The following is a 144,179-nucleotide window of genomic DNA, read 5'->3' as shown; positions in this document are numbered from 1 at the left end:
TCATACCAACAATTTATAAGTGTGACTTTTTCATCATATCCTCATCAGAGAGCATACATTCTTGGCCACAGTAATCATTAAAAAGAATATTTTCTCAATTGAATTAATTTCAAAACATAGAAATATTTCCTTCATTCCCTCATTTTAATATCAAGTACTTATTGAGAAGTTACTTTGCAATAGATGCAGTTCTTTTACTCAGGATACTACAATGAGCATTTATATTTCAACTTCCAGATCACATTATATTTTTTTGCCAATATTTGCCTATAGTCTACAGTTATCATGTCCAAAACAGTTTATACATAAAAAGGAGACATTCTCCACCAAAAGTGGAAATAATTCACAAACTATGGGAGTCAACAAGAGGTTCTAATTCTCAGGTTAGGTATGGGACTATCATATGACCCAGATGACCTACTCCTTGATATCCAAAATTTTCTTGAAGGTGAAGTTCACATTGAAGGGTGGAAGAAGAGAGCTGCTGAGATTTTCTTAATGATTAGGAGCATGTTCAGGCTACCTTGTGTCTGAGAAGCAAGAGACAGAGCCCTACTAAGGGTGTCCAAAATGGAAAGCATATTAAAAGAATGATCTGGAGGAGTGTACACTCAAGAAAATAAAGTAGAGCCAGGTAAGTAGCTAATAGCGGGTTTACTACTAAAGAAATTAAAACTATCTAATGAGAATGGTGGCCTCCTGCTGAGAATAAACTGAAAGCTTCCTATTAACTTGCCTCCTTGGGATTTCTCCACAGAACAAGTCAGAAAACCATTTCCTGATTATTTAATATCATAAGACTTGAAAAAATAAGCAAAAACATATATAGAAGCTGAAAAGAAATTCTTCCTTAGTTCCTCACAAGACCAGATAGGATATTATCATCTACCCTCAGGATCCGCCCATGGCATATATCAGCATAGGTCACAAAAAGAGACAAGACTGTTAAAAAAAAAAAAAAAAAAAAGTTTGGCATAGATATGAGGTTAAGAAGTACAATAAAAATGACTCAGTCTGGGTGTGAGTTTGGTATGAGCACTTAAAAAATCAATTAATCCTCTATTAGTTCTGTGGAATCAGCATTATTATGCCACCTCTTCAAGGAGTACTGGTTAAATTTCATGATTCCAGGAGGTGAAATGTCACTGTTATGCCTCCCGCACCCCTCTCCTGCAGAAATCTGTTTAAAGGTCTCTGGTGAATGTAGTTCTGTGGATATTTTTTTTGGTTCTGAATAATTATTTAGGGTCACTTTACTGACCAGAACTTCAGCTCCTAATTCTATTGTGGTCTTAGAACCTATTGACCAATCTAAATTGATCCAGGACTGTTGGCGGGTGAAGCAGAAAGAATGCTGTCTAGATGTGAGAAGACTAGCAGGCTGCGAAGACTGCGAAGCATTTCAGGACCAAGGTGAGGATGCCAGCAGTACTCAAACTTGTCTCCCTGCATCTTGATGCCAAGAAGGTCTGGGAGAGATCCCATAGGAAAGTGTGGCTGGCGCTGCAGCTGACAGCCCACGGTGCCGGCTGGCGCCCCTCTGCACCCACTGGGGGAGGGGTGTTTTGTGAGCTGTGGACAGCTGCAAGAGGAGACGCGGCCTTCCTGCTAGCCTGTCTGCAGCCCAGTGCCCAGCCCCATATCTCTGGAGTTGATGACAGTGCTGACCCCGGGAGGATCACTGATTGCAGTTATCCCCGCCGCCCAGGGAGGGTCCAAGATGTGGAGGTACCAGGGTGGGAAAGCAGCACCAGAGACAGGCCACACAGCAGCTTCCCCGCGCCCGCCTGTCCTGACCTGCCTCCCTTGCTCCCAAAGAACACCCCCGCCACACACACACACACACACACACACACACACTAGGAACCCCTATGTTCCCAAGGGACCGCCAGCAGCCTCCAAAACCAAGGTGAAGGAACAAATCAAGATCATCGTGGAGGATCTGGAAATTAGTCTTGGGAGACCTGAATGATATTGCCAAAGGTGAGAGGCGCCAAGTCAGAGTCGCTGTCCTTGATCTTCCTGGGGTTCTGGTTCCAGTTTTTGCTTGAGACCTCCAGATATCCAACTCCTGGTGAACTACAAAAAGATGCCTGCATATGCATCCTGAGAATAGTTGTTTTTGCACTTAAAAAAAAAATCTGTAAGAATTCTAATTCTTTTATTGGCAATGTTATGCTTTTATCTTTTGACATAAACTAACAGTGACCTTTGGAACTTAAAAATTAAAAAGTGGCTGGATCATCATGTCAGTCCCATATGGAATTTATTTTTCTTTTGTACTTTTAAAATTGTAACTAAGGGAGAGAGAGCCTGGGAGGAATAGAGAGGGCAGAGGGTGGGAGGGTATGGGAGGGGGCATGAGGTGAGAAATGATGGTGGGATGTGATGGAATAATGTGCATGTATGAAGACAGGAATTGGTGTGAATACACTTTGTATACAACCAGAGATATGAAAAAATGTGCTCTACATATGTAATAACAATTGTAATACATTCCGCTGTCATATATAAATAAAAATTATAACTATATTGTAAATTGTAACTAAAATGATTTTTTTAAATTATTCTTTTATCTTTACATAAATTATTTACCAACAACATTAGACATTTGAAGTTTAATTTTAAAGTTGCATTATTTGTAGATATCTGGAATTCAGTCATTTGAATTCATATAGTAAAGTTGATTTGAACATACATTAACTGCTTGAAACATTCAAATAATTAGTAATAAAACTCAAATTTGTGGAATTACCTGGGCCGCGGGTCCCCGCGGAGCATTGAGCATAACGGTCGGGGTAGCGGAGGCTGGGAGCTGGGCTCGAATGCCAGGTCGGCATTCGGGCGGCAGCGTCTGCTGCTTCCAGCATCTGCCAGGCGGGGAGCCGGACGAAGGCAGCGTGCCCCTAACCCTGCTGCGCGGGGAGCCCGGGCTGCACTTGGCGCTGGTCGCCGAGGACCTCAACCACCTGGCGCAGGAGTCCTGCCTCAGTGACGAGAACTGTGATTTCAGCTCCGCCTAGAAGGGGTCCTCACTGCGCTACTACATTAAGGGCGAGAGCGGCGGCGGCGGCAGCGGCAGCACCCCGTCGCTGCTGCTGCCGCAGCAGCCGCCGCTGGTCGCGACGAACTCGGGGGGCAGTGGGGCTGCGGGAATGGGTTTTGAGGAGAGGAAGCAAACCCGGCCCGGCGGCCCAGCAGCCCGACACCGCTACGAGGGGGTGACGGAGCTTGGCCCGGAGAAGTTTCGCTGGTTCTACAAGGAAGACAAGAAGACCTGGAAGCCCTTCATCGGCTACGATTCTCTCCGCATCGAGCTAGCTTTCCGGCCCCTGCTGCAAGCCACTAGCGCTTGGCCCCAGCCCGAGGGCCCGGATAACCAGCATGTGTGCGGCCGGACTTCCCCGCTGGACCTGCCCTCTAGCTCCGAAGAGGAAGAGGAGGAGGACCGCGCCTGTGGCTTCTGCTTGAGCGCGGCTGGGCATGAGCCCCAAATGGAGGAGCTGGTGAACATTGAGCCGGTTTGCGTGCGCCGCGGCCTCTATGAGGTGGATGTGACCCAAGGAGAGTGCTACCCGGTGTACTGGAACCAGGCTGATAAAATACCAGTAATGCGTGGACACTGGTTTATTGACGGTACTTGGCAGCCTCTAGAAGAAGAAGAAAGTAATTTAATTGAGCGAGAACATCTCAGATGTTTTAGGGGTCAGCAGATGCAGGGAAACTTTGATCTTGAAGTGTCAAAATCCTTAGACGGAAAAGATGTTGTCCACCACCTCCCTCCCTTCTCCCTCCCTTTTCTGTTCAAATGGAGAGGATATAAGGAGAGTACAGATGCAGCAGGTCTTAAAAGAAAGCGCTCCCAAGCTATTTATAGTTTCAAATTGAGTCCAAACCACGTGGACTGGCATAGTATGGATGAAGTATATCTTTATAGTGATGCGATCACATCTAAAATTGCAAGAACAGTCACCCAAAAACTAGGATTTTCTAAAGCATCAAGTAGTGGGACCAGACTTCGTAGAGGTTATGTAGAAGAAGCCACAGTAGAAGACAAGCCGTCACAGACTACCCACATTGTGTTTGTTGTGCATGGCATTGGACAGAAAATGGACCAAGGAAGAATTATCAAAAATACAGCCATGATGAGAGAGGCTGCAAGAAAAATAGAAGAAAGGCATTTTTCCAACTATGCAACACATGTTGAATTTCTGCCTGTTGAGTGGCGGTCAAAACTTACTCTTGATGGAGATACTGTTGATTCCATTACTCCTGACAAAGTACGGGGTTTAAGAGATTTGCTGAACAGCAGTGCAATGGACATAATGTATTATACTAGCCCCCTTTATAGGGATGAACTAGTTAAAGGCCTTCAGCAAGAGCTGAATCGATTATATTCCCTTTTCTGTTCTCGGAATCCAGACTTTGAAGAAAAAGGGGGTAAAGTCTCAATAGTGTCCCACTCCTTGGGATGTGTAATCACTTACGACATAATGACTGGCTGGAATCCAGTTCTACTCTATGAACAGTTGCTACAAAAGGAAGAAGAATTCCCTGATGAACAGTGGATGAGCTATGAAGAAAGACATCTTCTTGATGAACTCTATATAACAAAAGGACGGCTGAGGGAAATAGAAGAATGGCTGCATGAATTGAAGGCAACGTCCGTAACACAAACACCTGCCTTAAAATTTAAGGTTGAGAATTTCTTCTGTATGGGATCCCCACTAGCTGTTTTTTTGGCATTGCGTGGCGTCCGCCCAGGAAACACTGGAAGTCAAGACCATATTTTACCTAGAGAGATTTGTAACCGGTTGCTAAATATTTTCCATCCTACAGATCCAGTAGCTTATAGATTAGAACCATTAACATTGAAACACTACAGCAACATTTCACCTGTCCAGATCCACTGGTACAATACTTCAAATCCTCTACCTTATGAGCATATGAAGCCAAATTTTCTCAACCCAAAAGAACCTACCTTAATTTCAGAGAATGAAGGCATATCAACCATACCAAACCCTATGACCTCACCAATCTTATCCTGCCGACACTATGGAGAATCTATAAGTAATATAGGCAAAGCAAGCATATTAGGGGCTGCTAGCGTTGGAAAGGGGCTTGGAGGAATGCTGTTCTCAAGATTTGGACATTCATCTGCATTCCAGCAATCAGAGACATCAAAAGACTCAATGGAAGATGAGAAGAAATCAGTTGCTTCTCCTACTTCCACCGCAGCAACCCAGACTCTTCGACATAACAGTTCTGGCTTTCTTGATTCTGCATTGAAATTGGATCACAGGATCGATTTTGAACTCAGAGAAGGCCTTGTGGAGAGCCGCTATTGGTCAGCTGTCACGTCACACACTGCCTACTGGTCATCCTTGGATGTTGCCCTCTTTCTTTTAACTTTCATGTACAAACACGAGCAGGATAATGATGCAAAACCCAATTTAGATCCAATCTGAACTCTTGAAGGACATTAATGATCCCAAACTGATTTTTTTTTCTGTTAAAATATGTGTGTCAAGATATGAAGATTTCAGGGTTAAGTATGTTCCAGTTTTGTTTGGGGCAAGAAATATTTGAATTTAAAAGCACTTTGTTAAAAAAAAAAAACATTTTCAGTTCTAAAGAAGTTACTTACAGTTCCATAATTTCGATTATGAATCTGATAGAACTCCCTGGAGAGAAGCAAGCAAGACCTGGAAGTGAGGAAGGTTTGGGTGAACTGCATGTAAAGGTTATAAATTACAATAGAATTTCTCCAAGATATAAAATCATATTAATGGGTTGAATCTAATGTATTAACCAAAATATGTTATAAATCTAAAATGTTCAAGGTTCAATGTAGTCTGTGTAAAGATTACAGTGTGGTATATCATTGTTTTAAATTTCTATGAAATCTTCCATTTTCACAATTTCTTTGAAAGAAGAGAAACTAATGCTAAGCAATATTTGAACTATTATATTTATAATTTATGACCTCTGACTAATTGCTTTATTTCAGTGTATGAAACATTACATTTTTTAATGTTTCCTTTGAATTAATTTAAGAACCACATTTAGTTTCTGTAGTGTTAAGACCCTTTTTTCCCTCAGAATTCCATCTTTGTACTCTTCAGATGAACATATAGACACTGTGGCATTTTTTCAATATTTTTTTCATTAAAAACTTGTGTTTCATAAAAAATAAATAAATAAATAAATAAAACTCAATCCAGTACTTACTCTTATCCAGTAAGAAGGACTGTTAATATTAGCATCTTTTTATGAATAATTTTTGTTATAGTTATATAATTAGTTATAATTGGACTTTATATTAGAAAAACAGCATTTCTAGTTTTATTCTGTCCTCATAATTAATTAAACCTCAAAAAACTTGAGTTTTCAGACTAATCTGATTCATTTTGTCTTTACACAATAATGAAAAAGCTTCAATGTAATTCAGTATATTTATGCAGCACCTACCATGTTTCAAGATCCATGCCATCTTTTTACTGTTACTAAGATGAATTGCTGTAGTGTATGGCCTCAGTGAACTCAAAACTTTAATTGGAGTGTTTATTCTGTTTTTCAACATCAGCAATATAAAAAAGCATCAATGCATTTAGCAGCCATTCTGACTAAAAAATGGGCTTAGGGAGAGAAAGCAGACCCTTGAATAAGATCAGTACATGTTCACTTATACACCAGTACTTTCCATGCATTTAGTAGCATGGTACTCCTTGGTAAAGCTTAAACAGGCCTAGAATATGAATTTTAAAAACTTATAATTTATCCAAGCCATAATTAGCATAAATGGATCAATACCATATACAGGAGGTAAAATATCCAAATGCTATGACTAAATATTAGAGACTTCTGTGGAGGGTAGGTCCTTTACAAAAATGAAGCAAAGGAAGATTTTGAATCTGTCTTTGTGGTGTGAATAGTGTTTGAAGAGTTAGAAAAAAAGGAATGAATAGAAAACAGCTGTGGAATACCAGATTAACCCATGTTGCTTTTCTTGTACATTTAAAAAAACAAAAGAATAGTGGTGAAACTCTTTGAGTTTTAGGTATAAAATTAACCATTTCTGGTGTAGCAGGTGCTGGTGATCCTTTTCCACTAAGAAATGTAGAAACAAAGCTATTGCTTTTTAAAAATAGTTAAATAATCCAGCGCAGCGTCTTTAGTAGTAATTTGCCTGTTCTTTGTTGAGAAACTCACTGGTAAGCTGTTTTGCCTCAATTTTGGTGTTATTATGGAATCACAGATCACATTGTTTGGAGAGAGATTGTAATATCTGAAAACAGCCTTATCTGAAATAAAAGTCATTGTTACTTTAGGTTTGATTGTAACCTTAAACTTTTCTTGTTGCATTTCATTTTACAACTTTAAGTAATAGGACTATTATATGAGTTGATCAAATCTGAGTGTGTGTGTGTGTGTGTATTACATACATATTATATATATATATATATATATATATATATATATATATATATATATATATATATATTTAAATGTGTGTGTTTTTTAGAAAAGCTTTGTAAGAAGACATGATTCTTATGGAGGACCTGTTAAAATAAGTCTGTCAGTGACCTAGAAACAGGAATTTGCCCCCCGTGGCCATGGGTGTACAGATGTGTCAGCATTGTGGCTATGAACTAGAAATTACCCACGAGTTTTCATGTACTGTCAGAAAACAAAACAATTTAAACTTACTAATTTTTGAAAACTCTGATGATCTACAGGAAATATCTGATTAATGATTATCTACAAAATATTTTTACTTTTAAATGTTGCTTCTTTTTAATGGTGTATCCACTTTAAGTTCTGTGGTTTATTGCTCTGGGGAATTCAATGGTGTTTTTATTTCCAGACATATAAACTAATTACTAAATGAATTATAGAAAATAATCTCTGGAGTATTTTCCAAGTTCTGAAGTTTTGAGTGAATGGAATTTAACAGTTCATTTAATAGTAGGAATAGCTGTACTTTTACTACTCTATACAAGTCTATCTTCCAAAACTGAATTATATTTAACAAATACTAAAATTATATTTCTTTTTGAGAATGGAAAGATATGAGTATTCCAAAGGAATTAAATTTGCAGACCCAAAATTCAGTCAAAAAATGTTAATATTATAGGAAAGAACTGGTATTGATGATATTTGTTATTCTTCCTTATAGTTTGCAGTTCATGTTTGAGGTAAAGGTTTATGTCTAGAAAAACTGAAATAACTCAAATTATGCACCTATGTTCAATGACTCAGTTATGATGATGTTTGGCACACTGTAAATAGATTTTAACAGATTACATATGGCATACTTGTCCAGAAAAAGCAAATTTTGTAATTCATAACTGGCTCTCTTCTGTTTTTCTACAATGAAAGATAATATAACATATTGGTATTATTTGCTCTTTTATAATATCAAATCTTAGCCTAAGATTTCAAACTGCATGGTTATTTGCTGGAAAAAAAAATAGCACATTAAAATTTATTTTCAAATCAATTGCTTTCTAACATCATTGGTTCTTAATCACAACCCCCATCCCTACCACCCTTATCTTGGGTAGGTGAAAATAACTCTAAGTGGAAAGTGATTGTCCCTTTAACATTTTTTTAGCTAGTTGCTTGAGGTCCAGTTCCATAATTTTCGGCATTTAAAGTCCTGGCTCTATGAAAACATTAAAAATAAATGCAGATGGCATAATCTGATGTTTTTATCCCAGGAGGCAATAATTTACTTCACTTAGAAGAGCCCTAGTGCATATAATCTCCAACTGGGACAGAAATGTGCATATGTAAATCTCTCTCTCTCACACACACACACACACCCACACACACACAAACACACACACACACACACACACACACACACACTTCACTACTGTTCAAAACTGTAGAATGTTTTCCACACTGTTTTGCTGTTTGTTTGTTTTTTTTCTTAATATTTTGAATCAGGGAACATCACTACATAGAGGGACAAAATGTTTCTGGAGCTCACTGTAAATAAAGTATATTTTCTTAAAACTTTTTCTATGTGGTATTAATTCATGAATTATGAAATGTATATTGAATTCCTGATATGTGTGAGTCCTGTGTTGTAAACCCTAAAAGAGACAAACATGAATAAGCTATAGGACTTGCTCTTTATGAATGTCACCTCTCCTAGGGTGAACTTCCCAGCTTCAGGGAAGGGTTTTAGAGTTAAAGCAGTGTAGAATGTGTAAAGGACCGTGCTATGTTGTACAATACAAAGATAGAAGCAGCATTTATCTTACCACCTGTTTTAATTGATTTCTTAGAATGAAAAATAATGAATTCAAAACTTTGCTTAATAATATGTGTAATAACTCCTGTAGTACATTGTCATTCAGGGATGTGAAGGCAAGCCTTTCACAGATATGTTGCTTTGTTATTCTATATTAGTGAAATCCTGTTACTATGTAATTTCAGTACATATTCTAAACACTAGAATCTACCTTTATGAAGCAAATCTCTCCTGGTGAGAATTTCTATTACCAAATAATGAGAATGCATTAGAAAACAATCAGCAGTTGCTGTTCTTTTTAAAATTTGTTAAATCATTAATGTTTTAGACATATTCTAACAACTGATTTTTCATAGGTGGATGATTTCTATCATTTGTTAATTTGAATAAGATGTGAAAAATTATGACAAAATTACTAAAAAGGTAACTAGGCCTTTTACATTTCTATGACAATGATAATTGTACAGCTCAAATGTAATTAAATGAATATAGCTGTAATTTTAAAGCCCAAATATCAGATATTTTATGCCTACTGAATTGAATGTAGAATACAATATTTATACTTTCTCTGTATTGCAAAGATTGATTTAAAGATATTTTTATTACTATTATAGTTACACATAATTTGGGGACTCATTTTGACATATTCATAAATGCATATAACAGAATTTGCTCCATTTTGATCCCTAGTACTACTTCCTTCCTTTTCTTTCTCTCTCCTCCTGAACTTCTTTCTCTATTCTATTGGTCTACCTTCTATTAATTTATTTTAATTGATGTACTATTGTCATTCATAAAAGTGAAATTCATTGTGATATATTCATACATATGCATAGCAGAGTTTGGTAAATTTGATTCTGTAGCCCCTCCCCTTTCCCATTGTCCCTCCTCCCCCTCATTACATTTCTGCTACTCCATTGTTCTCCCTTTCATTTTCATAAGATAACCCCTCACTCTTTTCAAATTCCTTATATCCTCTAGCTTATACACATACAGGGAAATTTTTGATCCTTGACTATCTTGAGTCTGTCAAATTTCACTTAAAATGATGTTGTTCTCCATTACCACCCATTTATCAGCAATAACATAACTTCATTCTCCCTTGTAGCTGAGTAAAACTCCGTTGTGTATATATACCACATGTCCTCTATCCATTTGTCTACTGAGGGACAAGTTGGTTGGTTCCATAACTTGGCCATTGTGAATTATGCTGCGCTAAACATTGCTATGTATGTATCACTATAGTATGCTGATTTTTGGTTCTTTCATATAGCCCCTCCCTTTTCCCATTGTCCCTCTTGCCCCCTCATTACATTTCTGCTACTCTAGTGTTCTCCCTTTCATTTTCATAAGATAACCCCTCTCCCTTTAAAAATTCTTTATTTAAGGAGTGGGATAGCTCGATTATATGTTAGTTCCATTCCTAGTCTTTTGAAGAATCTCCACACTGTTTCCAAATTGGTTGTACTAATTTGCCATCCTAACAATAATGTCTGAGTGTATCTTTATCCTCACTTTCTTGACAGCATTTATCATTATTTATATTCTTGATCATTGCCATTCTAACTGGAGTGAGCTGGAATCTCAATGTAGTTTTGATTTGCACTTCCCTGATTGCTAGAGATGTTGAACATTTTTTTCATGTATTTGTTGTCCATTTGCATTTCTTCTTTTGAAAAATGTCTGTTTAGTTCATTTGCCCATTAATTGATTGGGTTATTTGTTTTTTTGTGTTAAACTTTTTGAGTTCTATATCTACTCTGGATTTTAATCTTATTTTGGAAGAGTACCTGGCAAGGTTTTTCTCCCATGTAGATTTTCTCTTTATTGCTTGTTTCCTTTGTTGTGCAGAAGATTTTTAATTTGAAGACATCCCACTTATTGATTTGTGGTTTTATTTCTTGAGATTTAGGGTCTGATTTTTGGTTCAGTTTTTTTCTGTTTTGTTTAGTTTTTTAGGTTTTTGTTTTTGCTTTCTTTTAGATTCTTTATATTTTTATATTTACTTATTTTGTGCGCTGTTTGTTCTTTATGTTCTACTTTTCTTTTTATGGTTGGCCTGGTTTTACACATTTCTCCCTTTTATGGAAGCTATTTGTCTGTTTATATTTTCTTTGTCCCTAGATTCAGTTTGGTTGTCATTAATTATTAGAAATTTGTCAATATCTTCTCAGTTTTCCAACTTATTGGAATATAAATTTTCAAAATACAAGTTTTCAGCAATGTCTATGATGATATCTCTTTTTTCATCTCTAATTTTTTTTTTGGATCTTTTCTATTTTCTTTTGCTAAGGGTTTATCAATCTTGCTTATCTTTTCGAAGAACTAACTTTTGTTTCATTCATCCTTCCTGTTTTTTTAAATTCTAAATTTCATTAATTTTGGTTCTAATTATTTCCTTCTTCTGATTTTGAAATTACTTTTTTCTTGCATTTCTAAGGCCTAAAGATGTAACTTTCAATTGTTTATTTGAGATCCTCTGGCTTTTATTATGTAGTCATTCAATGCTATAAACTTTCCTCTTAGTACTGCCTGCATACTATCCCAGAAATTTTGATATTTTGTGTCTCAATTATCATTTAATTTTAGGAATATTTTTATTTCTCTCCTGTTTTCTTCTGTGATCTATTCCTCATGCAAAAGTATATTATTCAATTGCTATGTGTTAATCTTTTGTTTTACTCTTTTTCTTGATTTCTTATTTTATTCCATTATGATCTGATCAGATTAAAGAATTACTTCTACTTTTTTGTTTTCTAAAACTTGCTTTGTGTCCTAATATATAGTCTATTTGAAGAAAGTTACATGTGCAACTGGAAAGAAAGTGAATCCAGATGTTGATATAAAACATTTTATGGATATCTGTTAGGTCCCATGGATGAATAGTATCTTTCAGGCTTGAAGAGTCTTTATTTAGTTTATGTCTGTATGACTGATCTATTGGTGAGAGTGGTGGATTGAATTTATCAAATATTGTTGTTTTGGAGTCTATCTAGGATTTCATGTTGAATAATATTTATGTAATTAGGTGCATTAAAATTTGGAGTATAAATATTTATAATCATTATATCTGTGTTTTCTCTTTAATTTTGGCTCTAAGCTTTGTTAGATATCAGAGAAGATACTTCTGCTTCCTTTTGGTCTCCACTTTCATGGTGGTATCCTTTTCCCATCTTTCACCTTCAGTTTATGAATGTTTTGTCTCTAAATTGAGTTTCTTGTAAACAGTATACATTTGTATCCCATTTTTAAATCCACTCTGACAGTCTATGTCTTTTGTTGTTGTTGTTGTTGTTTTAATTAATTATAAATCACAGTAGAATGCATTTTGAATTTTGATACATCATACAAAATGGAAGATGACATCTCATTTTTCTGGTTATACATGTTATAGATCACACTGGTTGTGTAATCATATATGTACAAAGGTAATAATGTTCAATTCATTCTACAAATCTTCCTAAACCCATATTAATCCCCTCCCTTAACTCCCCTTTGCCTAATCCAAAGTACCTCCATTCCTCTGTTCTTCCCTACCTCACCCCCACATTGTGAATTAGCATCCACATATAAGAGAAAACATTTGGACTTTGGTTTTTTGGGATAGGTTTATTTCACTTAGCATGATATTCTCCAGATCCATCCATTTTCCTGCAAATGACATAATTTCATTCTTCTTTAAGAATGAGTAATAGTCCATTGTGTATATATGCCACATGCTCTTTATCCATTCATCTATTGAAGGCATCAGGGTTGGTTACATAGTGTGGCTATTGTGAATTGAGCTGCAATGAACATTGACGTGGTTACATCATTGTAGTATGCTGATTTTAAGTCCTTTGTGTATAAACTGAGGTGTGGGATGGTTGGGTCAAGTGGTGGTTCGATTCCAAGTTTTCTTAGGCATCTACATACTGCTTTCAATAGTGTTGGCACCACTTTGTAGTCCCACTAGCAATGTATGATAGTGTGCCTTTACCCCCACATCCTTGCCAACATTTATTATTGCTTGTATTAGTAATAGTTGCCATTCTGAATGGAGTGAGATAAAATCTTACAGTATTTTTGATTTGCATTTCTTTAATTGTTAGAGATGGTGAATGTTTTTTCATTTATTTGTTGATCAATTGTATTTCTTTTTTCTGTGAAGTGTCTGTTCAACTCTTTAGCCTATTTGTTGATTTGGCTATCTATCTATCTATCTATTTATTTATTTATTTTGGTGTTGAAATTTTTGAATTCCTTATATATCCCGAAGATTAATGCTGTATTTAACTTGCATGTGGTAAATTTTTTTCCCATTCTGTTGTAAGGAAATAATAAAGGGAGACAGAGATAAGGTGCAGAGGTAGGGAAGGTGGCAAAGTGGCTCTTTGTCCAAGCATCCACGTTTATTTATACCAATAGTTTACATTAGGTCATAACTACATTATTTTTTAGAGTATCAGTAAGGTTGCTTATACTGCAGTTACATTTCACAGTTACAATATGCAATGTTAGGGGTTTTGTGTTGTTCTCAAGAAAGTCCATTGTCTGAAGTTACTGTTAGGTGGGCAGATCCAGGAACACCAGAGCTTGATAAACATTGTAGTTATCTAGCAAACAAGTCCCTTTATTCCCAGGAGCTATGTGCCTGAAATCAAGGTCGAGGCTTGATGAGGCTCTAACACAGAGGCTTCTCAGAGCATTGCCATACCAGCTAGACATTGCACATATATTAGCTATATTATTAGATCCTAAGAGAGATTCAGGGCATTCTAAGGGTGGGAAACAGGGTGCTGGTTACTCCCTGGGAATTTGCTCACCAGGGGAATGCTTCCCTATACATTTCCATGGTCAGAATCCTTACATTCTCTAGGTTTTTCATGTTATTGATTATTTCCTTTGCTGAGAAGCTTTTTAGTTTGAGTCTATCTGATTTATTAATTCTTGATTTTCTTCTTGCACTTTAGGAGTCTTGGGAAGGAAGTAAATTCCTATGCCAACATGGTGAAGATTTGGCCCTACTTTTTCATCTATTAGGCACAGGGTCTCTGCCTAAGTGTAGTGTCTAAGTCTCTGATCCACTTTGAGTTTTGTACAAAGTGAGAGATAAGAGTTTACTTTCATTTTGTTACATATGGATTTCCAGTTTTCCCAACACCATTTGTTGAATGGGCTATCTTTTCTCCAATGAATGTTTTTGGTGCCTTTGTCTAGTGTGAGATAACTGTATTTGCATATAAATACATTTTAAAAAGAAAAAATATCACACAAACACCTAACATTATTTGGTAGGGAAGGGGAGGGATAGAGGCAAAAGATGGAAAGATGATGGGATAATGAGAATATATGATAGTGTAAAAGACAGTAAGGAGAGAAACAGAATGGATACATCTAATTGGTACAAAATTTTCCATAAATTAAAAAGGAAAAAAAAAAAAAACAAGGGTAAAGACACCTACTTGGAACTCCAGCTTCTTGGAGGGCTGAGGTACTAGGATCACAGGCTGAGAACCACACTGGCTTCCTGGGAAGACACTGTCTCAATATTAAAAGCAGAAGGGACTGGGGATGTGGCTTAGTAGATGAGCACCCCTGGGTTCAGTTCTGAGCTACACAACCAAAATAAAACAAAACAAAATCTATTATCATAGAGCAAATAAAGATAAAATTTATAAAAAGAATGGATTGAGGGAAGGGGGTTAGACAGGAAAGGTAATAGCAAAGAGAGAGAATGAAGAAGATAATATAATCAAAATAGAGAAAAAACAGTATTGTAGATATAAACAATTAACATAACATTGCATTACTAATAAAAATGCATAAAAGAAGAATGACCATAAGTGGACAGACTAGAGAGAAGTTGTATTTCTTGTTGCTCAGTGACCTGGGAGGTGGATAAAAGAGGGATTTCACTAAAACTCAATATGGTACAGTGAGACTGCCTTAGAGACTTAGAAATTTTGGGTACATTAAACTAGGGAAAGGCACAACATTGGAGTTAAGGTGCTGGCAGTAGCAGTAGCATTAGCAGATAACATTAATACAATTAGCATGAAAACATTAATACAATTGACAGACAGTTTTAGTGCAGAAAATCCTGAGATTGGAGGGGCAGTCTTCCCTAGGCTGATACAGAGGCTGTACTGCTCAATATACTAGTACAAGAAAGATGCCTCATGTTTCCCAACCATTAGTGGAGAGTTGAGGCAGGAGCCATCTTGAGCTGACCATGCTGTGGTGACAGCTACAGGAACCATGACCCGGGAGATCACAGCTTGGTCTGATACATGGTCCTGGAAGACACCTGCTCTGTGACCCAGACTGTGCCTATCAAATCTGAAGAAAATCAGACAAAGAGAGCATTTTACCAGTCAGAAGTGACAAGGAGAGCTCAGTTTCCTTCCCCTTTTGTGTCTGGCAGATTGTGAAGAGTATGCTTTAGGACTAAGTCTGGGAAGACTGGAAGGTAGGATCTGCAGACAACATTAGAGGCCTCCCTCACCCCATGAATGGAAACATGGGGAGACTCTTGAGGTACAGTTTCCTAGCAGAGATTGGCAACTGCTGGGCTTCTATATTAGGGAGCTCCACATAGGGGAATTCCTCTCACAGAATTCTACAGCAACTCCACCCTGGGAGTGGAGCTGACAATAGTTTCCATCCAAACCTACCTCATACTTCCAGAAGCAAAGCTGAGAATTAAATTGCAATTGATGACGTGTTGAGCAGCACAAAAAGAGGAAGAGTTTAATAGCCCACAGCTTCTATTCTTGTGCTCAGTACACATATCAAGAAAAAATGAAAAGACAGTTGGGCACAGACAGCAAATATGTATCCTCATTGACTATTTTGACCACTGCAATGGAAATTATTTCTTAATTTTTCATCAAGAATTTCAATCTCTCTCTCTCTCTCTCTCTCTCTCTCTCTCTCTCTCTCTCTGTGCGTTTTGAATAATTCATGGACGTGTGTGTATGTATATACATACATATATATATATATATATATATATATATACACATACATATACATAAATATATACATACACACACATTTCTTTTTTTCTCATTTCTAGCATTTTATGAAGGTAGTTATATATCTTTGCACCATATTTTGAGGGTCTGAGTTTTTGATTAGTATATCTTGGTTTGGTTTTGCATTATTTTCACTTGTCTGTTTCCCTTGCTTCCTTACCTGTTTTCTTTTGCTAATAGGCAGATTATATTGTTCTTTCACACTTAATAATTAAGTTTTTCTCCTCCTCCCTCAAAACCATCACATCCTATATTTCTTCTGCATTCTCCCTGTTTACCTTTTGAAATTGTAAACTTTTTTCTACCCACCAATTTCCTCTTCTTACCTCTCAAGTACTATATTCTTAACATCTTTTAGCACTAATTGGTTTATATAAGGCCTGTCTCCAACATTAATGCTGTTGCAATTATTAATGCTATGGAAGTCATAGATGACAACTGTTCTTTAATTTTATGCCATACGTAATACATGATTACTTACTTTTTTAAAAAAAATTATTTATTTTAATTACATATATATGACAGCAGAATGCATTCTGAGTCATTGTACACAATTGCAGCACAACTTTAATTTCTCTGGTTGTACACAATGTAGCGTCGTTGCACCATATGTGCAATCATACATGTACCTAGGGTAATGATATCCATCTCATTCCACCATCTTTCCTGCCCCCATATCTCCTTCCCTCCCTTCCCTCCCACTTGCCCAATGAAAGATCCTTCATTTTTTCCATCCCCCTCCCAATTATGGATCAGCATCTACTTATCAGAGAGAATATTCAGCCTTTGGTTTTTGGGATTGGTTTATTTCGCTTAGCATGATATTCTCCAACTCCATACATTTACCTGCAAATGCTATAATTTTATTCTCTTTTAAGGCTGAGCAATAATCCTTTGTGTATATATACCACAATTTCTTCACCCATTATTTATTTCTTTCTTTATTTTTTAAAAAGAGAGAGAATTTTAATATTTATTTTTTAGTTTTCGGTGGACACAAGATCTTTGTTTGTATGTGGTGCTGAGGATCGAACCCGGGCCGCACGCATGCCAGGCGAGCACAATACCGCTTGAGCCACATCCCCAGCCCCACTCATTCATTTATTAAAGGGCAGCTAGGTTACTTCCACAGTTTAGCTATTGTGAATTGAGCTTATATAAACATTGATGTGGCTCCATTACTATAGTATGCTTATTTTAAGTATAGACTGAGGAATGGGATAGCTGAGCCAAATGGTGGTTTCATTCCAAATTTTATAAGGAATCTCCATATTTCTTCCCAAATTGGTTTCACCAATTTGCAGTCCCACTAGTGATGTATGAGTGTGCCTTTTCCCCCACATCCTCGCCAACACTTATTGTTGTTTGTATTCTTGATAGCTGCCATTCTGACTGGTGTGAGATGAAATCTTAGAGTAGCTTTAATTTGCATTTCTCTAATTACTAGAGATGTTGAACATTTTTTTAATATATTTGTTGATCTATTGTATATCTTTTTTGGAGAAGTCTCTTCAATTCCTTAGCTCCATTTATTGACTGGGTTGTTTGTTTTTTGTATTAAGTTTTTTTAATTCTTTATATATCCTGTAGATTAGGGCTCTATCTGATGTGCATATGGCAATAATTTGTTCCCCGAATGTAGGCTCTCTCTCTTCACCTCATTGATTGTTTCCTTTGTTGTGAAAAAGATTTTTAGTTTGAATCCACCCCATTTATTAATTTTTGATTTTATTTCTTGTACTTTAAGAATCTTTTAAAAGATGTCGGGGCCTAATCTGACATGATGAAAATTTGGGCCTACTTTTCCCTCTATTAGGCACAGGGTCTCTGGTCTAATTTCTAGACCCTTGATTCACTTTGAGTTGAGTTTTGTGCAAGGCGAGGGATAAAGGTTTAGTTTCCTTTTGCTGCATATGACTTTCCATTTCTGCCAGCACCATTTGTTGAAGAGAGGCTATCTTTTCTCCAATGTATGTTTTTGGCACCTTTGTCTAATATGAGATAACTGTATTTATGTGGGTATGTCTCTGTGTCTTCTATTCTGTATCATTGGTATACATGTCTATTTTGGTGCTATTTTTGTTACTATATCCTTATAGTTATAAGTTAAGGTCTGGTATTGTGATGCCTCCTGCTTCACTTTTCTTGCTAAGGATTGCTTTGGCTATTCTGGGTCTCTTATTTTTTCAAATGAATTTCATGATTGCTTTTTCTATTTATATAAGGAATGATGTTGGGATTTTAATTGGAATTGCATTGAAATTGAATATGTATAGTGTTAAGAGTAATATGGTCATTTTGATGATATTAATTTTCCCTATCAAGAGCATGGGAGATAATTCAATCTTTTAAGGTCTTCTTCAATTTTTTTTCTTTAGTGGTCTGTAGTTTTATTCTAGAGGTCTTCCACATTTTTTGTTAAGTTGATTCCCAAGTATTTTATTTTATTTTATTTTTGATGCCATTGTAAGTGGGGTTGTTTTTATAATTTCTCTTTCAGAGTATTTATCACTGATGTAGAGAAATGCATTTTATTTCTGGATATTGATTTTATATCCTGCTACTTTGCCAAATTTATTTATGAATTCTAGAAGTTTTCTGGTGGAGTGTTTTGATCTTGTGAGTATAAAATCATGTCACCAGCAAATAATGATAGTTTGAGTTCTTCTTTTCCTATTTTTAGTCCTTTAATTTTTTTTCATCTCTCTATTGCTCTGGATAGAGTTTCAAGGACCATGTTTAACAGAAGGACTTGTAAAAGAGGGCATTCCTGTCTTGTTCCAGTTTTTAGAAAGAATACTTCCAATTTTTCTCCATTTAGAATGATGTTGGTCTGGGGTTTAGCATAGATACCTTTTACAATGTTGAGATGTTTTTCTTGTGTTTTGAACATTAAAGGGTGCTGTATTTTGTCTAATGCTTTCTCTGTATCAATTGCTATAATCATATGATTCTTATCTTTAAGTCTATTGATGTGATGAATTATATTTATAGATTTCTGTATGTTGAACTAACCTTGCATCCCTAGAATGAACCTCACTTGATCATGGTGCACTACTTTTAAAATATTTTTTTGTATGAAATTTGCCAGAAATTTTATTGAGAATTTTTGCATCAATGTTCATCAGGGATATTGGTCTGAAATTTTCTTTCCTCGATGTGACTCTGCCTGGTTTGGTATCAGGATGATACTCGCTTCATAGAATGAGTTTGGAAGGATAAGGATTCCCTTATTTTCTATTTCATGAAATAATTTGAGTATTATTTATATTAATTATTATTTGTAGGTCTTATAGAACTCAACTGGGAATCCATATAGTCCCTGGCTTTTCTTTGATGGTAGGCATTTGATGATGTCTTCTGTTTCCTTGCTTGAAATTAATCTGTTCAAGTTGTATATGATCTTGATTGATCATATGCCTCTAGAAATTTGTTGGTTTCTTTAAGGTTTTCTATTTTACTGGAATATAAATTTTCAAAATAGTTTCTAATTGTCTTCTGAATTTCAATAGTGTCTTTCGTGATGTTTTTCATCACGAATCTTGTTAATTTGAGTTTTCACTTTCCTTCTTTTAGTTAGGGTGGCTAAGGGTTTGTCAATCTTATTTATTTTTTCAAAGAACCGTTTTTTGTTTTGTCAATTTTTTGAATTGTTTCATTTGTTTCAATTTCATTGGTTTCATCTCTGATTTTAATTATTTTCTGTCTTCTACTTTTGGTGTTGGTTTGTTGTTCTTTTTCTAGAGCTTTGAGATATAATGTCAGGCTTTTTTTATTGTTGTTGTTGTTGACTGTTTCTTCTTTCAATGAGTGAGCTTAATGTAATGAACTTTCCTCTTAGCACTGCCTTCATAGTGTCCCAGAGATTTTGATAAGTTGCATCAGAGTTCTCATTGGCTTCTGAGAATTTTTTTTTATCTCCTCCCTGATATCTTCTTTTATTGATGCATCATTCAATAGTGTATTATTTAGTTTCCAAGTGTTGGAGTAGCTTATATTTTATTATTTATTTATAATTTCATTCCCTTATGATCAGATAGAATGCAGGGTAGTATCTTCACTTTTTATATTTGCTAAGACTTGCTTTGTGGCATAAACATCTATTTTAGAGAAGGATTCATGTGCTGCTGAGAAGAAAGTGTATTTGCTCTTCAATGGATGGAATATTTTATATATGTCCGTTCAGTCTAAATTATTGATTGTATTATTGAGTTCTATAGTTTTTTTTTTGTTGTTGTTTAGTTTTGTTTGGAAGATCTATCCAGTGGTGAGAGAGGTGTATGAAAGTCACCCAGTATTATTGTGTTTTGAACATGAAAGGGTGTTGTTTTTTTGTCTAATGCTTTCTCTGTATCAATTGTTATAATCATATGATTCTTATCTTTAAGTCTATTGATGTGATGAATTATATTTATAGATTTCTGTATCTTACAGTTGAGAAGGGTTTGTTTGTTATACAGAGATATTCCATTGTTTGGGGCATAGATATTTATGATTGTTATGTCTTGCAGTACGAAATGTCCTATTTTATCCATTTTCACTAGCTTTGGTTTGAAGTCCACTTTATCTGATATGAGGATATAAACCCCTGCTTGTTACATGGTCCAAGTGAGTGGTATGTTTTTTTCCATCCTTTCACCTTCAATCTGTGGATATCTTTTCCTGTGAGATGAAGAGGCAGCATATTGTTGGGTCTTCTTCTTTTTTTTTTATAAATCCAATCTGTCAGTCTATGTGTTTTAGTTGATGAGTTTAGTACATTCATATTCAGGGTTATTATTGAAATATGATTTGTGTCCCCAAACATTTTAGTTTATTCTTGGTTTTTAATTTTACTTGGTTCCTCCTTTGATTGGCTTTTCCTTTAGTATAGTTCTTTCCTTTGATGATTTTCATTGTTGTTTTTAATTTCCTCTTCTTGGAATATTTTGCAGAGAATACTTTGTTGCCGCAGTCTGGCTGGGCACAATCAGAAGCCACTTGTTAAAAGAAACTAACTTTATTTTTAGAACCACACACCAAACAAAACAGCCTCTCAGGAAAAACCCTCAGAGCCTCAACTGACACCACCGGCTTTCCACAAGCCTCTCTCTCCCACACACGCTTCTCTCCCCCTCCCACAATCCTCCTGCTCTTGAGGCCGATTGGCTGGGTCACGTGGGCGGAGCGAAAAAAGTCCCCCAATGAGCAGCTCCGTGGTCTGAAAGGGCAGGGAAACAGTCCAATGAGCATCACCGCAGAGGAGCCAATCAGCTAGATGTTGCTGGGGCCACTGTGAGCCAATCATCAGCCGGCAGCTGGAAGTTTGCTGGCAGCTGGAAGTTTGCTGGGGCCCCTTCGGCTGTGGCTCTCAACATCTCCCCCTCTCTGTTTAAACAACAAGCATGTGGCTTAGGGACCGTGTCTGTTAGGCAGTCCAATTCAACATATGGTCCTTACCCGTCATCGGATGAACTGACCTCTAGGCGTCAGCCTCCTGTCTTAGGTTGGTACCACTGCAATTGGATCATACGCGTCACTGACTACCGGTCCAGCATACAGCTATACTTGTGGATAGGCCTTTGCACCAGTGGGGGGGGTGAGGTTCTTTGCCTCACCTCTGTTGGCCCCCAAATTTTAGACCATCACTAGTAGAGGAGGATGCAAAATGCCATGACATTAAGCCAATTGAGGGCTCCTTTGAAAAATTGTACCACCGGTGACATCATCAGCAAAAATACCCCAACACTACCACAAGTCGCTGCACCAACAGATAGTTCACAATGCATACAGGTGAGCTCACAATGTGTCCAGGCAAGTTCTGCAAGCAGTTCAGTGATGGCTATTGTAGAAGCTGTAGATTGGTTTTATCTTTGACTTCACCAGCATTGGGATGAAGATAGGAATTCTAGCAATAATGGCTAAAGAAAAAATTATGTAACAATTTTCTTAACAATTTACATTGTCTTCACCGGCACTGGGATGAAGATAGGAATTCTGGCAATAATGGCTAAAGAAAAAATTATGTAACATTACAGAAGGCACTAAAAGAAAACACTTTTCTTAACAATTTACATTGTCTTCACCGGCACTGGGATGAAGATAGGAATTCTGGCAATAATGGCTAAAGAAAAAATTATGTAACATTACAGAAGGCACTAAAAGAAAACAATTTTCTTAACAATTTACATTATCTTTAAGAGAATTATTAAATATAATGAAAAGGAAAGGTGAAAGTAAACAAACAGATCTGTTAACCTTCTTTTTTGTTTACATATAAAAACAATCCTCAACAGTTGTTTACCCAATATAAATTAAACCATATAAATCACGTGAAAAAAAAAAAATTTGGATCCATTTTATCATGAGCGCTCATCATATATGATATATGGACATACATACATTCAAACATATAACACAAAACACAAGTGTGCACACATAATATAATACATACAACACATAACATTATAGTAAAGGCCTTATAACTTTTTACAGGTGAAATCTCCATTGCAATGTTTAAAAACTCTATAGTCAAAAAATAGAACTGATCAGCAAAACATTAACCTAGGTCTGTATGAGCTCAAAAAACAAAATAGAACTTCATGATATGGCAAAGGGCAATAATAAAATAGATATTGAAAAAAGCATCCTGGTTCTGTTGCAGATGTAAGAATAGCCAAACTGGAGTTTTGGATATCAGTTGTTATGGATTTGAGCCAAATCATCTTCTTTTTGGTCTGTAGAAATCGCTTTAGTTAATCTTTCTGGAATCCAAATCGGCTGCTGTTCTCCCTGTGGAAACACATAAACAGACCCCCGACTCCAGACAATCACTGGGTCAGGACCTTGGTTAATCTCTCTGGAATCCAAATCGGCTGCTGTTCTCCTTGTGGAAACACACAAACAGACCCCCGACTCCAGACAATTACTGGGTCAGGACCTTTCCATTGTCCTGTTAGAATATCCTTCCAAAGTACCTTGGGCTTATGCACATTTTTTGGACACATATGCCTTTCCGCAGCACTAAGTCCTGATGAATCCAAATTTAAAAAGTTTAGAGTAAAAAGGGTTATTTTAAGTTTATCTTTGGGGAATATATACCCCTTCCCAAGTCCTTCTTTTTGCTTTAATAAGTACATTTTAATAGTTTGATGAGCTCTTTCAACTATGCCTTGTCCCTGTGGATTATATGGGATTCCTGTTATATGAGTAATGCCAAATGTTGAGCAAAATTGTTTAAAAGAGGTAGAAGTATAACCAGGGGCATTATCTGTTTTTAACTGTTTTGGAACACCCACAGTGGCAAAATTTTGTAAGCAATGAGCTATAACATCTTTAGTTTTTTCTCCGGCATGAAGGGAGCCCATCAAAAATCCAGAAGAAGTAACAACTGTAACATGCAAATATTTTAATTTTCCAAATTCTGGCAAGTGTGTGATGTCCATCTGCCAAATATGGTTAGGTATCAATTCTCTAGGATTGACTCCAAGATTAACTTGTGGTAAAAAGGTCACACAATTTTGACATTGTTTTATTATTTGTCTAGCTTGTTCCTTAGTTATTTTAAAACGCTTTTGTAAAGTATTAGCATTGACATGGAACTTTTTATGAAAATTTATAGCTTCTTCTAGTGTAGAGAAAATATGTATGTCATGTGTAGTTTTATCTGCTAAATCATTGCCCAAACTAAGGGCTCCAGGCAATCCTGTATGTGCCCTGATATGTCCTATAAAGAATGGATCTTTTCTGTCCCAGATTAGACTTTGTATAGTGGAAAGCAAAGAGAAAACAGTAGAAGAAGGGGAAATCCTACCAGCATCTTCAAGAGATACTATAGCATTAACTACATACTGACTATCAGAAAATAAATTAAATACAGAATCTTTAAACATCACAAAAGCTTGTAAAACTGCATTAAGCTCTACCTTTTGAGCTGATTGTTTGGGTACTAAAAATGTAAAAGTTTGATCAGGGGTAACTACTGCTGCTGTACCATTATTTGACTCATCAGTGAATATATTTGGAGCATTCATGATAGGTGTTTTTCTTGTCATTTTTGGAAAAATTACAGGATGCAATGACCAAAAAGACAAAAAAGGATTAGATGGTAAGTGGTTATCAAATGAAACATTAGATTTGCACATGATTATTGCCCAAGTATTTAACTCATTAGCTAACTCATCAATTTGATTCATAGTATATGGAGTAATAATTTTATTGGGAGAAATTCCAAACACTCCCTTTGCTGCTTTTATTCCTTTGAGTATTAACTGTCCTACAGCCTCAGGATACCTAGTAAGAATAGTGTTAGGAGAATAAGATAAATGTATCCATAATAATGGACCTTCTTGCCAAAATACTCCTGTAGGAATATTTTTTGTTGGTAGTACAATAAATAATAAAGGCAAACTTATATCAATTCTATCCAAATGCATATTTTCCATATATGTTTCAATGATTTTTAATGCCTTTCTTGCTTCAGGCGTTAACATTCGGGGTGAATTTGGATCTGATGGACCTTTTAGGATATCAAATAAAGGTCCCAACTCTCCTGTTGGTATACCTAAATAAGGCCTTATCCAATTTATGTCTCCTAATAACTTTTGAAAGTCATTAAGTGATTTGAGTTGATCTACTCATATTTGAATTTTTGGTGGACGGACCATGGTTGAGGATAATAGAACTCCTAAATAATTAATTGGAAAATTTAATTGTACTTTATCTATTGCTATCTCTAGATTATAATTTTTTAATAAGTTTGTAAGTGTGGCATAACATTCTAGCAATGTGTTTTTATCTTTGTGTGCTAATAATACATCATCCATATAGTGAAATATTTGTAGTTCAGGATTTTGATTTCTAAGTGGCTGGATTGCTTTGTTAACATAAATTTGACACATAGTTGGGCTGTTAGCCATCCCTTGAGGGAGTACTTTCCATTCATATCTCTGATCAGGACCTTCATGATTCAGTGCAGGGATAGTAAATGCAAAACGTGGACTATCCTCAGGATGAATTGGAATTGAAAAAAAAAAAATCTTTAATATCTATAACTAAAACATACCAGGTTTTTGGCAAAGCAGACAACTGAGGAATCCCTGATTGAGCAGGTCCCATAATAACCATCTCATTATTAATGGCTCTTAAATCTTGCAATAATCTCCATTTACCAGATTTCTTTTTGATGACAAAAATGGGAGTATTATGGGGAGATACAGAAGGTTGTATATGTCCTTCTGCTAACTGTTGTTTGACCAGGTCATGGGCTGCTTGTATCTTTTCTTTAGTCAGGGGCCACTGAGGAACCCATACTGGTCTTTCTGATTTCCAAGTAATTTTTATTGTCTCAGTGGCCCTTTCTGAAAATCCAACCCATGTCTGTCTGTTCCTTGATCTATTTGTATTGGTGCTGCTATACCTTGTTCTTGTTTTTCTAATCTTTTTCCTTTCCTAAAACCTTGTCTAGTCATAATAGTGGGTGCATTTTGGTTGATGTTATTTGTTAATGTCAAACCTAATTGATCTAGGACATCTCGTCCCCATAAATTTACGGGAAGATGATCCAATACATATGGCTGTATAGTTCCTTCACATCCTTCAGGATCCTTCCAATCTAATACCATTGCACTTCTATGGGGATTAGTCGCCACTCCTAGGCCTCGAAGCGTTTGAGTGGCTTGTTGTAATGGCCAATGTTTTGGCCATTCTTGACGAGAGATGATGCTAAGGTCTGCACCTGTATCCAGTAGCCCATTAAATTCATGTCCTTGAATATTTCGTTTTAGCATGGGGCGAGAATCTAAATTTAAAGAAAGCATAGCCCAATCTACACCTGTGGAGCCTAATCCCTTGGAACCTCTTTCTACAGTACGACTGGAAAATTTATCATGTAGGCTGGGTATTATTAGTAACTGTGCTATTCTATCTCCTGGTGAAATTACTGATATACCCTTTGGAGAACTGGCTATAATTTTTATTTCACCTTCATAATCGGGATCAATTACCCCAGGACTTATCATAAGTCCTTTTAGAGTAGAAGAGCTGCGTCCCAATAATAAGCCTACTGTTCCTTTGGGAAGAGGTCCTTTCACCCCTGTGGGAATGATTTGAACTCCCATCTCTGGAGTTAGTACTGCTCTGGCGGAGGCGCAGATGTCCAACCCTGCGCTCCCTCTGGTTTGTCTGATGAGGGATCTGATGGACAATGTGTCCTGGGCACTACCCTGATGGGGTTGCTGGGTTCCTCCAGTGCTCCGTATATTTGTGGTTTTGGGCCCCGGAGCATTGGGCCCCCCTGTCCATTTTTTGGCAATGGAGCCCGATGCCTTTCTCCACGATATCGTGGATAAACACCTGGTCCTTGTTCGTTTTTTGATAATGGAGTACTCTCTATGGTGGTTTGAGAACAGCATTCATTAGCCCAATGTCTCCCTCTACGGCATCGTGGGCAAATACCTGGTATTCTACTCCTTTGATACCTAGTTTTGTTAAACCCTCCTCCAGTGGGGCAATTCCTTTTAAAATGTCCTGTTTGTTCACAATTGTAGCATGTTCTTGGCCTGGCATCTAAAGCCTGTTTTACTGCAGCTGCCACAATTTGCCCTTGTTCATTAATGTCTCTGGCATCTAAAGCCTGTTTTACTGCAGCTGCCACGACTTGCTCTTGTTCATTAATGTCTCTACATAATTTAATATATGTGTTTAAATCTTCATGTTTCCATGGTCTAATGATATCTCTGCACCAACGATTCGCTTGCTCATAAGCCAGGTGTTTTAGTAATGGCATTGCTTGTTCTGTATTCCCAAAAACTCTGGTAGCTGTTTGAATAAGCCTATCTACAAATTCAGCATAAGGTTCATTAGCTCCTTGTATTACCTTAGATAATTGACCTTGTAAACCTCCATGTCCTTGTAAAGTCTTCCATGCCTTAATTGCATCTGCAGCAATTTGTGCGTATACGCCAGGATCATATGCAATTTGTTGCTGCTGATCCTCATAAGGTCCCTTTCCTAACAACATATCTAGATTTCTCTGAGGATAACCAGCTGCTGCATTTCGCCTAGCCGTCTCCTTCCAAAATTCCTCATTGGCAACCTTCCATAACAGGTATTGTCCTCCATTTAGCACAGCTTTACACATATTAGCCCAATCTGCTGGCGTCATGTTCAAGTTGTTAATGGATTCTACCATGCTTACAGTGAAGGGTGCTTGAGGACCATAGGTTGTTACAGCCTCTTTTAGCTGCTTCACTGTTTTGAAATTTAAAACTTGGTAAAATCGCTGCCCTCCTGCCTCAAATACAGGGCATGTTAATATTTGAGATCTTGTCTCAGGATCCCAACTATCAACTGTGGGGGTTGGGGACCTCCCAGCATATGGAGGTGGCCTTGTTAGTTGGACACTTACGTCCTCTGGTGATAGAAAGGTGTTGGTAGCAGTCTCCTGTTGTAACTTTCCCCCTGATGGCTTTTTCTGTTTTACACTTTCTTCCTCTGTCTGACTAGCTTGAGAGGCCTTCTCTTTTACTTGAATCTTTTCCTCTGTCTGACTAACTTGAGAGACCTTCTCGTTTACTTGAATCAATATGTCTTCTCCTTCCTCTACCATTGTCTGAACTGAAGGCTTTGGACTAAGCAAACAAGATATGAACGTCCACAATGGCAATGTGCCAACTGGCAGAGTCCCTGGGCTTTTCTTTTCTATTCTTTTTAAATCTTCACCATGATGGTTCCATTGTGATATATTTAACAACTCCTCCTTAAAAAGCCATGGGCTACATTTTTGTATTGTATCAACGTATGCCCTGACTGCTATTGATTTTACTGGGATGCCTCCTTCCTCTAACAATTTACTTAACACTCTTTCAGTTTGTTTTTTACTAATTTCTGATCCCGTATTTCTACTATAATACAACCCAACAAGATGACGCCTAACAAAACTGAAACAGAGTGAAACAAAATTGAAACAACACAAAATCATTATAATAGCCTCCTGAAATGTCCATCCGTCCTTTCTCCCTATCTGTTCCTCAGATGTGAGCGGTTTTTCTTCCATCTTACACATCTCCAGGGACAGGCAACTTAAAACAAAAGTGAAACAAAATAACAAAAGAAGAATCTTAAAATGGCTACCCATCCTCTCGCCCTGCCCTCAGGGGCGAGCAGTTTCACTTACCCTCAGTCGCTCCCCGTGCGAGCCACCAAATGCCGCAGTCTGGCTGGGCACAATCAGAAGCCACTTGTTAAAAGAAACTAACTTTATTTTTAGAACCACACACCAAACAAAACAGCCTCTCAGGAAAAACCCTCAGAGCCTCAACTGCCACCACCGGCTTTCCACAAGCCTCTCTCTCCCACACACGCTTCTCTCCCCCTCCCACAATCCTCCTGCTCTTGAGGCCGATTGGCTGGGTCACATGGGCGGAGCCAAAAAAGTCCCCCAATGAGCAGCTCCGTGGTCTGAAAGGGCAGGGAAACAGTCCAATGAGCATCACCGCAGAGGAGCCAATCAGCTAGATGTTGCTGGGGCCGAGGAGCCAATCAGCTAGATGTTGCTGGGGCCGCTGTGAGCCAATCATCAGCCGGCAGCTGGAAGTTTGCAGGCAGCTGGAAATTTGCTGGGGCCCCTTCGGCTGTGGCTCTCAACACTTTGTAGTACAGGCTTTCTTGCTGTAAATTCTTGTAATTTTTGTTTATCATGAAAAATTTTTATTTCATCATCAACTCTGAAGATTAATTTTGCTGGATATGAGATTCTTGTAGGCGGCATCCCTTTTCTTCCAGAGCTTAGTATATGTTGTTCTATGATCTCCTGGCCTTGAGGGTCTGGGTTGAAAACTCTGCTGTGATAAGAATTGGATCCCCCCTGTATGTGATCTGATTCCTCTTTCTTGCAGCTTTTAAGATTCTATCCTTACTCTGTATGCTAGGCATTTTTATTATAATGTCCCTTGGTGTAGATCCATTGTAATTTTGTACATTTGGTTTCCTTTAAGCCTCTTGTGTTTGATTCTCCAATTAATTTATCATGTTTGGGAAATTTTTAGCATTAATTCATTGAGGAGATTGTGCATTCCTTTGGTTTGAATATTTTTGCCTTCCTCTATTCCAATAAATCTTATGTTTGGTTTTTTGATGCTAGGATGTTCTGTTTATGGTTTATTACCATCTTTACTGTGTGGTCAACTTTATTTTCAAGATTGTATATTTTGTCTTCATTATCTAATGTTCTGTCTTCCAAGTAATCTAGTCTGTTGGTGATGCATTCTATTGAGTTTTTTGTTTTATTTATTTCCTTTATTTCAAGGATTTCTGATTTTTTTTTTCTTTCAGAATCTCTCTCTTACTTCAAGTAATCTTTTGCTATCTGTATTTGCTCCCTTATCTCTTTGTTAGTGTAAACAATGGTTGCCTATATTTACTCTCTTATCTCTTGTTGGAGTGATCAATTTTTGCCTGTATTTACTCACTTAGGTCATTCTTTAACTCACAGATTATTTTAATCATGTACATTCTGAACTCCTTCTCTGAAATTTATCAACTGCAGTGTCCATGGATTCTATTTTTATAATATTTTGGTGTTTGTTTCAGGTACTTTCTTCCTTTGTTTTTCATGTTGTCTATGTGTCTTTCTTTCTTGCAGTGCACATCTGAGGTTTTACATTTTCTAGCCTATAATCTTGTATTGCCCCTGAAGATTTCTTGTACCTCACCTTAGTGTTGGGCTTCCAGTCCTCAGCCAGTCTCCCAGGATGGATGCTACTGCAACTAAAGGTGGTAGTGGCAATAGCAGAGATAACTAAAGATAGCAGTGGGGGTCTCCCAAGATGGATGAAACCACTCTCAGAGATTGGGCTGAAAATGTGGGTCTTACAATGGCTTTGAGCTGTCTGTTTGAAGATGCAATGGTGTCCAGGCCCTGACTGTTGTCCCAAGGTGGAGTCTACTGTGTGGGGAGAGCTATGATGATGGCTGCCATGTCCCAAGATAGAGGTGAGCTAGGCCTGAGTTCCTGAGTGGGTCATCAAGGGTGGTGCTGGTCCTGATCTGGGCCTGGGTTCCCTCACATATCAGCAGGGACAGTCCTAGGCCTGAGCCTAGACTCCTGCATGGGTTGGCAGTCGGCGGCAGTGGTCCTGTGTGGGCTTGTGGGATTGTAATATATTCTAGTAAAGATTTGGTGATTATTGCTGGTACTGGCAAAAGGACATGGTGATAAGTGTGTGTCTGTGATTTGTATGTGTTTTTAATGAGAGTATACAGTATATATGGGAAGGTACAAATCTCTGAAAGGCTGAAATCATGAGAAAGTATATGGAAGTGCTTAATTTTCATGACAAATTAATTTTCTAAGTTTTCTAGAAATTGTTCTAGCATTATAGAGTTAAATAGGTTATCTGAGAATATGTGAAATATTTATGGATTAAAATGTAAAGCAGGGAAACAGAATGGTTGTATATAGAAGGAAATGAAAGGCAGTGCATATGTAATGCTAATAGAGAATGAAAAAGATGGCTAGAGAAAGAAGAGATTATTGCATGAGAGAATAAGGAAAAGGAAGGAGAAATTGTGCTATATTTAGTATGATGAAGTATAACATGTGAGTGTGTAAAATTTAGTTGTGCCATCTGAGGGGAAAGTTTCTGATAAAATACCCACACACATTTCAGCACTGTCCCCTGTCTCACCTACAGATGCCCCATTGTTCACATGCAGGTTTGTGTTGAGGAATGTTGTCCTATTTTGAAGGCACATTCTCCATTTGTCCCTCCAAAGAAGCCTCAGTTTTAGTCCTTCTGCCTTGAAATCCCTCTCTTGTATTTCAAGAACAGTGAAGTGAGAAAAAGCTGGATGAGCAACTCAGCTGTATCTCCTACCTGAGTTCAGATCCCACCTTTGTGACTGCCTTATCATACTTATCAGTAGAAATGAGTTTCCTGGCAGAGTGGACACAGATGAAATATTCTGAGGAAGATGAATTCTCTCCTGATTGTTGATTCCTGACCAGATTCAGTATATATGGCTTAGGAGCAACTTCTTGAAAATTCTACAATCCTAGAAATTGAAACAACAACAAACACTAAGGATTGGACTTGCAGCTCAGCTGCACCTCCTGCCCAAGCTCTGGACTCTTGTGTTCATACTCAACAGATATGTTGAGTATGAACAATGTATCAGGATTGTTATAATCCATAAAACTTCTTCTCACACTGTTGAAGATGATTTTCCCATTGAAATTTCCAAAATACAATAAAATTGTATCTGTGGTATTTAATAACTTGTATGTGGTACTTTTTGGAAATGTATCAAGAATATTGGAAACTCAACCATAAGTAAAATATGATGTGTAATCACTAAGAGTTGGGTATTAATAACTAAATTTCCTCATGAAATTTAGAAATTATATACACATGAAATTATGCAGGTAAAGTATATAGAGTATGAATTTTAAGAATGTTGATATCTATCTATATATCTACTATTATCCATTTATATCTTCAGGGCCACCATTTATACAGGGATTCTGGCCCTTGAAAGTCAGAAATTCTGGTGAGCTGTTGGACTACTCACTTTCCTTTTGGCTTATCTGTCCAAGTTGAACTCATGGTCAGAAATTCCTTTGTGAACACATGACAGGTTATCTCTGTGTGGATCTTCTCAGGAAAGGCAAGTTTTAAAAAATCCTTGCCTTTTTGGGAGAGATGTCTTTCCTTCTAATTTTTATCCCATAATATAACTTTTCTCCTATTCTCTTTTTCTTTGTTCTTTTTTTTTTTTTTTTTTTTGTACTGGGGATTTAACCCAAGAGTGCTTAACTACTGAGCCATATCCCCAGCCCAGTTTATATTTTATTCAGAGGAAGAGTCTTGCTGATTGCTTAAGGCTTGGTAAGTTGCTGAGGCTGGCTTTCAACTCGTGATTCTCCTGCCTTAGCCTCCGTAGCTGCTGGGATTACAGGCATATGCCATTGTGTCTGACTTTTTCCTTTTTTTAAAAAAATACATGTATTAAACTTTCATGATTTCTTATGGGATATGAAATAAGGATATATTGGGCTTATTGTCCAAGTGCATTTGAAATTTGGCATGTGGAAAGGGAGAGGAAGTCTCTAATTCATCCAAATTCTGTATTAGAGGCATCTGAGATAGTAAAGTATATGACATACATTGATTAAATTTGTTGATTTATACAGGACATGTTCAAATATAGTGAGATAAGATGGCCATGAGAATGTCTACGTGTGCATTCATGAGAAATGGGAGTACATGTTCCTGTGATGTTTTAGAATTATTCATGTGGTACATGTTATCTGAGGGGTTTGCTTGGGTACACTGTTGTGGAATATGAGGTTGTGGTATATCTTGTGGAATTACATGTATTTTCTGGTATATATCTGGTAAAGTTTTCTGGTGCAGGCAAAAGGGAATATTGATAAGTGGTTGTTTGTGTGTGTACAGATGTGTGTGTGTGTGTGTGTGTGTGTTTATTTGTGCATGTTTTTGTTACCTGATTTGACAATATGTAGTATGCAAGTCTATGAAGGACTGAAAGCATGTTGTAAATGCAAGTGCTTTATTTTCAGAACAGATTTTCTAGAATTTGGTCTAGTATTAGAGTGTTACAACAGGTTTTCTATGTGAGGGAATGAGAAGTATTTATGGAGTTAACATTTAAATTGATAAATCTCAGAATGGTTGTATGTAGGATTGAGGGTAAAAGGGAGTATCTATGTACTGCTAATAGAGAGTGGGAAGGATGGAGAGAGAAAGAAGAAATGATTGTATGCGAGAATAAGTAAAAGGAAGAAGAAACAGGGCCATGCTTAGTAAAAAGGAATAAAACGTTTGTATATGAACTTGATTTGTGCAATCTGAAAAGGAAGCTGTGATCAAATTTTCATATACATCTTGCAGTGTTTACTCTCACCCACAGCTGCCCCAGTGTTCTCATGCAGGTTTGTCCTGAGGGACTTTGTCCTATTTTGAAGGCACACTCCCTATTTTCTCTTCCCAAGAGGCCTCAGGTTTGGTCCCTCTGTCCTGAATCTCTTTCCTTTATTCAAAATACAGCACGATTCACAATAGCAAGACTGTGGAACCAACCCAGATGCCCTTCAATAGACGAATGGATAAAAAAAAATGTGACATTTATACACAATGGAGTATTACTCTGCATTAAAAAATGACAAAATCATAGAATTTGCAGGGAAATGGATGGCATTAGAGCAGATTATGCTAAGTGAAGCTAGCCAATCCCTAAAAAACAAATGCCAAATGTCTTCTTTGATATAAGGAGAGTAACTAAGAACAGAGTAGGGTCGAAGAGCATGAGAAGAAGATTAACATTAAACAGGGATGAGAGGTGGGAGGGAAAGGGAGAGAGAAGGGAAATTGCATGGAAATGGAAGGAGACCCTCAGGGTTATACAAAAGTACATACAAGAGGAAGTGAGGGGAAGGGAAAAATAATACAAGGGGGACAAATGAATGACAGTAGAGGGGGCAGAGAGAGAAGAGGGGAGGGGAGGGGAGGGGAGGGGGGATAGTAGAGGATAGGAAAGGCAGCAGAACACAACAGACACTAGTATGGCAATATGTAAATCAATGGATGTGTAACTGATGTGATTCTGCAATCTGTATATGGGGTAAAAATGGGAGCTCATAACCCACTTGAATCAAAGTGTGAAATATGATATATCAAGAACTATGTAATGTTTTGAACAACCAACAATAAAAAATTAAAAAAAAATAATAGTGAAGTTAGTAAGGGTTGGACTAGTAGCTCCGCTGTACCTCCTGCCCAAGCCCGGATTCCATCCTTGTATCTCTCTTACTGTGACATCAATAGAAATGTGTTTGCTAGAGATGAGACACAGGTGAAATATTGTGAGGAAGATGAATTCTCTCCTGCTATCTGAATGCAGGCCACCCTACATTAGGACCTCATTAATGCAACTAATCACCTGCAGTCGTGCAGTATCTGGTTCTTGTTATCTCACTTTACCACTATTTATTCCTTTTGCCTTTACGCAGCTATTTTGCCAGCACTTTCAGATACTATCACAAATAGAATGGATGGCTTGTATTTAATTTTTGAGAGGTATAAGGACTTTACATTTCTTCCTGATAAGAGAGTTGTGATAATATTCCTAAAATTCCTAACAAACTTATTTTCCTTTGATATTCAAGAGATATTAATCCCCACAATATATTTTTTTTCAGCCTGATTCATAATGATATTAATAATCCAAAATTGTCAGATGGAAATTTCAGTTACCATCATTATCAATTCTAGATATTAGTTGAAAATAAAAGATTTGGTTTTGGCTAATTTGAGTATAAAGTTAACATATACTAAGGAATTTGGATAGCTTTTCCAAATTATTGGCAGAGATAAAGCAACAACTTTATTTGCACTTCAAGGAATGAGACTGTCATTCTGCCCTAGTCAGGCTACTACAATATCAGCAAGCCATAGAAAATCTGCTAGAACCAAGAGCATTCTGACTCTGCTAAAATACAACCAGAAAAATACACATCCCTTTTCCACAAAACCTATTTTTGAGTTAGAGTGTTGTGTGTGCACATCTAATTAGCTAAATAGTGATCATGTACTGAGCCTTAGCTGCAAAGGAGAGTGAAACCAGTAGTTTTATTATTTTATCTTATGCACTGAGAAGTGTTCAGATGAATATTGAGTGGATCTAAAATGTAGAACACATTTGGTTAAAAATATTCTTTCTCTTAGTAACTAAACTTCTAATCTACTAAAGACCAGAGTAGAAAAATTATGAGACATCCTGCAAGGTCATTATGGAACGTATGAAATTTAGTATGTTCATAAAGGTAAATTCATAATAAGAATCTAACCAGGCAAGATAAAATTTACTCCTGGGGCTGGGGTTGTAGCTCAGTGCTAGAGCGCTTGTTTAGTATGCTTGTGAGGCCCTGGGTTCAATCCTCAGAACCTCATAAAGATAAATATATAAAATAAAGGTATTGTGTTCATCTACAACTAAAAAAAATACTTTAAAAAATTTACTGCTTACTTCAAGATAGAAGGAATATAATTGAATTTTAATATGTGGCAAGCATTTTGCTTTACTATACATTAGCATAAAGGAGTCTCAAGGAAGGTCAAATTGCTGAAAACATGAATTCAGCTGCCATAAACAGGATTCCTGCAGTAATAATACAATCAGTAATGACTACATTATTAATTTTTTTGAAGGAAGTTTGTCATTGTGCCCATGCACAGTTTACTTCTTTGTCACCATTGCTACCTTCTTCGGAACCATTGATTGAACTGTGCTATGATGATAAAGAAGGATAACTGAAACTCACAAACTAAACCAGCTTACTCTTTTCAGTTGTCTTCTTTACAGGTTCTTTACTAAGCATTCACAGAAATATGTTCAAGCTCAGGGACAATTCTATAGGTATCTTTACAAATTTTCTCCATATTCTCATTAACTCTCCAACTTTTATCTCAAGCTCTGACCATTCAATTACACTGTTAGCCACTCTGTGGTCCATCTCTTCCTCTAGTTAAAGAATGTAATAAAAGTGTCCTGCTTAAAAGTTCTGACTTTTTCAGGCCAGAGTGATAGAAATTGTAATGCAAGATTCTATTTCTAGAAATAGTGAACTTATTTTTAGAAACACTCAGGACCGTGAATTTTATTCCATGATACGATTAGATCAGAATTTGATAGCTGAGTCTTTTATCTTATGCTATTTAATGCCAAACATGGTTTCCTTCCAAAATGGACTTCATTCTCTGAATAATTAAAATACTATCTAATGATTCATTTTAAACACTTAGCAGATAACTTTGAAATCTTTCCACTTTGGTTTGGTAACCTTGTCTGAGATTGTCTAAAGTACACAAGGGGAATGAGGGAAAGGATTGTTCAGTTTGTAATTGGCAGGAAAGTTCTACTGCTGAATCAGATCACAAGTTATGGCCCGGATGGTTTGGTAATAGTTTTTTTCACTGTGTAAAGCCAGAAAATCTCAGCCAAGCAACTGAACGAAAATCTATCATGTTAAATGGAAAAAGTAGTAATTATGAAGCTAGGGGATTCTGGCACTGCACTTAGAGTTTGCTTCTTGTGCTTTGTTGTAAGGAGGAACCTATGTCCACCAGCATAGCTTGGTCTGCAGCTGCATCACATAAAGAATATGTGACAGCTACGTAAATGTCCAAGCTTCCATACTGGATTCAGAATTCTCCATTTAAAATGTTTTGAGAGCCTCTCTCAGTAAAGCCCCTGAGATTCTGGCTTGTGTAATTTCTGTAGGGTTCTTCCAACTTAAAGATAGAAACAATAGCAAACAATTTGTCAGCACTTAGGATATGCTTTCAAAGTGTTAAATATTTTTATGTATTAGTTCACTAAATTCTCACATTAACCCTATAAAGATAGTACTAGTTTTTACTACTCTTTCTCAGTTCACATCCCATGCTGGTTCTTTGGGGCTCTTGAGGAAGGTTACCTGCTTATTCATTTTTGCCTTCATACAACGGATTCAGTACAATGCTTAATAAGTAATTAATGAATGAAGAGTGAATATTGAACAGACTGATGGCTTCAACTCTTATCCTTTTATTCATATCTAGTTTGAACAATCTGAAGTGCAGTGTTTGGGGAGCATGTTACCAAATGCACAGGGCAGCTACGAGAGACTGCACCTACCAGGAGGAGCCATATCTGGATGGAGTACAACCTCACAGGCCACGGGCTCCAAATGCTGTTTTGAACTTAGAATCTTTATAGTGTCACCACACAAGGGACGACTTGCTCTCTGTTTTAACACTTTATCACTCAGACTTAGTATTGTCATTGGTTTCCATGACCTCAGAGTGATGCTTAGTTTGGCTCAGCCCATCGGCACCCCAGACAATGAGCTTGTGTTTTTGAGAGAAGCTGTCACTTCAAATTTTGCACGTTACTCTCGTTTGTTGAAGCTCCTCTATGCATACTTCTTGCGGTGTCTACATAAGTTGTTGTGACATGGTCAACTGCCCCTTCTCTTGCTGATTACTGTCCCCACTGTCCTGATTTTGTCCATATGAGTTACTTACTAGGCAGCAATACTTAGCACAGAGTGATAACTCAGTATTCATCTGAAGAAGATTCCCAGAGTTTGCTATAGTGTTCTGTTCTCAGAAAACCTCGGTGCCCAGTTGTTGAAGACTTGATTGATTGACTGATCTATGCTTATCGCTCTTATTTTTTACTCACAGTATGTGTTATTTTACATATACTTCCTTCACGGACATGTTCATATGGTGATTTTTCTTTTCCCTGCATGTGTAAATAAATTTCCCTCAGGACATTGTATGCCTCATACTGATAACACACCAACCCCATTCCTGATCTGCTGTATCTTGTTCAGTGTGTCTGGGAAAGACTAAAGTGAATACACTATTTGTAAAATTCTCTATTATTTTTTAAACACAAGTTCCAAAGCTACACCTACCTCCCCATATGATGAAACAGGAAAAAGTGACAACAGGACCAGGAAATGCCTGCTTTTTATAAAAGAACTGTACAGTATTGTAGAAAAAAATATTATAAAGGGAGGGCTTGTCACTATTCCCTTAAAAGATTGAAGGTAAAATTGCCACTGTGGTGCCCTCGTTGGTAAACTTAAAGTTTTCCTTTTTAGGTCAGGTCATAATTAACTACGTTGATTTGATATTACCTCAGCCAGAATCAGACCATGAACAGCTTTGTTTTGTCTTTGAATAGCTAATCTGGAATTGGTTCTCTGAGTTTGCAGCTGGGAACCAGCAGAGGGAGCAAAAGATGTTTTGATGTGTCCAATAAATATGTTAACATTTAAAATAAGGTCAGGGGTAGCATTGGAACATACACGAAATATGCTAGTAGGAGCACAGTGATGATTAATTGTACATTTTTTCCATGTTGAACTTTTGCAATTGTCAGGTTAAGGGAAGAGAAGAAATTCAACCTCATTTTCATTCCCGAGTCTTGTGTCACACCATCATCTTACTTATGATGTTATTACAGTAGTTGCCTTGTTTTGAAGATGTGAAGTTACAAATCACTTAACTAAATTTGGGTGTGCTCCTTTAGAGTCATTCCCTCATTTTAGCTATCTATTTAAGAGGAAATATGATGTAAAATTCAAAGTTCTTTTAAAAATTCATGAATTTTTTTATTTGTGATCATTTCCACCTAGTTTTACTCATTCATATGTTCAAACTTGAATTAATTTAAGATTAAAGTTTGAATTTCACATGTATATTTTTATTGTAAATTTTATTATGTTTTTACTTTTAAACTCCAAATTTTCACTGTCATCATTCATTCATTCATTCATAAAATTTTCTTTGAGTTTGATTACCCCAGGAGTGTTCGAGGCAAAATAAAACACCCTGGCCTCTTGGCGCATATAGTGTCCTTAGGGAAGGGAGGATGTCACTACTATATGATGGAGAGTTTTTGTTTATAGTTTTTCTTTAGTTTAAATTCTATGAAAACAATTTTTTTTTTATTTTTCAAAATCACAGTTCAGCCTACAGGGGAATGTCAGGGATTATGATCAGGGTGCTACTAACATTTCCCTAAAGAGTGAAAAACCAAGGAACATCTGATTTCTTACCAAGTTGTCCAAGATATTCCTGGGAATGAAAAGTTGTCACCAATAAGTACATAGGCTTCCTGACTTCTGAGCTGCTCTTTCATTTTTCAGGTGATTATTGATGTCAACAAATACAAGACTTATGTCTTATCCAAAGGGAGAAATTTGTTAATGTTGGGAGTCGCCCCAGCTCCAAAGATGGCGCCAAGAGCGCTTCTCTTCCGGTACTAACTTCCCCATGCCCTGAGACCGCGGCAGGAAGAGCCGCCCAATGGTGAGCCTGCTGACCCTCATGATCCTTACCCACCAATCAGAAAGTGCCCCGTGCCAATACCCTGCTCTGTTGAACCGCGCCCCCCCCCTCTATAAATGTGCAAAGCTGTTCCTCAATAAACAGATACTTCTCCCAAGAGGAGCCTTGTCCGGTTGTTCTTTCAGTTATTATTTACATTAGATTTTTTTCCTATGTCATTTGATACAATCAAATGAGTTTTTATGTATTTTTTTATTTAAATATGATAGCAGAATGCATTACAATTCTTATTACATATATAGAGCACAATTTTTCATATCTCTGGTTGTATACATAGTATATTCACACCAATTCATGTCTTCATACCTGCAACCCCTCTTCCCTGTTGAGTTCTTCTATTCCTTCCATGCTCCTGCTCCCTATCCCACTATGAATCAGCCTCCTTATATCAAGAAAACATTCGACGTTTGGTTATTTGGGATTGGCTAACTTTTTTTATCTTCTCTAACTTCATCTAAAATGAGTTTTTTAAAAAGATGATCCAGCAACTACAGATCACATTATCTTTTGAACTGGAAACACTAACTACAGCTTATCAAGACTGTTGGGAAGGCATAGCAATTGAGTCCAATAACATTTACTTCAACATACTATAGGTAGGATTTAAAAAAAAAAATGTCTAGTACAGCCCAAATCATCTACAGTTAGTTAGCATTAAAGAACATTTAATAAAGACCACATCATTCTCAAAGAAAGATTTAGATGGTGCATTCCATGTGCTGAAAGCAATTTCTTCTATCTTTCAAAAGATCTGTATCAATCCCAGAGTGCATGCCTCATCCATCTTAAACTTAAGGATTTTCACATAAGGTAATGCCATCATTGACCATGTGACTTAGCCGGTTGTTTTTAACTGCCAGAAATCCTGATGTTTGGCCTTAAACTTTCTGAAGTCCAAGCCATTTCTCTGTGTTCTTTTCTTTACTGTTCAGTTCTGCATCTTCCATCTAATAAAATGTGAAAACTAGACGTGGGCCTTCTAATTTGAGGATAAAATAGAAATATTTTCTTTCTAAGTATAAAAGCTTATACAGTTTAAATAATAATGGCAGATAAAACATGCCATTATTTCTTCATTGTAATTTAATAATTATATTAAATATGTGAGAATTCTATTCTTTAAAATCTCATAAAAACTTCTCAAGAGTCATGTGCTGCTTCTTTTTTGGAATGAGGCATGGGTCGTGGCAGCCAAGAGAAATATATTAGAGAATATAAAGTATAGACAATTATCTGTGCTTAAATGGCAAGTTTAATTTAAGCACAGATAATTGTCTCTTTATGTTTAATATTCTCAGATAAAACAGGGTATAAAGGAGAAGCGAGTCTTTTATCCTAGTGGCAAAATTAAAAGCTAACAGTTTTGATAAATTTTTATTCCTGGGTTGGTGGTGGGAGCGGGTGTCTAGCATGAATCTCTCTTAAGATAAACTTCACCTCACTTGTCATGTGAACACAAATTTGTGAGGCAACAAATTGGTATCCTCTTTGTCTTCTCTGTATGCAACTGACCACTATTTTTGTTGTGTGGGACATTAGACATTACCACAGCATATATGAATTTAGCCACTGACCTTCCTGATGCCAACACACAAAGGAGAGTGGCTAAAGGTCAAAAAGCAAGTTTTGATCTGAGGATACTTCCTGTGACTATGGCTACCATGTATACTTTGCATGTACTACAAATCAGGAACCCACAGGCTTTAGAGAGTAAACAAATTTGTGTAGTATTATTTTTACTTTCACCTCTTTTTTATGAATTATTTCATTTATTTTATAAATTATTTACTCTTGTTAAGATGGAAAATAATTGAGAAAAGGCAAGTGATAATTGATAATCTATATTATTTTAAAGTGTTACCAGCTTTACACGTGGTCCCTAATCATGAACACAGGAGATGAATGTGTATCCATGTTATTATGTTTACACAATGAAAAGCAGAAGTTTACTCTCTGTAAATATCTGAATAGTCCATAGCATCTGCACTCATTCTATGTCCTTTCATTGATTGTAAACTGTTGAAAATATGCATCTTTGCTCCCTGTAAAGACATTATTTATTCACCTATTATGATTAAAGTAAAATAGTGATTGAGGTTAGCAACTGGAGAGAAAATCAGTTTCTTAGAAAGCACTTTAAACACTGTCTCTTTTAATGATGCAAATAAGAACACAAGGACACATTTCTTTCTCCACACACATATATTTAAACCTACAGTATAATTGATGTCAGATGTCCTTTGGATAACGTTTGAAAATAGTGCTGAACTAAGCAGTTTTTATGTCTTATACTTGGAAAATATGTGTCAGTTGAAAACCATGTCAGTATTTCCATATGAAACACTAATATATAAAGGGAATTATACTTTTACTCCAGCCCAAATCTTGGCAAGGAGCATTGAATGTGCATAAGCCAGGACACAAAGGGATCAGCAGCTAGCAACTTGGGAAGCAAATTCCAAGTCTGTGGCAGGAGTGTCCTAAATGTTACCATTACTTCTTTCTTTGAATTTAGACCATCATGGCAATTGGAGGGGGGGGGAAGGTTAAATTAGACTCTTGTGTGTGTTCATATAGAGTACTTGTTCTTTAAGCAAAGGGAGATGCAACCTTTCCACATACTTTACTTGTTTCCATATAGAGATTTCCTTTTCATTAGTGATCTTCAAGTCCTACGGCACCTGGTATGCGGGGGACCTGGAGTTTATTCTCCCCATTTAATCTTCTACTTTGGCTGAGCCTGTTTCATGGATTTCAGAATTGGGCAAAAAGTATGGAAATATCTGTTGGGACAAGTTCAAAGGGAATATTAAGAGCAAGCTAAGAAGTTTGAATTTCATTGTGAAGGCCATGGGAAATCTTTGAAGTTTATAAGCAAGGGGTGGGATTTGCCTAAAGCAATGTGGTCAGTCTGGTGGGCTATGTGTATATGATTCCCATGCTGGAATTATTGTACTTATTTTCTATTAACTTAATGACATAGCATTCTAAGTTCACTGGTTCTTTTTCATGACAATAAGATATTTGAGAGCATTCTGTTGTTATGTAAAAACCACCTGATAAGTGGATATGTGCCATTAATATATCCTGTCTTTCATTTTATTCATTGAAAACTAAATATATGGACCAAGTGACTCAAAGGTCCCTTTCACTTCCAAAGTACCATGATTAGGGGCTGGGGTTGTGGCTCAGAGGAAGAGCACTTGCCTAGCATGCGTGAGATTCAATCCTCAGCACCACATAAAAATAAAATAAAGGTATTGTGTCCACCTACAATTAAAAACTAAATATTTTAAAAATAAAATAAAATACCATGATTAAGTTTTCTCCTCACAGAACTTAATATTTAGAATTTGATATTTTATGATTTGGATTTAAGTGCATTCTTACTTTCTTACATGGGGATCCATGATAAGCATGTTCATACTGAAAAACTTGTTCAATTGTCCTTGGCTCAGTGTATGCCTAAAAATGCATTATTCTACATCCAAAACAATGCTGAAGAAGGACAAATGCAAGATAAAGAGGCACCATGACTCTCTTTCTTGGTAGATGTGCCATTTTTGTTCCACGATAAAGCAATCATTTCATCTTTATTACTCAGTGCTTCTCCGACTGGTTTCTCAGGGTTTCTGAGAATCTTTAATAAGGTAATATTTTTTGGGAATTTCCATCATAGAGATAAATTTTATTACTTTTCACAGGAGGCAGGAAAAAACAGGATTAGAATGAATGACTTGGAAATGTATATGCATGTATAGTCATAGCTTTACTTTCTGTAGTTTTAGTTCTTGTGGTCCACCATGATTTCAAAATATTAAATGAAAAATTCCAGAGGTAAACAATTCATGTGTTTTAAATTGTATACCATTATAAGTAGCATCATGAAATCTCATGCTTTACTGCTCCTTCCTGATCAGGATGCCCATCAACATTTTGTCAAGCATATCCACACTTTATATGCTACCCTCTTATTAGTCACTGAGTAATTATCTCAGTTATCAGACTATCACATTATCACAGTGCTTGTGTTCAGGTAACCTTTATTTTACCTGAAAAATGATCCAGAAGCACAAGAGTAGTGATACTGACAATTTGTATGTGCCAAAGAGAAATCACAAAGTGCCTCCTTTAGGAGAAAACGTGAAAGAACCATTTCTTTTGTAGCATATTGTTGTGATTGTCCTATTTTATTATTAGTCTGTTGTTAAATATCTTACTGTGCCTAAGTTATAAATTAAACTTTATCATAGATGTGTACACATAGAAAAAACAATTATACATAGGAATTGATAATATACAAGAATTTTTTGGCATCCACAGGGGATCTTGGAATGTATCTTCCACAGATAAGGAGGATTTAGAGCACTTATAATTTGCTGCCAGCTATTTGTTTGCTGTTTAACTATGGGAAAGGTACCAACTTATGAGAGGAAAAAAAAATAAAGCCACAAAACCAGAAACAGAACTATGATACAATGACTAAGAATATGCTTATATCTAGGTAGAAACAGAATATTGCTGATTCCGATTTTCTTTTACATACTGAGACAAACCAGCATTCACAACATAAAGGTAAATAATAGGGACAAAAGACAAGTGTAATGACAGAGCCTGATGAGAGAAAACTCCTTTTAAAAAAAAAAATGACTCAACTGGGGACAGGAACGATAGTAGAATGATACAGACATTATTACTGCATGTATATATGTGACTACATGACCAATACGATTCTGCAACATGTACACTCAGAAAAATGAGAAATTATATCTCATCTATGTATAATATATCAAAGTGCATAAATGCATTCTACTGTCATGTATAACCATTAAAACAAATTTTAAAATTTTAAAAAGACTCAAATATTGTTCAATCTTAATTTTACATGTTTTTTTTTTACCAACTAATGCATAAAATTTGAGGCTACCAATTTGTAGACAATATAACCAATTAGTTTTTGCAAACTAGTGAGTTATACCATTGCTATATAGAAGACAGTAGAGTCAATCATTTCTTTTTTTATACTGGTGATTGCACTCAGTCGTGCTTTACCACTGAGCTCCATCTCCAGTACTTCTTCTTTTTAATATTTTTTAGTTGTAGATGGACACAATGCCTTTATTTTGTTTATTTGTTTATTTTTTATGTGGTGCTGAGGGTCAAACCCAGTGCCTCACACCAATGAGCAAGTGCTCTACCACTGAATCAAAACCCCAGCCTTCCAATAGTTTTTATTTTTTATTTTGAGACAAGATCTCATCAAGTTGCTAAGGGAAATTGATGAGGCTGGTCTTGAACTTGTGATTCTCCTGCCTCAGCCTTCCAAGTCTTCCTATTTTTTAAGGAAATTTGTACCCTAATTTCCTTTTGGGAAAGTATGTCCCCCATATGGAATTGTTAATTACAGTGTCCAACACCAAGCAATAGGTAGCTCTATGTCCTAAGCTAGATAAACTGAATGACAGTACGTCTAAAGTTTAATTATGCCCAGTTAAATAAAAGATTGATAATGATAGAAATGATTAATTGGCAAACATACGAGTTTCTCAAGAATTAGTAGCTAATATTAGTGCTCACTCAAGAATCCTTTATACTCTATATAGGATCCTGGTTGCAAATTTGTCAGTTCTGAGTCTGAGTACTTTGATTGTTTTCTGGATATTTTTTTTTATTCTTTCTTGTTTCTCACTTATACTCAGTTGGACATTTTTCTAACTCAGTTCATACTTATTCAAAGAACATAGATTAAACAAAAACCTTAGCCATAAATTGCCTAACAAATTCTTATAGAGATCTTACAGAGCTATTTTTTTCTGCTTTCAAAATGACAGATAAAACTAGATTTGTACAAAAGGGAGAAAGGGAGAGAAGGAAAGAGAGAAGTTTGAATGGAAAGTCAAACTAGAAAGGGTAGAATGGACAGAAAGAGAAAGGACAAGAACTTAATGGAGGTTCTGGAGGCAGGGTGATTTTCCCTAATTTTTCACTTGTGGATAGCCTGTTGTTCAAAAGTTCTAGTAATCTGAGTCCACCTAATTAAAGGAGTAAGGCAACTTGGACAGCTTATATAAAGATGAGGGCACAAACATAATAAAACAAAATCTTTATTCTTTGACTAAACTGAAACAATAAAATCTGTAGAAAATTCTCCTACAAATGAGACAGTAGTAGAGTTCATGTTAATTTTATTTCTTCCTTTTCAGTTAGCTATACCTATAGTAGTTATTTTATTTCTAACTGCACTGTTTTCAATTTTCAGAACAATGCTAAGGGAAAATAGTAAGAGTCATCCTTATTATATTTTTCATTTCCAATATTCCCCCTATTATACATAATATGGACTATTAGATTAAGTTACCCATTTTAATGTTGAGAAATCATCCTTTTTAAAACTAGGTTTTAAATTATTTGTTTACAAATGAAAAGATTTTAATAGACATCTCAAAATTTTAATTGAGATTAAAAATTTTATTGGCTTTACTGAAATGATATATTTAACCAAATTCACTTCCTAAAATTTAACTAACCCCAATGGGTATTGCTGGATAACTTTTAATAATGTATAGAATTTGCCTTATTGAATTAATCATCATTTTCACATCTATATTCATAGATGGGTAGTCTCCTCCCATTTCCATAGTTTTTAGGTTTTAGTTCTAGGACTATCTTAGTTTCAGAAAAATATAACTGCTATGATCTGAATGTGTATTCCCCCAAATTCATATATTGAAATCCTAACCTCTAAGGTGGTGGTATTAAGAAGTGGGAACCTTGGGAGGTGATGAGATCATGGAGCCCCATGAATATGACTAGTTCCCTTATAAAAGAGGACCAAAGGAACTTGTTTAACTCTTCTTATCACGTGAGAACTCCACAAGAAAGTACAACTATGAAGAACAGGCCATCATCAGACTTTGAATCTGCTAGTACCTTGATATTATACTACCCAGTCTCTAGTACTGTGAGAAATAAATGTTATTCATATGCTACCTCATCTATGGAATTTTGTTAATGCAGACTGAAAAGGCTAAAACAGTATAATTTTTAACAACATAGGCTGTATAAATTCGCATCCTAGCTTTACCAATTACCAGCTGTGTGACCTTTTGTGGAAGTCACCTGACCCACAGAATTTAGGTGATAGAATAGAAGGTAGATGATATAAATCTTTATAAGATTGAAATGCAATAACCAACAAATATGACAGAAAGGAAAAGAAAACTTAAATGTACTATTTCTTATTTTTATATCTTGGTTCAAAATACATAAATTAAACATGTAATTATATCTATATGCCTATACATACATTAATCAATACAAAGATGAAAATCTAAAACGTAATACTACCAACTAATAATCAGTCATGAAGAAAAGGGAGTGGAAAGGAAGAAGAAACATGTTAATTTATTCATTACTCAGAAATGACAATACATAAGTACTGTCTAAAAAAAGACGTTGATAACTATTGACCACAAGTTAAATCAGGCCTTTCACCTCTTTCTGTAGATAAAGTTTATTGAAACACAACCACATTCACTTGTTTACATATTGTCTATAGCTGCTTTTTGCTGTAATATCAGAGTAGTTGTCACAGAGACCTTCTGACCTGAAAAATCAACCTAGAATATTTACTGTCATCCCTTACAGAAAACATTTTCTGATGCTTGTTCTAAAATAATGAGTACAATTATTGCAACTGTAAAGATATTCTCTATTAAGAAATAAATTATTTCACATGATAAAAGAATCACCAACAAACAAAAAGGTTCCTAAAAGAATGACAATATGGCTGGGTGAGGTGGCATGTGCCTGTAATATTAGTTACTCTGGAAGCTGAGGCAGGAGGATTGTAAATTGGAGGCCAGCCTCAATAATTTATCAAAACCCTCTAGCAACTTAGAAAAACCCTGTTCAAAATAAAGAAATAAATAAAAAGGGCTGGAGTTGTAGCTCAGTGGTAAAAAGTGTCTCTGGGTTTAATCCAAAGTACCAAAAAATTAATAAATATTTTTTTAAAAAAAAGAATGACAATGTGACTGACAGTGGACTTTTCAATTGAAATAAAGGAGGAAAACATTGATGTATTTCATAGTAATGGAAGAAAATAATTATTAAACAAAATTAGTTATCCTACAGAGACTATCATTTATGAATGAGACTAAGATATTCTGACACACAAAAACTAAGAGGGTTTAAGATTAACATTGTCATTATTCATTACTCAGAAATGACAGTACATAAGTACTGTCTAAAAAAGACATTGATAAATATGGACCACAAGTCAAATAAGGCCCTTTACCTCTTTCTGTAGATAAAGTTTATTGAAACACAACCACATTCACTTGTTTACATATGTACTGTAGAAAGTCAGAAAATAACACAAGAAATCTGAAGATAAAAATTGATGAAAAAAGAAACTGGTAAACATATGAGTAGATCTATATAAACATTGACTGTATCAGGCCATCATCATAATGTTTAATTGAAAGTTAAAATTAAAAGCAGAATTATAATATTTGACACAAATGCAAATAAATACAAGATAAAAACTTTAATGAATGTATTGTTTGGTAGGCTTATAGATTCACAGAGATTATTTTAGATTTTTAGAAAATATTTTAAAATTTAAAAGGCAATTATCAAATGAAATTAAAAAATAACAGAAAAGGAAAATTGGAAAATATTTGAAGTGCTACTTAAAAATGGTAAGAAAAGAGAAAAATAGCCTAGAAACAACAATGTATTGGAATACATGGGATATGTCTAAAACAGAACATAAAGACAAACTGTATACCTCACAGCACATAAACAACCAAATAAGAGTTCAATATATTGCAATAAACTCCTCTCATGGTCTTGCACTTGGCTTTGTTTTAATCAGAATTGATGTCCTGTTGTATGTCTGCCAAGAAGTGATACAAATTGGAAGCTGGGATCATTATGGTTAACCTGAGCATGTTGAAAAACAAGGAAAGGCTGAATGTTATTATATACAGCCCATGAACTGGAGGAACCACCCCGAACTGTGCATTGTGAAATATTCAGCAAAGTTTGGGCAGAATGTTGCCAACATATTCCAAATAATCAATAGCTGGCTGATGGGTAGTATCTACACAAAAAACATCTAAAATTTGACCCACAAGGATAAATTATTTTACTGATCTGAGGAAACTTCCCTTGACTCATAAGGCCTGAAGGAGGAGGAAACTGCTGCAAGAAAGATCCAAATCTCCACCAGCACCCTTCTTCCTGCCTAAAAGAACCTTGTGTCTCAGGAAGGAAGTAAAACACTGTCATCCCAGGAGTCAGGTGAACATTCCCTGTGGCTTGAGAAAGGGCAAAAGAAAAATTAACCTGAACTCCCAGTAAGGGGCAAGAAGGCATTCTGTGTTCAAATTACTAGGTAAGTCTCCTAAATAGGACAGAGGCAAGAAACCCTCCTAAAAAAGACTCAGGAGGGGTTCAGCTGCTGCAAGGAAAAGGGGCAAGATTACTGAGGAAGCCATAGTCCCATGATCTACCTACAATTCTATATGTAAACTTTAAATAGCAAGAGTTCAAAAATTCTTTACATGAGTTCTTTTTAGGAGTCTGTTAGAAAATGAACTTCATCAGAACAAAAGATGACCAAGGAAACTTTAGTATTTAATATACTTAATTGCAAATCTAATATTTAAATTAAAGTGGGGACAGGATAGACTAATATATGATAATGGTCTGTCATGTTCAGTAATTCTAATGAAGTAAAAAATAATGCAACTAAAAATAGGAGGAAAAAGGCAGTGTTCAGAGAAAAGCAGAGTAAACTCATATTTGGCAACTAATGAAAATTAAAGGATGTCACTAAAGGTGGATAATACAAATCCTAAATACACACACACACACACAAACAAACAAAAACAGGGGTCTCAGGACATTAAGAAGGGTACAAGCAAAAAATAACCATTAAAACAGAAATATCAAACTTCCTAAATATCAAATTTAAGATAAAATTTTCAAAGAATACAACAAACATATTAGGAAGAGAAACATTAAATATAATAAATACAACTCTAGCATAAGATAATCTAACAGGATTGAGAGCAAACATACATTTTTTTTTCTACAAATTAAAAAGCACTTAATTCACTTTTTTAGTGGAAAGGATTTTCAATTTGGCTTATAAATATCCAACCATATGTTTGTCTAAGATAGAATGATTCCAGAAAGAATATAAAAAAAGGGGGGGGGGGATCATCAAAGTTACTCCAGATAAATGGAAATTTGGTTTTCCTTTTATTCTTTATTCAAACAGACTGTCAGTCACATATACAAATCCATATACATACATAAAAATATTTGGTGTTCACTTATTTAAAAAGAGGCTTGACCCCAGGGGTATTTTATCACTGAGCTATACCCCCAGTCCTTTTTATTTTGGGGCAGAGCCTCACAAAATTACTGAGGCTGACCTCTAACTTGCAATCCTCCTGCCTCATCCTCACCTCTCATGGATTACAGCCATGTACTACTGTGCCAAGCTGGTTTTTTTTCAGAGAGAGAGAGAGAGAATTTTAATATTTATTTTTTAGTTTTCGGCGGACACAACATCTTTGTTTGTATGTGGTGCTGAGGATCGAACCCAGGCCACAGGCATGCCAGGCGAGCGCCCTACTGCTTGAGCCACATGCCCAGCCCCAGCTGGCTTTAACTATCTTATACTTAAAAATATATTCTCTATTGTCAAAGCATACAAAAGGGAATGAAAATTTATATAAATTTCCATCTTAAAAAATAAAACATTTTCTACCAACAAAAAGTGAGGTAGCAACACTCATATCAGATAAACATCAAGCAAACCGTACTAGGGAAAGATAGTTTAATTGTGCTCAATCCACTTGTAAAAATGATAAACTACCTACAACAAGTGATAGAAATGAACTATATGACAGAAAAATAAACAGCATAAATTTTATGGTTTGGATATGACATAATCATGCATGCATGGAATATAATTTGCTCCATTTCAACCCCTATTACTTTCTCTTTGCCTCTCCTCTTCCCTCTCACTATTCTCTTTCCTCTACTCTCAGTATTTTATTTATTTAGTACATTATACATCTACCTAAAGGTGGAATTCATTTCACTGTGGTATATTCACATATGTTCCTAGAATAATTTGTTCGATTTCATTCCACAGTTCCTGCCTTTTTCCATCCCTCCTCCCTTGCCCTCAATCCCTTTCTTTTACTTCAGCAATCTCCCTTCTATTTTGATGGGATTCTTCTGCCCCACAACCCGCAGATCTTTTTTCTTAATTTGGTCTAGCTTCTACATAAGAAAGAGAACATTTGACCATTGACTTTGAATTTGGCTTATTTTACTTAGCATGATGTTCTCCAGTTTTATCCATTTACTACCAAATGCCATAATTTCATTCTTCTTCATGGCTGAATAAAACTCCATTATATATATATATATATATATATATATATATATATATATATATATATATTTTTTTTTTTCCCCTAACTTGGCTATCACCAATTGCACTGCTATTAACATTGATGTTCCTGTATCACTACAGTATGCTGATTTTTAATTGTTTTGCATAAATACCAAGGATTAGGATAGCTGGGTCATATAGTGGTTCCATTTCTAGCCCTTTGAGGAATCTCCATACCGCTCTCCAAAGTGGTTGTATTTACGTACAGTCTCACCAACAATGTATGAGTATACTGTTTACTCCATATCGTCACCAGCATTTTTTTATTATTTGTTTTCTTTATGATTGCCATTCTAACTGGGGGGAGATAAAATCTAAAATTATTTTTTTATTTAGTATTTTGATTTGCATTTCTCTGTTAGGGATGTTGAACATGTTTAAAATACATTTGTTGGCCATTTTTATTTCTTCTTTTGAGAAATCTTTATTTATGTTTACTTCATCTGCTTAGTTATTGATTGGGGTATTAGGTGTGGAAGTTTTTTTTTTTTTTGTGTGTGTGTGTGTGTGTGTGTGTGTGTGTGTGTTGAGTTCTTCATATAATCTGGATACTAATCCCAGTAGAGGAGTAACTAGCAAAGATTTTTTCCAATTTTTAGGCTCTCTCTCTCTCTAAGCTATTGTTTCCTTTGCTGTTCAGAAGCTATTTAATTTGATGCTGTCCCATTTATTGATTCTTAGTTTTATTTCAAAAACTTTAAGCATCTTGTTAAGGAAGTCAGTATCTATGTCAATACATTGGAGTGTTGAGCCTGTTTTCTACTAACAGTTGCAGGGTTTGTGGTTTAATTCATGGGTCTTTGAATCACTTTAATTTGATTTTTCTCCAGGATGAGATAAAGGAATCTAGTTTCATTCTTTTACATATGGATATCTAGTTTTCCCAGCACCATTTGTTGAAATGGCTATCTTTTCACCAATATATATTTTAGGCACCTTTGTTAAGAATCAAATGGCTATGTATGTGGGTTTGTTTCTGTATCTCCTATTCTATTCCATTGCTCTTTAAGTCTGTTGTGATGCCAACACTATGTTGTTTTCCTACCATACCTCTATAGTATAATTTGAGTTCAGGTATTGTGATGCCTCCAGCATTGCATTTTGCTCAATATTGCCTTGGCTATTTGGTCTTCTATGTTTCCAAATGAATTTTAGAACTTTTTATTTCTAGGTTTGTGAAAAAAATGTCATTGATATTTTGATGGGGACTGCATAGAATATTTAAAATGCTTTTGGTAATATGGCCATTTTGATACTTTTATATCTGCCTGTCCAAGAACATGGAGGACTATTCATCTGTGAAGGTCTTCTTCATTATTTTCTTTCAGTATTTTATAGTTTTTATTGTAGAGTTTTCTCATCTCCTTGGTCAAATTTGTTCCCAAGATTTTTTTTTCTTTTTTAGAGGGTAAGTTGAATATGAAATTTTTTTAAAAAAATTAGAGCTTGGGCTGGGGTTGTGGCTCAGTGGTAGAGCGCTCGCCTCGCATGTGTGAGATCCAGGTTAGATCCTCAGCACCACATAAAAATAAATAAACAAAATAAAAATATTGTGCCCATGTATAACTAAAAAAATATATAAAATTAGAGCTTAATGGTAATAGTGGTTAGGTTCATGTCAACAAAGTCATATGTGCATTGAAATCAATTTCAGTTTTTGATTCCCTTTTCTCTCCTGTGCTCTGCCCACCTCTCCTTCTCCTTCCCCTTCCTCCATTCTAATAGTTTTGCTTTCCCTTGTCTATTAGAATGGGACAATTTTATTATTTCTTTTTTAGCAGATTTATTGCTAGAGTGTTGTCATTAATTTATGAATGTTAACCTTGTATTCTGTTGCTTTGCTGAATTTATCAGCTTTAAAGTCTTCTGGTAATGATTTTGGGACTTCCAGATATAAGATCATGTCACCAGAACAGAAAATTTGTCTTCTTTTTCTATTTGTAACCCTTTAATTTCCTTCTCTTGCCTGATGATTGTTTTAAATAGAATTTGAAGAACAATATTGAATAGGAGTAGTGAGACTGGACATCCTTATCTTGTTTCTGAGTTTAGAGGAAATGCTTTCAGTTTTTCAGTGATCAATATGATATTGGTTTTGGGTTTTGGGTTTGTTTTACAGTGTTGAGGTAAGTTCTTTCTATTTCTAGGTACTAGGTACTCCAGCATTTTAAAGATGAATGGGTCTTGGATTTTGCTATACGCTTTTCCAGTTTCTATTGAGATGATCATGTTTCATATCCTTAACTCTGTTTATAAAGCCAATTACTTTATTGATTTGCATATGTTGAATGAACCTTTCTAAGAAACCCACTTGATCAAAGTATACTATCTTCTTAATATGTTTTTAAAATATGGTTTGCTAATACTAAGGATTTTTGCTTCTATGTTCGTCATGGACATTGGTGTGTTTCTTTTTATTTTTTTTCTCCTTGATGTGTCTTTGTCTGGTTTTGGTATCAGGGTTATGCTGGCTTCATAGAATGCATTCATGAGTGTTCTCTTACTTTGTATTTCACATAATAATTTGAGGAAGATTGATGTTTAGTCTTTAAAAGTCTGGTAGAAATGTACTGAGAATCCACCTGGTCCTGGCCTTTTCTACGTTGGAAGGTTTTCAATTGCTGCTTCAGTCCCACTGCTTGATATTTGTCTGTGTTGTTCTATATCCTCATAGTTCAATATCCTCATGGATCAATGACCTACTCCAAAAACAAAGGGAACACAAACTCTCTCTCCTCAGCATCCCAGCATCCATTTCCCTGGGTAAATCCTTCCTGAGTGTTTCATTTGCACTGAACCCCAGGGAGGCATTTGTTGGGATAGGCTGGCAATGCTTTTTATGAACTCTGAGCTTCTGCCACTGAGAGCTGTCTCTTGGCCACTTGCAAATAGCTGCCACCTCAATTCTCCATTTGCCAACTATGATAAGCTTGTCTCTGGGTCAGTTAAGATTAGCCTTACTCTCTGTTCCAGAGGTTGTACCAGGACAAATTTATTTGCAGTGTCTTTCTTTCTGCTTGTTACCCCCTCCTCTGAGCAGTGAACTGGTGGTCCTGGTGTTTCTGGGACCTGCAAAGCTGGCATGTCTCTTACTATTCTTTCTTTTTCTATGTTCAAAACTTCTGAATTTGTGTCTCTACAATTATTTTACTGTCTAGTGTTGAACTTCAGTGAATTTCCTCAGTCACCCACCTCATTGAGACACAATACTCCTGTTGCTTACATCTTGAACAACTGGAAAGTACTCCTGTCCTCTAATTCACCATCTTCTCCCAGCCTAGGATATATTTTTAAATGAAAAAAGGCAAATTTCACAAAACATTTAGGAATTGTTAACTTTTGTGTATGAAAAAGGGGGAAATAAAAGCCATATACTTGTTCATCAAATGAGATTATCTGTAGGGGATAGGTGGGAATGAGATGAAAAGAGCAGATAAAAATGGAAATGGGGAGCAGATACTTCTTTGAGTAAACTGTTCTGTAAAAGCTCTGACTTAACAACAATGTTAATGTTGCACATACATACAGAGAATAAATAAAATTACTAAGGATGGAAGAATAAATTAGTACAATAAAACATGATCAGAGCCATGAACTACATGGATTTTAAATGAAGCAAGCAAGGGGAAAAAATAACATTAACCTAGGTGTCTTTAAACTTTTTTAAATTGAGAAGTAATTCACAAACCATAGTATTCACATTTATGGTGACCGGGTCAATGGATTTTGTATAATCACAATGTTGGATAAAGGAGCTCTTCCTTGGTGAGTCATCTCATAAATTCTCTGCTCAGTGATCAGCAGAAATGTTATTCTAATCCTACCTCCTTCTAGAATTTGTTCCTATTAATTATAATCTATATTTGGGAAATAATGTCTTTGTAAGACTACATGGGCAAATAACTAAATGTTATACTTTCTTGACTTAATAGAAATATTTATATGATGTAAAACATAAAACTAGTTTTGGCTGTGTTGATACATTGAAACAATTTGCCTAAATAACTGAAATACATTTAAGAAAACAAAAAATTATTCTAGAAAACTATTTTTAAAAAGTGAAAGATACACAAAATATTATTTTATAGAAATAGAAAAAGCAATCATGAAATTCATTGGAAAAAATAAGAGGCTCAGAATAGCCAAAGCAATTCTTAGCAAGAAAAGTGAAGTAGGAAGCTTCACTATACCAGACCTTAACTTATACTAGAGAGTTACAATAAGAAAAACAACATGGTATTGGTACCAAAACAGACATGAAGAACAAAGGAACAGAAGAGAAGACACAGAGACAAACCCACATAAATGCAGTTATCTCATACTAGACAAACGCGCCATAAGTATACATTGGAGAAAAGATACCCTCTTTAACAAATGGAGCTTGGAATAATGGAAAACCATACGTAGTAGAATGAAATTGAACCCCTATCTTTCACCCTGCACAAAACTCAAAGTAGATCAAGGACCTAGGCATGAGAACAAAGTCTTTTCCAACTAGAAGAAAATTTTTCTACTATGTTGGCTTAGGAACCGACTTCCACAACAAGACTCCTAAGGCATAAGCAGTAAAATCAAAATCAATAACTGGGATGGGGGCTGGAGATATAGTTCAGATGGTAGTATGCTTGCCTTGCATGTACAAGGCCCTGGGCTCAATCTCCAGCAAAACATAAAAAATAAATAAAAATAAAAAATAATAAAAAACTGGTATGGTATCAAACTAAAAGTCTTCTCACTACAAAGGAAACAATCAATAACATGAACAGAGAGCCTATAGAATGGGAGAAAATATTTGCCAACTGCATCTCAGAGAGAAAACCTCTAGGATATATTAAAAAACAAAACCAAAAATTTAATATCAAAAATCCTCAAATAACCCAATCAATAAATGGGCTAAGGGGCTGAACAGTCACTTCACAGGAAATAATATGAATGGTCAAAAAATATATTAAAAAGTGTTAAACATCTGTAGCATTCAGAGAAATGCAAATTAAAACTACCCTAAGATTCCATCCCACTCCATTCAAATGGCAATTATCAAGAATACAAGTGACAAAAAATGTTGGCAAGGATGTGGAAGAAAAGGTACACTCATACATTGCTGGCAAGACTGCAAATCGGTGTAACCACTCTGGAAAGCAACATGGAGATTCCTCAGAAAACTTAGAATGGAAGCAGTTATCCCAGTGCTTGGTCTATTCCCAAAAGACTTAAAATCAGCATACTATAGTGACACAGCCACATCAATGTTTATAGCAGCTCAATTCACAAGAGTTAAGCTATGGAACCAACCTAGGTGCCCTTCAACAGATGACTGGATAAAGAAAATATGGAATATCTACACAATAGAATATTCTTAGCCATAAAAAAGAATGAAATTATGGCATTTTCTGGTAAATGGATGGAACTGGAGACTACCATGCTAAGTGAAATAAGTCAATCTCAGAAAACCAAAGGCTAAATGTTCTATCTGATATATAGATAAAGAGGAGGAGGATAAGAATATAAGTAATAAAGGGGGAAGGTAAGAATAGAAGTTCAGTGGATTAGACAAAGGGGAATGAAGAGAAGAGAGGGGGTGATGGGAATAGGAAAGATAGTAGAATGAATCAGATATAACTTTCCTATGTTCATATATGAATACACAACCAGTGTAACTCCACATCATGTACAAGCACAAGACTGGAATCCTAATTAGAAGTTATATTCCATGTATGTAAAATATGTCAAATATACTCTAATTTCATGTATATCTAAAAAGAACAAATAAAAATTAAAGAGGAGAAAAAATTTAATTGGCCATAAAAGTATTTTTAGACCCTCAGTTTTTTTTTCCATCGATTATCCTCAAACTACTATCACACTGTCCAGTGTACTGTATTTTATATAAGTTAACATCAAGAAGAATAATTCTCCATCTTGTTTTTTTTACAAATTTATTTTGATTTTTCTTATTCTTTGTCATTTCCACATAAAGTTTAGGATTAATGTGGCAAAATAAAAAATGAATTTAACTATGTACTTGATTTGTGAAAGGTTTAAGTAAACATAACTTGAGCTCAACTGAGAAAAAACAAAAACATTCTACTAGTCCTCCAAAGAGATTTATTCCAATTGAAGGTTAAGCAGCAATCTAGTAAAAATAAATAAATAAATAACTTTTCACTAATAAATCATCAAATATAATTACTCCCCCCCGCCAAAAAAAAAAAAAAACCCAGCAGTTTTAGATTGCTATTCTTTTCACATCCTGTTTGCTTACCATGAAGGATAAAGAGACAAGTGAAATTGCTGATTTATACTTTCTTCTTTGTGCGTTCTCTTAAAATGGATAAATCTGAAGTTCATTTCTGGAAAATATGGGAAGAGAAAGCAAAAATAATAAAAACTCATTGTATCTGAATAGCTTGCAGAAGAAATAGATTGCATCTTCATAATCCAGTTATTAAAGGAAGAAATTATGTTTTGCTTAAAGATAATACTTCACAATTTAAAAAGGAAGTACAATAGGAAACTATTGGAAATTGAAAATTTACTTGTGAACAGTTAGTTTTGGGACATATGCTTAAGCAGATGTTTACTGTAAACCTCCTAATGTGCTGTGTTATTTACAATGATATTAATAAAGAAAACACAGTCTGTTAATGGGGAAGGCCATAACAAACAAACAGGAAAGGACCAGTAAAATTAAAAATTATATTGATTATTATAAGATGTTCTATTTCCACTTTTGTGGGTACATAATTCATTCAAGCTAGTAAGCAATTATAATTTTTCATCCTTATGATTTGGAAAAGCAATGCTCATTTGCAATATGGAGGTCAAGCTGTCATTAGTACACATTTAAGGTTATGTTCTTTGAAGCTCATTCTTTACAATCCCTAAAAAAATAAACACTTTTATGATTGTTAAAAGATAAATATATCTTTTGATTTAAAGAAGATAACAGCCGGGAATGGTGGTGCATGCCTGTAATCCCAGTGACTTTGGAGGCTGAGTCAAGAGAATTGCAAGTTTGAGGCCAGCTTTAGCAAATTAGTGAGGCTCTAAGTAACTAAGTGAGATCCTATCTTAAAATAAAAAATAAAAATGGCCTGAGGATATAGCTCAGTAGTAAAGGGTCCCAATATCCACTTAATACCAAGTTACCACCCAGCCCCCAGAAAAGATAACAAAGTATTTGATAAAACTCATTCACAAGACCAATATAGATAAAGATAAAAATAAAGATAAATAAAGATCAATATTTCCTCATTGATCAATAAAAGAACCTAAATTTTAGTTCCATCAAAGTTTGTAAGATTCCAGTTATTATTGAGACAAATGAGAGATTTTTCCTATCCCTGCCCCTATGGGGTCTTCTGTTCTTAAATGAAAAATATTCTATTTTGGTTATCTTGTCTGTGTTTTTATGGTCTATCTAGATAAAGAATTTCAAGGTTTTCTCACAGGGAGAATGAGACATATTTAGCAAAAATTAAGATTTATAGTTTGTGGGAACCGATAGTTATGTGTTATTTTCAAATAAGAAGAAAAAAAATAAGTTTTTTGAGGCATAATTGGGAGATGTAAGTAAATATTTTAATTATTTCCAAGTCTCCAAAGATCTTTGTGTATCTATCCATACTCTTGCTACTTCAAAAATGTTGACATCACTTCTTTCTCTTCTATTAAAAAATATCTCTAATTTGTAAATACAAAGAAAAAAAGTTCACTCAAAATAATACTTACCAAAGAAAATAGCTATTACTGAAGACATTAGCTAACCATGATTGTTACTCTAAAATATGAAGATATACACTATCAGACTAGAATTATAAATGAGCTTATTGATTTAAACCAGAGTAGCTGTGAGAAGAGGTGATGACAACATCACCAAACAAAAATGGCCACTGAAGCCATTGTTGGGGCACACAGCCCAAGGTACTGCAATGGCACTACACAGTAGAATGACTGACATTTACAAGAGCGGTCCTGGGCCATCAAGAAAAATCTACATATTCTTTTCAGAAAGTTTTGAACAGAGAGGTAAGTGAAACATTTTCGTAAGTTTTTCATTAAAAAATAAAATAACTCAAATTTTCAAACTTTTGATAATTGAAGGAATAAAATAAGTTAGTAGGTATATTATTTGGCTATAACATCTAATTTTAAGATGAAGCTGGACAAACGTGGCATTGCTATGTGTGTATCTACATGATATCCCACTATAAAATTGAAGAGGACGAAGTCTAAAATCAGGATGATTTTAAAATTATGAACAGGAGATGGTCTCTTCTCTCCTATTGTTATTTCATATTTTTTTTAAAGAATAGGACTAATAATTACTTTAGAATGAAAAAATGATCTTACTTTCTAGAACTTTTAGATATAGAGAGGAAAAATGTTGGTTCCAACTTCCTGGCTTCTGTACTTGGCTCTTTTTTGTCACTTCTTACGTTCTAATGGGTTTTCTTGTGTATCTTCTTTAGGTAACACTTGGAGGGATTTTTCTTCTTGAACTGAATAATGGCAACTACTTTCCTTACTTTTCATCTGCCTGGCTTTCCCCATGAAGAAGTCATCACCACTGTCACCGTATCACATATGGAAGATTGTACAACCTTTCTTTTGTGCTGTCATCTAAATATTTCTTTTCTTCTTCATGTTCTTCACTATCCCTGTCACCACCAACCAACCAAAAGACCCTTTCTTTTTTCTGGTTTGACTTATGTTTTCATTTTTGTGTCAGCAGGTGTCTGTTCAAGTTCAGAAGGAACTACAGAATCCTTTCACAAAGGGTTTGACAGAGAGTCTGGAATGTCCACTTCTCTGAGTCCATGTTCCATCTTGGCCACTTTTTCTTTCAAATTGTTTATTGGTTTCTTTGCCAGTATTTTGGTTTCTTTCACTTTTTGCTCACTGGTAATAGTTCCTTCATCCTGTAAATTATTTGCATTACCATTTGAACACAAAATATCTTTAATATAATTTTATTCCAAAGTATTCTTTGATGACTCAATTTTAGCAGTATTTTGTTTTATAGCTTTAAAGATTTAAACAGTAGCTTCAAGACAAACGGTACATGACTTCTTTCAGCATTTGAAACATAAAACTTCACTATTTCAGTATAGTATTTCTTAAATTGTTTGGAAACATTCAAGGGAACAATTGAAATTTGTAAGACATAGTTAAAATTGGTCTGAATTCTCAAAGAAATCTTTTGCCTTCTTAAAAACTAAACTCATATAATAAACTCAGATATATCCATTTTAAATTGCCAAATTAAATGAAAATCACTCTTTCCCACTCTTAATTTGTTTCTTGGAGTAATAATGAAAAACAATAAAAATATTACTGAATACAAATAAATAAAGTAAAATGGCAATTTTAATTTCTGTGCTAATAATGCATTGAATATTATAAACTCTGCTTTTTAGACATGAAAATAGGCATCCTCTAACTTATGAGAAATTTATCCAATTCTGTATTTTTATATAGTATATATAAATAAAAACTATGTGAAATGGCTAACTCAGAAGTACTGTTTATTAGTACATCAATATGTTCAACTTGACTATGTATGTTACATAAAATAAATTAAATATACATGTTAATATTTTAAAATTTAAGAAAAAGACTTTTTCCTCAGATATCAGACACTTTCCATATTTGAAGGCCTACCTTCCCACATTTATAAATATTTGAAAAGAAATTAAGCTTATAACATAAAATATCCTAAAGAATAAAAAGCTTAAAATGAATAGCTATTTATCCCAAATCATATAAGCAAATGCATTAAGTCATTTAATTCATAAATTTTAGCACATCTATATATTTTTTCTTTTCAGAGGAGGGTATAACTAATCTGGCAACTACTCTTTGAGTTGCAGTAGAATCTGATTGCAAATTGAAAAAAATAAATATATAAAAATAAAAATTTCTTTGCACTACTGAATGTGACTCAATTGACATATATCATATCAAAGTTAGTTAGAAAACAATTTGTTAATATTCTCAATAGATAAGTTATCTATGCTACAGATAAGGATCATGATGACAAAAATATTGCTACCTTTAAATAATTAAAATGATTATGCAATCAATTAATAAATACACTTTTATTGATCATAACCAACAAATAAATATTCTTGGAATACCTATAATATTTCAGATGAATATCTGGAAATTTAATAAATTCTAGAAACATTGTTAGGCACCATGTGTGAGATTTAAAAAAGAAACATAGCTTCTGCTTTCCCAAGCTTAAACAATCTAATTAAGAGGACTTAATTATTATGACAATAAAATAACACAGTAGTGCTACGCTGGTTTATATAGACAACTCATAACTTCTATAATACCTGAAGTCCCCTCTTAATGAAGATTTAGGAATTATCTAATGTTATGTATTCATAGTTTGAATGTCTACAACCAATGTTATAATATTTAAGACCTAAGTGTGCCTAGAGCAGAGCCAACCCTTAATAGATATTTAATGATGATCAATTGGGAAAAGATTTTATATATGTATATATAATATATATATATATATATATATATATATATATATATATATTATAATTTAATATAATATTTACATATATACAATATATATTATATATTACATATATATTATAAATGTAGACAATTCATAATATAGGCTAATTGCTTTAAATGCTTGGTATAGACTGACAGCTTTCAAATTTCTATCTCCAGCTATAACTTGAGAACAGATTCATGTATTCAGCCACCTACTTGATACATCTTCTTGGCATATCATGACAAAACTCTGGTTTCTTTCCCAACTGGCTGCTTCTACGGTTTTTCTCATCTTATTGTAATTCCCACTCTTCTGGTTGCTCATGCCTAAAATTCGAAGGATTTGTCTACCATATTCTTTTTCCCTCACCTTTTACACAAATTGCTTGTGGCTCTATCTATCTGCAAAATACACACAGAGACAATCCGTTCTCACCATCTCTACTTTTATAGCCTTCAACCAAATCACAGGTCTCATGTGTTGGCACATGACTTCTTGTGGTCACTCTATACCAGAGAACACACTTTGTGTCTCTGGGTTATAATCCCAAATCCAGTTTATACTATGTGGTAGTAACCATGTCATCAACACTGGCTAAAATAACACTGTTTCATAAGTAGGAATACAATTTTGTTTAAGAACAATGGGTTGAAAATAAATAGCTTCTGAAGTTTGTATTCATTTAGCTGGGTATCTATTTATCTGGTATGTATGTGCTATATCTACTTTGCACCATAATGGTATTTTTGTATAGACACTTTAAAAAGTACTTACTGCTTCTAGTTTTTATGAAACAAAAATTTTGGTTCAGCTGGCTACTATATACCATAGTCAAACATCATAGAGAATGAACTACTCCTGTGACATTGAACATTGTCAGCGTTAAGACAACTTAACAACGTATTAAAAATAAAACAATAAACCCCAGCAAAATAAATAGAGCATAAAAATATTGCCGATTAGGAGAAGGTGCATGGAACATCTAACTTTTTGGCAAAATCAATCTAAACACTGAGAAGATGAGTCTGTCATTTTTATCTGATGCAATAATGACTTTGAAGGAGGAGTAAAATGATTACCAGAATGTTTGAACAAGGACTCCTCATGATAGTAATGAGAAAAAACAAGAGCCAGTGATATCAAATAGCATAGCTGAAGTCAAAGCTAATGACAAGTCAATACCACTTGAAATGCAAGCTCTTAGAAACTTAAGCCTCTTCCCTTTTCTAAACAGGAATCTTTACGGGGATTAGAATAAAACCATTAATAAGAATATTATCAATCATTTTCTGGAAGTATATCTAAGTTGCCCACCTAGAAGAAGAAGGTCAAATTTTTTTCAAGTAATAATTATAATACGATTACTATAATGCTATAATATGTTATTATAAGAACTGAAACTTTCATTGAATTAAATATTATTTAAACAAGGCATTAATAATCTTGAGAATTCATTCTAGAGGATTTATATTATACATGTGATATATTTATATGTAGGGATATAGATCTATAGGATATATAAGAGAATATATATGTATGTATAGAGAAAAATATGTAGGGAAAATATTTATATACATATACATACATGGTACACACAAACACATACGTATACATGGTATACACTTTATGTACATCTGGTCATTCATAATTCCTTATATTTAGCCTCTAGCTATGTTTATTTAATTCACCTTAGAAAGAAATCCTTCATTTAACTTTTTGAACTCAATTATTTTAAATTTTGTTTTTGGTACTAGGGATTGAATTCAGGGGCACTTGACCACTGAGCTATACCCCCAGCCCTATTTTGTATTTTATTTAGAGACAAGGTCTCACTGAGTTGCTTAGCAACTCACTTTTGCTGAGGCGAGCTTTGAACTCACTATCCTCCTGCCTCAGCCTCCCGAGCTGCTGGGATTACCGGAGTGTACAACTGCATCCAGATGTTGCACTCAAATTTTAATAAGAGCTAAACGGGATATAAGCCAAACGTTTAATTTATCAACAGATTAATAGTCCAGACATCATTCAAGATCACTTAGGTAGTTAATAATAAGCTAGAATTCAAAATCAGGCTTCTGAATTCTGTCTAATATTTCCAATATTTTTTTTTCTAAACCACTTTTTATCGTTTTCATTTGTAACTCAAATCCAAATACTTTTGAACATTATAAACTGTACTGCACTTGATTCTAGCCAAGAGACCAAGAATTGATAACATTCTAAATTGTGTGTAAAGCCCATTTCAAATCTCTCTGGAGAGAAATTAAATATCAACATTAAAAAAATAAAATTAGGGCTGAGGCTGTAGCTCAGTGGTAAAGTGCTTGCCTCATATGTGTGAGGCACTGGGTTCAATCCTCAGCACTACATGAAAATAAATAAAGATACTGTGTGTTCATCTACAACTAAATAAGTTTTTTAAAAAATAAAAATTTTAAAAAAAAACATTTACTTTGAATTTTAAAGGACTATTAAGTAGTCTCTGTGAATAGCTTTTATACCTGCATTAAAAAATCCTCATAATATTGGGAGGTATGAAGGAAACCATTGCTTCCTCTGTTTAAAACTTACATATGTTTGCCATGAACATTCTTAGGTAACTGTGGTTTTCATACACTTTCACAGTTTTTTCCATTTCAAATAAATAAAAAAGTAAAAAACACCTCATCATTAAATAGTAAAATTTTATTTTGACACATGGCTGTTTCTTGTGAACACAAAAATATTTGATGCTCAATCTTGAAAAGAATTTTGAAAATGTTTCTTTGAATTGTAAACAACAGTTTAAAAGAAATCTCTATGTGCAATATTAATCATTTGAAATTTTGCCTACAACAAAGTGAATCTAAGTGAACTGGTAAAGGTAAAAGGTCAGTAGCAGTACTTTTAATATTTATAGGGCTTTATTTCAATTTTAGGTTTTATTTAACAATATAAGTCAAGAAACTAATATTGCATAATAATAAAAATAATTAGCAAAATAATAAAAACGTCTATTTGGATCAGAAGAATTGTGGTAAACTATATTCATGGATATTTTGGAGATAATAAGACATTTAAGTCTCAATTATATCATCATATATAAACTCATTTTACATGGAAAAAAATAAATGAATTATTTTTCACATGAGGGAAAAAGAACTATACTTTCCTGTATTCTGTCTAAGGAATTTTCCTATATGTACTGAATTTTCATGTTAGATGAAATACTGAACATTGGGCATATATGAATTTAGCTTTGTGTAGAAGTTAAATAAGTCTTAGAAATTTAATTTGGTACACACATAAAACATTATATGTGAACATTACTGTGGGGCAAGGTAAAATCATTATATAAAACCAATGATATCATTATATAAAACCAATGATTTCATTATATAAAACCAATGATTTCAAAGTTAACAGAAGCTATAATAATCCAAGCTAACCATTTCTCAATCAACTGGAGAAAATAACAGCTTTGGGGAATAGGTATTTTCAGCAATTATTATTTCTTTTCAACTTTACAGAAGGAGCACCCCATCAATGCTCTATTTCACCTACGTCATCAGATCTGCTTTTAGGGAATGGTGTTATTTATCTTCAGTTAATAATTACACCTTCCTATTTCCTGGAGTGGATCATTCCCTATTTTATTAGTTCCACAACATAGAATATATATGTTCCATAGTCGCTTAAGGAAGACTAAATTCACCTAAAAATCAAACAACAAAGGAAAAGTGGAAAATGATGCTGATCTCCATGTACTTATAATGAATTCTAGCAATTAGAGGCTAAGATGACTTTCCTCTAATAAGAAAAGGAGTTAAAAAAAATTGCACTTTTAATAGCCATAGGGAGACAATAATATGACAGGAAGAAATGAACACTAGAAAAAAATCAAGGATAGGATTTAAAAAATTGTGACATACACAATTTAACTGAATAGCTTTTATGTTATGTATCACTATTTTATGAGTATTTGTATATTATAATTTGGTATTGGTGGTGGTGACAGCAGGAAGGGGAGCTGGAGAGGAGCCTGGAGTTGAATGCCAAGAGAGAACAGAGCAGCAGAAGAGGACACTATAGGGTTCCACATTAGCCCTTAGTTTCCACAAGAAAAATAACAGAAAAGGTGATGCATGTGGAGAAAACAAAAGTTCCAAAGACAAATTTCGCTCCAAACATCTCCTCTTGAGAAGTTATGAGAATTATCATTGTTGTTGTTTTATATCAATTTGACTTGCTTGAAAGAAGAGTAAATGAACAAGGAATGAGTAAGGCAATCCCATCAGGACCATGGTCATCCACATGCAACAAGGGGAGGCCCTTACACATGCATGGTCATTTTTAATCATTTGTGACCACCCACTCAAAGAGCTTCCCAAGAACTATGCATCAATCTATCTATCCATCTACCATTCACCCGAAGAGAGAATGGAGTACTTCCTGTGAGTCTTAAAATACTATAACTTTTTTTTTTTTTGGCAGAAGGAGGGATACAAGGAATTGAACTCAGGGGCCCTTGACCACTGAGCCACATCCCCAACCCTATTTTGTATTTTATTTAGAGACAGGGTCTCACTGAGTTGCTTAGTGCTGCTTTTGCTAAGGGTAGCTTTGAACTCACTAGCCTGCCTCCCAAGCTGCACTGCACCCAGCTAAAATACTATAACTTTATGAGTTCATTTTATACCTTCCAGTTTCAAAAAGAATTTAGGAGATCACAGATAAAATGCAGCAATAGAACATCAAAGTAGGCAGATAATATGTGAAGGAATTAATATACTATTAATAATGAAAAAAGACTAATAATTATATGGACCATATCTTAGAGCATACTATTCCATTTTAATTACACATATGGTTACACATAAAACCAAGGCAATGAATTGGTGTAAGTTACTGATGAACAAGAGGTGTTATAAAGAATATTCAAACCATCCAAATGCATATAGATTTTTTTAGAATTAAAGTGCACATTTAATTCTTGGCATTATTTATTGTACATGGTGCCTATCCAAAACAATATGGTATAGTTAATTATAACAAAACATTGGCAGGACATAAATTAGAGCAAAATAAATGAGAGTAAAACCAGAAAAGTATAGAGAAAAATCAATTAATACAAAATCTGTTCTCAAGTTCAACCATCTTTTGCAGGTATTAGCAAAACATGGGTAGAAATTAAAAAGGGAAACAGGAGGCCAAAGCAAGAGTTACAAATCCAAACAGCAGATGATCTGGATAAATGCACTGACTGTGCCACATAATATTGGTGTAAACTGATCAGCTCTTTGAATTCATTTTGAGGTCCATTTTCCTCATTTGCAAAAAGGGGCTAAAAATATACTTTCAGAAGGTGAATACAGAAATTACTTGAGATAGTTAAGAAAATGATTTGAAAAGAATAGCAACAGATTCTTGGTTCTAAGTAGTAAGGTCAACAAACTAATTGTTCTATAAACATGAAATGCTATACTAAGTTTGACACACCATTAAGGACCTTGCAAGTGCAAAATCACAGGAAAGCAAAGTTCATAAATTATCAAAAAAATATTTTTCATTAGTGATATTGAAACTATGAGGAAAAGTCATTATACATTAAGTTGATAAGTTTTCTTTCTCTTCAATGAAAAAGGTAACAAAAAACGTAAGCAATGCAAACAGGGAACTTTTCAAAAACCAAATGCAATTTCTGACAAATATTCCCTTTTGCAGATTTTTTTTTTTTTTTTTTTTTTTAGTCAACATCATCACCAAGAGCAGATTTAGTTACTACAACAAGGTTAGCATTAGGTCTATCAAAGACACAAAATGCTGGTGAGGAAGTGGAGAAATGAGAAGTCTTACACAATGTTGGTGAGAATGCAAATTAGTATAGCTAATACGTAAAACAGTATGGATGTTCCTCAAAAAACTGCAAGCAGGACTACCATATGATTCAGTAATTTTTGCAGGATCAATGTATGCAAGAGAGAACTGCACATCCATATTTATTGCAGAACTATTCACAATGGCTAATATATGGAGTCAACCAACATGCCCATCTACAGATGAATGGATAAAGAAATGGTAAAATACAAACACAATGAAATATTATGCAGTCTTATCATTTGTAGCAACATGGTTGGAAATAGAAGTTATTATGTGAAATAAGCCAAGTACAAAAAGACAAATGCTGCCTGTCCTTACTCATATGTGAAAAGCTAAAATTGTTGATCTCATAGTAATAATGAGTTAGTAATCCTGTTGACATTTTTAATTTCAAGAGAATCTCATTAGGGTCCAGTTTTTGACTTAATAAAATACAAAAGACTTCTGGGTTTAACATCTGGGATGTGATGGGATTTTTCCAAATACAGCATCTGTTTTCCTCCTACCGCTGTCCCTGTGTTCTCTACTATAGTCAAAGACATCTCTACCCTCTGCTACTCAGGGTCATCTGACCCTGTGAAGTCTCTGTGTTATGATTTTATAATTTTCCCATCATCTCTTCTTCTTTCTCTTCTGTATTGTTGAATTTGTTTCTTCCTTTACATAAACTTTATCAAACTCCTAAATTTTGGATTTCTTTATGGATTGTAAGGATTATAATGGCCTAACTGGTTTTTCTGTCTCCAGAACCAGTAATTCAAAAGAAATCAAAGAACTTCAGATAGACACTCAAAAGTTTTCATTATTGGCATTTTTTTTCTCTAATGTCGTAATAAATTTCAATGAGTCTTGAACTCTATCCATTCATAGTTTTATACTGAATTTCTTGAATACTTTTTCTATTCTTCTATCTCAAAATCTTTTTGCTTTTAATTTTTGTTTGTTTGTTTGCTTTCATAATGCCTTCCTTAACTGGCCACCAACGCTTCTCACTCCCTCTCCCTCCAATCAAAATTTACCCATATTTTAACTCTTGGTTTATATATACCAATAAAATGAAGGAGTTATTTGAGAAATGGTTCATTATAAATATGAAGCAGGAAAAGCATGAGCCCTGAAATTAATTTCCTATATTAGAAAGGGAAGGGATAATGGAGTCCAAAATGGGGTCTAAAAAGTATTAAATGTTGGCTTAAAGTAGTTTTAATAAAAAAAAAACTGAGTGTCAAAAGGAATAACAACACAACAAAATCAACCATGACATCATAAAACTGGCTGTTCAAACCAGGACCCATATAAGAGTGAGATGAGACATTAACACTAAATACAATGGGACTAATGGTGAACAAAAGGACAGCCAGGGAATTTGGTCAATACCTGCTGTCTCCAAGTGCTCTTTATTTTATCTTAAACCTATTCTTCTGGCTTCACCCCAAATTATTCCTTCAGGTCCTTTTTTTTTTTTTTTTTTTTTTAAGTGAACAGACATCTCTACATTGCTAGCTCTAAGGAACGAGTTCTGTTACTACATTTAAACAGTTCTACATTTATACTACATTTCTCTCACTTGAAACACGGCATCTGACTCTTCCCCTTCCTGGTCTATCATCAACTTCTCACAAGTTAATTTCTCCTTTCTCCTCGACCTACTTTCTTTATTTGACTTTCAGATCCCATACACTCTGGCACACAAAGTAGACCTAAACATTTCTTGAGCTGAAACAAGGAAGATGGCTCTGAGATGATGAAAAGTATGTGAACTTTTTAAGCAAAGTACAAGATCAAATAATATCAGGTTAAACTTGTGTTTTCTGAAGCCTACACTACAAACTAAAACAATAAGAACTATCTCAGTTTCTGGTCTAAAGTCACAATTACAATCTGGAGCATGAGGATGGATTGTCTGATACAATATGTCTCCAACAGAACTCTGTTCTTAATCTCAGTGTCATTGAATAGTTTTGTAATAACTTTTCATAATGGCATTGAGAACAGTGGACTTCTTAATGTTTCATTTAGGCCACTGCTGTTTAAATGTAATAACAGACCACAAAATTAACACTCTTAAAAAATTTATTCAGAGAGTGTTATGCTAGGAATATGGAAGTTACATAATTTTGCTTAATCACCATAGCAAAGAAATCAAACAGAAATTTCCAGCTTTAAAAAAGAAGAAACAGACTCAAAGGCAGTATCAGTACAACTTGTTGAAAACTTCAGAAAATATAATATAAGTCACTTTATTATTATTTGCTTTTGTAATGATATCCTTCTACATTTTAAAAGTCATCAACGCATAGCTGAATGTTACTTCAATACAACTGATATTTGAAATTCAAAATCTTAAACCTGAAATGAAAACACAAAGTCTCAAGAAATCTAATTAGATGGAGGATAAGAAAAAGAAACTAAAATGTTCACTAACAACATAGAATGAGATTTATCTTTATTTTGATTAAATGATATTTTCCTATAAACCTTTTAATATCTACTTATAAATGTGCACATCAATATTTGAAACATGATATTGAGAGCTTTCTCAGTGCGTAACACATCATTGCAGAAAACCATAATAAGGTGGAGTGTAATTCCTGAAACAACATGCAAATAGTTGACATAGTAATATAAAGGAAAATATGTAAGTAATAGACTTAAAAGCTAATTACCAAAGTACTATTTACCTATGAATAAGTAGGGTAATTTCTTTTCTTTTTTTTAAAGAGAGAGTGAGAGAGAGAGAGAATTTTAATATTTATTTTTTTTTAGTTATCGGCGGACACAACATCTGTGTTTTGTATGTGGTACTGAGGATCGAACCCGGGCACACGCATGCCAGGCGAGCGCGCTACGGCTTGAGCCACATCCCCAGCCCCAAGTAGAGTAATTTCTGTTCAGTGCACTAATTTCTATTTAGTTCACAATGGTGGGAATGATTAAAGATGTACAGTTTACTAAGTGAGCTTTCTTAAATTGCACAGAATCCCCATCCATTATGATATATGCTCCTAAGCATGACTCCTCACTCATGTATTCCCCATATTGTTCAAGAGAATTGCTCTTTAGAGATTGCTAAAAACTAGGTAATGACTCAATCTGGTTTTTGCAAGAGTATGTATGAGATGGTGGTAAATACTATCTTGTTCCCAGATAAAACTACAGAAACTTAACAAGAATCTACAAAGTATGTGTAAAGGATATAACTTTGTCTGTAGTACATCGACAGAAATGAGGATGAGATACAGTTGGTCAGGATGCCAGGAGTCACTGATGAAAAAGCTGTTACTGCTCATGAAGAACTAGACCCAGTCCGGCAAACAAAATAAAGCTAATTTATGTTTTTACATGAGAGTGATATAATGAAATAAAGTAAGTTTCCTACTAGGAAATTTTATTGGTGTCAGGTTTGTGCTGGCAGCCAGAAAAAGAATTACTAAATGTCTCACTTTACTTCCAAGTTGAATTTCATGTCAAAAGTTAAATCTTTATATTCTAAAAACTAAAGAATTTTTTCTACAATTTATTTTTATGAATTTATAAAAATAATTACTATTTTGATAGGAGAAAGCTGAAGAAATAATCATATAATTTAATCGTCCAAAGATATGTATTTTATTAAAAATGTCTTTTAATTAAGCATAAACATAGCAAATAATTTAGTCAAATCAAGCTCTAAAACCTTCCTTTTACTATATAGGCTTTCTAGTAGAAATACCTTTTAAAAAATCGGGCAAAATAGTTAGTTTTCTAATCCAAATGATTAAACATAATCATATTTTAAAAGCCAGATTAAAACATCTAAACTTTTCATGGCATATAAAATTACTCATTCCTATAGAGGTAGTCAGAGAATGAGATCCAGACCTTATATCAGCCTAAAGACTCAACACAGAACACCTGTGCATTCTAAGGAATAGTTTAAAACTCACAGCTTTTTTTTTTTCTTCATCCTGGAGCTTACCTTCTAAGAAAATGGCTGAAGTGAACAATTTGTTGTTTTCGAAGTGGAATCCAAATATTAGTTTTAAAAGGGCATAATTTTGTGGCAAAATTAGAGAATAAATAAAATTCTTGAAACCACTTTATTTTTATGTGCCTATTCAGGATAATATGTTAAGAATAAAAATGGTGGTGAGAGGTACATATGTATTATTTGTTGTTATGTATAATATCAAATGAAAGATGGTAAAATTACAGCTTGATATGAACATACTATATTAGTCATTTTGCCCCTAAGAGGTTTTACCTATAAAGTTGCAAATTATGTTTTCCTCACCCAATCTCAGAGTTAAAAAAAAAAAAACCCAGGAAACAAAGTTAGTAAAGAATTACATAAACCCATAGCACACTTTCCTCTCCTCAGAGAGTCACCTAGAAAATTCATCAAGAGACTATATAGGGAAATAACATTAATTCACTGAGGTAATCTTTCCCTATAATTTTGAAATCATGGCAAGGAGGTACTAAAAGGAATATAAATTTGTATTAAAAGAAAGTGGTCTGTAAGTGAAATAACTCAAATCTATTTGTCATTAAAAATTCTAATTCATTCAAAATATTTCTCCAGATCTTTAAGTTTCCAGAAAACTTTATCAAGGGCATTTATGTTTAATTGAATCTACAGCCATTTCATAATTATATTCCTGTATGTTAATAGGTAAAGGAACCTATATCAATTACCACCTTGTTACTTTCAAGATTTTAAAAATGTACTGCCAAATTTGTCAAGGAATTGCCTTTTTGTAAAATCTAATTAGTGCTACTAATTCTTGGTTCCAAAGTGAATGGATTATTTTTGTATTTAACTTTCAGATATTATTTGTAAGTATTAAATGCACACACAAAAAATCTTTGTTAATCAGGTACACTAGGAAGGCCTTACTATCCTAAACATGTCTAATTATAAATGAATATTGGCAATGAAGATACATCATTTTTCACTTTTGAATTAATAGTGATCCTTAAAAATACAATGCAAAAGCACATCAATATATGTGTAATACCCAATTGTTCTTGATAAAATTGTGTACTTAATACTTAAAGTAAGGGAGGTTGAGTTAGTAGAATTTTGAGAATATGGATTTAGAATTAAATAGATAAGGATGTAATCCTGCATATAATTTGACAGAAAAAAGAAATCTTCAACACAATAAATTTCTTTTTATTAACACAGTAGGTCTTAAATTAAAATGCACCGAATCTGAGTATATAATGTAGAATTTATAACAAATGTTCTTGAAATTTCTTCTTGCTTTCATTTATACTTTTTATTTGTATTTTGCCATGCTCTAATAGTGTACTTCAGGCAAAGCAATGAACTTTTAAATATCCAGTTTCTGCATCAATAAAATGGGAAGAGGAACCCAGGAGAACTACCATGAAAATTAAGAGTTAATATATGCAGGCTCTATCAAAGAGTCTGGCACAGAGAAGAGGCTCAATAATAACTAAAGTTATCATATTATTTATGACTGATGCTTTTAGGTATGAGATTGGACCTCCTAGTATAATAAATAATATGGAAGTCTGAGATGTGTAGTCTGTTTCATAAAACAGGATCCTTGCTATCAAATTGGCATTCAATTGAAGAATATCAAGGAAATTATATCAACTGCATCAATCAGGAACATTAATATTTGTAGTTAAACTGTCACCTTTTCCATGGAAGTCTTCCTTGGTTACCAGTAAAAACAATGTCTTCCTCGTTTAAAAATTTCAAAGTACCTATAATAACTTATTTTTACTTAAAACTGTCTAAATCAGTTCCCTTCTATGATACTGAGAGCTTTTGCAGAGTAGGAACAATCAATTACATGACACACAGCTATCCAAAAAGAAAGGTGTAATAATTGGCTGCTTGATGTGTGTAAAATATAAAGACAATGAGGTGAATCTGCAGGCCATGGCTTCCTCTAGTTGTCTTGCTTCCAATCTTTACTACTCTTACAAATCCTCCACTCTGTTTTCAGCTTTACCTTTCAAGAAAATGTCTGATTACTTAAAATTCTTGGTATCCACATTTTCTAAAAGGCTTTTAAAATGTTTTCTCATCTACTATTTTGGCCATCACTTCAACCTCATCTGCACTCCATATGCTGGCTGTGCCACTAATTCACTGAAGAAATATGTACTCATTGCTGGCTTTAGGTTACAAACAGTGCATTAAGCATGAGACAGAACCATAATACCCTATTCTGAAAGAAAAGAAGATATGTTTAAGAGAATTAAATTTAAATGTACTACATATAATAGAAATGCAGAGTACTGAGTGTTCCACACAAATCATGCCATGTATTTATAGATCTGCATGATTTATTTTATGATGTGTTCTACTTAACTAGAATCCCCATTCCTAAGCAGTTTATATTTATTCCTTACATTCTAACTCAGTGTCCCCACCCCGTGAAGCCTTCCCAAATCATGTAAGAAATCAAATCAACTGATCTCTTCTCTAGGTTTCTACATAGTATATACATAGAAAGGCTCATGCTTATTTCCAGAACAACAACAGTATATGCTTTGACAGAAGGAGAGAAATCTATTCATCATCACAGTAGACTGTAAATTAAAATGTACCAAAGTTGAGTACATAATATAGAATTTAAAACAGATGCTCTGAAAACTATTTATCTCTTTCATTTGTACTTTCCATTTTTCTTTTTGCAAATTTGATGACTAAAAAGAAGATATATGATCATTAATCAACTGTGAGACAATCTTATATTGTGATGAGCAGAACAAACTGTTATCAAACATAACACAAACCTCCAAATTATATTTTAATATAGTGAGGTTCATCAGAAATCAGATAGCATCCACTATGTATTGTGGGAGGCCAACCTTACTGAGTTACACTCCCCGGCTGGGTGCTGAAGCTCTCTGTCACAGAAATGTGGCACCCTTCTTGGGTGCAAGGGCTGGTGTCTCGTGCATGGGTGTGTCTTGCTACAGCCCCATGAGTGAAGCTATGCTCACCTGTTCCTTTGTAATATAACCCCTTGCCCTGTTTAGGATAGAATCTTCCATGGAAGTGCCTTGTGTGTGTCCCCTTCTCTTACTGTTTGTGTCCCCTTCTCTTCCACACCTTGGGTGTGGCCTGCTGACAGTGGACATCATGAAGATAGACTCAGCCCCCTGAAACCTGACCCCTTGCCTCATTTAAATAGCTTCTCCAATAAAAGAGGTCAGCATGTGCCCTTGCTCTCTCTCTTTCTGCAGACCCGTAAGGTCAGAGGAGCCGTCACAGCGACCCCAAAGAAAAAGGTATTTGTGTCTCTTGTGTGGTTATTTTGTGCAGCCCAGTTAGCTCAGTTTAACTGGAGTGACCCCTGAGCCTTTTAGTCACAAGAACAGAAACCCGGCAATGTATCAGACATATACCAGGTACTGGGAAAATGAATTGAGTAAAATAGTCTGTTATCTTAAAAAGTTTTAAGTTGCAGGAATAGCATGAAAATAGACTTATAAAATATGATAGCAGAACTATAAGGGTCTATATGGAGTGTATGGCACATAGTTTTTTGGGGGTCAGAGTGTAATTCTAGGGAAAATTTCCTAAAACTAGTGATGTTAAGAACTAAGTCTAATGCCTAGGTCCTTGATCCACTTTGAGTTTTGTGCAGGGTGATAGATAAGCATTCAATTTCATTCTACTACATATGAATTTCCAGTTTTTCCAGCACCATTCATTGTAGAGGCTATATTTTCTCCAATGTATGTTTGTGGTGCATTTGTCTATTATATAACTATATTTATGTGGGTTTGTCTCTGTGTCTTCTGCTCCATTGCTCTTCATGTATGTTTTTGTGCCAATACCATGCTGTTTTTGTTACTATAGGTCTGTAGTATAATTTAAGGCCTGGTATTTTGATGCTTCCTGAATCACTTTTCTTGCTGAGGATTCTTTGGATATCTGGGCCTCTTATTTTTCCAAATAAATTTCATGACTGCTTTTTATTTTTTCTAGGAAAAACATAATCAGAACCTTAATAGGAATTGCATTAAATCTGTATAGTGCTTTTGGTAGTTCAGCCATTTTGATGATATTAATTCTGTGTACCCAAGGACATGGTGGATCTTTCCATTTCCTGAGGTCTTCTTCACTTTCTTTGTTTAGTGTTCTGTAGTTTTCATTGGAGAGGTCTTTTATCTCTCTTGTTAGGTTGATTCCCAAGTACTTTATTATTTTTGAGGCTATTGTGAATGGGATAGTTTTTCTGATTTCTCTTTCAGCTGATTGGTGTATAGGGATATAATTGGTTTGTGGGTGTTAATTTTATACCCTGCTACTTTGCTGAATTAAGTAGGCCCAACTCTCCATCATATCAGCTTATAAACCAATTTCCTCAATAAGACTCCTAGAGAGCAAGAAATAAAATCAAGCATCAAGAAATGGGATGGTATCAAACTAAAAAAAAATTCTTTATTGCAAAGGAATAAGACTATAAAAATCTTTGGTAGATAGGCCAAGGGAAAACTTCCTTTGGAAAAACAAGTAAATAGAGGTTTTTCCTAGAAATTTAAGTGAGAATGTAAATTTACTGTTTTGTTATTATATCTTTGATATCATATGTTGAAAAACACTTCTTCAGAAAATTATGAACTGCCTTTTGATTAAGAAAAATGTTAAATGCATTTGCTTCTTTTATAAGAGACTAATTTTGTTAATGTACTATAAGAATAAAATTTGACAATTAAGGAAAAGCAAACTTATAGTCTTTCCAATGCTCTTTTAGTTTTATATTTAAATTTAATTCAACCCAAATCACCCTAACCCTTGCCACAAATTCAAAGGATATGCAGACTATATATTATTATGCATTCAAGGAATATAGAGGCTATGAATTTTGGCTTTCCACAAGGCCAACAATTCCACAGTGGTCTTTCATAATAACAGGGAAAAACAGATAAACAATGATAGTTACATAGCAACCTTGTAAATATAAGAATTTTATCACTGGGTCTCATTTCTCTCTGCTGATGAGATTTAAGAATAACACAAAACAAGCTTTACATAAAGATCAAATAGGAAAATGTTCCTTTCTAATTAACTAAATCAAGAACTCAGAATTATAAGAGGGAAGTATTCTAATGATTAGTGAATATATTTTGTTCTTAAGCTCTTCATACCCTGAAAATAAACTGATTACATGTAATGTATTCTTTTTATATTTTTTTTTTACCCGAATGGAGCACAACTTTTCATTTCTCTGGTTGTACATGATGCAGAGTCTCATCATCATGCAATCATACGTTTACATAGGGTAACATTCCACCATCTTTCCCACATTCACTTTCCTCTGTCCAGTCCAAAGTTCCTCCATTCTTCCCTTGCCCCCCATCCCCATTATGGGTCAACATCCACTTAACAGAGAAAATATTTGGCCTTTGGTTTTTTAGGATTGGCTTACTTCACTTAGCATGATATTCTTCAACTCCATCCATTTACCTGCAAATGCCCTAATTTCATTCTTCTTTAAGGCTGAGAATATTCCATTTTGAATATATACCACAGTTTCTTTATCCATTTATCTATTGAAGGGCAACAAGTTTGGTTCCACAGTTTAGCTATTTTGAATTGAGCTGCTATAAACATTGCTGTGGCTGTGTCACTGTAGTATTTTGATTTTTAGTCTTTGGGGTATAGATTGAGGAGTGGGATAGCTGGGTCAAATGGTGGTTCCATTCCAAGTTTTCTGAGGTATCTCTATACTATTTTCCATAGTGGTTGCACCAATTTGCAGTCCCACCAGCAATGAATGAATGTAACTTTTTCCCCACATATTCACCAACACTCACTGTTGCTTGAATTCTTAAGGTCTCCATACCCTGCACATAAACTGATTCAATGGCAAAATATGTATGAGAAAATATATATTAGCTCACAATTTGCGAATAATTTGAGACTATAAAAATGACTATTCAGAAAATATCAGCAAAAAAATTAGGTAGGCAATGTTAATTTAGTACATTTAATAAAAAGGATTATATATCTTGAGAAAGAAAAGATATATCAAATGGATTCTATAAACTTTCTATGGGGGAGGAAAGGCCAAATAAAAGGAATAAGTGTAACTCATACTGAAGAATCCTTTCCTATACCAATATTCACTCAAATTAACTGAAATAACATTATCCTATTCAATTCTTTACAATCTTTTTTAAAGGAAGAAAGAAGAAAGGCTTTGATAACTATTTTAATTAAAATACTGTTATGGAATTTTCTTGCTTTTATCTAACTCAAATTTAACAGTGAAGCACACATGCAAAATTACCCTGCAATTAAGATAATTATTGGTACCAAATGTTGTTTTAAGTTCAATAATATAACAGTCTCTCAGACATTTAGTGGTATGTCCTTTGGTAAATGGAAATTTCTATAATATAAGAGCGGTGAGAAGATCCTAAAATTATGCCAGTGAAAAGTTAGGCTTAAAAAAAATCAAAATATGAATCATGTTATACAAATTTTATTTTAAGATACTAATTTATGTTACTATAAAACTGAATAAAATGCTGACACCATCATGTTAAAATGTATTGTGTTGGCAGTAGGCAAAGGATGATGTCAACCATGAATATCATCATCCACATTCCCAAATAACATGAACATTTTAATTCTAGAATTTAATTTAGACTATATGCCTAAAGTTATAGTAAAAATAAAGAACATGCTCAAGAGGAATTATTAAACACATATGAGTTAGTTTGGTAATTTTGACTCAAATTAGTCTAGCACTTTTAACAAATTCATTAAAAAACATGAGAAATGCAAGCTTAGACATATTACAATTTATTAATGTGCTATGTTCTTCACAAACAAACTCATAAAAATTAGCCTTGAGCAACTCTTAGGAATATTCAAATAAGTAATACCACTCATACACAAAATGTGGGCTGACAGGAGACATAACAACATACCCACATAAATCCTAACCTTCACAACATGAATTTTTTCAAGCAACTATTGTGTGCCCATCTTTGGTATTTTTAACAGCATATCTTCAGTAACCCTGCAAAAATATAGCATATAATGAGGGAAACAATTAATTTTAGAGTTGTGGCATAATGAAAAGTATTTTCATTTTTTAAAGCACAGTAAGTTTTTAATTGACAAATATTTCATCTTCTACTGCCCCTTTTCCCAAACCTCAACATACACCCCAATTTCATCATCAAATCCAAATTTTGAAACTCAAAATAATTATTGTCCTGTTGCTATTTTAATGATTGATAACTTGTTTCCCTACTCCTTTAATGGTTAAGTTCAGTAATACTTATTAATTAATAAATAGCATGTTTTATTTCCTGTAATATAAGCTTCATAAGCTACAATTAAAGACTAGGTATGGTTTTGTTAAATGAAGATTTGTTCTTTATAATTAAAGAACAACAAACATGTCAAATATCTGATTATATCAGCAAGCAGGGCTATCTTCTGGAACATTTATGAAAGAACAGAAAACTAATCAGAAACAAAACAGATTTGAGCTTTCTAAATATATATCCTTAAACCATGAGAACCATAAAATACTATTCCATCAACCCCATTGATACTGAAAATAAAAATATTCTCTTCTTTCAAAAAATTATATGGTACACAAAAAACTGATAAACACATCCACAAGGGATTAAAGATTTCAAATTACTTAACAATATTCCAGAAAAAAAGTGATAAAGATATTACTAGATCTTAAAATTGTTTTCAACATCTAAAAATAACTTCTAATAACATATAAAATACATAAAAGTCCCTAAGGGAATTTTATTCTGAAAAGACTAAAAGGAGAGTTTAAAAAAAAGAAAATTCAGAGGAATTCATCTAGTATTTTTAAGCAAATATGGTCGAAACTATAAATGGACATGCTGACACAGCACATTTTTTTCAGATCATCTCTAAATATAAAACAATGATTGATAAGATTTTTAATTATTTCTCTAGATCCTACTATCAAATTTTATAAATATTAAATAAAAACAATTTTTGACATTTTATTAGGCACAGGATCACCACTTCAAATAACAAACCTTTTGATTTCAGTCAGCCAACACGCCTTACAAATTTTCATATAATCAAAACTCAGATTTTCTTCTCCTTTTCTCATTTTTACAACCTATGAGGAATAAAGCAAAATTTAAAAAGATGCTTAACTCCAGAACAAATATACTTCATTTTGGGTTTAATATTAATCAACTAAGTTAACTACTTTGAATAAAATTTTGCTTAATATTCATAATCTGATTAAATCAAATTTCTTCCATAACCATGAAGGAATAAATCAATAGTCTCCAAATGAGTCCGAGGGCTTAAGGGAAACAAGTTATGATTTTTTTTTAAACTCACAGCATTCCCAGAAGGTGCTATTTTAGTATTACACTTATATATTCTTGGGCTTAGAAGATAATAAAATAAAACTTGGGTTCTCTGAGATCAGAGACTGTCATATTCATCACCTTTGCATTCTTGTGTTTAAAACAAAACTGGAGAACATTATGCTAAGTCAGACTCAGAAAGTCAAGAGTTGAATGTTTTCTCTCATATGTGGAAGCTGGTGTGGGGGGGAATTAAATGAAAAAGGGGGATCTTAGGAAAATAGAAGGGAACCTAATAGAGTAGAGAAAGGAATCAAGAGGGAGGGAAGAGAGGAGAGCTTGAGGAACTACTATGGAATGAAATCTACTAAATTATGCTTTGTACAAGTATGAATGCACCACAATGAGCTGTGCTTAAATATAACCTTTTAACACACCAATCATCATCATCATCATCATCATCATCATTGAAGGGAGATCAGCAGAGTAGAATGAATGGATCAAATTTATATATATATATATATATATATATATATATATATATATATATATATATATATATATATATATATTGTGTTTGTTTTGTTCTGTTTTGTTTTGTTTTTTTGGGGGGTGCTGAGGATTGAACCCATGGATACATAATCACTAAACTCCATCCTCAGCCCTGCACCCCCTTTTTAAATTTTGAGAGAGTCTCACTAAGTTGTGGAGGCTAACTTTGAACTTGTGATCTTCCCACATCAGTCTTATGAATCCCTGAAATTAAAGGCATATGCCACCATGTCCGGCCTATTATGTATAATTCTAATGCACCAATAAAAATAAATTTTAAAAAGCAACACATACAAAAGAAAGCATTATAGGAATTTATTTGATAACTGAATTAACAAAAGCAAATGTTTGTAAGTGATTTTATTTGACTTATTTATAAAGCAACCCTTGCTTTTATTTTTACAAGCATAATTTGAAAAGAAATTCCATGAACAAAAAGGCAAAATTTGTTAGCACATTCATGCACACACAGATACATACTTTAGATCATCCCATTAAAGCACAATGCTGAACTGTTAAGAACAAAATATAAAATGACAATTCAAGACATGGAAATATTCTAGTCATAAAGAATCACATTTTATAATAGCAGTACAATGGCATGTTATTATTGTGTTTAAGAATGACACTCTTATATAAGTTCTCTTGGAATTGCCAACATCTTTTCCATTTTAGAACTACGTAAAATTCAGTTCCAGTATAGTCTTTCCTATGAAACCTTCAATGACTTCTTCAGTGAGAGATAACCACAAGTTGTCACTTAGGTCACCAATGACTTCAAAAAGTTCTAAAATCTAATGGAAATTCTTTAGAGTTCAATTCACTTGAAATCTCAGCAGTATTTGATATTGTTGACTACTTTCTACTTGTTTGAACATTCTCCTCCTTTTGGTTTTTGTGAGAAAAATTGCTTCTGGTTTTCTCTCTAGCCCTGTCTCTAGCCCTCTACCCAGCTATGAAATGTTACTATGAAATGTTAATGAGTTCAAGGGGCAGTCTTAGTCCAAGTTTTACTATACTCTGTAGTTTCTGTTACTAAAGCATCTGTCTCACTGTACTTTCAATAAATGCTCAGATAGATATCTTTTTCTTTTTTTTGGTGGAGGAGATTTTTAGTAGGCATTTAACCTTTTTAACAGTTTAAAAATATACACAATACTAGTGATTAAAAAAAAGGTTTACTGAACCCATATGTACCCATTAGCAACTTTACCAATTATCAATGTTAGGCTTTTGTTATTTCACCTAATCCTCACTCCTTCAACTTTTTTTGTAATAATGTAAAGTAAGTCCTAGATATCACTTTATTTCACCCATAAATACTTCATTATGGTTTCTTAACAAGCATACATTTCTTAACAAGGGTACATTTAAATAAATATTACCACAAACAGATTAACTCACCAAAGAAAATGAAAGTCTTTTTTTTTTTTTTAATTTTTTACTGTGGGTTGTTCAAAACATTACAAATTTCTTGACATATCATATTCCACACTTTGATTCAAGTGGGTTATGAACTCCCACCTTCACCCCATACCCAGATTGCAGAATCACATCAGTTACACATCCATTGATTTACAAATTGCCATACTAGTGTCTGTTGTGCTCCGCTGCCTTTCCCGTCCTCCCCCCTCCCCCCTCCCCACCTCTCCCCTCCCCTCCCCTCCTCTCTCTCTACCTCCTCCACTGTATAACCCTGAGGGTCTCCTTCCATTACCATGCAATTTCCCTTCTCTCTCCCTTTCCCTCCCACCTCTCATCCCTGTTAAATGTTAATCTTCTTCTCCTGCTCTTCGTCCCTACTCTGTTCTTAGTTACTCTCCTTATATCAAAGAAGACATTTGGCATTTGTTTTTTAGGGATTGGCTAGCTTCACTTAGCATAATCTGCTCTAATGCCATCCATTTCCCTGTAAATTCTATGATTTTGTCATTTTTTAATGCAGAGTAATACTCCATTGTGTATAAATGCCACATTTTTTTTATCCATTCGTCTATTGAAGGGCATCTAGGTTGGTTCCACAGTCTTGCTATTGTGAACTGTGCTGCTATGAACATCGATGTAGCAGTGTCCCTGTAGCATGCCCTTTTTAGGTCTTTAGGGAGTAGACCAAGAAGGGGAATAGCTGGGTCAAATGGTGGCTCCATTCCCAACTTTCCAAGAAATCTCCATACTGCTTTCCAAATTGGCTGCACGGATCTGCAGTCCCACCAGCAATGTACAAGTGTACCCTTTTCCCCACATCCTCGCCAGCACTTGTTGTTGTTTGACTTCATAATGGCTGCCAATCTTACTGGAGTGAGATGGTATCTTAGGGTGGTTTTGATTTGCATTTCTCTGACAGCTAGAGATGTTGAGCATTTTTTCATGTACTTGTTGATTGACTGTATGTCCTCCTCTGAGAAGTGTCTGTTCAGGTCCTTGGCCCATTTGTTGATTGGGTTGTTTGTTCTCTTATTGTCTAATTTTTTGAGTTCTTTGTATACTCTGGATATTAGGACTCTATCTGAAGTGTGAGGAGTAAAGATTTGTTCCCAGGGTGTAGGCTCCCTATTTACCTCTCTTATTGTTTCTTTTGCTGAGAAAAAACTTTTTAGTTTGATTAAGTCCCATTTGTTGATTCTAGTTATTAGCTTTTGTGCTATGGGTGTCCTATTGAGGAATTTGGAGCCCGACCCCACTGACTGTAGATCGTAGCCAACTTTTTCTTCTATCAGACGGCTTGTCTCTGATTTGATATCAAGCTCCTTGATCCATTTTGAATTCACTTTTGTGCATGGCGAGAGAAAGGGATTCAGTTTCATTTTGTTGCATATGGATTTCCAGTTTTCCCAGCACCATTTGTTGAAGATGCTATCCTTCCTCCATTGCATGCTTTTAGCCCCTTTATCAAATATAAGAAAGTTGTAGTTTTGTGGATTGGTTTCTGTGTCCTCTATTCTGTACCATTGGTCCACCCGTCTGTTTTGGTACCAGTACCATGCTGTTTTTGTTACTATTGCTCTGTAGTATAGTTTGAAGTCTGGTATCGCTATACCGCCTGATTCACACTTCCTGCTTAGCATTGTTTTTGCTATTCTGGGTCTTTTATTTTTCCATATGAATTTCATGATTGCTTTCTCTATTTCTACAAGAAATGCCATTGGGATTTTGATTGGCATCGCATTAAACCTATAGAGAACTTTTGGTAATATCGCCATTTTGATGATGTTAGTTCTGCCTATCCATGAACAGGGTATATTTTTCCATCTTCTAAGATCTTCTTCTATTTCTCTCTTTAGGGTTCTGTAGTTTTCATTGTATAAGTCTTTCACCTCTTTTGTTAGGTTGATTCCCAAGAATTTTATTTTTTTTGAAGATATTTTGAATGGAGTGGTTGTCCTCATTTCCATTTCAGAGGATTTGTCGCTGATATACAGGAATGCCTTTGATTTATGCGTGTTGATTTTATATCCTGCCACTTTGCTGAATTCATTTATTAGCTCTAATAGTTTCTTTGTAGAGCCTTTTGGGTCTGCTAGGTATAGAATCATATCATCTGCAAATAGTGATAATTTAAGTTCTTCTTTTCCTATTTTTATGCCTTTAATTTCTTTCGTCTGTCTAATTGCTCTGGCCAATGTTTCGAGAACTATGTTGAACAGAAGTGGAGAGAGAGGGCATCCCTGTCTTGTTCCAGATTTTAGAGGGAATGCCTTCAGTTTTTCTCCATTCAGAATGATGCTAGCCTGAGGCTTAGCATAGATTGCTTTTACAATATTGAGGTATGTTCCTGTTATTCCTAGTTTTTATAGAGCTTTGAACATAAAGGGATGCTGTACTTTGTCAAATGCTTTTTCCGCATCTATCGAGATGATCATATGGTGCCGCAGTCTGGCTGGGCACAAATCACGAGCCACTGAAGCAGGAACAAACTTTATTTTTAAACTGCAGGAGAACACTTCACACAGCTCCCGGGAATCCTCCCGAACGCGCCACGAGGCTTGTCCAGGAACCCCCAGCCGGAACTATCTCTCCCGGAAATCCCTCCTCCTGCACTTCCCCAACCAATGGGAACTCTCGGGGAATCCCCGGAAATCCCCACGAGAACTCCAAAATAGTGCGAGAACTCAAAAGTTGCGGCAGAGGCGGACAGGCAGAGGCGCCTGTCAATCAATACTGTTGGCAAAATGCCAGGGGCCATACAGACTCAGCCGTGGCTCTCAGCATCTCCCCCTTTTTGTTTAATTAAACAACAAGCAATGTGGCTTAGGGACCGTGCCTGTTAGGCAGTCCAATTCAACATATGGTCCTTACCCGTCATCGGTTGAACTGACCTCTAGGCGTCAGCCTCCTGTCTTAGGTTGGTACCACTGCAATTGGATCATACCCGTCACTGACTACCGGTCCAGTATACAGCCATACTTGTGGATAGGTCTATGCACCAGTGGGGGGGTGAGGTTCTTTGCCTCACCTCTGTTGGCCCCCAAATTTGGCCTTGGTGCCAGTGGGGGAGTGAGGTTAATGTGGCTTAAGGACCGTGCCTGGTAGGTTGTCCAATTCAACATATGGTTCTTACCCGTCATCGGAAAACTGACCTTTAGGCGTCAGCCTCCTGTCTTAGGTTGATACCACTGCAATTGGATCATACCCGTCACTGACTACCGGTCCAGTATAAGCCATTGGCCCCCAAATTTTAGACCATCACTAGCAGAAGGGAGGAGGATGCAAAATGCCATGACACTAAGCCAATTGAGGGCTCTTTTGAAAAATTGTACCACCGGTGACACCATCAACAAAAATACTCCAGCACTACCACAATTCGCTGTACCAACAGATAGTTCACAATGCATACAAGTGATACATAGTCCAGGCAAGGTCTGCAAGCAATTCAAAGCAGAGGAATCTGTCAATATGTCCATTTCCTCCCAAAGTAAATCGACTCCTTAATTGAGCATTACTTGTGGAGTTATTATTCATTGATGCATCAGTTTTTACAGTTTGTTGTGATAACTATCGAAGAAGCTGTAGTTTGGTTTTATCTTTGTCTTCACCGGCACTGGGATGAAGATAGGAGTTCTGGCAATGATGCTAAGAAAAAAATTATGTAACATTCCAACAGGCACTAAGAAAACAATTTTTTGAACAATTTACATTATCCTGAACAGAATTATTAAATATAATGAGAAGGAAAGGTGAAAGTAAACAAACAGATCTGTTAACCTCCTATTTGTTCACATATTAAAACAATTTTCAACAGCTGTTTACCCAATCTAAATTAAACCATTAAAATCACGTGAATAAAAAAATTCGGATCCATTTATTCATGAGCGCTCCTCATATATGATATATGGACATACGCACATACAGACATACAACACAAAACAGAAGTGTGCACACATAACATACAACACTTAAGACAATAGTAAAGGCCTTGAAGCTTTACCTAGGTGAAATCTCCATTGCAATGCTTAAAAACTCCACAGTCAAAAAATAAAACTGATCAGAAAAACATTAACCTAGGTCTGTATGAGCTCAAAAATAAAATAGAACTTTATGATGTGGGAAAAGGCAAATAATAAAATAAATATTGAAAAAAGCATCCTGGTTAATCACTGTCGCAGATGTAAGAATAGCCAAACTGGAGTTCTGGATATCAGCTGTTATGGATTTGAGTCAAATCATCTTCCTTTTGGCCTGTAGAAATTGTTTTAGTTAATCTCTCTGGAATCCAAATCGGCTGCTGTTCTCCCTGTGGAAAAACACAAACAGAACCCCGACTCCAGACAATCACTGGGTCAGGACCTTTCCATTGTCCTGTTAGAATATCCTTCCAAAGTACCTTAGGCTTATGTACATTTTTTGGACACATATGCCTTTCCGCAGCACTAAGCCCTGAGGAATCCAAATTTAAAAAGTTTAGAGTAAAAAGGGTTATTTTAAGTTTATCTTTGGGTGACATATACCCCTTTCCAATTCCCCCTTTTTGCTTTAGTAAGTACATTTTAATAGTTTGATGAGCTCTTTCAACTATGCCTTGTCCCTGTGGATTGTATGGAATTCCTGTTATATGAGTAACGCCAAATGATGAGCAAAATTGTTTAAAAGAGGTAGAAGTAAAACCAGGACCATTATCTGTTTTTAACTGTTTTGGAACGCACACAGTGGCAAAATTTTGTAAGCAATGAGCTATAACATCTTTAGTTTTTTCTCCGGAATGAAGGGAGCCCATCAAAAATCCGGAAGAAGTATCAACTGTAACATGCAAATATTTTAATTTTCCAAATTGTGGCAAGTGTGTGACGTCCATCTGCCAAATATGGTTAGGTATCAGTCCTCTAGGATTGACTCCAAGATTAACTTGTGGTAAAAAGGTCACACAATTTTGACATTGTTTTATTATTTGTCTAGCTTGTTCCTTAGTTATTTTAAAACGCTTTTGTAAAGTATTAGCATTGACATGGAACCTTTTATGAAAATGTGTAGCTTCTTCTAGTGTAGAGAAAATATGTATGTCATGTGTAGTTTTATCTGCTAAATCGTTGCCCAAACTAAGGGCTCCAGGCAATCCTGTATGTGCTCTGATATGTCCTATAAAGAATGGATCTTTTCTGTCCCAGATTAGACTTTGTATAGCAGAAAACAAAGAGAAAACAGTAGAGGAAGGGGAAATCCTGCCAGCATCTTCAAGGGATACTATAGCATTAACTACATACTGACTATCAGAGAATAAATTAAATACAGAATCTTTAAACATCACAAAAGCTTGTAAAACTGCATTAAGCTCTACCTTTTGAGCTGATTGTTTGGGTACTAAAAATGTAAAAGTTTGATCAGGGGTAACTACTGCTGCTGTACCATTATTTGAACCATCAGTGAATACATTTGGAGCATTCATGATAGGGGTTTTTCTTGTCATTTTTGGAAAAACTACAGGATGCGAAGACCAAAAAGACAACAAAGGATTAGATGGTAAGTGATTATCAAATGAAACATTAGATTTACACATGATTATTGCCCAAGTATTTAACTCATTAGCTAACTCATCAATTTGATCCATAGTATATGGAATAATAATTTTATTGGGAGAAATTCCAAACACTCCCTTTGCTGCTTTTATTCCTTTGAGTATTAATTGTCCTACAGCCTCAGGATACCTAGTAAGAATAGTGTTAGGAGAATAAGATAAATGTATCCACAATAATGGACCTTCTTGCCAAAATACTCCTGTAGGAATATTTTTTGTTGGTATTACAATAAATAATAAAGGCAAAGTTATATCAATTCTATCCAAATGCATATTTTCCATATATGTTTCAATAATTTTTAATGCCTTTCTTGCTTCAGGCGTTAACATGCGGGGTGAATTTGGATCTGATGGACCTTTTAGGATATCAAATAAAGGTACCAACTCTCCTGTTGGTATGCCTAGATAAGGCCTTATCCAATTTATGTCTCCTAATAACTTTTGAAAGTCGTTAAGTGATTTGAGTTGATCTACTCGTATTTGAATTTTTGGTGGACGGACCATGGTTGAGGATAATAGAACTCCTAAATAATTAATTGGAAAATTTAATTGTACTTTATCTATTGCTATCTCTAGATTATAATTTTTTAATAAATTTGTAAGTGTGGCATAACATTCTAGCAATGTGTTTTTATCTTTGTGTGCTAACAATACATCATCCATATAGTGAAATATTTGTAGTTTAGGATTTTGATTTCTAAGTGGCTGGATTGCTTTGTTAACATAAATTTGACACATAGTTGGGCTGTTAGCCATCCCTTGAGGGAGTACTTTCCATTCATATCTCTGATCAGGACCTTCATGATTCAGTGCAGGGATAGTAAATGCAAAATGTGGACTATCCTCAGGATGAATTGGAATTGAAAAAAAACAATCTTTAATATCTATAGCTAAAACGTACCAGGTTTTTGGCAAAGCAGACAATAGAGGAATCCCCGATTGAGCAGGTCCCATAATAACCATCTCATTATTAATGGCTCTTAAATCTTGCAATAATCTCCATTTACCAGATTTCTTTTTAATGACAAAAATGGGAGTATTGTAAGGAGATACGGAAGGTTGTATATGTCCCTCCGCTAATTGTTGCTTGACCAGGTCATGGGCTGCTTGTATCTTTTCTTTAGTCAGGGGCCACTGAGGAACCCATACTGGTCTATCTGATTTCCAAGTAATTTTTATTGCCTCAGTGACCCCTTCTGAAAACCCAGTCCATGTCTATTTATTCCCTGATCTATTTGAATGGGTGCTGCTATGCCTTGTTCTCCTAATCTTTTTTCTTTCCTGAAACCTTGTCTAGCCCTAATAGTGGGTGCATTTGGATTGATGTTATTTGTTAATGTCAAACCTAATTGATCTAGGACATCTCGTCCCCATAAATTTATAGGAAGATGATCCAATACATATGGCTGTATAGTTCCTTCGCATCCTTCAGGATCCTTCCAATCTAATACCATTGCACTTCTATAAGGATTAGTTGCCACTCCTAGGCCTCGAAGCGTTTGAGTGGCTTGTTGTAGCGGCCAATGTTGTGGCCATTCTTGACGAGATATGATGCTAAGGTCTGCACCTGTATCCAGTAGTCCATTAAATACATGTCCTTGAATATTTAGTTTTAGCATGGGGCGAGAATCTAAATTTAAAGACAGCATAGCCCAATCTACACCTGTGGAGCCTAATCCCCTGGAACCTCTTTCTATAGTACTACTGGAAAATTTATCATGTAGGCTGGGTATTATTAATAACTGTGCTATTCTATCTCCTGGTGAAATTACTGATATACCCTTTGGAGAACTAGCTATAATTTTTATTTCACCTTCATAATCGGGATCAATTACCCCGGGACTTATCATAAGTCCTTTTAGCGTAGAAGAACTGCGTCCTAACAATAAGCCTACTGTTCCTTGGGGAAGAGGTCCTTTTACTCCTGTGGGAATGATTTGAACTCCCATCTCTGGAGTTAGTACTGCTCTGGCGGAGGCGCAGATGTCCAACCCTGCGCTCCCTCTGGTTCGTCTGATGAGAGATCTGATGGATAATGTGTCCTGGGCACTACCCTGATGGTATTGCTGGGTTCCTCCATGGTGTTTCTGGGTTCCTCCAGTGCCCCGTACATTTGTGGTCGTGGGCCCCGGAGCATTGGGCCCCCCTGTCCGTTTTTTGGCAATGGAGCTCGATGCCTTTCTCCACGATATCGTGGGTAAACACTTGGTCCTTGTCTGTTTTTTGATAACGGAATACCCTCTATGGTGGTTTGAGAACGGCATTCATTAGCCCAATGTTTCCCTCTACGGCATCGTGGGCAAATACCCGGTATTCTATTCGTTTGATATCTAGCTTTGTTAAACCCTCCTCCTATGGGGCAACTCCTTTTAAAATGTCCTGTTTGATCACAATTACAGCATGTTTTGGGCCTGGCATCTAAAGCCTGTTGTACTGCTGCTAAGACTTGCCCTTGTTCATTAATGTCTCTACATAATTTAATATATGTGTTTAAATCTTCATGTCTCCATGGTCTAATGACCTCTCTGCAACAACGATTTGCTTGGTCATAAGCCAGTTGTTTTATAAATGGCATTGCCTGTTCTGTATCCCCAAAAATTCTAGAAGCTGCTTGAATAAGCCTATCTACAAATTCAGCGTAAGGTTCATTAGTTCCTTGTATTACCTTAGATAATTGACCTTGTAAACCTCCATGCCCCTGTAAAGTTTTCCATGCCCTAACCGCATCTACAGCAATTTGTGCGTATACGCCAGGATCATATTCAATTTGTTGCCGTTGACCCTCATAAGGTCCTTTTCCTAACAACATATCTAGATTTCTTTGAGGGTAACCGGCTGCTGCATTTCGTCTAGCTGTCTCCCTGCAAAATTCTTCATTGGCAACCTTCCATAACAAATATTGTCCTCCATTTAGCACAGATTTACACATACTAGCCCAATCTGCTGGCGTCATGTCCAAGTTGGTAATGGATTCGACCATGCTTACAGTGAACGGTGCTTGAGGACCATAGGTTGTTACAGCCTCCTTTAACTGCTTCACTGTTTTGAAATCTAAAGCACGGTGAATTCGCTGCCCTCCTGCCTGCTCAAGTACAGGGCATGCTAATCTTTGAGGTCCTGTCTCAGGATCCCATCTATCAACTACGGGGTTTGAGGGCCACTCAGCTATCTCCATAGGGGGAGCTGTTGGTTGAATTACGCCCTCTGATGATAGAACGGTGTTAGTAGCAGCCTCCTGTTGTAGCTTTTTCCCTAATAGCTGTTTCTCCTCTAAGCTTTCTTCCTTTAAATTTTCTTCCTCTGTCTGACTAGCTTGAGAGACCTTCTCTTTTGCTTGATCTAAAATGTCTTTCTCCATGGTCTGAACCTCTAAGAATTTACTTAACACTCTTTCAGTTTGTTTTTTACTAATTTCTAATCTGTTATAAAGATAACGCAACCCAATAAGATAACACAAAACAAAACCGAAACAGAATGAAACAAAAACGGAACAAAAAATTGTTGTATCAATTTTCCTATTTTCTTGATATGTGCATTTGTGGTCTATTTATATCTCTTACTCAGGGGTGAACAACTTCAAACCTTGAGCCAACCATTTTTCCCAATCTGCCTGATAAAATTCTAGGGATAGGCAGCTTGAAACAAACACAAAACAAATCAAAACAAGAACACATTGTTTTTTAAAATGGTCACCCATTCTCTCGCCTTCCCTTAAGGGCAAGTAATTTCACTTACCCCGAAGCTTCAGACGTTCCCCGCACGGGCCACCAAATGCCGCAGTCTGGCTGGGCACAAATCACGAGCCACTGAAGCAGGAACAAACTTTATTTTTAAACTGCAGGAGAACACTTCACACAGCTCCCGGGAATCCTCCTGAACGCGCCACGAGGCTTGTCCAGGAACCCCCAGCCGGAACTATCTCTCCCGGAAATCCCTCCTCCTGCACTTCCCCAACCAATGGGAACTCTCGGGGAATCCCCGGAAATCCCCACGAGAACTCCAAAATAGTGCGAGAACTCAAAAGTTGCGGCAGAGGCGGATAGGCAGAGGCGCCTGTCAATCAATACTGTTGGCAAAATGCCAGGGGCCATACAGACTCAGCCGTGGCTCTCAGCAATATGGTTCTTATTTTTAAGTCTATTGATGTGGTGAATAACATTTATTGATTTCCGTATATTGAACCAGCCTTGCATCCCAGGGATGAATCCTACTTGATCATGGTGTACAATTTTTTTGATATGTTTTTGTATCTGATTCGCCAGAATTTTATTGAGGATTTTTGCATCTAGGTTCATTAGAGATATTGGTCTGTAGTTTTCTTTCTTTGAAGTGTCTTTGTCTGGTTTAGGTATCAGGGTGATGTTGGCCTCATAGAATGAATTTGGAAGTTCTCCCTCCTTTTCTATTTCCTGAAGTAGCTTGAAAAGTATTGGTATTAGTTCTTCTTTAAAGGTTTTGTAAAATTCTGCTGTATACCCATCTGGACCTGGGCTTTTCTTAGTTGGTAGTCTTTTTATGGTTTCTTCTATTTCCTCAATTGATATTGGTCTGTTTAGGTTTTCTATATCCTCCTGACTCAATCTGGGCAGATCATATGACTTAAGAAATTTATCTATGCCTTCACTATCTTCTAATTTGTTGGAGTATAAGGATTCAAAATAGTTTTTGATTATCTTCTGTATTTCTGAAGTGTCTGTTGTGATATTGCCTTTTTCATCCCGTATGCTAGTAATTTGAGTTCTCTCTCTTCTTCTCTTCGCTAGCATGGCTAAGGGTCTGTCGATTTTGTTTATTTTTTCAAAGAACCAACTTTTATTTTTGTCAATTTTTTCAATTGTTTCTTTTGTTTCAATTTCATTAATTTCAGCTCTGATTTTAATTATTTCTTGCCTTCTACTTCTTTTGCTGTTGTTTTGCTCTTCTTTTTCAAGGATTTTGAGATGAAGTATGAGGTCATTTATTTGTTGGTTTTTTCTTTTTTTAAGGAATGAACTCCAAGCAATGAATTTTCCTCTTAGAACTGCTTTCAATGTGTCCCATAGATTCCGATATGTTGTGTCTGTGTTTTCATTAATCTCTAAGAATTTTTTAATTTCCTCCTTGATGTCTTCTATAACCCATTGATCATTCAGTAACCTATTGTTCATTCTCCAAGTGATGTATGCTTTTTCCTTCCTTCTTTTATCGTTGATTTTCAGTTTCATTCCATTATGATCAGATAAGATGCATGGTATTATCTCTACTCCTTTATATTGTCTAAGAGTTTCCCTGTGACATAATATATGATCTATTTTTGAGAAGGATCCATGTGCTGCTGAGAAAAAAAGTGTAACTGCTTGATGTTGGGTGGTATACTCTATATATGTCAATTAGGTCTAGGTTATTAATAGTGTTGTTGAGTTCTATAGTTTCCTTATTCAACTTTTGTTTGGAAGATCTGTCCAGTGGCGAGAGAGGTGTGTTGAAGTCTCCCATGATTATGGTGTGGTGTTCTATTAGACTCTTGAACTTGAGAAGAGTTTGTTTGACGAACATAGCTGCACCATTGTTTGGGGCATAAATATTTATGATTGTTATGTCTTGTTGTTGTATGGTTCCCTTAAGCAGTATGTAGTGTCCCTCTTTATCTCTTTTGATTAACTTTGGCTTGAAATCTATTTTATTTGATATGAGTATGGACACTCCTGCTTGTTTCCGAAGTCCATATGAGTGATATGATTTTTCCCAACCTTTCACCTTCAGCCTATGTATGTCTTTTCCTATCAAATGCGTCTCCTGTAGGCAGCATATTGTTGGGTCTTGTTTTGTGATCCATTCTACTAGCCTGTGTCTCTTAATTGGTGAGTTTAAGCCATTAACATTTAGGGTTATTATTGAGATATGGGTTGTTCTTCCAGCCATATTTGTTTATTTCTGCTACTAAACATGGTTTGTTTTCCTCTTTGATTATTCCCCCCCCCCTTTATTGTCCTACCTCCCACTGTTGGTTTTCATTGTTATTTTCCATTTCCTCTTCCTGTAATGCTTTGGCGAGGATGTTTTGAAGAGATGGTTTTCTAGCTGCGAATTCTTTAAACTTTTGTTTATCGTGGAAGGTTTTAATTTCATCTACCATCCTGAAGCTTAATTTCGCTGGAAACACAATTCTTGGTTGGAACCCATTTTCTTTCAGTGTTTGAAATATGTTATTCCAGGATTCTCTAGCTTTCAGAGTCTGTGTTGAGAGATCAGCTGTTATCCTGATTGGCTTACCCCTAAATGTAATCTGCTTCCTTTCTCTTGTAGCTTTTAAAATTCTCTCCTTATTCTGTATGTTGGGCATCTTCATTATAATGTGTCTAGGTGTGGATCTCTTATGATTTTGCACATTCGGCGTCCTGTAGGCTTCTAGGATTTGGGATTCTGTCTCATTCTTCAAGTCTGGGAAGTTTTCTTGTATTATTTCATTGAATAGACTTCTCATTCCTTTGGTTTGGAGCTCTGTACCTTCCTGTATCCCAATGACTCTTAAGTTTGGTCTCTTAATGTTATCCCATATTTCTTGGATGTTCTGCTCATGGTTCCTTAACAGTCTTGCTGAGCTGTCTATGTTCTTTTCAAGTTGAAATACTTTGTCTTCATTGTCTGATGTTCTATCTTCTAAGTGTTCTACTCTGCTGGTAGTATTCTCCATTGAGTTTTTAAGTTGGTTTACTGCTTCCTGCATTTCTAGGATTTCTGTTTGTTTGTTTTTTATAACCTCTATCTCCCTGTATAGTTGATCCTTTGCTTCCTGGATTTGTTTGCGTAATTCGTTGTCGAAGTGATCTTTCATTGTCTGATTTTGCTGTTTAATGTCTTCCTTGATACTCCAGATCATTTGAAGCATGTATATCCTGAATTCTTTATCTGACATTCCATCTGCTGCAGCTGTTACCTCTTCTAAAGTTGTGTTGACCTGCATTGCTTGTGATCCTTTCTTTCCTTGTCTTTTCATACTGCTTGCGTATCTTTCCTGCAGGTGCGGGCGGCGGCTCTGCTCTCTCCTTATTCCAATTGGGGTTTCGTGGCTACCACGCCGTCAGGTCACTGGGCCTGTTCTGGGAGCTGGTGGCGGCTCTGTTCTGCCCCTGCTCCGATTGGGGTGACGAGTGTACCACACCGGCAGGCCACCGGGCCTGATCCGCCGGTCGGTTGCAGGTTTGCCTACCCTTCAGGCGCGGGAGGCGGCTCTACTCTGCCCCTACTCCAAATGGGGTGACGTGTCTGTCGTACCGGCAGGCCACTGGGCCTGTCCCGCTGGTCGGTCGCAGATCTGCCCACCTTTCGGGCACGGGTGGAGGCTCTGCTCTGCCCCTACTCCAATTGGGGTGTCGTGACTACCCCGCCTGCAGGACGCTGGGCCTGTTCCTGGCACGGGCGGCGACTCTGCTCTGCCACTACTCCAATTAGGGTGGTGTTTGTACCACGCCGGCAGGCTCCTGGGCCTGATCCGCCGGTCGGTTGTAGGTCTACCTACCTTGGAGGCGCGGGCGGCGGATCTGCCCTGCCCCTCCTACCATGCCTGCGGACCCCTGGGCCTGATCTGCAGGTTGATCACTGGTCTGCTCGCCCTGCGGACATGGGTGGCGGTTCCGCTCCGCCCCCACTCCAATTGGGGTCACGTGACCACCACACCGGCAGGGCCTGATCCGGGCGTGGCAGAAGGATCTGCTCTGCCCCTACTCCAGTTGGGGTGATGTGTGTACCACACTGGCAAGCCACTGGGCCTGACCCGCCAGGCTGTCACAGGTCTGTTTACCTTGCCTGCGCGAACGGCGGCTCTGCCCTGCCCCTCCTACCACGCCCATGTACCACTGGGTCCCGGGTCTGCCCACCTTGCGGGTGCGGGTGGCGGCTCCGCTCCGCCCCCTCTCCAATTGGGGTCACGCGGTCACCACGCTGGCGAGTCGCTGGGCCTGCTCTGGGTGCTGGCGGCGGCCCGGCTCCTCCCCTCTGGCTCGATGACAAATTGAGGAGACTCGGGTGACTGTGCCTCACCACCCCAACCAGGAGACCAACTGCTTATGTCACCGCTGGTATTGATGAAGTTCTCTCCTCCGCCGCTTTCTGCTGACATCAGATCTCTGCCATGTTGGTATCCTATGTGAATGGCAGCATTTCGTTCCCCTTGCCAGGCAACCAAAGCAACGGGTGAGTCCTGACCGGCCCTCAGCAGGACCCGGACCGAGAAGCAATTTCCACGGGCTCCTAGCCCCGGGCCAGGGAAGTTCCGGGAGCCGGAACTCGGCCGCTCCGTGCTCTGTGTAAGCTCCTATAAGTGTAAGCTCCAAGAAGCAGTCCCGCGGGCTCAGTTCCGGGAGCCGGAATTCGGCTGCTTAGTGCTTGGTGTATGCTCTGATAGGCACAGGGTCCAAGAAGCAGCCTCTGCAGGCTCCGCAGCCCTGGGCTAGGGTGGTTCCGGGACGGTTCCGGGAGCCGGAACTCGGCCGCTCCGTGCTCTGTGTCGAAAGTCATTTTTTATATCATGTAATAACCAGGATAGAAATCCCCTACACATACAAGAGGTTAATCTTTTGACAGTGCTTTTGGAGCCCATCCTCTTCTTCCTTCCAAGAACCTTTACTGGAGATTACTCTGGACTTTGTCAATGCCATTCTCCTTCTCTTCAGTGTATTTGTTTTGTACTGTTTTTTTAACAAGCCTGCAACATTTTCATTATAGGTGAATTAATGTAGGACTGCCCCCTGGATAAACAAAACATCCTCAGTGCCTAGTTCACTAGGAGAACCCTCTCTTCAACTACCTCTACAGAACATATTTGAAGACATATCCAAACTTACCATCTCCATTTCTGCATACCACACAATTTTTTTTTAATTTTTTATTGTTGGTTGTTCAAAACATTACAAATTTCTTGATATATCATATTTCACACTTTGATTCAAGTGGGTTATGAACTCCCATTTTTACCCCATATACAGATTGCAGAATTACATCAGTTACACATCCATTGATTTACATATTGCCATACTAGTGTCTGTTGTGTTCTTCTGCCTTTCCTATCCTCTACTATCCCCCCTCCCCTCCCCTCCCCTCCCCTCCCCTCTTCTCTCTCTACCCCCTCTACTGTCATTCATTTCTCCCCCTTGTATTATTTTTCCCTTTCCCCTCACTTCCTCTTGTATGTACTTTTGTATAACCCTGAGGGTCTCCTTCCATTTCCATGCAATTTCCCTTCTCTCTCCCTTTCCCTCCCACCTCTCATCCCTGTTTAATGTTAATCTTCTTCTCCTGCTCTTCGTCCCTACTCTGTTCTTAGTTACTCTCCTTATATCAAAGAAGACATTTGGCATTTGTTTTTTAGGGATCGGCTAGCTTCACTTAGCATAATCTGCTCTAATGCCATCCATTTCCCTGCAAATTCTATGATTTTGTCATTTTTTAATGCAGAGTAATACTCCATTGTGTATAAATGCCACATTTTTTTTATCCATTCATCTATTGAAGGGCATCTAGGTTGGTTCCACAGTCTTGCTATTGTGAATTGTGCTGCTATGAACATCGATGTAGCAGTGTCCCTGTAGCATGCTCTTTTTAGGTCTTTAGGGAATAGACCGAAAAGGGGAATAGCTGGGTCAAATGGTGGCTCCATTCCCAGCTTTCCAAGAAATCTCCATACTGCTTTCCAAATTGGCTGCACCAATTTGCAGTCCCACCAGCAATGTACAAGTGTACCCTTTTCCCCACATCCTCACCAGCACTTGTTGTTGTTTGACTTCATAATGGCTGCCAATCTTACTGGAGTGAGATGGTATCTTAGGGTGGTTTTGATTTGCATTTCGCTGACAGCTAGAGATGGTGAGCATTTTTTCATGTACTTGTTGATTGACTGTATGTCCTCCTCTGAGAAGTGTCTGTTCAGGTCCTTGGCCCATTTGTTGATTGGGTTGTTTGTTTTCTTATTGTCTAATTTTTTGAGTTCTTTGTATACTCTGGATATTAGGACTCTATCTGAAGTGTGAGGAGTAAAGATTTGTTCCCAGGGTGTAGGCTCCCTATTTACCTCTCTTATTGTTTCTTTTGCTGAGAAAAAACTTTTTACTTTGAGTAAGTCCCATTTGTTGATTCTAGTTATTAACTCTTGTGCTATGGGTGTCCTATTGAGGAATTTGGAGCCCGACCCCACTGAATGTAGATTGTAGCCAACTTTTTCTTCTATCAGACGGCGTGTCTCTGATTTGATATCAAGCTCCTTGATCCATTTTGAATTCACTTTTGTGCATGGCGAGAGAAAGGGATTCAGTTTCATTTTGTTGCATATGGATTTCCAGTTTTCCCAGCACCATTTGTTGAAGATGCTATCCTTCCTCCATTGCATGCTTTTAGCCCATTTATCAAATATAAGATAGTTGTAGTTTTGTGGATTGGTTTCTGTGTCCTCTATTCTGTACCATTGGTCCACCCGCCTGTTTTGGTACCAGTACCATGCTTTTTTTGTTACTATTGCTCTGTAGTATAGTTTGAAGTCTGGTATCGCTATACCGCCTGATTCACACTTCCTGCTTAGCATTGTTTTTGCTATTCTGGGTCTTTTATTTTTCCATATGAATTTCATGATTGCTTTCTCTATTTCTACAAGAAATGCCGTTGGGATTTTGATTGGCATTGCATTAAACCTAAAGAGAACTTTTGGTAATATCGCCATTTTGATGATGTTAGTTCTGCCTATCCATGAACAGGGTATATTTTTCCATCTTCTAAGATCTTCTTCTATTTCTCTCTTTAGGGTTCTGTAGTTTTCATTGTATAAGTCTTTCACCTCTTTTGTTAGGTTGATTCCCAAGTATTTTATTTATTTTGAAGATATTGTGAATGGAGTGATTGTCCTCATTTCCATTTCAGAGGATTTATCGCTGATATACAGGAATGCCTTTGATTTATGCATGTTGATTTTATATCCTGCCATTTTGCTGAATTCATTTATTAGCTCTAATAGTTTCTTTGTAGACCCTTTTGGGTCTGCTAGGTATAGAATCATGTCAGCTTCAAATAGTGATAATTTAAGTTCTTCTTTTCCTATTTTTATGCCTTTAATTTCTTTCGTCTGTCTAATTGCTCTGGCCAGTGTTTCGAGAACTATGTTGAACAGAAGTGGAGAGAGAGGGCATCACTGTCTTGTTCCAGATTTTAGAGGGAATGCCTGCAATTTTTCTCCATTCAGAATGATGCTAGCCTGAGGCTTAGCATAGATTGCTTTTACAATATTGAGGTATGTTCCTGTTATCCCTAGTTTTTCTAGAGTTTTGAACATAAAGGGATGCTGTACTTTGTCAAATGCTTTTTCCGCATCTATCGAGATGATCATATGGTTCTTATTTTTAAGTCTATTGATGTGGTGAATAACATTTATTGATTTCCGTATATTGAACCAGCCTTGCATCCCAGGGATGAATCCTACTTGATCATGGTGCACAATTTTTTTGATATGTTTTTGTATCTGATTCGCCAGAATTTTATTGAGGATTTTTGCATCTAGGTTCATTAGAGATATTGGTCTGTAGTTTTCTTTCTTTGAAGTGTCTTTGTCTGGTTTAGGTATCAGGGTGATGTTGACCTCATAGAATGAATTTGGAAGTTCTCCTTCTTTTTCTATTTCCTGAAGTAGCTTGAAAAGTATTGGTATTAGTTCCTCTTTAAAGGTTTTGTAAAACTCTGTTGTATACCCATCCGGTCCTGGGCTTTTCTTAGTTGGTAGTCTTTTGATGGTTTCTTCTATTTCCTCAATTGATATTGGTCTGTTTAGGTTTTCTATATCCTCCTGACTCAATCTGGGCAGATCATATGACTTAAGAAATTTATCTATGCCTTCACTATCTTCTAATTTGTTGGAGTATAAGGATTCAAAATAGTTTTTGATTATCTTCTGTATTTCTGAAGTGTCTGTTGTGATATTGCCTTTTTCATCCCGTATGCTAGTAATTTGAGTTCTCTCTCTTCTTCTCTTCGCTAGCATGGCTAAGGGTCTGTCAATTTTGTTTATTTTTTCAAAGAACCAACTTTTAGTTTTGTCAATTTTTTCAATTGTTTCTTTTGTTTCGATTTCATTAATTTCAGCTCTGATTTTAATTATTTCTTGCCTTCTACTTCTTTTGCTGTTGTTTTGCTCTTCTTTTTCTAGGATTTTGAGATGAAGTATGAGATCATTTATTTGTTGGTTTTTTTTTTTTTTTTTTTAAGGAATGAACTCCAAGCAATGAATTTTCCTCTTAGAACTGCTTTCAATGTGTCCCATAGATTCCGATATGTTGTGTCTGTGTTTTCATTAATCTCTAAGAATTTTTTAATTTCCTCCTTGATGTCTTCTATAACCCATTGATCATTCAGTAACCTATTGTTCATTCTCCAAGTGATGTATGCTTTTTCCTTCCTTCTTTTATCGTTGATTTTCAGTTTCATTCCTTTATGATCAGATAAGATGCATCGTATTATCTCTACTCCTTTATATTGTCTAAGAGTTTCCCTGTGACATAATATATGATCTATTTTTGAGAAGGATCCATGTGCTGCTGAGAAAAAAGTGTAACTGCTTGATGTTGGGTGGTATATTCTATATATGTCAATTAAGTCTAGGTTATTAATTGTGTTATTGAGTTCTATAGTTTCCTTATTCAACTTTTGTTTGGAGGATCTGTCCAGTGGCAAGAGAGGTGTGTTGAAGTCTCCCATGATTATTGTATGGTGGTCTATTAGACTCTTGAACTTGAGAAGAGTTTGTTTGATGAACATAGCTGCACCATTGTTTGGGGCATATATATTTATGATTGTTATGTCTTGTTGGTGTATGTTTCCCTTAAGCAGTATGTAGTGTCCCTCTTTATCCCTTTTGATTAACTTTGGCTTGAAATATATTTTATTTGATATGAGTATGGACACACCTGCTTGTTTCCGAAGTCCATATGAGTGATATGATTTTTCCCAACCTTTCACCTTCAGCCTATGTATGTCTTTTCCTATCAAATGTGTCTCCTGTAGGCAGCATATTGTTGGGTCTTGTTTTGCGATCCATTCTACTAGCCTGTGTCTCTTAATTGGTGAGTTTAAGCCATTAACATTTAGGGTTATTATTGAGATATGGGTTGTTCTTCCAGCCATATTTGTTTATTTCTGTTACTAAACATGGTTTGTTTTCCTCTTTGATTATTTCCCCCCCCCGCTTTACTGTCCTACCTCCCACTGTTGGTTTTCATTGTTATTTTCCATTTCCTCCTCCTGTAATGTTTTGCCTAGGATGTTTTGAAGAGATGGTTTTCTAGCTGCAAATTATTTAAACTTTTGTTTATCGTGGAAGGTTTTAATTTCATCTTCCATCCTGAAGCTTAATTTCACTGGATACAGAATTCTTGGTTGGAACCCATTTTCTTTCAGTGTTTGAAATATGTTATTCCAGGATCTTCTAGCTTTCAGGGTCTGTGTTGAAAGATCAGCTGTTATCCTGATTGGATTACCCCTAAATGTAATCTGCTTCCTTTTTGTTGTAGTTTTTAAAATTCTCTCCTTATTCTGTATGTTGGGCATCTTCATTATAATGTGTCTAGGTGTGGATCTCTTATGATCTTGCACATTCGGCGTCCTGTAGGCTTCTAGGATTTGGGATTCTGTCTCATTCTTCAAGTCTGGGAAGTTTTCTCGTATTATTTCATTGAATAGATTGCTCATTCCTTTGGTTTGGAGTTCTGTACCTTCCTGTATCCCAATGACTCTTAAGTTTGGTCTCTTAATATTATCCCATATTTCTTGGATGTTCTGCTCATGGTTTCTTAACAGTCTTGCTGAGCTGTCTATGCTCTTTTTAAGTTGAAATACTTTGTCTTCATTGTCTGATGTTCTATCTTCTAAGTGTTCTACTCTGCTGGGAGTATTCTCCATTGAGTTTTTAAGTTGATTTATTGCTTCCTGCATTTCTAGGATTTCTGTTTATTTGTTTTGTATATCCTCTATCTCCCTGTATAGTTGATCCTTTGCTTCCTGGATGTGTTTGTGTAATTCATTGTTGAAGTGATCTTTCATTGTCTGATTTTGCTGTCTAATGTCTTCCTTGATACTCCAGATCATCTGAAGCATGTATATCCTGAATTCTTTATCTGACATTCCATCTGCTGCAGCTGTTACCTCTTCTAAAGTTGAGTTGACCTGTATTGCTTGTGGTCCTTTCTATCCTTGTCTTTTCATGCTGCTTGCGTTTCTTTCTGCTTGGTGAAACTGTTGTGTTTTTGAAATGTTTTTTTTCCCCCTATATATTTATATTGCTCTTGTATAGTTGAAAAGTCTCCCTTGCAGGGTTGGGCGGTCTTCTGCCTACCTTACAGGCGCGAGCAGTGTCTCTGCTCTCTCCTTACTCCAATTGGGGTGTCATGACTACCACGCCGGCAGGTCACTGGGCCTGTTCCGGGCGCGGGCGGTGGCTCTGTTCTGCCCCTACTCCAATTGGGATGACGAGTGTACCATGCTGGCATGCCACCGGGCCTGATCCGCAGGTCGGTTGCAGGTCTGCCTACCCTGCAGGCGTGGGCGGCGGCTCTGCTCTGCCCCTACTCCAAATGGGGTGACGTGTCTGTCGCACCGGCAGGCCACTGGGCCTGTCCCGCTGGTCGGTCGCAGGTCTGCCCACCTTTTGGGCACGGGTGGCGGCTCTGCTCTGCCCCTACTCCAATTGGAGTGTCGTGACTACCACGCCGGCAGGTTGCTGGGCCTGTTCCTGGCACGGGCAGCGACTCTGCTCTGCCCCTACTCCAATTGGGGTGACGTGTGTACCACGCCGGCAGGCTCCTGGGCCTGATCTGCCGGTCTGTCGCAGGTCTGCCTACCTTGCAGGCGCGGGCGGCGGCTCTGCTCTGACCCTCCTACCATGCCTGCGGACCGCTGGGCCTGATCTGCAGGTTGGTCGCAGGTCTGCTCACCCTGCGGGCACGGGTGGTGGTTCCGCTCCGCCCCCACTCCAATTGGGGTCACGTGACCACCACACCAGCGGGGCCTGATCCGGGCACGGGCGAATGCTCTGCTCTGCCCCTACTCCAGTTGGGGTGACGTGTGTACCACGCTGGCAGGCCGCTGGGCCTGACCCGCCAGTCTGTCGCAGTTCTGCTTACCTTGCAGGCGCGGGCTGTGGCTCTGCCCTGCCCCTCCTACCACGCCCGTGTACCACTGGGTCGCGGGTCTGCCCACCTTGCTGGCGCGGGTGGCGGCTCCGCTCTGCCCCCTCTCCAATTGGGGTCACGGGATCACCACGCCGGCGAGCTGCTGGGCCTGCTCCGGGCGTGGGCGGCGGCCTGGCTCCTCCCCTCTGGCTCCACAACAAATCGAGAGAGACTCGGGTGTCTGTGCCTCACCCTCCCTACCAGGAGACCCACCACACAATTTGTTTATTCTCTTCAGTGCACTACAAGTTGTCACTTAGATCACCAATGACTTCCAATAGTTCTAAAATCGAATGGAATTTTTTTAGAGTTCAATTCATTTGAAATCTCACCAGTATTTGATAATGTTGACTACTTTCTACTTCTTTGAACATTCTCCTTTTGGTTCTTATGAGAAAAATTGTTTCTGGTTTTCTCTCTAGCCCTGCCTCTAGCCCTCTCTAGCCCTGCCTCTAGCCCTCTCTAGCCCTCTACCCAGTTATGAAATGTTAATGAGTTCAAGGGGCAGTCTTAGTCCAATTCTTCTTTTCATGACATATCTTTTACTCTGAAATGATTTTATATGTGGATATCAGTTTAATCTGCCACATAATGATGACTTCAAAATTTTTGTTTTCTACGGAAAGCCTCCTTTTAGCTCAACCCTAAATGTACAAGTAACCTGCTTCAAATTTCTCTCTGTGCTCAAAATCACCTCAAATTTATAATGGAACCCATGTTCTTTACCCATTACTAGATCCTTTTAGATGTTTCACATTTTGAAGATGAAAAAAACTTTTAATGATAAAACTAGTGTTTATTATAGGCATCTTTCCTAAATCCCTCACAATGAATCTACAGATAAGTTCTGTTAATTTTATTTCCTAGCTATCTTTCAAATTGTACCACTTTTTTTTTCATATTTGGCTTCTTAGCAATCTTAGCTGGGTCACTGTTAACTGGATCCCACATACCCATTCTTTTTTTGTTTTTTAAATTTGTTCTAATTAGTTACCTATGACAGTAGAATGCATTTTGACACCTCATGCATCCATGGAGTACAGCTTCTCATTCTTCTGGTTATACATAATGTAGAATCACACTGGTCATGTAATCATATATATACATAGGTTAATAATGTCTGACTAATTTTACTATCCTTCCTACCCCCAAACCCTCTCCCCTCCCTTCACTCCACTCTGCCCAAACCAAAGAATAGAGGTACTATTCTTCCCTAGGACCCCGCCTTTATTGTGAATTAGCATCCGCATATCTTGCCCCCTTTCCAATCACTTATGCACACAGAATTTTCTAGCGTAGATATGATATCACTCCTTTATCTCCTCAGTAGGTTCTAATTGCTCTTGGGATATTTCCTAATTGCCATCAGGATATTATTTTAATTCCCTGTCTTTATCATGCTCACATAATCACAAAACCTTTAAATTTGCCCTTACCTCAGAGAGATGAAAGATTTGCCTTCTCATATTGGCTTGTTAATGTTTATTCATGCTGATTTTTGTTAAAATCTTATTTCTGAGGACATTTTTCTGGCTTCCCTGAGAAAGTTGTAAATTCCCCACTATAAGAACTTAAGAGTACCCAGACCTCTAAAACATGACTATTAATACTTTACTTTTAATCTTATTATATTTAATATCTTCCCTCGATAGGTTTTAAATTCCATGAAAGTGAAGTTTCTGGTTTAATTCAGTTTGCATGTTAACATATAAAATAGCACATGGCCCACAATATGTGTTCAATAAAGTATTTTGTTAAATGACCAGAAATGTAGTTATGCTCATTTTTGTCATTTACTATTTCAAATGCATCACACATTTAAAAAAGAGAGAGTTAATCAAGATTTCTTTATCACTAGATATATTAACTAACATTTTGGAATTTCTTCGATAGTTAGATCTATCTAGTGAAAATTTTTCTACTTTGTATACATGAAAAGGCTTGAGACAAGGTGTAAGTGAAAAAAAGAATTGCTCCATTTTACAAGCAGAATCATGATGGGGTTTATGAATTTTTTTTGAAAATTTGGACATTCATAAAATAAATTAATAATATGTGATAATTATTGGCATTAAATCATAGTAGAAAATGTTTATAACTACTTGAATTTTGCAGGTGGTCAAGACTATAATATGCCATTTAATGCCAAATGTTAACCAAACATAGTTAACAATTGTAGTTATGATATTGGTCCTTGGTTCCACTTCAATCATAGAAAAGCTGGTCTCTAATTTTAAAATTCCAACTTAAGAAGTGCTGTTTGTCATTACTAGATAAGAAAATTCTAAACGCAATGGGAATGCTTAATTTGTGTATTTTCATGCCAATACCAAAAAATGCTTTTCTAACTTAACTTCCTCAATATTTGTGTAAGAACAGTAGAAAATTGAAAATATTTGAGTACATAAAAAATAAACACTTACATAAAAATGAAATAATTTTATTTTTCTCTCAACTACCCACTCCAAATTTAGCTTTATTTTTCCAAATAAATGTTATGACTATTGAGTAGTAGTCATTTGGTTACGTTTTTAAAGCTTGCCAACTCATTTGTCACCCAAGAATTAAACGTTGGTTGATAGACAACCCAGAAATCAACAAAGAGGCCTAAAACACCCCAAACTGCCCAGAGGCCAACATATGGCTTAGTGGCAACATACTGGGAAACTATCTGATCAGTTTAGAATTGTGAAGGGTATAGTGCTATTTGGGAGGGAAAGAAAAAAGGAATAAAGTGAGCAAGGAGAAATAATAGAGGCATAAAAAAGAAAATGAAATATATTGCAGAGAAAAAACACAATGAAGAGAGAGTTTGCAGTGTTTGAAGAGAGACAATGAAGGAAAAATTTGCATGCTATCAAGACTGATGACCTCCACTGAAGAATCCCAATTAACAAGAGAATGTATTTTAGATAATCTATAATATCAGAAGAAAAAGACTTAACCCACACCACAGAATGTTCATGTGCTAATAGTGACACATCACCTGAGACTTAGGCATACAGATGCCCTCAGAGTTAATCTGGTAAAATCTGAACACAGTCAAGACAACCTGGATCACTTCTTGGTGAGAGTACAAAACATATGATCGTAAACAAAGCAGAAGCCTAATATACCTGTTGGGAAATAACAATGTCAGCAAATAGAAAATAGTTAACTCAAAGCTAGGAAAAGGAAGTACAAAGAGACAAAAGCAAGTAGCCACCTCAAGGAAATTCCAGTCTGTCTTCTAGTAACTCAGTTAGGAGGACAGAGGCATCCTGGACCAACACTGAATTGTGGACCAAAATCCCCTTCAGTAGTTCTAAATTCCAAACAGCTGATGATGACCCAAAGACATTTACTATGCATTACTATCTAAATTCGATATGTTTCTTAGTAAAATAGCTTTCTCAGTTACAGAATCTTTTATACTTTTGGGGTGACAAGAATAGAAATTTTCTAATATACAAAGATGACAGCAGACTTTGGTGCATATGCAAAATAAGTGGTTTTAGTGGCTGGCTACCTATTAGTGAGTCAACTAGCAAGCTTCTGTTGGCAGATACATTACTTGTTGGCAAATACAAAAAATAAAATTTAAAAAGATAATGCATACTGTTTATGAGTCTGTGAGGAAACAGGCACTGTCGTGCGGTTGATGGTAGAAAGGCAAACCGTATTCACCTTCTTTTTTTTTTAATATTTTGTTAGTTGTAGCTGGACACAATACCTTTATTTTATTTACTTGTTTTTATGTGGTGCTGAGGATCGAACCCAGTGCCCCACACATGTGAGGCAAGCGCTCCACCACTGAGCCACAACCCCAGCCCCCGTATTCACCTTCTAAAGGAAAATTTGGCAATACCTAAAAAAATCCTACTTCTGGGAACTTATCTAGAAGATACACTTCCAACAATTGAAAAAGGATATGCAATTTTTCATTGTACATTCTTTAAAATGTTGCACAAGAAATAAAACATATATAAAGCATATAGCAATATAATATTTTAAGTAAAACGTGTTATCCTGGATAAACCTAAAAAATAAGGTTTGTTTTGTGAAAAATGTAACTTATATAACAATACATATACCATGAAGGCGAAAGGAAAATCATTTTGTGTTTTGTTATTTTAGTTTCTATCTTTGCGGTCCCCCTATTCAAGGAATGTATGCTCTAAGACATGCAGATAGTGCTAAACTATATTTTTTATACATACTTATGGTAAATGTGCATTTATTTGGATTTATAAATTAGACACAGTAAGATATTAACAAAGTAATAGTAAAAAATTATAACTTTCCATAATAAAAAGTTTTACTTTATGGCCAATAGTATCTAAAATAGAGGCTATTTGAATACAAGCAAGTTGAGCTAATAACCAAGAGGGTATGTGACTAATGAGTGGTAATGTAAAAGTGGTCCACTTCACTTTTGAATATAGCCCTAGCTGCTTATTTTAGAAGGGACATGTTTTTCTTTCCCTCTTCTCTTTCTCCCCCTCCCTAACCTGGGGCTGGGAAACAAGATTACCTTGATTACCAAGATTATCTGTCTAGAGCTCACAGCACCCCCACCACAGGAAGATGTCACCCAGAAAGTCTCCCAAATTAATAAAATGAATTTCAACACACCATCACCTGTCAGGGCACTGGATAATTCCAGTTATTACCACTGGAATATAGCTTTGGAATAGCTTTTTTAAAAGCCCTGTTTTCCCATATGGACAGAACCACAGCTTCTGGGATTGGAGCCTCCTGGGTTTCCCCTTTGCTATTAAAGCAATAAACATTCTTTTTCCTTTATCTCAAAACCATGTGCTACTTATTAAGTTGGCATGGGAACAAGTAAGGACTGAATTTTCAGTAACAGTAACACACTTAATGTGAATATCCTTGACAAAGGGATAATTTACCACCCGAACAAGACAACACAAGATTTCATCATTCTACTCTTAACAACACCCAACCAGTGGTGATAGAAAAATTGTGAGATTATTTAAACAGTGAATGTGAACTCTTTTTGGAGAAGTTTTCCCATTTTCTATAAAAGTTTCTCTAAATTTCCATGAGTTATTTTATAGAAATGGCATTAGCACTTTATCTATCATATTTACTCTATTTTTTCTAGGGTTTTTTTTCTTTTCAGTGGTATGTTTTCCAAATTTTTATATTAATAAATACAAAAGTTATATTCTGCATAATGATGCTTTGATGATATGTATATATAACCTAATAATGACATCATAGCTGTCTTAGTGTGTGACTCCATGATGTTCATGTACAGAATAAATGCCTAATGACATTTTTAGAACTGTTCCCATCATTAAGTGATACATTTTCCTTTGCAGTTTTTTTCTCATTAACCTTAAATGATAAAACCATTATTTCTACCTTTTTCAGCCCTTTGTAACCCCTTCATATCAGAGATATTCAATTTTAGTGTGAATTGAATTGATAAATTCATTCATTCATCCAGTAAATATTTATATAACATACATGTCTTAGAGGAAAGATACATAAACAAAGAAAAATGGAAACGTGTAGAGATAGAAAACATTATGATTGCACAAGGAATACACACCTCATTTCAGATTAAGATGAGGTATTGAAGCTTACTAAAGACCACATTTTAACTTTTTTGAAGAGAACTGGAAGTTAGCTAAGTGGAGAAAGGGCTGAGATGACTGATTTCCTGTTATTACCACTATCACAGTAAAAATTGGACTTGAAGTCAACTAGTGTTTACTGTGAATTTCCAAGGACATCTTTGGAATTTAAATTTTTATATATCATAGGGAACCTAAATAGCCCACTATTTTCTGACACAAAACACAAGGTTAATATATGTTTATCCACAAACTGTAAATGCCTTCAGTTTTTCTCTTCAAAATATTCTGTACTCCACTACCTATTGAAATCCAGACTCAATCTGGCAATAAAGCCATAATAGTTTTATTTTCCACTTCATCCCACAAGTTCTTGGTGAACACTTTTTTATCTCAAGGGTTTCCTACTACCACACTTTCCCAGCTTATCCTGTTCCTCTGCATAGAATTCTTTCCCTGCGTTACTAAATCACTGTCTGCAAATTCTGTAAAAGATCCTCAAACATTAAGGACAAATATATAGGACTTCCTTCTTTGCAAACTTTCCTGCACTAATTTTTGGGAGAACTGATTACTTAAGTTCTGTATAATACTTGGATATTTCTTCTTTTTTTTAATTTTTTTTTAGTTGAAGATGGACCAAATACCTTTATTTTAATTAATTTAATTAATTAATTTAACGTGGTGTTGAGGATTGAACCCAGAGCTTCACACGACTCGTGCTAGGCAAATGCTCTACCACTGAACCACAAACCCAGCCGGACTTGGGTGTGTAAGTGTTTCTGCCTGGCTATAGGTTACTAGAAAACATAAAGTATGTCTCACAAAACTCTGCAATCTGAACAGCGACCTACTCATAAGAGACACATCCACAGAATAAACGGGATAACTTCTTGTGCTGTATGCAGCTGTGAGATCCTCATTTGTTCCCTGCTTTTCAAGCTTACTTGAAGACTTCAGATAATTTACTCCCTCCTTGAATAGAAGCACATATTGGGAAGGGGTAAGTGGCAGAACATGGTAGCCCTGTGACATTAACACATTACAGTGGAGGTGGTAGTGAGGGCAAATGTTAGATGAGATTGGACTGAAGAATGAACCAGGGAAGAGTGATTGGGAATATCAAATATAAGCAGTTCTTTCTTGAGGTCTGGCAGTAAATGGAACCAGAGGAATGGGACAGTAAATGGAAGAAGAAATGAGGTACTAAGTATACACGATCTCATTAAATATCAACACTTTCTTACCACAAGCTATTGTTTTTAATCCCTCTCCTCCATGTTCGACAAACAATAAAAAGAAGGTAATGGGTACTGAGAGTTCATTAAGATTAGGCACTGTACCAAAAAACAAACAAACAAACAAAAACTTCTAGGAACTGTGAAGGGGAGTTACCAGTGGCCACAGAGTTCCTGGAAACCCGCAAGGACCCATCGGGGCGCTCCTGGAGCAGCATCCTTCACCCCTGCCCAGTCCCCATTTCTCGCCTGTTGGAAAGATGCAGAGTAGCTGGTTTTTTGAGCACCAATATCGGCCACTGGTCCCCAGACCTGGGGGTTCATCTCCTTGTTGAGGTTCAGAGATTCAGGCTGGCCACTGTAGGTGCAGGTGGAGGATCTGCAGCCACCTGCACCTGAACTCTGTCTTCCACTCGCAGCTTCTTTGCCACCCCCTCAACCTCAGCCTCTGACGCCGAGATAAAAGCCACCGGAGGGGAAGCACAGGTTGAAGTGCCAGGAGAGCGAACTGAGGGGGTGCAACCTCCGCCGCTGAGGGTGGCCTGGGGAATTGCTCTTTCCTATGGAAGCAGGAATCTGGCTGTTAGCTTGAGGGAGGGAATCGACGTTGTTCCTGGAAATCTTTAACGTTTTCATGACGTTGATGTGGTTATGTTCCGTTATAGACTAAGCCTGGAGTTGCAATGACTTTTTTGTTTCTTAACGGGGTAAAAACTTTTGTGAAAGTTTCAAATACCTGTATGACCGATTTTTTGCTCTGCATTTTTTATCTAGCATTTGTGAAGACGTCTGAGCTATCACCGTCTTATGAAAACTTCACAACTTTTTGTTTTCTTATACTTGGGTATTTTGTCTCACACATTCTAGAAAGATTTAAATAGAAGTAAATGAACATTTGAAGCAAAATCAAAATGCACATTTGCACAGCCTGTGAGAATGGCTGCTTTGAAGTATTGTTCTGCAGGCAGAGGAAATGTAATTGAGATTTAAGTCTGAATTAGATAATGTTCTTTATTAATTAAGATATTTTAGTACTGATAGTTCAAATGAGCCAAGTGCTGAGTCAAAATCTTTATGTGAATTAGCTTCAAAATCTTCAGAGAAAGCCAGTGAGATAGGAACCAGTGTTCATATTTTACAGATATGGAAACTGATTTCAAAAGAGCCAAATGTCTTGTTCAGAGTCGCCTACTGGGACAATCTGTTACTTAGTGTGTGTTGCCAACTCATGCTAATTTAATAATGAGGACAGGTTTTGAGAAAAAGGGAAAAAAGAAGTTTTATTGCTTTGCTAGCAAAGAAGAAACACTAGGGCCTCCGGTACCAGAGGCCTGTAATTTTTCTGCCCACCAGGAAAACAGGGCTTTTAGGGAAGATATTCAAAGGCTATATTACAGGCATGCCCTGAGGAGGGTCCCAGGTATATCCTGAAGGTATGTTGAAATTCACTTGTTAATTTGGGAGATAGTGACTTTCTAGATCTTCTGGTTACATCCCCTTGCTGTGAAGTACAGATACTCCAGGTAATCTTATTTGCTACCCCAAGATTATGGAGGGGAAGAGGGAGAAGAGGAAAAGAAAAAAGTGTTCCTTTTAATATAAGCAGCAAGGGCTATATTCAAAAGGTAAAGTGAACCACTGTTCCATATCCACTGCTTCAAGACTTAAGATTCTGCTACATAATTTGTGGAGTCTAATGTAAAATGAAAATACAGGCCTCTTATTTGAAAGGAATAAAATATAAAATTTAGAAGAACATTTTTACCAAGCTGGTGTTCTTCAAAGTTTGAAGTAAATATTTGGAATTTAGGATTATAAAACTTATATTTCTTGATTTATAGCTATTATTCAAACACAATATGTTTTTACTCTAGTTAAATTTCGTTTTGTATTTTCCTTATAAACTTTATAACTGTTATCTTTTAGTGCCTCACAGAGTTACAAAAAGCCTCTCCCTTCAGTCTTTGGGCAGTTTTAGTTAAAGGACACATAATTCATCCATACAACTTACAAATCAGAACTAATGCTTTCCGTACTCTCAATGATTTTCAAAAGTTACTGGGAGATATTAACTGGTTATGGCCTCATCTACAATTATTCACTATAAATTTAAGCCCTTTATTTGATATCTTATGTGGAGATCCCTCTCTGGCCTCTCCTTAAGAACTCATTTCAAAAGCAAGGGCTGCATTAGTAGAGGTTGAAACTTCCCATAAGACTTCACAGCCTCGTAAAATTAGAGCCTATATGTGTATTAATATTTATTACTTCTCATACCCCTACAGGGGCCATATGGTAGTCTTCAGGGGTTACTAAATGGCTCCACCTTGATCACTGTCCTCCAAAATCTTTTTAAAAAATTATTTATTTGTTTATTTTTTTATCATCATCATCACCATTATCACTATCATCTGGGCCCAAATACACTTACTTAAATGTAAATGAGTTTCCCAGGCATTTGGCAGCATTTTACAGGAGCCCTAGATTCTTTTTTTAAAAAATTATGTATTTATTATAATTTGTTATACATGACAGCAGAATGCATTTCAATTCATATTACACATATAGAGTACAACTTTTCATGTCTCTGGTTGTTCTCCAAGATCTTTAACCCCATTTCATGATCTCATTGCTCAGTTCATTATTACAGACAAAAGTTGACTTTTCCAGAGGTACAGCACATCCTATCTAGGTACCTGAGCAAGGCTGTCCCTCCAAGGAGAGCAGCAGTGTATCAGCACTCACTTTGTGGGAGCTGAGGTTTTCTTTCACTGCATTACCCTTTTCAGTTCAACAATAACATTGCTTTTAACAATCCTAACATACTTGATAGGTGGCTTTTACTAATTTTCCTAGCCAAATAAAAAATACTCATGAAGTCATTTCCCCCTGTTTGGCTGCTTTTACAGGGCTGGGCTGTCCTCTACAAATTAAAACTGATAATGCTCCTGCTTATACAAGTTCTTCTTTTCAATAGTTTTGTGATCAATATCCTATTGATCACTGAACTGAGATCCTTTATAATCCCCAAGGCCAGGCAGGCCATTGTAGAATGGCCTTCCTTGTCCCTGAAGTTAACCATTACAAAAACCAAAAGAGGAAGACAGAACCCCACAGAATTGTTTAAATCATGCTCTTTTTGTTTTAAACTTTTTGAATTATGATGCTGAGGGTCCCACTGTTGCTGAGTGACACTTGTCTCCCTCTACAGTAGGCTCCCATCAGGCTTAGTCTGGTGGAGACACTTACAAACAGGATGATGGAATGGATCAGATCTGGTGATAATGTGCAGTAGAGGCCATGCTTGTGTCTTTCCAGAGGTACAGCACATCCTATCTGGGTACCTGAGCATACTGTTCTCATCACCACAGAGGAGCTCCAGCTGCAGTTCAAACAACTAAAGAACCTGACACATCAGGCTGAACAGATGGTCAAACGGCAGAGAGATACCAAGTCTCCAGCCACTATGTTTGTGGCTATGCTGGCTTTATTGAGCAGTTAGGTAAATAGGGCTTGAAAGGACACTCACAGAGTCCCCGAAAAGTCCAAAAACCGTGCCACACACTCGAATCTCACACAAGAGATTTATTGTCAGTAAAGGAGAACAGCAGTATGTCAGCACTCATAGAGCAGCTTTATAGCCTGCAAGAGGAAGTTCATAAGCTGCTTAGGAGTTGCGTCTTAAACTGGGGTGGAGTTGATCATAAACTGCTTAGGAGTTTAAGCTGGGGTAGGGTTGACCTTTTAACAGGCACAAGTTCTTACAGGAAGTTAAGCAGCATTGCCTCAGTATCGAAACTTTGGAGCCTTTAGATAAGATGGCTCCTGACCTAAAATGGCAAATCTGATACCAATATCCATCTGATGCCAATGGTGCTCCTGGGGAAACTTATTGGACTTGTTTCCCAGATCCACCCCTAGTACAACAGGCTGTGTAGACTGGAAATTACCTACAGAATTTACTAATGATATACACATTCTGGAAGGTTTTTCAGATAAACATATTACCCCTATCCATACAATTGGATTTAATCATAATATATATGGTGGGAGTTCCATCTCCAAATGCCCTTTTCCCAGGAGGGCAGAGTAACTTCCTGTTCAAGGGCTTTGGGATAGAACATTCATTCATTGACTCATTCATTCCTCATACTTCTAAATTTGGTGGGCCAGAAAGGTCAAGTACACAATAGGCATAGGAGGCGAACCAACCCTCACTGGCTGTGTGATCTTGGGAAAATGACTGATCTTCTTAAATCTCAGTTTCCTCTTCAATAAAACAGTCATAATAACTGCACCCACCTCTAGAGTTGAGGATTCAAAGAGAAGATTCCACTGCCTGACCCAGATTCAAAGAGATTCAAAGAGATCAAAGAGAAGATTCATACTGCCTGACCCAGAGAGAGGGCCTGATAAGCCTTTAGGGCCTCCACACTGGCAAAGTGCTGGATAGGAGGGGAGGGCAGGAGGCCTGGGGGGCAAGGGAAGGATACCTGCCCAGCTGGCAGGAACAGGGAGGCTTCCTGGAGGGAGAGTCTGTAGGAGCCGTAAGACTTAACTGGCATGAGTAGCATCCACTGATCTTGGGGAAGACACAGGTCCTACAGAAATGACTTTCACTACCCTGGCCAGCCACATCCCTCCTTCACCCAAACACATTCCACCAGAAAAAAGTCTCTGCCATCTTGGGTCAAGATCTTTGTGAGAACTGTATCAAAGCTGGGCAGCCTAACCCAAGATCAGACTCAAATTGTACACAAGTCAGGGGGCCTCATGTTTTCTCAAAGCCACTCAAAAGCTTTTGGGTGCAGTGACCTCAGGCATGAGTGAGCATCACAGTTCTGCAGGAAGCTTGTTACTGTGCAGCTGCCTACCTTGTAATTCAGCAAATCTGGATGGCCTCGAAATCTTCCTTTTAACAGGCACTCCTACAATTATGCAGCTGGGTCCCTGGGCTATTTCTGGAGACACACACTTCTAGATATTTCAGGTCACTAAGAACCTGTGGCCTACAACATGAAACCTGACAATTATCAAGAATCACAATTTAACCCAGTTATCCTACACCTCAGCATACTACAGTAATTCAACCACATCAAAGTTTATAGCAGCTCAATTCACAAAAGCCAAGTTATGGAACAACCCAGGTGCCCTTCAGCAGATAAATGGATAAAGAAAATGTGGTACATATATACAATGAAGTATGACTCACCCATATAGAAGAATGAAATTATGGCATTTGCCAGTAAATGGATAGAACTGGTAAATATCATGCCAAATGATATAAACCAATCCCCAAATTCCAAAGGCTGAATGTTCTCTCTAATATGAGGATGCTAACTAACAATAAGGGAATGGATATAAAAGTTCACTGGATTAGACAAAGGGGAATGAAGGGAAGAAAGGAGGGTGGGAATAGGAAAGACAGTAGAATAACTTTTGGACATAACTTTCTTATGTTCTTAGATGAATACATAACCACTATAACTCCATATCATGTACAACCACAAAAATAGGAAGTCATACTCCATGTATGTATGATATATCAAAATACATTCTACTGTCCTATATAACTAAAAAAGAACAAATAAAAAAAATTTAAAAACAAACACAGAAACATTGAGCCTGATTATCCAGCCAGTTGGTCAGGCGTCTTTGCACAGACTTTGCCCCCTTCCTACTCCCATCTTTTTTTCCATTCCTTTGCACTGGCCACAGGGAGCACTGTTTTTCATCCTCTCTGCCCTGCTGCTTCTTCAAGGCCAGCTCCAAAACCACTGCTCTGGAAGCCTTCACAGACTCACTGCATGTGTCATCCACCACACTTAGGGGTTCTACCCAAATGGGCTAGACTACAAGAATTCTGTTGCTTGGAGCAGCCTGTATATTGTTGGAGATCTAATGAGGGTGAGGGGGAGCAGATGTGCTTAGATACCCTTTCTAAGGAGGATGGCTAAGGGACCTAAGTGTGTGGCCTGAAGAAGTGGTGCCACCAGGGACCACAGGGCTGCCTCCACCTTGCTGCTTCCCTATTAGGGATAGGGAACAGGGCTACTGGAGGTCCACTGTGTGGCAGTGGGAGGATGGGTAATGCCACAGAGGGGTCGATCCTGCTCCTGATGAGGAAACATGCATCTAGGGCTTTCTAGCAACAGGAGGCATGCAGGGGATGTCAGAATACCTGAGGGGTACAGGGCATGTTATTGACCAGATCACCTGAGTGATAGGGAGTGGAAACCCCCTACCTGGGCCTGAGGCCCTGACAATGTGCTTCTGGCTCTAAGTCTTCCCCTAAGTAGCAGTGTAACCCTAGATAAATCACTGGCATTCCGTGACATTCCTTTCCTTATCTCAGTGGTGGAGATCCCGTGCACTTCTTCTAATCCCTATGGCCCAGGCTTATATTAGAAAAGGGAAATGAAAGTGCAATGTAAACAATAAACAGCTCCATGGAACCCAGAAGCCAGAAATGAAAAGACCACAGATTGGATTACACACAAAGTAGAACCTTCTGTGGGAATAAAGACACTAGAAGAACATTAGAAGAGAAGTGGCAGGCTGATGGAGATGTGGGAAACAGCTTCACATTCACGACAATAAGGTTAACAGATGAAGTGCATATTATAAATGGTCCTGACAAATCAATAAAGGAAAAAAAAATAAATGGACAAAGGATATTAGTAAAAGGAATACCAATAGACAATAAACATGAAAAAAAATCTTCATTTTACCACATATCCAGGAAACTCACATTTAAAACATCAGGGAACTTAACATCTGTTTCTAGCAGAATGGGAAATTTTGTTGCTGCATTTGGTGCACTGAGGTGATCCCAGGGTCTCATGTATGCATGAAGGGCAAGTGCTCTAACACTGGGCTACACCCACAGACCTGGGAAAAGATTCTATAGAAATATTCAGTGTCAACAAGAACATAGTGATGCTGGGTTCTCCACACACCTTCTGGGAGTGCATGTCCACATGGGCTTTTTCAGAGCACAATTGAATAATATCTCCATGTTTTTCAGTATTTACCCTTTGACCCCATCATCTCTCTTCAAGGAGTGGATTCTGCTCCACTGATTGCCCATGTGCTCTAATGTTCATCTGCAGCAAGGTTTACAATTAGAGAAAAGTCAGAAGGAAACAAAGTGCTCGTTGCTTAAAGGAACCATGAGGTAAATCATGTTACCTTTCTATGGGATACAAATGCAGCAAGTTAAAAAAACAAATTAGATCTCTGGGTACTGATTTGGAAAGATTTCTAAGATGTGTTGTTAAGTGATAAAACTCAAATCCCAATATAATAAATAGCTTATGATATTACTTTTTTAAAACCATAAAGGATGGAAGAAGAAATGGATGTGCTAGTAGACACAGGCAATTGTCAGGAAAGGTGTATACGTAATAACTTGTATTTGTGGCTGAGAATGAGCTGTGCTTGGGAGAAGGGTTGGGGAGAACTTCCTTTGGGGGTCTATATCCCTCTTTATGGATGAATATCTTACAGTGAGCTCTAATATTACAAAAAAGAAGAAGAGGAGGAGGAGGAAGAGGAGGAGGAGGAGGAGGAGGAGGAGGAGGAGGAGGAGGGGAAGGAAACACAGTGGGAAGGGATGGCATGTTCCACCACCCCCATGGGGCCACATGACTGCTGCTGGCCCCCTAGTGAGATTACTGGTTGCCTTTGCTGTTTCTTTCCAGAAGCCCTTCTTCCTCTTCTTGGTCTCTGCTTGGCACAATCCAGCCTTCCCTGGATATCATCCTTGCCCCTGTTCACAGTTAGCTTTTGTTGCATAGCAAATATACAACCCCACAAAATTCTAGTGGCAAATACCAATGACATGTATTTCTCACACGTCTGATATTCAGCTCTTCAGCTGATGTGGTGGGATTAGTAGGGCTCACTCATGCATCCATGAGGCAATTCGAGACTCTGCTCTGGGTGGTTGGGGCACCTTAGCCATACTGGGCACCTGGGCATGTCTTTCTCAAGTGATGTTAGAAACATAAGAAGCCAAAGGGTGAATGTGGGGAGAATGAAAGAAAAAAATTGCAATGCCTCTTGAGGCCTACAGGCAGAACTGGCAAGTTTTCATTTCCATCTTATTCTATTGGCCAAAGAAAAATCACACAGCCAAGCTCAGATTCAAGAGGCAGAGAAATTGATTCTACCTTTTGTTCTAAGGGGAACTGCCAAGTCACATGGCCAATAGATTGAGTGCTGAAAAGAGTGAAAAATTTGGGCCATTAATGGAATTTTCTCAGACACCATAAAAAGGGAAAAGACAAACCAGAGAATGAGACAGGTAACCATGTAACCAAAGCACCCATTTTATATTTTACTCATACCATTGTTTTATGTTACACTGTTGTAGAAAATACTATGTTTTACTTATGCATTGCATTATTTAAAAACATTTAGTTGTAAATGGACATAATACCTTTATTTTACTTATTTATTTTGATGTGGTGCTGAGGATGGAACCAGTGTCTCACATGCACCAGGCAAGAACTCTACCACTGAGCCAAACCACAGTCCTATCCACTCCAATATTAATGAATATTTTAGGTCATTTCTAGTTTAGGGCTACAATGACAAACGCTCCTAGGTGTCTTGGTACATGTTGGCACACATTTCTGTTGCATGTATGACTGCCAGGGAGTGGAATTGGTTGGATCATGGGATATGCACATTTTCAATTTAAACAATGTTATGGTTTCCCCAAATGCTTGTACCAATTTGTACCCTCACCAGCACTGTTGGAGGCCAAGTATGAATTATGGGCTTGTTTGAATCATCATAAGGCAAGGGCGTTGCTTTTCTGAGAACTCCTGGTATGAATCCACTAGTTGCAGATTGCTGAAATTAAAGCTGACACTCTACATTAGTTCATTGCTTATCCATTTTATCCATTTGACTGCTAAGGGACATATGAATTGTTCCAGTTCAAGGTGACTACAAATAAAACAGCTATAAACATTGATGTAGAGGGTTTTGTATGAATATAAATTTCTATTTCCTGTGGGATAACTGGAAAAGAAATTCTGGATTATATTGGTTTTCTAGCTTTATTAGAAACTGCCAAACTGATTCCAAATTTGTTGCTCCATTATACATCTCCACTAGCCATAAGTAAAGAGAGTTCTAGAAATTTAAATTTCTAGAAACTTGAAATTGCCAGAAATTTTCTTTTCTAAGTATATACTGGTATTCCATTGTGATTTTAATTTTATTTTCTTAAAAATTATTAAGATTGAACATATTTTGATATATATCTGTCCCACCTGTATGTCATCTTCATTCAAAAGTTTTCCCATTTTTATTGAATTTTCATTAAATTCTGGAAGTTCTTTACATACTCTGGCGATATGTCCTTTAAGAGACACATGATACATATTGTATTGCTCTGTGGTTTGACTTTTAATCATCTCTTTCCAAGACTAGAAATATTATATTCTAATTAAGTCTAATTTATAAAAATCTATTCATGTATTTATAGCTCATAAGGATCTCTTTTTGAACAATAATTTTACAATTTTTTGAAATAAATTTATTAAAAAACATCTCAGAAGAATGGGAGAAAGCACAGAGGAGCAGGGCAGGGGGAGTGTCCCATGGAGAAGAGTCTCTGATGTCTTCTGCAGGTGGGGGCAGAGGAGACTCCTGATGTCCAGGTGGATACAGAAGTGCTCTGGGCTGGAAGCCATGCAGAGGAACCTGTGGTGGTTGGCACATCTTGCTGCTGGGGCTATTCAAAGTCCACATGACCAATATCCAAGCAAGGTGTCAGGATCCACAGAGCACAGGGTCCTCTGGCTGTGTACTTGTTTGTCTTTGTCAGCTGTCCCCTTCATTGGAGCCACACTGTTTAGGAATCTGGCACATTTCTGCCCTCTTACATTGTAGCCACCTTACTGTTGACACCTGGTATGTATCAGCACTATTGTCTGACACAGGTAGCAATCCTCCTACTTACCCACTAGTTTCCAGAGCTTTCTGCTGGCATGAAGTTGCCCAGGATCAGGCTAGAAGGCTAAATCAGGTATGGGGGTCCTTGAAGGTGAGAAGTGGAAATGAATGGGAGGCTGGCTGGCTCTCCTGATCCCTTCTGCCCTGTCTGTTTGGAATCCTCAGTTAGAGGAGGCTCACAGGGCAAGGGGAAGGTGCAAAGAGCAGGCTCACTGGGGCTCTACTTTGGGAAGTCAGGAGAATGGGAAAGATCCATGGGATGTGGTCAAGGCTTAACCCTCAGAGGCACATGTTTCCCCTGGAACATGTGGCCTGCCAACTGGCTTTTCTGGTGCTCAAGGATGAAGTAGGTAGCCATGAGTGCATCGAACTTTCTCTTGGCCAGGGACACCAGGTCTTGTATAGATCATAGCCCATATCAAACATGATAGCCAGTACTTTGGGTTCTGGGTGTTTGGGGAGTGCCTCACTATAATCATAGGGTAGATATTGCTCACCCTGCATCATCCATGGGTGCTAAAAGATCTGCTTGGCTGTGGGACACTTCCTGGGGTTCAGGGTCGGCACTTGGTGGACATGCCTTTGTGCTGCCAGGGAAACATGGGGAGGGTCACAGTACATTTTAAGTCAGTCTTGTCTCACCATCTCCTTAGAGGTGGGCCCCATAAATGGGTGTCTCCCTGTCAACATAAAATACAGAATGACACCCAGGCTCCAGATGTCCACTGGGGGACCCTCATACAGTTGCCTCAGGATAATTTTGAGAGCAAAGAGTGAGATAGTGCCCCAGAACTCTTTCAGTTTCTGCCTAGACATGACGCAGGTGCTGAAGCCAAAGTCTTTGAGTTTGACCTGGCCTCTGGCATCCAGCATTATGTTCTCTGGCCTCAGGTCTCAGTGCATGATGCCCTTGTCTTGGCATTAGGCCACAGCACACACTACCTGATGTAAAGTCTGCAGGCCTCTTCCCCCTGTCTACCATCATGCAGGACGTGGTTTGATATCTGGCCCCCACCTGCGTGCTCCATCACCATGTAGATATTTCTGTGGGTTTCAAGGACCTGAAATAACAATCACATTGGGATGCTCCAGGCTCCTAAACACATCCAGTTTGGAGATGACTGGGAATTTCTGCCCTATCTTTGGCAAGACTTCCACTGCTACCTGTGCCCCAGTGAGGCAATGGTGGGCTAGTTTGTTCTGGCCAAACCCGCCATGCCCAATGCCCCTCAGGACCTCATTCTGGTCCCTCAAGACTTGTCTTCTTTTACGAGCTGGGTTCTTGCCACACTATTCTCACTACTCTGGCTATATATCCTAATTAGGAACACCAATTAAGGATGCTAGAAAAAACACAACAGACTAAAATAACAAATCAAAATCAAAAAAAGCAAAAACAAGGCAAAAAAAAATCTCAATCAAAGAACCAATATCCAAAGACCACCACCACCACCGCTGACTGCCAACCACCAATCACCAACCACCAAGTACGTTAATTATCTAGGAGTGTGACAGGTCTCCACCAAGAGATTCCTGTACTTGTGGACAAAAACTCACGCGTAGCCACTCTCTTATATACCTGCTCTTTGATGCTTGCTCACAATGGCTCCTTGTGACATTGAGAGCAAGTAATCGCCCATTCTTGCCTTAACCCACAGTGGTCATCTCCCTTTTGCACTTCCAGAACTTCTTCCACTTCAGAATAGGAATAAAGAAGTATTCCAGTCATTTTTTTTTTTTTTTTTTTTGCTTTAGTGGGTTTTGGAGACGGATATTTACTAGTTTAGAAATTAATATTTGTTCAGAACTTCAATGTATTTTTCACTTTCAGTATAAATATCTATAATAACTTTTGGCTTGGAAAGACCACAACATATGTGCACTCAAGGTATTCAATTCTTCCAACTTTCAATAATGGTGTCAAAAGGATAGTAGCACTTAACTCCCATGGTGATACTATAACAAAATTCTCTGTTCCCTAAGATACCATAGAGAACAGTATTAATAACTGTGAGAGTGAGAGGGAGGATAAGTTCATCATTATTTCCCCATAACCTATACAAGATGCATATATGTATCCACAGATGTATTAAAACAGCATTTTCTGGTACTGAAGCTATGTTACTATAATTTCATACCAGAGTTGTTTTTCCATCTCACGTTAAAAGGAATGCTCAGGGCATTGCACAGGAATACCTGTAGGACATACTTAAAATGAAAGGGTTGGAAATTCAAATATTTCACATAAAAAGTAGTTATATAGGAGAGAAGGTAATCACTAATGTAAACAAGACACAGTGAATCAGGAGCTTGTCCTGCTCTCCTTGTACCGACACAAGGCCCACTGAATGAGCAGCCCACCCTCCCTTTCTTATAAGGGCAAAACTGCTACTGAGTCAACAGCCCCCCTTGCTCTCCTTATAAGGTGACAAGTCACTCTGAACCAGCTGCCTGCCCTCCTCTCCTTATAAGGATGCAAGTCATGCTGAAACAACAGCTTGCCCTGTTCCATTATGACCCTATTTGAGGTAATTATATCATAATATTGCCATTTCTGAAAAAAAAAAATTCTTATTCAAAGGTTCAGGATTAGAACCTACATAAATGCTCTTGAGAGATACAATTTAAAACATAGAATGCTCTATTCTCATTTTTCTAAGAGTTTTTGTCCCTAGGTGTTGAATTTTTTTCATATAATGTTTCTTCATCAATCCATACAATTATCTGACTTCCTAGGCTTATCAACAAAGTACATATCTTTAGTGGGTAATGTCTTGCAAATTCCTGATGCCAAGTGACCTAATAACTTTTCACTCGGTCCACTTTTTAAATATTCTACTGGCCAACATCACCACATTGAGGACCAAGCTGCCAGTAGATGAACCCTTTGGAAGGGGGAACACCATTTCCTTATTAAACTATGTCTTCAGGGTCTGTCATAATTTATAATCCATTTGATACTTGATATTGAAAATTTATCTATTTTCCCTTCTTCAATATTATTACAAATTTGTGAATTTTATTAATCATTTCAAACAAGCATCTCTTTCTCTCACTGATTTCTTTCATTGTCTGTATTTTCAATATAACTAATCTCCGCTATGATCTTTATTAATTTTTTCTTTGCTTTATTTTAATTTATTTGCTTCTCAACCACCCTTCCTCAACACTTAAGATTTCCCACATGGTAAAAATGATTATTAAATTGTGAGTACTCCTTATTTCTAATGTGTTTTTAATGATATCAATTTCCAAGTACTGCTTTGGCTATATTCTATAAAATTTTTAATGTTGTTTTTCACTAGGTTCAGTGTCTATTTCATTTCACTTTTGGACTTAACCTAAGAAGGGCCTTAGCCTAAGTAACTCCATTTTAAAATAAAACTGCAGTCCCCACCAGGCAAGCCTAAGGAGCCATTAAGCGTAGCCTGATAAAATAAGTCACTTTCCACAACCCTGATAAAACTCAGAGTAAAGTCACTGTCATTTGCCTTTGCCCTGGTAAGGTCAGATATGAGGGATCAGGGTGGAAACCACCAGACCAAATGTCCTGACCCTAGAATGAAAGATCACTGAGAAATCCGGTAATGGCTGATAGGGATTGAAAGGGCGAGTAGAAGCCCCCAGATTTAGCATAAATGATGGAGCAAATGAATAGACATTCAGCCAGCTGACACTGGACATGCCAGAGAGCCTGATGAGGACCTGAACAGACATCCCAACTCTTCTCATTATCTACCTGATCCTCTGCATTATCCTCGCCTCTCTCAAATTCTACAGCCACATCTTGACTCTGATGAGAACAGGGACTTCTCCTTACAACCCTCTCCTCAGCCGTCCCTCAGCTCCGCCCCAGGAGAAGCCTCCATCAGTTCCTGACCTGATCACTGTGGTCTGAGTGAGTGTGCATCTGCTGGACTTAAGGCCTAAGACTCGAGACTTTAGATCTGGCACTTGAGTTTAGCATGCAGAGGGAATGTCTGTAATGAGTCTGTCATGATTAGGTGTGTTTGCAGTGCTTAGAATTAACTTAGAACTGTTTGCTTTGAATTGATTTTGTCTGTTGCAGTGCCCAACATTAAGGATTGTCATTTTTCTTAATTAAGAACCTATAGAGTGAAATTGCATTGAGTAATTTGAGTGAATAAAGCACTGAAAAGGGCATTAGCACATGGACATTCTTTATTTCTCCACTGGACTTATATGTCGCACCCTTGCCCATTGCGACAGCTTTGAACTTTCTTGAACCATAGATTATTTAGAATTGTGCTTATTTCCCAAGGTTTTGGAGGTTTTCTTTTATCTTACTGTTTTCTAGTTTGAGTCCTTTGTGGTAAAATAATACACTGAGTTTAATTTTGTTTCTTTTAAATTTGGCTCAAGACATGAGATATGGTTATACAGTCTTTTTTTCTTCTTTGCCTCAGTGGGTTATGGAGAGTGTATTCACTTGTTTAAAAATTAAAATTTGTATACTAATTCAATGGGATTGTCATTTAAAGTCTGAAAATTTTTTTTTATAACTTTGCACTTTGGAAAACCTCATCATATCTATACTTGAGGTATTCAATTCCTTTTTCTTCCAAATAATTGGTGTCCAAAAGGATTGGTGCACTTCACTCACATAGTAATTCTATACAAAAATGTTCTGTTCCCTAAGACATTGTAGAGAATATTCTTACCACTTATGGTGTAGAGAGGGAGGAAGGGTTTATCATAATTTCTTCTTATTTTTTATTCTGAAAGAATCTGTGTGGAATTCTTATTATCTGCTCTCTGCTTGTTGGTAGAATTTGCCAGCAAAGCTATCTGGTTCTGGAAGTTTCTTTTTGTTTGTTTGTTTGTTGTGCTACTGGGGATTGAACCTGGGGGTATTCTACCACTGAGCTACTCTCACAGCAATTTTTGCTTTTTATTTTGAGACAGGGTCTCGCTAAGTTCCCTAGGCTGGTCTCAAACTTGTACTCAGCTTCTCCAGTCACTGACATTACAGCAATGTACCACCATGCCTGGCTTGTGTGTTTCTTTATTAAAAAGGTTTTAATTACAAGTTAAATTGTTTGAAAAAAATATACAGAACTGTACTTGTTATCTAATTCTTTTTGAATATGCTTTAGCAGTTGGTTTCTTTCAGATGATTTGTTCATTTTGTCTAACTTGTTGAATTTATGGTCATAGACTAGTTCAAAATTGTCCCTTATTATCCTTTCATAACCACTCTTTCATTCCTGATATTTGTTTTTTTGCAGTACTGGGGACTGAACACAGGACCTTGAGTATGGTAAGGAAGTACAACACCATTGAGCTACATCTCCAGCTCATTCCTGACATTTGTAATTTATGTCTTTCCTGTTTCATTTTTTTGGTCAAGTTTACTGCTTTTTTCAATTAGTAGATTCTGATATTGTTGAATTTTCCCTCTCACTTTTTTTTTTTTTTGTTCTGGGCTTCATTGATTTCTATTTTTATCTTTTCCCCCTTTCTTTATGTTTTTTTTTTTTTTTTTTAATGCTGGCCTCCTGGCATTGAATGATCTGTTTTTATTTATCAAATTATTTATCCTTTTTTGTTCATATGTTTTTTAAATAAAGTCCACATAAATAAAATGTAGTGTCATTTAGTACATTTACAATGTTGTATGATTATCAACTCTATCTAGTTCCAAGATATTTTCATCACCCCTACTAAAACCCTCATACCCATTAAGAAGTCATCTTCTATTATATCTCCCTATAACCCCTAGAAACCTCTATTCCACTGACTCTGTGTATTTACATCTTCTGGCGTTCAATATAAATGGAATCATAGATATCTAATATCATGTGTCTGGCTTCTTTCACAGAGCACAATATTTTCAAGGTTCATTCATATGCAGCAGGTGTCACTACTATAAATTTTTATGGTTAAGTAATATTCCATTGTATAGATATAACACATTTTATTTATCCATTTGTCAACTGTTTTTACCTCTTTCCTGCTGTGTATAGTGCTTGTTATGGTTTGTAAGGTGTTCCCTCAAAAGGTCATGCAGGATGCAGGACAATGCAGGAATGTTCAAAGGTGAAATGATCAGATTGTGAGTGCTATACCCTAATCGGTGGATTAATCCATTTGATGGATTAACAATTTGAATGGATTACTGGGTGGTAACTGTAGGCAGATGGATCATGGCTGGAGGAGATCAATGGGGACATGCCCTTAAAGATTGTGTTTGTCCCTGGCTTATTGCTTTCTCTTTCTCTCTGCTTTCTGGCTCCTGTGAGCTGAGAAGCCTCCTTCTACCACACCATTCTACCATGATATTCTGTCTTACCAAAGCAATGAAATTTGGCCAACTATAGACTGAGAACTCTGAAAGTATGAGCCCCAAATAAACATTTTTCTCCTCTAAGTTGTTCTTGTCAGGTATTCTGGTTACAGCAAAGAAAAATTGACTAATACATTCTGTATTGAACTTTGACCTGCAGACATCTATTTGAGTCCCTTTTGGTTATTCCTAAGAGCAGAATTGGGTCATATAGTAGTTCTACATTTAACTTTGGAGAACCATCCAACCAATTACCATAGCAGCTGCATCATTTTACATTTCTACTAGCAAAGTACAAATGTTCCATCTTTTTTTCCATATCTTCACCAATACTTGCTATTTTCTGATATTTTTTAAAAAAATAATGGTCAACCAAGTAAATATGATGTTATATCTCATTGTGCTTTTGGTTGGCAGTCCCTAGTGACTAATATGTTTAGTATGTTTCCATGTAATGTTGATCATTTCTATGTCTTCTGTGGAGAAATGTCTATTCAATTTTTTTTCCATTTTTAAATTAAATAGTTTGTCTCTTTGTTCTTCAGTTGCACAAGATGCTATCAGTTTCAATCCATTCAACATGTATATATAGAGATATATAATATAGGTGTATATAGAGATATAGGTAGACGCAGATGTAGATACACATATTCTGGATACTTAGCCTTTATTAGATATATGATTTCCAAATATTTTATTCTGCCCTGTGTTACCTTTTTATTCTCTCAACTTTGTCAGTTGATGCATAAAAATATTTAATTTTGATAAAGTCTAATGTATCTTTTTTTGTTACCTGTATTTTTGGTGATACAGCTAAAAAAATCATCTATAATTTAAGAGTTTTATAGTTTTAGCTTTTATATTCATTTATTTGATTCACTTTGAGTTAATTTTTGCATATGGTGAAATAAAGGGTTCAATTTCATTCTTTTGCATTTGGATACCCAGTGTACTTACTATCATTTATTGAAAGAAACATTCTTTTACCATTGAGTGATCTTGTCACCCTTGTGCATGATTTGACCATAGTAGTGAAGTTTTATTTTTTGACTCTCAATTTTATACTCTGTTGATTTATATATATTTTTTATATCAATATTGCACAATTTTGATTTCTGTGGGTTTTTTAGTACTTTTTGAAATTGGGAACTATGACTCTTCCAGTGTTTTCTTCTTTTTCAAGATTATTCACCATCACTTAAAATTTCATATGAACTTGAAAATCAGATTTTCCATTTCAGCAAATAAATGACTGGTGAGATTTTGATAGGGATTGCATTGGATCTGTAGATCACTTTGGAAGTATTGCTATCTTAATAATATTAAATCTTCCAATCCAGGAAAACAAAATGTCTTCATGAATTAAGATCTTAATTTCTTTCAGTCACGTTTTGTGCTTTTTCAGTGTATAAGTCTTGTACCACCTTAATTAAATTTATTCCAAGTATTTTATCCTTATTGATTTTATTACCAATAAAAATTACTTTCTTAATTTTGTTTTGGGGGAGGATTCAAGATGGAAGATTAGAGGAAGGCTGCATTCCTACTGGCTCCGGATTCAAACAGTGGGAGTACTATTTTTCAAGGAGGTGAGTGAAAGAGGTATTTCACTAAAATCCACTATTGGACAGTCATAGTGTCATACAGATTCAGGAATTTGGGTACATTAAACAAAGAAGAAAGACTACATGGGAGCCAAGGCAGTTGTGGCAGGGATAGCAGTAGTATGGCTGGTTCACCACAGAGGTAGGGAGAACACAGAGAAAAACACAACAGACAGATTCTGGGTGGAAAAAAAATGAGATCAGAAAAGCAGCTGGAACTGAACTGGAAAGTGCACTCTCTCAACTGGTGGTGGAAATCTGAGGCAGGAGCCATCTTGAGAGAGCACAGCTATAGTTGTTGCCAGACCTGGGAGACAGAGCAAACACTGCCACATTGTCCAGGCAAGCCTATACTGTGTGATCCAGGTACAAATGAAACAGGTACAGAGATTATACCCAGGGGTACTCAATCTGTAAAAGTGCAGGGGATCCCAAATCCTTTCTCCATTGAGAATGCTGATTCACATGACCAACTAAAGTTCCAGGTGGGTGCAAATACACTCAGGACTCAGGACTTAAGCTTGGGAAGGGTGTGTTCATGGCAGTAGAGTATGGGGAGGATTATCTTCTCTGTCCCATGAGTGGAATTTTTGAGAGGCTTCTGAGATCCAGACTTTTGACAGAGATCAGCAACTATGAGGCCCTAGGGTGTTTACTCTAATCTCTCCAGAGCAGACACAACCCAACAAAACCCTTGAGGCCTGATTAGACCTAAGCTGCACTTACTGCACTCAGAACTCTGCAGTGGCCCCACACTGGGAGTGCATCCATGTGGTCTGTGCAGACCAGGCTCTGACTTACAGTATGTTCCACTCCATCCCACCTCATACTGGTAAGCAAAGAAGCTGGGAATTATTTCAACCAATTTTAGTCTTGGGCCATTCCAACAGGGAGCTCAGAGAGCATCACAGAAAGAGGAAGGGATTAACAACCCCCAGCCCTTGTTTTGCTCTCATTACATTGCTCAAAAAGAAACACAAAGAAAGATAGTCAGGCATTGACAGTGACCATTCATTCATTCTAGCTGACTATTTTGTTTGCCTCAGTGGAAATTATTCCTTCATTTTTTTCATTAAGAATCTTTTTTCTGTGTGTGTTTGTGTGTGAGTGTGTGTGTCATTGTTGTGTTGATTGGTTCGTGGATATATGTATTTGCCTCCTTTTTAAAAAAATTACTTATTTTTATGTGGTGCCAAGGATTGAACCCAGTGCTTCATATGTACTAAAACAAGCACTCTACCACTGAGCCACAACCCCAGCCCTTTGCCTCCTTTGTGTGTGTGTGTGTGTGTGTGTGTGTGTGTGTATTATTAAATGTAGTTATTTTTCCTTACCTTGACTTTTGAGGGCTCAGGTTAAGAATTTGTGTAGTTTTGTTTTGATTTGTATTGTTTACCTTTGTTTCTTTCTCTCTCCTCCTGTTAACAACTTTCTAAAAATAAATATATTTTGAAAGGCAAAATTGAACCTCTCAATCATAGATCAAAAATCAGCAACACATGTCAAAAATATCAAGCAACCACTATAATCAACTCCAAGAAAACAAGACAAATGCTATTCAATTCCAGTTTCATGAATTGGGCTGCCCAGGGCTCTGAGCATGAGGCCTATTTTCTCTTTGTTAAAAGGGAAGGTGAGCAAGTCTCAGAGAAGTGTTAGGGACAGACTAGACCCCTACTGAGACTTTCCCTTTGAAATAGCCCAGGAAAAATCCATCAGCTTCCCCAATGGAGCTTGGTATTGAGTGTTCTCCTGAGGTCTGCAGCCCTCACACAAAGGGAGGCTCTGGGCCAGGATTCCCTGAGGGCCTCTCCTGTTGAGGGTCTATTTTTATCTCCCCACCTTCCTCCTGATCCTGGACCTTACCCCATGTAGTTCCTGTTCCTGTCCTGGAGCTGAGGGAGAGTTACCTGACAGTCCACTATTGTAGCCAGGGCATGTCCCAGCCAAAGTTCACCTGGTCTACCTGAAGGGACCTCAAAAGGTGAGCAGATCCTGGACTCTTCAGGTACCACAACAGGCTAGAAGGACCCAGTGGAACTCATCTAGTCTGCCCTTTCTTCTTGCACATTGCTCCAGACTAGAGACACATCCTAGAAGCCCAATAATGTGATATACTGGGCAGAGGAACAGGAGTATGAGGTGATGACCACGCTGTGCCTGTGCCATGTGGATCAGCTACTGTAAGTAGATTGCATGCAGCAGAGCCCATTGGGCCAGGATGTGCAGGAGGTGACTATGGTGCTGCGTAGTGAGTCCCCCCAGCTCACCCTGACCTTGACCCTGCTATATTTGGGGACTGAGTCTATGCAATCCACAGCGAGCCAAGTCAGCATACCCATAGGTACATAGGAGCATTGTGAAATCCATCAGAGTATGTTCCTGTGCACCATACACAATATATAATGGGCACATGTGTCCAAACACAAGTTTATAAACCATGGTGTTTGAGTAGCACTGTCTGCTTCTACATAAAAAATGGAAACTGTAAGTTGTAAATCCTGACCTTGAGCAGTATTGATCCCAGGACACAGGTGCAAACTCTCTGTGTGTAGATTTGTAAACTTTGTGCTGAAGAATGCCCAATCCTCAGATACACAAATAAAGCTAGAGTGTATGTCTCCATACATATATTTAAGCACACATGATGCTTGTCTGTGTACATAAACCCACAGAATATATGATTCTAAGCCATATACATAAGCATGCCTAATTCCCAGGCTTGTGTATAAATCCCCATACATGGATACATATAATGCATGTGCATTTCTGTGCATATGTGTCAAATGCATGTCTGTAAGCACATCATTGCAGTACACCTTTCTGGAATAATGTGTGAACACAATACCTGAACACATATGCTTGCTGTACAGTGCATATATCCTAGAAGGGACACATACATGCACAAATCTATGCATATGAACAGTCCTAGCGGTGCACAATGTATTTGCATGTCTAGCTGCGCGTTCTTGTATATGTATGCTCTTGTATGCATGTAGTTCATTCATTCACCTGTTTTCTTATTCAGTGAATAGTTATGTGGACCCACCTTCTGCTAGCCTTGCCTGCTCTCTTAGTTCCCATAGTCCAAAGGTGTTGGTGGGAGGGAAAGTAATCCTACTTGGGATCACCACTTTGGGACAAAAGCCTGGTGGGAGAAGGAGCCAGCCGTGGGACTGAGGAAAGTGTCCTTGAAAAAAAAAGTCCTTTAGGTCAAAACATTAAAGATGACTGGGAGTTAGCCTGGTGAGCAAGAGTGTTCCAGTGAGAGGGAATGGCCTGTGCGAAAGCCTCTCGAGGCAGGGTGGGTTCTAGGAAAGTAAGGAATTCAAGCTGCCTGGAGCCTAGAGTGTGTGGATTTGGGGTTTTAGGGTGGGTGAGAAAAAGAGGAAGGCAGTGGGAAAGAGTGGGGCTATGGGGGCAGGGAGAAGCCAGAGCAAGCAGGACTCTGAGGGCCAAGTGAAGCTCCATGCACACTCGTGAACTCCAGAAGGCTTAGTGGCCTTGTCCGTGTGCATGCCTGTTGTACACACCTGCTTCCTGTCCCCTGCCTTGTGATTGTGTGTGGTTTTTTACAAATATCCGTACCTCATCCACCCTCCCACCCATGCACACATGTCCCTGACCAAGTGGGCACCTGGGCAGACAGTTTGATCACCCTGACCTGCAGACCAGCTCTGAGTGAAGGCGGAAGTACACCGGTGGAGATGGACACCAGACATCATGACCTGGGGGGCTGAGATGGCTGTATGACAGCTCCTCTTTACTCAGAGGACACCCTAGAGGATGTAGGCTTTTTTCCTAGGTCCTGGATGTGTGAGGCTGCTGGAGAGAGGGAACAGAAGAGAGGTCTGAGATAGGACAAAGCTCCCTGGGATCAAAAAAGGACAGAAAGGGGACAGAGGAGGTAAAACCAAGTTCCCAAGGAACACTCAGATAGCCAGTGGGGCAGGGCAGGGGAGATGAAGCCTGGCTTGGGTGGCTGGGGAGGGAAGAGGCTGAGGTTTTGGGCTAATGGAGACTCAGGGACATGGTGGCCTCTACAGCCCAATTAACTGCCATCGTTTTCACTCTTAGCTGGGGTGGAACCAGAGAATCTGGCTTAACTGGACCATGGTCACTCAGCCTCTGTGGTATATCTCTCAGTGCATTGGCCACTTTGTCAGGCCAGTTGTTAGAGCCCAACAAGGGCATGGCCCTCAGAGACTCATGGTTTCATAGGAGACCCAGGCAATGGAAAGGAACCCAGGAAAGGGTTTGCACACAGCCTAGAGTTGGGGCAGAAAAGCAATACTGACCTTGTCGGGGCTGAAAGCACATGGAGGCCACAGGCATCTGAACTGGGGGTGGTGACTGAGGGGATGGGGTTTATAAGAGAGGCTGAAGGTGTGGCCCAGAGCAAGAGGTTGAGTGTCTGATATCACAGACCATCGAGGACATGGGGGCTTCTGTCTGGGCAGAATGGGTAGGAAGGGATTTTGATCCCTTAGCGGAAGAGGGGAGAGCAGCTACTCGGTTGCCTGGTTGCTCATGGCCTGCTCTGGTCTCTGTCCCCAACCCTCCCCTTCAAGATGGTGGTGATCTCAGCCATCCCAGCCTTAGTAGTTCCCATGGTCATCTCCCTCATCAAACTTATCATGCTCTGGCAGAGGTGAGTCCCATTTTTGCCTAGTGGTTAAGGGTTGGTATCCTTGGTTTGCATGGCCCCCATCCCATGCTGCAGGATCTGGCCATAGGTGGGCCCAGCATGGAACTCAGGATCTCTGAGCTGCCTTCACGCCTAGAAGCCTGGGCTGACACAGGCTGATCCAAGCTATCCAGGATTCCCTGGCCCTGCTGTACTCCAAATCCAGGTCCTTCTTGTCCCAATCACCCATGGAGATGCCTATGGATACATTCAGAGCCTATGAACTAATCTATAATTGCAATGTTATGTCCCGAGATTTTACAACTCCACAATTCCAAAATGTTTAGATCCCCAAATTAGGATTACTATCCCCCATGAGTCTGTCATTCTGAATCCAGTCCTGTGATTTCAACATCCTAGATTTCAACATTTAAAAGTTCCATCCTTCTGAGATTCCCTCAGGGACGACCTCATGTCGGGAGGGACATGTCCAGGCTGCCTGCTCCTCCACTTCCAACTGTGGAGCAACAGAGGCTCCAAGAGAAGTTGGTGAGGTTGTTCTGATGAGCCAGGCCCCTACCTGTCAGTTGCTTCTCAGCCTGATACCCTGATGGCTCCTCTGCTACCCCATCCTCCCACTGGAGCCCCTGGGTATCTATTCCCTGAGCCCTTGAAGGCCTTGACTTACTGTGTTGACTTCAGTTTTTCTCTGTCCCTTTTGGGTCTCAGTGTTTTCTGCCCTACCTGCCCTCGTGAGTCTGTACCTAGTGAGTTCAAGTCCAAAGCGCCTGTCTGATGCTCTATTCCTGGTCCTGGGCCTGCAGTATCCAAACTATGAGATTTGATGGAAGGTGATTGAGTCTGTGAGCTCTGATGGCCATGAGTACATCTATGTGGACCCCATGCAGCTGCCCTACGATTCCACATGGGAACTGCCATGGGACCAGCTTGTGCTTGGTCAATCCTGTGAGGCCTCATCTGATAGATAGTTAGGGGACTTGAGGTCAAGAGAAGCCCCAGCAACCTCCTAGCATTGAAGTCCTATGAGCCTGAGACTTTGAAATAGGACTCTCTAAAGCAAGAAAGAAAGTACTGAAGACAGGCCCAGTGCCAACTTGTGCTTCATCTAGTTAGGGAGGCTGAAGGGGTGTGGGGAGCTGTGTTCCCATGGGGAGGAGGAAGGCTCCTAGGTACTCAAAATAAGGCAGAGAGTAGGCAGGACTTTGAGGAGATACCAGGAAAGACTGTGAATCAGTATAGTTGTAGGAGCCTTTTGAGGGGGAGCACATTAAGTCCAGAAGGATTTGCGGGATGTGTAGGTGAACCTCAGAGAGTGACTCTTCCTCAGCCCTGGGTGGGAAATAGGAGTACAGGTTCTTGGTGGTCTAGGAACTGAGAGATCCTCTCACCCTCTGCTCTGGGGTCTTTGGGCAGGAGGAGACCACGGCTTAAGGTCTGAACCATTCCCAGGCCACCATGAAAGTCGCTGTCAAGATGCTCCTCAGGTCGGAGCTGAAGATCATGAGCCACCTGGGGCCCCACCTGAATGTGGTCAATCTGTTGGGGGCCTGCACCCAGGGAGGTAGGAAAGCTACTCCAGGACTCTGGGGAAATGCCCATTGGCTGCCCCAGGCTGCCCCCATTCCTGACTCACCTGAGGGCACCAAAACAGTGCAGTGGGGGACCACACCCTCCTGCCCAGCACTCTCCCTTCACAGACCTAGATAGGTGTGGGATTTAGGAGCTCACAGAGTCACATCTTCATGGCCAAAGGACTCCTCAGGCTTCCAGTCCTGGCAGTTTTCCATTCTTGTATTTTCACAGTATGTTTTGAAAACTGTGACAAATAACAGCTCATGGGACTCTCAGAAAAGTCATGTTAAGCCCACTCCCCTATTGGAGACCACCAGTGAGCCAACTGGGAGCTGTTTTCTTTTAGATCTTAGAAGAAAGTCCCTCTGCCCAACTGTGTTTATTTGACACTCTGATTGCAAGTTGAGTTGCAAAATGTGAGAAAAAAACCCACAAATATTATCACCATTTGTAGCTGCTATTGTGAGATTTGGGATTTTCCTGAGTATTGTTCAGTCAAATCAAAATACAGAAGTATGTTACATACATAGACCAATTCACATCTGCAATGGTTACTCATTTCAAAAGTTGTGTTTTGTCTTTCTTTCTTTTTTTGGTTTTAGGGATTGCAACCAGTGGTGCTTTGCCACTGAGATTCATCGCCAGCCCTTTTTATTTTGTATTTTTTGGGTACTGGGGATTGAATTCAGGGACAATGGATCACTGAGCCACATCCCCAGGGTCTCACTGAGTTGCTTAGCACCTTGCTTTTGCTGAGGCTGGCTCTGAACTTGACTCCTGCCTCAGCCTCCCAAGCTGCAGGGAACACAGGTGTGTACCACTGTTTTTACTTTTTATTTTGAGACTTTTGCTAAGTTGCTGAAGGTTTCACTAAGTTGCCAAGGCAGGCCTTAAGTTTGTGATCCTCATCCCTCAGCCTTCTGCGTAGCTGGGATTAAAGGCATGCTCCACTGTGCCCGGTATTCATTTCAAAAGTTTGTTTTTATCAATATCTTCACTTTCCACCAGTTGAATTTAAGTAAATGAATTAAATCTGAATGCAATCAGTAAACTGAGAATAATAAGCAGTTTCCTTTGCTGGCTTTATGTATACTAGGCTCAAAAATAAGCTTTAGTTTGAAATTACAGCAGTTGTGCGCTTGTCATATGCCGTGCTGACAGAGGTTTGGTTTCATTAGTCAGCGTGACAGCTCTTTGAGGTGGGTGTTACTTCACAGATGGAGAAGGGGAGGCCAGGGAGACTAAGAACCTTGCCTGCACTTGGAGGCAGGAAGAGGACCCAGGTTTGCAAGGCGCTGGCTCTCAGCTGTCATGCCCATGACTTTGCCCACATTCAGCTTGTTTATTGACCCCATGGCCCTCATGGGAAACCTGAGGACTCCTAGGGCCTGTACTCATGCACCCTCCCCAATAGGCCCCATCTACATCATCACAGAGTACTGCTGCTATGGTGACATGGTGGACTACCTGCACCCAACAATCCCCGCACACCCAGCTTAGGGCTTTACAGCAACACCCTATGGCGGGCAATGTAAGCATCTTTTCACTCAATCTGTCTATGATCCCCTCAGAACACATGAGATGAGCTTGGCCTTCCTAGATGTTAGTCAACCTGCTGACAGCTAGACAGCATGAAGCTAGACTCAACCCCCTGAAACCTGACACCTTGCTTCATTTGAATGGCTTCTCCCCAATAAAGGGGTTTACCAAGTGCTCCTCACTCTCTTTCTTGCCTGCCTTGCCCCCCTTGTGGGAGCTGCGACTGAGGAGCGGTCACTGAACCCAAAGAAAAGGTACTTTTTGTGTCTGTCTATTTAGTCCCCAAATTCACTAAACCCTGATCGGTTTAGTCATGTGAGGCGACAGCCCTGCTGGAGGGGTCCCCCTGCCCAGATAGGAGGAGGCAGGCACCTGCAGAGCCCCCTTGCTCCTTGCTCCTGCAGGACAGGGAGTTGGAGCTGTGGAGTGGGGGCAGAGTCACTCCGGAGTCAGGGCTGTTTCTCAAGTCAGCTGCCATAGACCAGGGAAGGACAGTAGTGATGGTGACAGTGGTAAGATCCGCTGTCCCAGCTAACTGCCCAAATGTGCCAGGTCCTCTGCTTGAGACCTCTGCAGATGGGACCCCTTAACCCACACACCATCCCTGTATCAAGGGTGTCTGCCCCAGGGACACTGTGGGCAGAGGCAATGGTGTGCTTAGGGCTGGGCCTTCTGAGGTGCACTGTGGACCCTGCTCCCACTGCCGTCTCTCCATTCCCTCCACACATGCCCCCCAATACCCCTTGGCTGCTCAATTCCTGGTTTCAATGTTTCTAAAAGTACAGGTTTTAGTTCTTTTGCTGATTACAAAAGCAAAGACAAGAGTAACTCAGATCAGCCTAAGACATAGGCATTCACCCCTCCACCAGCATTGACCTATTTCCTTCTCGTCTTTACAGACACATGTGTGTACAGCCCTCAGCTCTTTGGGAAGCTAGGTCAAAGGCAGAGGTATCAAGGTGACGCCATGCTGCCCACCATGGGTCATTTGACATCCTCCATTTATGCCCCTCCCTTGTTCCCCGCCCCACAGAGCAGAAGTACCAGCAGGTGGATGAGGAGTTTCTGAGAAGTGACCATACAGCCATCCTGAGGTCCCAAGCCCACTTACCTGGATTTCACAGCCTCCAATCTCTCCCCACTTACCTGGATTCCACAGCCACCAGCTCTGTCCTCTATACTGCCATGCAGCCCAGCGAGGGTGACAATGACTATATCATCCCCCTGCCTGACCCCAAACCTGAGGCTGCTGATGAGAGTCTCCTGGAGGGTTCCCCCAGCCTCACCAGGTAACCACCCTGGGTGGGACCTGGGGAGATAGTGTACACAGGGTGTCTGAGTCAGGCTTGACCCCGCAGTCAGTTCCCTAGGATGAGGACTTATTCCTGCACATGAACAGAGGAGAGAATGGAGCTCTCTTGACCTTTATGCCCTCAGATAGAAACTACAGCCTGCATAGATAAAAGGATGGGCTAAGACTATATGAAAGGGAGCTCCTTGTTTGAGGGGAATTCTGCAGTCGCCCTCTCTAGGTGCTGTCCTAGCCACAAGGAGAAGGAGGGAAACTATTCAGCGTCCCCAGCAAGCTGGTTGTTCTGGGGGTCTCAACCAGCCTTAGGCTCTGCTCTGTGCTTAGTACTGTCCCAAGGGCCCTAGAGCCTGGTTGCAGGAGGCAGAGGTGCCTCAAGTTCAATCCAGAATGCAAACTGGGAAGGACTCAAGGTGCTCTTCTGTCTTGGGTGGGGTGGAGCTTCAGCATGGGGAAGGCTTTGGAGGGAGGTCCAGCTGGAGCCTGGACTTGGTGTTCAGACAGAACCTGACTCAGCTAGAGAGAGGGCTCCCAGGAGGCCAGACCCACCCAGCCCAAGCAAGATCCAGCCCCAGGGGAGGTGGCAGGAGTCCCCGGATGGGTTCTAGCTCCAGCTCTGCCACTATGAGCCCTGGGCAGACTTTGTCTCTGTTACTCTCAGTTTCTGAGACTAACATTCCAAGACCTGGGTAGACAGTACAGAGGATTTAGCTTAGAGTTCCAACAGCTTGGGGTGTGAATGCTGACCCCAACAGCTGCTTCGCCTCTCTAAACTTCAGTTTTTCCTTCAATGAAGTAAAAACAGTAAAAGTCCTTCTATTAGGGGCTTGCCATGAGGATTAAGTGAGATAATGTCTCAGAACATAGAGGATGGAGTTGCTGGAGAATGAGAATCGAAGTGTGGGGCCAGCTGGGCCTGCTCCAACATCCCAGCTCCTGCACACACCCATGGTGTGAAGTAGGGCAATGACATAACCTCTCTGAGCTGCACTTGTCTCCTGGCTCAGGCCTTATGTGTTGTTCACAAGGATTCAATGAGCAGAAGTATGTAAAGTTGGATTCACAGAAATCTCTTAAAGTTTTTACTATCTTATTGTGACCCCCACTCCCTGCCCCTCATTCATTTGCCTTCTTCCTTTAGCTCCACCCTAAGTGAAGTCAACACCTTCTCTACCATCTCTGTGACAGTCCTCTTGACCCCCAAGAAGAACCAGAGCCAGAGTCCCTGCCTCAGCCCCAGGTGGAGTCCCAGCAGGAACTAGAGCCACCTCCGGATGCAGGCTGCCCCAGGCCAAAGCAGAGGACAGATTTCTCTTGAGGCTGGCCCTCACCTCGCCCCACCCAAAACTCTCCTTCTGCCTCCCAGTACCCAGCCCCTCCTGGCCTGGCATCCTGTCAGCCATGCTGCTCCTGCCAGCTGGCCCATGTGGAAGGCTTCTGTCCCTGCCACACTGCTTCCCAAGCCCTGAGGCTGCCTTAGGATGTGAGAGAACTTGCAGGACCATGCCCAGCCTCTGCCTCAGGGAGGCCATGTGACTGAGCCATGATCCCTCCCAGGGGACCCAGTTTCCCAATGCACAAGATGAGACATTGAACTTGGCAGTTCACAGTCTATCTGGGAGTCTCTCTGGCTGACAACTGGGGAGGCTAGAATCTGGGGGAGCTTCCTGGGGGAATGGGGTAGTTAGTAACCTCTCTCTGTTCAGCCAGCTACCCCTCAAGGAGTCGCAGGCTTGTCCCCACACTTCCATCTGCCCAGGAGCTGGGGAAGAAACCCTGGCACCCCTGGCTCCTGGCTGAGCTGGAGCCTGCCTTGGCCAGTGTTGCTTTGCTCTGAAGCCATGTCCCCTGACATCAGTCTCTGCTTTCCCAGGCCCGAGCAGGTCTGGGCCAGCCATGCTTAATTAATGCTGTAATTATTGCTGGGACTGAACCAAGTACAGAACTCCCCAGCCTGTAGACCCTGCCCAGGGCACTCGGGGAACACTGGCTGTGGACAGGGCCCATGTCTTCCATGCCCCTTTTGTTCTGAGGCTTTTCCTCTTCATCCTCAGTTTGCAGGCCCAGCGGATCCTACATCTGTGACGAATGTGTTGATGTGCCAGCATTATGTCCACATGTGCACACCAGTAGGTGGCCCTGACCCTGCATTGGACGTGCTGTGATCTTGGAGGAATCCCTTGCCCTCTCTGGGCCTGTTTTTCCCTTTGAAGAATGGGCAAGTTGGACTCATTCACTCATTCTGAGTGCCCTGTCAACACTAATATTCTAGAATATTCCTGGGTTTTGCATGCTTATTCAGATGAAGCATGATCAAATACCCTAAACCATCTTCTTGGAGGTCTGCTGAGTTCTGGGGAGATTCCCGATGACACATGGCACTCTGAGCATTCAGGTATGTGATCCTTCCTCAGCCCCCAAAAGCAGCTATATGGACTTGACTTGGAGTGGCAATCAGTGCCCAGGAAAGCCCCCAGCAACTGCTCCAGGGACCATGAGATCCCTTTCCCACCCATAATGAACTCTGGAGGTATCCTGGGCAAGGGGGCAGGGAGGGAGGTCATTAGTTCATGCAGCCCAACACTGCCCCTGAGGTATGTGCCACAGACAGAATGGACAGTAAGGATGATTGTGTCCCATGAAAGACAAGAGCCTTAGGTTGGGCACCCCAGGAAATGGGCACAAGAGGTGGGCACTTTGGGGGTTGCTTCCTTAACTGCCAGCTGTCCCATCCTGGAAGGCAGTACCTATTGGGGGATGGTAGTGAAACCTCACTGCCCCAAACCAGTAGGCATTGGTGGTGCCAGGGGAGTGAGGAGTGTGGCCAAGATGCCCAGGAAGGGGAAGCCTGGCAAGGGGATGAGGTAAGTTCAGCCCTCCTGGGCACATTCCCCATGCTGGTGGCATCTCACAACCCCAGACCCCCAGAGCCTCCCCCAAAGAGAGGGAGTCAGTTCTCACTGTGGTACCAAAGATATAATCACCTAGGTTTACAAGTATTTTTAGAACTCACATTAATTCACATTTATACATCAAAAGTACTATTTTGTATGCTGTTCAGTTTTTATATCTGTGTATTTTTCTTCTTTTTTTCAATTTTTAATTTTTAATTTGTTTTAATTAGCTATACATGACAGTAGAATGCATTCATGCACTTTGATATATCATACATAGATGGATATAATTTCTCATATTTCTGAGTGTACATGATGTAGAATCATATTGGTTATGTGGTCACATATATACATAAAGTAACAATGTCTGTTTAATTCTACTATCTTTCCTATCCCCATACCCTCACCCTCCCCTCCCTTCACTTCCCTCTACCTAATCTAAGGTGACTCTATTCTTCTCTAGTGCCCATCTTTATTGTCAATTAGCACCCACATACTAGAGAAAGCATTCAGCCTTTGGTTTTTTGGGATTGGCTTTTTTCTCTTACCATGATACTCTGCAACTCCATCCATTTACCAGCAAATGCCTTAATTCCGTTCTTCTTTAAAGCTGAGTAATAGTCCATTGAATATACATACCACCTTTTCTTTATTCATTCATCTGTTTAAGAGCACCTAGGTTGGTTCCATAGTCTAACAATTGTGAATTGAGCTGCTATAAACATTGATGTGGCTGTGTCCCTGTAGTATGCTGATTTTAAGTCCTTTGGGTATAAACCTAGGAGTAGGATAGCTGGGTCAAATGGTGGATCCATTCCAAGTTTTCTGAGGAATCTCCACACTGCTTTCCATAGTAGTTGTACTAATTTGCAATCCCACCAGCAGTATATGAATGTTCCTTTTCCCCATATCCTCACCAACATTTGTTGTTGCCTGTATTCTTGATGATTGGCATTCTGACTGGAGTGAGTTGAAATCTTAGTGTAGTATTGTGTACTTTTTTTTAAGGGAGAGATTTTTGCATTAAACCTAGTGCTTCCACTCATAGACTCTGTGGTCTTTCATGGGTTTGAACCCTTTGCCTGGGGTGTTGGGTATAGAGTGTGGGGCAGTCAGAGCTCATCCCCTGACTTATTCCTTCAGATCTGGTCTCATTTCCTTCTTCTGCAAAAGGAATTTTCATTTCCCCCACCCCTCGGTAGTGGCTGGATGACCTTGACCTTACACTTGATTTCCCAGGTATGAGATGAGGAAGCTTCTTTTCCTCTGTCGTGCCTGAGCAGGGCTGGGCAGGAGAGTTTGGAGCCTAAAGGCTAGCTTAGAGGCTCCAGCAATGAGGAGCCCAAGTACCTCCTGGCCCTCTCTTCCCCGACCATGTACTAAGCTGGGTCACCCTCCTGCCCACCTCCACTCTGCACATGGGCCTGACAAGACTCCTGTGGCTGATGATAAGCATCGGCAGATTCCCGATTCAAGGTTGGGGTGAAACATGATTGGGACCTAGAGAGGAGCAGGGCAGACAGAGCATTCAAGGGCCCCAGACAGAAAAAGGAAGAAGGTAGGGGGGACAGAAGATGAAAGGAGAGAAGAAGGAAGGAGAATGTGGCTAGGGAGGGGCCAGAGGAGGGCATGGGGCACCAGGCTGTGGCTCTGAGGCAGAGTCTAGCCAAGTGGGACAGTGGGGCACAGACCGCAGGCCCTCACTGCTGCAGCAGCTTAGTGGTGGTGGAGCTGTCACAAGATGGGCATCCTGGTCCCTTCTGGCCAGCTCTGTATTGGCCATCAGCTCCCCTGTGGAGCCCATGCCTGTTAGTCATTGGTTGCATGGTGCCAGGAGCAATAAAGCCACTGGAGCAGGGGGCAAATGCAAGGGTCCAAGGCCAGGCTAGGGGTGCCTGGCACTCCACCTGGGCTGTTTGGGATGATCCTGGAAGTGGACCAAGGTTTCAGCCTGAGGCCAATCATTTACTTGCTGTGTGTCCTCTGGCCATCACTTGCTTTGTCTGAGCAGAGGAATGGGCATCTCTGCTTGGATCAGGGGGGAGGGTGCCTTGTCTTGGAGCTGCAGGTCTTCTTGGACCGTCTCTAGTAGTCTGTGGCCGTGGCTGCAAGTGGACAGAGGACAGGACTGTGCTCAGCTTTGACTCACGGCCCTGCAGCCAACTCAGAGCAGCTGAGTCCTGTCACGGAAACCCCACCAGCTGGAGGGCCTGGCCACTCAAAGCCCCAACTCCTGGGGTTTCTGGCTCTACAGCACACCCAGAGCTCATGACCACTTCTCTCCTGACTGTGGTATTAGTCGAATAAGAAAAACCTGGCTCCAGCCTGGAAAGAGAATAGCCAACCCACATTCCAGACGGGATTGTCTCTGCTCAGGGGAAAGCCTGTTTGCAGGTCAGGAGACTCCAGGCCCCATCTCAGCCTGCTCCTTCTGGGATCTTGGGTGAATCACACTACATCAGACCCCAGCTCCCTTGTGGTTAATGAAAACCAAAACAAAACAAAACAAAAACAAACAAACAAAAAAAAAAAACAAGGCCACAGAGATGAGGCAGGATAAAAGTCTGGCTGCCATTAGCCAGTAGGTGGTGCTCCAGGGCTGTCTGGCTGCTTCATTCATTTTTCTTATTTCTCCCTCATCAATCCTAGTACAGGTTACAGATGAGAGAGGGGTGACAAAACTACTTGCCCAGGATCATTTGGACAATGTGTCAAGAGTAGGATGGGAGCCTGGGCCTGGCTGACTTCCAGTTTGGATCTCAGGGAGGTAAAACACCTACCCAAGGTTGCAGAACCAGGAATCCAAGAAGCCTTGGCTCCAAATCCTGTCTCCCAACTTCTGACCTCTCAGGTGCCATGTGTCCCCAAAAGAAAGGATACAAAAGGTTGCTTGAGAGGAACAATCTAAGTAAACCTGAGGGCTAGGAGAAAATAATAAAAATAATAATAATTTGGGAAAGGGCTTGGACCTCCAGGCCCCTGTGCAAAGCAGGTGCAGGGGGTGAGGTGAACTGGGTCAGCCCCAGCCTGGTCCTGTCCATGGGAGATGGGCGAGCTGGAATTTTCCTCACAGACAGATGAGCCACTCGGACTACACATTTCATCCACCACCCTACTCTCCACCAGGGATCCTTGTTCCTGGAAAAAGAGGGGAAAACAGAAAGAGTTTGTTCTTGCTGGGTTCTGAGCTGCAGCCCAGGAGGGGCCTCCAGCCCCATTAACATCCTTTCTGTGAATTAGAACCCTGACTCTCCAAGGCCTCTGTTATCTGAGTTTATTGTCTAGTTTTACTAATTAATTTACTAATTAATTTATAAAAGTGTGTAAGAGGGCTGGGGGTGTGGCTTAGTGGTAGTGCTCTTGCCTAGTATGTGTGATGCACTGTTTGATTCTCAGCACCACATAAAAATCAATAAAATGAAGATCTATGGACAACCAAAAAACAAAAAATTAGAAAAATAAGTGTTTAAAGAACATATGCCCCAATATTACTACCAGAAGATGTAATACAGAAAGGGAAAAACTTCCCTTTTTGTGGTTTTGTATTTTAGACTCTGGTAACATTTAAAGTGCTTTTGTTTTTTAGTCAGCAACTCTGTTTGTAGGAATTTACCTTATGGAAATTCTGTTTCAACTGTTAGTAGTTCAGTTTTATTTTTCTAGGGTTCCCCACTTTGATGCATACTAATATTTGTATTTTGCGTCTAATTAAATTATAGTTGTTTTAAAAATGACTACTATTATTTTACAACTTTTTTTTTTTACTTAACAGTACATTAAGAACATACAGGACAGGGATATTAATTTTTCCATTTTGAGAGCTGCACCCATTTAAAAGCAATGCTGGTACCATAAATTAGCTAAATGATCCCCTATTGATAGATATTTCCATTATTTTCAAATTCTTAGGGTTATGTATTATGCTACAATGATCCTGGTCTGAGAACTGTTTGTATTTTGTGTTTGTACCCATAGAATAAATTTCTAGACACAGAGTTGCTGAGTAGAGAGAATAAACATCTAAAGTGTTAGTGGAGTCTAAAAGTTTTCTTTAAAGTACAAAAAAGTCATAGTGATTCTCAGTGGCTAAGAAAATCAAACATGAAAACAGCATTGTTTAACTCTAGTGAGTTGCTTTGCTCTTCTGAAGGGATTCTGAAACTTCTCAGGTGTGTTTTTAAAGCCCATAAACAAATGAGAGAAAGAAATAAAAAGAGATGTGCAGCCAGGCATGGTGATGCACACCTGTTATCCCAGGAACTCAGAAGGCTGATGCAGGAGGATCACATGTTCAAGGCCAGCCTCAGCAATTTAGGGAGGCTCTAAGCAACTCAGCAAGGCCCTGTCTCAAAATCTAAAAAAAGAAAAAAAAAGGATGGGTGCCACAGCCCGGCTGGCTGGGCAAAATAACCGGGGGGGTGATGAAGAACTTGTGTAGATTGATACAGCAGGAGTAGGAGCCGTTTATTGCAGGACAGGAGCAGTATTTATACATTCCACACAGCTTATCTAATTAACATAAACTAGATACAGCAGTTAACCAATAAGGAATCTCCACACTTAATGGCTCGCTTTTGTTACTTCACAAACCACTCCCTCTGGCATTTTGCCAGGCACCATCCAGACTTGTTTACAGACTCTAACATTTCCCCCTTTTGTTTAATTTAAATAACGACCATAGTGGTTTTTACACAAACACCACAAATAATCTGCTACGAGCAGAAGGGGAGGATACAAAATGCCACAATACCAAGCCAATTGATGGCTCCATGCAAGAAGCCCTTGGAAAAATTATACCAGCAATGACACCTTTAGCAAAGATACCGAGTTACAATTTGTTGTAGATTACAGTTTGTCTCAGTCCAGATAAAGCAGTGTCTCAATAGATTAACTCACAGTCCAGGTAAATCACAGTCCAGGTAAGTTCTGCAGGCAGCTAGCTTAAATCACAGTCCAGGTAAGTTCTGCAGGCAGCTAGCCTAATCTGTAGCAGCAGAAACAGCAACAGCTCCGAAGTCTTGTCCGTTTCTCAGCTGAAGTTTCAATGTTTTTTCTCAATGTTTTGTACACTATATGCAGATCTTGCACATATTTAGTAAGATTTATGTCTAAGGGTTTCATGGATTTTTTCAGTGTTATTATACAAAATACATTTTGGGGGTGGGTAGTGGGGATTGAACCCAGTAGTGCTCCACCACTGAGCTACATCCAAAACCTTTTTTTATTTTTTTATTTTGAGACAAGGTTTTGCTAAGTTGTCAGGGCAGGCCTTGAAATTGCTATCCTGCCTCCCAAGTAACTGGGATTACATGCATGGGTCACCATGCCTATATTTAAAATAATACTCTGAAATGATGAATTTCAACTTTAACTTATTTTTACATATTGTTCTTGTGGCCTATAATCTTGCT

The 144,179-nt window shown here is 37.8% G+C and overlaps 2 pseudogenes; one reads left to right on the top strand and one right to left on the bottom strand.

Moving 5' to 3' along the window:
- Positions 1 to 1,419: 1,419 nt before the first annotated feature.
- Positions 1,420 to 5,468, top strand: LOC114082942 (phospholipase DDHD1 pseudogene; annotated as a pseudogene).
- Positions 5,469 to 59,021: 53,553 nt separating this feature from the next.
- On the bottom strand, positions 59,022 to 109,247 carry LOC114082941 (serum response factor-binding protein 1-like; annotated as a pseudogene).
- Between the last annotated feature and the right edge of the window lie 34,932 nt (positions 109,248 to 144,179).

The sequence above is a fragment of the Marmota flaviventris genome, chromosome 5 (genome assembly GCF_047511675.1).
Source record: "Marmota flaviventris isolate mMarFla1 chromosome 5, mMarFla1.hap1, whole genome shotgun sequence".
In the NCBI taxonomy this organism is placed as follows: domain Eukaryota; kingdom Metazoa; phylum Chordata; class Mammalia; order Rodentia; family Sciuridae; genus Marmota; species Marmota flaviventris.
The sequence above is the reverse complement of the archived record's forward strand: the minus strand, read 5'-3'. Positions and strand labels throughout refer to the sequence as shown.